Here is a 132,804-nt window from a genome sequence, read left to right as displayed (position 1 = left end):
CCAAAAAGAGTAATTGCATGTAGTTTTTCCAAACTCCTTAAGGTTAAGATCACTAAGATTATCAAGCACCAATCAATAATTTTGCTAATTTAAATGTTATCTGCAGCCCTTATATGTGGTCCTTATTTCCAAAACAAGTCATAGTAATTTTTAATATGCTTTGCCCATTCAAGACAAATGTGAGCTTGGTGAACACCAACACACTCTCAGAATATGAGGTTTGGCAGGTCCGACGTATAGAAAGAAAGAAATAAAATCTGCTCACCTTGAAAATCTCTCCTGCATGAGGTTCCTTAGCTAAGGTGGCCTCGTCCAGTCCATCGTATGCAGAAGTCACGTACATTTCTGAGTAGTCTTTTCCACCAAAGCAGCAAGAGGTGATCCTTGGAGTAGGCAGCCTCACAGTTTGAATTCTTTTTCCTGGGAAAAACATACAATTGTTTTCTAATGTCCATTTTCTAGGAAGTATGTAATTATGAATGTACTATGAATGTAATAGTACAGATGTGGGACTTACCCGGAAGGCATCTCCCCTTCAGACAGAAACCATATTCTAAAGGATAGTTTGTGGGGATATCAAATTCATTCATCTGCCTCATCTCTAACTAAATTTCAGGCTCTCCCCCGTATCTGTGGGGCTTCACTTCCATTTCTCAAAATGCAGCAATACAGTATGTGAGGCCAGGAAGGGCAGGAACACATGATCTAGGATGGCCATCATTCATTCCTTAACAGCATTTCCTAGCTAAACATTCAGTTAAACAACACTAAGATTTTTTTTTTAATTGCAGTAGATATGCAGTACACTTTTTTTTAGCTATATTATTAAGAACAGTGCGTGCTGCATCAGCAAACCACGGGAGCAGGGGTACCTGGCACTGGGAGGCAGCACAGGGAGCTGCAGTCTTTACATGATCGGGGACTGAACCAGGAATGTTCTTGGCAACCCATGGGGCAGAAATGGGCAGTAAATTACACCTTCTTATCTCGCCTCCAAACCATTCTTCCTGGCTGCCATTCCTCTCATGTTCATATGCACATGCTGGTGGAAGTCTTACCGGTCTCTGGGTCTATACGAATGACTCTGCCACCATCAATACAGGCCACCCAGAGCTTCCCTTCTGCATCTATGCACATCCCATCAGGCATTTGCTCCTCCTTTTCTAGATGGTACAAAAGTTTGGGGCAGGCTGTGGGAAGAGATACAAAGCTGGTGTTATGTGGGCTGCTACTGATTCTGTATCAGATTATAGTCTAACATCTTCCATGCTCTTGCAAACAGCTAAGTTCATTTTCTGTGAGAAAGACATTCTGCAAAATGTACATCATATATGCATTTTGCAGACTGTTAGAAGCGAGACTTAGCCTTTCTTAGGCAGAAACAAGCCCCCAGCAAAGCCATTGCAGTTTGGGATTGTACTGAATTAGGGCTCCTATTATTTTACCAAGAGAAGAACAAAATGCCCCCATCTCCCTTGTTAACCCACTTGTTACCTGCCACAACACGAGTGCTGCCAGTGCAATAATTTTTCCTGGACTTTCATTGGTCATGGCAGCCTGGATATGTCACATAAATAATGACATGGGTTTAAACATTGGTGATAAGCCATTGGTCCCAGCTAAAGATCAAGAACTTCACTTTTTAATGGTCAACCAAGCAACCAGTTTTGATTAAGACTGGATGCCAGCTGCTAGTGGTCTAGGATGCAGTGCAGATGGATTGGAGGGCGCATGCATGGTTCATGGAGCAGGGCCCATGGGCAGTGGACCACCTGCAGTGACCCAGCACCTTCTGGCTATCACCACCCAAAAAGAGACAGTCACAAGCCTAGCTAAGGCTAGGAAGCTCAAACACATTACATTTTTGTATTTTCAGCAGGGAAAGTTGCATAAAATCTTCTTTAGAAATCTTATATCTTAAAAATCTGTAGGAACAGATGATCTCAGCAAAGTGAAATCTGAGTGAATGCAGTTATTTTCTGTAATTTTCAGCCGTGATTACACAAAGTCCACACTCATTAGAGTACAAAGGTGGTTCAGCCTTTTAAATTTGCTTGGAGTATATCAGGCTGATACTGCACAGAAATATTTCACAGAGTTTTGAAATGAAGTTATATCCATTATTCTTGCACCTAAATTTTCCTTTTTGTGGATATAATAAAAAATGTTTACCCAGAAAGTGAATTTAAGTGAAATTTGCCAACATCTGAAGGCAATTTTAATTTCAGAATTGGGAAACCTCAGTCACGATGATAACTTGATCCTCCAAATAACTTTCTGTGATATATATGCATGCACATTCTCCATCTATATTTATGGAGCTAGTACAACCAAAGTGTTCCAGTAGATGGCACTCAAGAGTAAATAGCATCCTGCAAACCCTCTCATTCCGGAGTATAAATGGCTTGTTCCCTAGAACTCCTTGAATGGGTCTAAATATGAGCCATCTCTCCAGACGAAAGTAAGCTGAAGGACTGTCAAAAGTTTGTTAACCAAATACACCTGATAAGTAGCTAAATTTGAGAAATACCACAGTCAGCGTACTGACAAGTTGTAAGCAGAAGATACGAAATCTGTCAAATAAATAACCACATCTCACAGGCCCAGGTCTTGCTGCAGAAAGAACAATAGAGCTACTTGTCACCAAATTTAAAAAGCATGTGTACCAATCTTTCCAGTGTGCACATCATAGCTGAAGGCATGGACAGCGTATGTCAGGCTGTCAATGTGAAAGAAGGTCCTGTGGTCCAGGGACCAATCCAGACCATTGGAGATGTCCACCTGGTCTAACTGTTTTATTACGGAATGGTCAGGGAAAAGGGTATAGAGAGCCCCCTGCCGCCTCGCTCGGACGCCTGGTGCTGTCTCTTCAGCCATCGTACCTGAAATGGAAATGGGAGCACAGTTAGAAGAAAGCAGAAGCTTGTTCATCGTGTTTAATCAAAACACTCCTCTGACTGTTACCAAGAGGTCCTAGGGAGAATCACAGCACTGTGATTTTTTTTTTTCTTCCTAAAAAGAAAATATTTTTAGGAAGAAATTCTTTGCTGTGAGGGTGGTGAGACACTGGAAGAGGTTGACCAGAGAAGGTGTGGATTCCCCATGCCTAGCAGTGTTCAAGGTCAAGTTAGACGGGGCTTTGAGCAGCCTGGTCTAGTAGAAGGTGTCCCTACCCATGACAGGGAGGTTGGAACTAGGTGGTCTTTATGTAACTAAATGGTCTTTAAGATCCTGTTTAACCCAAACCATTACATGATTCTACAATTTTACAGTTCTATGATGAAGGGTCTAACCAGGCCCTGAGAGGTTGATGAGAAGGAGGAAAAGGAACACACCAGAAGCAGATGCCTCCCACAGAACTGATCCTGGCCAGTGAAAGGATGAGTTTCTGCACTGCCATGAGGTTTAAGTCACAGACACCAAAGACCCAAAGGAGCACCATGACACACCAGGGATTCAGGTTCTGCTCACAGTACAAGCTAAGATGCAGGCAAGCATCATGTGCTCTTTTTGCTGTTGCTCTTTGTAAGCCACTTTCATCATTTAAATGGTCTATGATCATAAAATACAGGTGTACACCATGTGCCTGAAAGCGATGTCCAAGCACTCCTTGAACTCTGGCAGGTTGGGACCATGACCACTGGGGAGCCTGTTCCAGCGCTTGACCATCCTCTGGGTTAAAGATGCTTTTTGTAATACCCAACCCTTCAGGAGGCTGAGGATCTCTCCCCACATCCCTGTTTCCCACAGGCTAACTGGGAGAGGCTGCATGTGGACGATGCAAGCTGCAGCTCATGTTCTGTTCTAGAATCACAGAATATGCTGAGTTGTAAGGGACCCACAAGGATCATCGAGTCCAACTCCTGGTCCTGCACAGGACCATCCTCAAGAATCACACCATATGCCTGAGAGTATCATTCAAATGCTTCTTGAACTCTGTCAGGTTTGGTGCTGTGACCACTTCCCTGGGGAGCCTGTTCCAGTGCCCAACCACCCTCTGGGTGAAGAACCCTTTTCTAATATCCAACCTAAACCTCCTCTGACACAACTTCAGGCCATTCCCTTGTGTTCTGTCACTGGTCACTGCAGAGAAGAGATCAGTGCCTGCCCCTCCTCTTCCTCTCACAAGGAAGTTGTAGACTGCAGTGAGGTCTCCCCTCAGCCTCCTCTTCTCCAGGCTGAAGCTGCATCCCTCTCTATACCATCAGAAAACTTCCCACCTACATGAGCCTTTCACTGGCTTTTCACCTTCTACAGAGGCAGGTGTTTGACAAACATCATCCACCAAGTAGCAGAGCCTTCCTGTTGGATGGCTCTTGCCAACAGCCTCTGTCCTCATTTAGGTCAGAGAATGCTGGGTCCCTTGTCCTCCTTCATCGGGCAGTAACTGAGCAGAGCGTTCGCAAATTGGCTCATGCTTGTGACAGTGGGTTTTGTAGGGAGCTCAGCTGAGGAATCAATAACAAAGAATAAAATGCATTATATAAAATACACTGTAATAAGTTTCCCTTTGCTCTGGGGGAAATTTCTGCCGGGAACTTACCAGCAAAAAACCTCCCCTTTGGATCCACTTTCCCATCATTGAACCTGTTGTTGGGTTTATCCTGCTCGAGCTCAAGGATGGTGGTGACTGCCTGGGTGTCCCAGTCCAGAAAGGCAAACCTGGTTCCCAGGGCAATAACGTAGCCCCCACACTGCCGCAGTGCCACCGAGCCAACACGGGCATCTGTGGGTGAGAGGGAGCAGAAGATGACAGGTAGCTCTGAGGCCATCGGTCAGCACTCACCGAGGGTGTCTGGGCTTCACTGGGACATCCCTGACCTGGGAAAGGCTGAGCTGATGCTAAGATCCTTCTCCCCTGGGATCATTAGCACATCTCACTAGCTCTATGTTCCAAAGATTTTCCCACTTTCTGGGCAGACACAGTCATTAGGACTGTATGTCTGGCTCTGCAGGTCCCAAATGAAACATGCATTCCCATTTAGGCTTATCAAGGGCAACACACACATGGTCCTCCACACCTGAAAACACTCCCCTCTGCTCAGCTGGCTTGGGCCACACCGTGCTCAGCAACATGCTGTGGGAGGACAGGGCATGTGGCCCCATGGAGAGTAAGGGACACCACTATGCTGCAGGACTCCTACTAGGAGGGAAGGATGGGGCAGACAGAGTGACTCCCGGAATGAAGTGAGTACAGACTCTTACCCACAGACACGCTCTGCACCTCATTGGTGATTGGGCTCCAGCGGCAAACTTTCTGTGAGTTAATGTCTACATAGACAAGTGCATTCTCCCTTTCTTCCCAGACCGGGCACTCTCCCATCCGGTTCTTCTCCTTCACGACAGATTCGATTTTGATGGAGGAGGACATGGTCTGAGGGGAAGAGAGTTAATAATGGATTTAATGAAAAGCTGTCATGTTTATGCTTAAAAGCAGAGTTTGTAAATGGCAAAGCACTCCAAATCCCACATGACAGAGTAATTTAGGAGGTTCCTATGGAATTTCCATGGCCTCATGGTTGGAAATGAGCTCAAGACACCAAAGCTTCTCCTTAGCAAAACTTTCCTAAACCACAGCTGCTGATGAAGCACCTGCCTCCAGGCAAGGGAGTGCTGGGCCATGGCCCTGAGCTGGCACCCATCTGTTTTCTGGGGATCAGTGATCCCAAGGGTCCCTCAGACCACAGGGAGCAGCACAAACGAGTCAGAAGTCTTTCTGTGAGAAAACAAGGCTCTGCCTTACCAACGCAGATGCACTGGCTTTCTCCACAGGAAGACATATATGTACCCGTAATACCGACTGCTGGCTGCCACCAAGGCCAGACCAGGTGCCTGTTCCCACACCAAGTCAGTGTGAATATGCAAACACTGAGGAAATCTCCTGCCTTTGAAATCCTACTGTTTTGCTTTCTCTCTAAGCATTTCATCTTCATCAGCCCCCTCACCACCCCCGCTTCATCTCCAACCCCTGCCACAGACTCCGAATTTTGCCCCATGCCAGGCTGCAGGGTGTAATTACCCCAGTTGCTGCTCTGGGGGCAAAGACGCCAGTGAACCTCTCATTACATGCATCTGCTTCTGCCAGGAGTTGTTCATGCCCTAACTACCCCATCCCCCTGTCCCCAGGGTGCAGCAGGGTGCCCACAGGGACACCAGTCAATCAGCCACAGCCCTGGCATGGGGTGCACAATCCATCAGGTTTGTGTCCAGAGCCCACTGATGCCCTCCAAAATAGGGATCCTGGGCTTGCCCTGCCCTTGCTGTGGAGTGGGATGTGAGCAATATCCTCCACCATTCAGCTCTTACAAAAGAAAGAGGCCCACTCGCTGCCTCAGTCACCACTAATACTAATGGAGCCACATCCCACCAGCACCCACCAGCCTCAGCACATTTTTTCCACAGACTGGGGAGATATTTCTTGGGAGGCAGCCAATCCCTGACATAACATTAGTCCTAGGGATTACTGTATTCAAGCAGGCATTGTTTCCTAGTAGGTGAGCTGGTGATAAGGTTTACAGATAATTAATTAGCACTAATGCACTTCAAAATACGTAGGAAGAGCCAGTCAATCACTGTGAGTGGAAATGCAGGGCTGGGGCACAGGATCTTTCCTGAAATGAGTCACACAACCAAGGTAAGGTTCAAACGACCCATCTATCAACTATATCCCACTCCCTTCCAAAAAACCTGGCCACAAGAGTCCGGGCAGCAAGCTACTCCACACAGGCAAACAGCATCAGTCTAAATGTAGATGAGGATATATAATAAGATGCCAGGTTTTAACCTCCTTAAACCTGTTAAACCATGCTCAAGCTAGCAGAGTGAGTTTCTCTTCGGTTAAAGCTTTGTGTCATGTGGCTGCCATATGTGGGACCCGAGGCTTGGAGACACAATGCTGACTTTATTATATCATGACTTGGAAAACACAGAGTTGCTCTCATCCCTGTGGGAAAATGGCATTCAGCAGCAGCCCAGCAGCAGTGCAGTTCCTGCAGAGGCAGAAAGCCTCCAGATCTGCAGCAGCCACTGTGTATTTGTCTTGGCCATTGTTTCATTGACCCAACCAAGCCTTATTAAAGCTTTCTTTTCTCACCAGCTCCTGTTTCATTTACATCCTCCTTCTCCAACTTCCGTAACACCAAAATAGGGGCCTGGCAGATAAGCTGTGGTGAAATACTGATTCACAGCTCGTCCCACATGCCACATGAGGAGTACGCAATCACACTATTGTCAACTGTTTCACAAGGCACAGTCAGGGGAGAAACCAACCTGCCTGCACCAGCTGTCTGCTCACCCCACTCATGTCACCCCAGCAATGCTGTGGAGACCTGCCCTGTCCCACGGAGCCTCAGTGTGTGTCCTCCTTCCCCATCTGCACATTCAGCTTCAGCATCTATCCCCTTCACCGAAGAAATAGCTCCTGTGTGTTACTCCAGCTGTGGAGTTTTTCACACTGATGAATATTTTGGTTCAAATAATCATCAGCCCTCCCCTTTTTTAAGAAGAGGGCAATTGGAAGGGAAGACTTGTGCTTTGCTGGCTGAGGCTTCACTAGTTTTTACAAGCAGATGAAAATGGAGGTTTTTAACAGGAAGGGTCGTCATACTGTAAAAGGCAGCACTGCCCTCCAGAAGAGTCCCCACAAACTGGCAGCCTTGGTCTCATCCTATCTGTGTCCCCCTTCCACCCAGTGGTACACCTCCTGTCGAACCCTCTCTGTCAGCACCCTATGGAACTTTGCAGCAGAAGCAGCAGCATTTCACCAAATACATCATCTCAGGGAAAAATGAGGTAATGACCCCAAAAACCCTGGTTCAAAACATCCCAGTGTAATCGCTCCCCAGGCATCCTGCCACCTGGCACCTTTTTCTGTGGCACCTCACACCCTGCTTGGCACAACATTAACCCATCAGAGATGAGCATGCAAGGAAAGACAAGAGAAATTCCAATCAAAAAGGATCAAATCCCACCATATTCTCCAGAAACAAAATCCCTGCAGAAAAACATGTCACATTCACCCTGCCTATATCCTCTCTCCAATATTTTGTTGGCTTTACAGCCTCCTGGACTCATGCCTAAACCCCTTATGGAGACTAAGGGGCTGACGGGTGTCACTGAAACATTTTCCAAGTTAAACTGTTTAAAGTTACCAGAATTTGGAGACCACAAGAAAAATTTCCTGTTAGAAATGAAAAACTAATGTAAAAACATCCTGTCTGCTCTACAAACTAAATCCTCTCTCTGGTAGCTATTTGAAAATAGCCTTTCTAACCTCAGTCCACATCTCTTTTCAAATGATCTGGACAAAAATTGGTCATTTCAGTATCCCCAAAAAGATATAGGTAAAGTACAAATTAATGACTGGCCTTAAAACATTTCTTTGCTGTTTCCCTCCCGCTCTCCCCCCCGTGCAAACACACATTTCATTTTTCATGACAAGCTGAAGTTTGAATAAGCAGGCAGACAGCTAAAACTTTTAATATACAAACAATTATCTGCATAAACCAAAGAATTTTAAGAACCCTTTTCCCCTCAGTCAAGCAGATGAATATTTTTACCAAGCTGGAGGACACCTATGCGAAACTCTGCAGTTCATCACATCAACGCACCTGCTGAGGACAATATTGCAAGACCTGAGTTGGTGACTCTTTTCCAGCACTGGTCCAATGAAACTGGCTGCTGTTTTCAGCGACGGTTAAAAATGTGCAACAGTTGATGTTATCTGCATGGAGCAGGTAACCTTTTACATTTTGTATTCAGTCAGCAGTCACATGAATGATGAGGCAGGGACCAAAGCCCTTCTGAATGGTCTGGTTTGCAGTGCCAGCAGCAGGACATGTGATAGGAAAAAATCCTTGCTCAGTATTTTTCTCATGTCAGGAGAGCAAGAGAGGAAAACTGAGGCATTGCACCATTCAGTTGCCCCAAGGGCTAGCCCAGTCTTCCCAAATTTAGGGTGATAAAAGGGAAGGTTAACGAAAGATGCAGGGGAGGGTTTTGTAGTACTCTGAGCAATAAAGAAAAAAAATATTCTTGTGATTAGGGCTTATTAGCATCATTAAGACTTGGCTCCTACTCCCATCTGTGCCACAGTCTTCTCGTGTGTGAAGTCACCTGCTCTCCTTGCAGGGTTCCTCACCTTGAACATGCAAAGGCTGATCTCACAACAGCAAAGAGCTTCAAACTGCTGCCTGTAGCACACACGCGGAAGGACTTTTACCATCCATGACAAATGCCATGGATGCTGCAGAATGGCAATGTCTTGTTTGCCTTTCCAGAAGTTGGTCACTTTAGGAGGAGACACATCTCAAAGACTTTGTGGATGTTGTTGATGAGTGGTGCAACTCTGCAGTAGCAGGTGCATATATTTGCTAGGCAGCCAGCTATTCTATTAATTGTTTCCACAACATAAAGAGCCTGGTCCTGCCATGCACTTTGTTTGTTTCTAGCGTTGCTGGTTTACAAAGCAGAAGTTTCTAGTGAAGTTGGCCAAAGGCAGTTGAGGATCCCTGTACCACTGGCTGACACCCCACTGCATTGTCTCCTTCTGGGGTAGCTTCCTCTCTCCCACTGCTCTGATCTCCTCTGATGCAACTCTTATGGCTTCTTTTTATAGTCCCTATTTTTTATCAACATAGAGTAGTTGGGAGAGCACATCAGGATATTAGCACAACACATAATGTGGTATTTAAGTAACTGTATTTGTCTTCTGTTACTCACAGGCATGTGCTCAGATAATAGCTCAGAATTTGTTCCTGTGGCTTTGCAAATATTTAGTAAATCCATTGCTCCCTCTTTTTCCCCCACAGCTCCCCAAAACATACTTGTGCTGCTTATTCCCCTTGAGGGTCCATCCCATCTTTCAGAAGTCTAGAAACTTGACTTTGCCTGTTATTCGATTGTCCCGATCTCTTACAGTTTTTATGTACCTAGACAGTCATCCTCCCTCTTGGAGATGACAACAGACATGGTTAGAGTTAATGAAGACACAGCTATAAAAAACCCCAGGCAGATACAGGTACAGCTACTCACCCCAGCGATACCCCACTCAACAGCGTTGTTCAAAAGTGAAGCCAAGGCTTATCTCTTCCTGGCTTCACCCTTTTGTAGGAAGGGTCTGGTCCCTCCCCTGTGCTCAAGATGGGAAGAACTGGAGCTCCCCAGGCAGTCAGTGCCGCCTGCTTTTATTTCAGCAGAGCTATTTTGCCAGCAAAGGATTACATGAGCTTTCTCCACCTTGGTTGGGAATAACTACGCTTCACCTATGACTATAGATTTTGGTCATGAGGGTGAAAAAAATCCTTCAGGGCACAGCAGCTGCTCCTCCTGATACAGCCTTTCCTGTCACTGGGTTCTTGCTCAACCCTAATTGAAATCAGTGCTGGTCTTTGATCAAAGAGGTGAGCGCCATTAATAAGCAAGGGATTAAACAAAAGCGAGGAAGCCTTCCTAATTGAGGGAACCAGCAACCGCTCAGTTTGCCAGATCCAGTGCTCTGTCATGGGACTCAAAATATGCCAGCAGCACCAGTTTGGGCTCCTTGGGGCTGGGGCGTGGAAAGCAGCTACAGCCTCTGCACTGGAGGCTGCGCTGAGACGCACTCCCAGGGCATTTCAGCAACATTAAAAATACAACTCTCCTGGCAGAGTTGGCTCTTCCTGCTCATGTGAAGCATAGGAAACCAGCATAGCAAAGCGCAGCAGGTGATTTTGCAGAAGGGGGAGGTGGCATTCATTTGTAAAGTGTCTGCAGCAGCTTATTTTACCTGCCTCTGCTCCCATGCGCAGAGACGTGTTATTTAGATGTTTGCCCAGTGCCACCCACTCACAGATGGCATGAAGGATGAGGGGTTCCAGCAGCCACATCCTCCCTGTGCTTCATGGGTGCCTCTTGACCAGCTGTGATAAACTAATCTTTGACCAAATCTTTCATGCCTGTACAAGCTATTGCTCTTACTTTTCTAGGGTAGCAACAGCAACAGAAAAAAAAATTGGCATTTTTTTTTGTGTTGTGCTGGCAATCACCCTACTGCCACTGTGATGGTGTGAGGGTGAGCACAGGTACAAAACTTCAACAGTGACAGCAGAGGGAGCTTATCTGTGTTTATGCCCACTTATTTTCTGTTGCATTTCCAGATCTCCATTAGCCATCAACCACAGCAGCCCTTCAGCACGGTTCCTGAGCTGCAGTTATCTCAGGGTTCATCACTTCAGTGAGATCAGAGCCCTAAAATTGCCACATTCATAATCATCCTCAACTCAAACTTTCTCAATAATGTGCTTTGAGATTGCCTTGTAGTGCAAAGTAAATGAAGGATGGTGGACACTCCAAAGAACAAGTCCCCGCTTCCTGCACTCTCACACTCATCTGCCCTGAAGTGGAGCTGCTTAAATCTCTTTTTTTCCCAGCTGCTGAGACATTCCCCTGCAGTGTTTCAAGACGGGAAACAGTGACATGCACAAAGTCACCTCTGAACACCAAGGCCTCAGTGTGATCCAGGGGCCAGGCAGTTGAGTCACCCACTGCACACTCGAGGGCACAGTAGGCAAGCCCATCCATCAGAAGCTAACTCAAACTCCAAGGCCTGCAGAGATGCACTGGCAAACCATGGTGTGCTGATTCTTGGAGCTACCAGGAGAGAAAACACACAGCCACTGGCCCTCTTGGCAGTCAGTTGCTGGATTACTCTCTCACAGATGGATGGGCACAGAGCAAAAATCCAGTTTAATTTCTAACTGAGATACATCATAAGTTACAGCACACATAGGCCTGAAGTTACCAGCAGAAAAGCAATCCAGTAAATAAACCTTTCATTTACAACAGGTGCTGTGAAGAATTTGTAATAAAACTTCCTTTTCCTCCACATTTGAAACAGTGGCCATTTGAGCACACGGGCCCACCTTCCTTCTCTGGGTGCTCTGGGGGAGTTTGGTTCAGGAGGAGGTATAGGCAGATTTATGCACAAATGGTCATGAATGCTTAACGTTTTCCTGTCATCATGGATCTCCCCAGAATAGGCTGAGATCTTCAAAGGATGGACAAAGATATGGCTCTTCACCCCAAGCCTGGGTTTATAGTTAACAAAATGAGCAACATAGTGACATGCACTGGGAGGAGATGGTGATCAGTTCCAGACTGAGTTAATTTAAGCACAGCCACAGCTGAGGGCTCTAAGAAGAGAGCTGCAAATGCACAGTGATAGGTATTAATGTTTCAGTTGTTAAGAATATCATGGGACAAATGAAGTTACATTTAAAGCAGTGCTAAGACCACCAAAGGGGATTCTATAAGCAACTTCAAAAATATGTAAAAGAGACAGTACAAGTCTCTTGTACAATCAAGAAATCAATATAGCATAAGTTGCAAATGAAAGAATAAACAACTAAACGATATTAAAATATTTTTAATCATAAAATAGAATTACAATAGAAGCTTATTAGGATACGAATCTTTTTAGCACAACAGGAAAAAGTACCATCACATATTTAAAGTAAATTTAAAGGGAGAGAAAAGATCAGTTTTAAAATATTCCATGTATTTCAGTAGTTTTTCATGCTTTCTTGATGAACTATTATAATGGTGTTGTGGTTCCAAAGCAAAAGATGCTGAACACCAGAATAAGACCTTCAGACTTGTCCTGTGTACATCGGTCTTCTCTAATACATTCTGAAGAGTGTGTATTTAACCTGCAAATGGATATGGTGGGACTCCTTTCACCCCCAGTCCTGTTATCTATTAAAACAGAGAGAAAAAAATATTAGAGTAATAATCCACCGTTATCAGACACTTGCTTTCCTTGCACAACTGGACATGCTTTAATTTGAAAAGGACTGTGTACTCTAATTTGCCCTCCTATTTTATTTTGCACACATCAGCACATCACAGCCAGGAATTTCAACACATGCTCTTTCTCTAAAGCTCAATAATCTCAGGTCAGAGTCCATCCCCCAAAGGCCTCTTCTCTTAGATACTACTAAGCCTTAATTCTGCAGTTCACAATGTAACCTTCAGCATGCACACAGAGAAGAGCAGGGCTTTAAAACAAATCCCAAGGTAACAAATTTTTTAAGAGGTAATTTAGTTATAATTAATGAAAAAGTAAATAAAAGTGGATCTGTCATTGATTAAGACACATGAGTATTTACCCATTCTTTCCACAACAAATAGAAAATGCAAACAGTGTTGGGATAGTGATAAAGAGGTGATGGCACGGAAAATTTACACTATCAGCATTGTTACAAAGTTTAAACCCAAAACTATTTTCAAATCTCTAAATGCATTTAACTTCCTCATACTGCAACAGGAACTAAAAATACAAACAATAGTTTAACATATATGACCAATCATCAAACAACCGCCCTTTTCCTGCTTCCTACCACTCCAAGTGGCTTGCTACCTGAAAAATGCAGGAGCAAAAAAATTACAATCTAAAATTACAGAAAAAAGCATCATTCACCTTGAAAATCCCACCAGCCTGTGGCTGTCGTGAAAGCCACTCTTTATCCATCCCATCACTGGCAGAAGTCACATACATTTCTGAATAATCCTGTCCTCCAAAACAGCAGGAAGTTGTTTTGTCAACTGGAAGTTTCACAGTCTGGAGTCTTTTCCCTAGAGGAAAACATGCATGATGTTTCCTGTTTGTCTACTTATAACAAGAAATTTAAACAAATTATTGCGAATAACCTTTGTGGAGCCAAGTGTTCCTCAGAAGTGGGAACCAGGGCAGGGGGAGGACCCACGCTGACTTTCAGCATACTGACGGAGCACCACAACAAGGAAGAAACCAGACTTCTGTGACAAAGTCACTGATGATCACAAATCTCAGTTATCACAAACAAATCCCACCCCAATCCCAGTCTGTCCTCTAGTTAAACACAAACATCCAGCGCATCTGAGCTCCTCACCTAGACTGCCCAAGGAGTCAATGGAAATGAGATAAAATTCCCCTCTAAAACAGGTCACATGAATCACACCCTAGACCTGCTGACTTTTCTACTTTTAATTACAAAGGCAGCCTGGAGGGACTAGACCTCGTGCAGCATTGTGGAGGCGTACCTCCTGCTACACCTCTAGTGCCTGCAGTTAAGGAAGATTAATTCCTAGAACTTTTTCTTGAAATTTCAATAGCCTTTCAAATCAAGCTTGCATAAAATAAGGATCATGGGACACGTCTGAAGTTTAGAAGAAACTAGTGCTACCATAACTAATATTACTCATTTATTACATCAACAAATAGCTACTGTCTTAATTACAGTGGTAGTGAACAGACTGCCTCCAGCCCTAACCAGAAGACTGTCAAGATACCTTACAGCAGATTTTTCTAAAATTCTTGCTAATCCTGGTGTGCTTATTCCCATCACATTTATTTTATTTACCTAGTATTGAATTTCTCTTTCTAGAAATATGCTAGAGCACATGAATCTCCTTACAAAACCTGTAATGTCTCTGCTCCCCCAACTGCATATATAAAGGGCTTGGTCCCCTTACAGTAACTAACTTTACTGATGTGTTGAAATAGTAACTTTGGTGTTGGGAACCCAGAAATTGGCTGACCCCAGTTCTGGGAGAAAATGGGTGGGAGGTGCATTCAAAGGGAAAAAAACATGGACTGTGAGAGAAGAGGCATGAGCCCCAAAGACAAGGGGAGAGACCCTGATGTGTCTCAATGGATAACAGCCTGGAAGATATAATTTACAAAGCTCTGAGATGAGCAATGTCTCCCTGGAGATTCAAGAAAATCTGCACCTGGATGCTCTACTATCTACCTGAAATATTCCTTTGTGCTTAGTATCTACAGAAGAGAGAAACTTAGCAAATCTTTTAGACACTAAAATTCAAAGGATACTAAAAACATTCACTAGAAAGAACTGTAAAATATTTGGTTTAAACTGGATATTAGAAACAATTTCTTCACTGAAAGGGTTGTCAAGCATTGGAACAGGTTGCCCACGAAAGTGGTGGAATGATCATAGAGTCATAAGAGTATTCTGAATTGGAAGGAACCCACAAGAACCATCAAGTCCAACTCTTAAGTGAATGGCCTCTGTGGGGATCAAACCTGTGACCTTGGCATTATTTAGCAGCATACTCTGACCAACTGAGCTAATCTCATGTTCCCTGAAATGTTCAAAAATGTAGATGTGGTGCTTAGAGACATCGCCTAGTGGTGGACCTGGCAGTGCTGATGATCTGCTGATGAGTGCAGACTCAATGATCTTAGAGGTCTTTTTCAACCTTAATGATTCTAGGATTCTAATTAAAAGACATGACTGCATAAGAATAGCAGGTCACCAAAAGGTATGACAAGGCTTGCCACATACAAGTTAGACATCCTTTTTGAGCCCTTTGCAAACTTAGTGGGATCAGCCACCACAGTCTTTCCCCGTAGCATATCCTGAATCTAAAGGCAGCAACCACCTATGCTAAAGAAGCCTAGACCTGAAAAGTGGCTTCACCCTGAACCTCAAAACCTTCACTTAGGTGAAGATGCCAAAAAAACAAGTTTCCTCACCCCATCTCCCAAAAAATCCTCCAAGGCTTTAACATTGCTAAAACTTGAAAATCCCTCATGTGTTTTAGATGAGCTCTTTATCATTAGATATATCTGCAACTGGCTGTCAGCCATTCAAGCCACACTTAATAGCTCTTTTGCATTCAAAGAGCAGCTTTCATGGAATTCTCTTCATACATGTCTTGGGTATCTCCCTAAATAATTACAATTCATTCAGAATTCAGCAAATTTCAGATTTTTAGAAATCACTTTAAAACGACAGCATGAGAGGGCAGGTAAGCATGGGGTATCCATGAAAAAGGTGGCTCTTTTTGGCATGGACACTGAACCTGTGAAACTTTGTACTACTATTCCCTGCAGATGTTATGAGTTTTACATGGGTGAGGGGAGACAGACAGGTACACAGAAGAGAAATGCACTGGTACTTATCAACATGTCAGTATTTCATCCAGCTGTGAGCATAATTAGAGACTGGGAGTGCACTAGGAGTATGTACTCTGCTGTCAATATTCTTAGTATCCCTATGTGTTTGCTTATGGCCACTATTCCCTCTAGCTTTCCCATAAGGAAACACCTCCAAAATGGAGAAGAAAAACAAGTGAAAAAAGGAAGAAGGTGAAGGCCAGCGAGGAAGAAGACAGAAACAGTGAACCAGAGAGGAAAAATTATAGAGTCCACTGCTTCAGGAGGGCTGGTGGATGTCACCAAGGAGTACTCTGCCTACCAAAGGAGAAGGATATGGGACCAGAAACGAGTCCCAGAACTGCTGATATCTCCCAGTTGGAGCTTTGTTTTCCTAAAGCTGGGGTGCAGACTCTGCAGAACAGAAGTCAAGCAGCTTGGCAGGACCTTGGATGGATAGAGATCAAAAGGTGACGGGGAAATCACAGCCTGAGACTCAAGTAAGAGTTTCCAGTAGAGTCAGAAGTGAGGCTGCAGCCTGACCTGCCTGGTGCACATGTGCCAGTGCCTCTGTGCACTGCAGAGGCAGAATGCATCAAGGGACACTGACATTCCTGAATCTGCAGCCCCACAAAACACTAAGTCTTCTACTAGACTCCAGATGCAGCTCAGCACAGTTGCTTCTCTGCTGCATTATGCAAACTTGTGTTTCCTGGGATCTGTCAAAATCACACTCCTATTCTCACCCACTGCCCCCTTGCAGGCAATGGGGTTCAGCTTCCCTTAAGTGCTTTACACGTGTTTTTTACCCATAGTAAATCATCTCTGGCACACCACTAAAGTCCAAATGAGAGTAGGAATGAACAACAGGCTCAGACAACGGGCACACTCAAGATGTTACTATGTGAATGACAAAATGCTGTGGAATTAATGAAATATTTTTAATTATTTTCAACAATAAAAAAGATATTGTTGGCATCAGTGTCATGTGGGAATTGTATTAAACTCAGTAGGCCATCCAAAATAATATAATATGCTGAAGAAACAAGGCTCAAAAATGGCTTTAGTCATCTTTGATATTTCATGGCTTACTCATTTACATCATTTATCGATGAGGTAAACACTGGTCTAAAGTTTGGAGGATGTAAGAGAATGCCAATTCAAACAACTCACAAGTATAATGATGATCTCCTTAGCAACTTTACCTTTTCAACACAACAGATGCTGGGAACAAAGACTTATTTACAAAGGTAATTTTTGAGAGTAGGGGTATGAAATTGTTTAAAATAACAATTTAAAAAAGTACTGTTTTTAAAAAGAGCAGATATATCATTTCTGTGAGGGGGGGAAAATCCTCTCATTCTTTGCTTTTATTTCTTCTTTTTTTTTTCTTGAACACAAAGTTCCAGTCCACCTTTTGCAAGGGCTTACCTGTCTCAGGGTCAAGACGAATCACTCTTCCACCATTATAACAAGCTACCCAAAGTTTGCCTTCTGTATCAATGCACATCCCATCAGGAATGTTCTCCTCTTTTTCCAGTTTGTATATACTCCTACGGTTGCCTGCAGGATAGGAAAAAACACACAACTGAGCGAGACAGTTGTTAAAATTTTTATCAGTCACAGCCCAGCAAGTTATTTGTACTATTATTTTCAAAAGCTGTGCTGAAGCCTTGAGTTTTTTTCTTATAAAGGAAATAGATTGTGTCTGCTGCTCTGTTTGTTTCCTGAGATAGTTGTTTCCCAGCATGAAAGCCTGTGGATCAGTTTCTATCCACTGAAATTATAATCCTTTTTTCTGGCATTATTTTCTAGTGCACCACTCATGTTCCCTACTTACAATATCAAATGAATAACTGAATAAATTAATGTTACATACATTAATAAAATTAATTACTTGTTCTAAAAGCAGTTTGGATAATTTGAAGTATGAGTTGCTCCAACTGGAGACTTTTCAAACAGATTGCTGCAACATGCCAATAATCACTATTTCAACACAAAACTGACCTTCAGATCTATAAACTCAGAGTTTATATAAACACAAGAGCCAGGAAAAGCATCAATTTCAAAGGCATATTATCAACCTAAAACCAAACAAATCTATCTGAACTTTTAGCCATTGTTATTAAAGAAAATTAAACACAAGTTTCCAACATTGTTTATTTTATGCTCTGACAACTTCAATGTTTCTCATATGCAGCAATATTTTTAATGAATTTCCTTTTTGCTCCTGGGGATTGTCAGATTGCCACAGAAATACAGAGAGTGAAAGAGAGAGAGAGGAGAAGCATCCTATTTCCTAAAGAAAAATTCAGTTGTAAGCCATAGCACAGAGACACTGGGACAGGATTCTATGCCCAAAATGACTTTAAATTCAGTTTTAAAATTCAACATCAAATTGGCTAGGTTCTTTTAAAGTAAAATACTGCAGTCCATGTACTCAAAAGCAAATTATTAGTCCAAGTCACTGGAATTTTTTCTTTTGCCCAAGCTTGCAGAAGCCCTTCAGGCATTATTTTGTTTTAAATAAAGGAAGGAAATTTGAGTTACTGCTTTCCCATTGTTGCCCAGTTCTTTTTGCAGAATCTTCATTTAAAACCTTATATTTAAAAAACAAGACAGTGAAAAGTGAAAAAAATATTTAGAGAAGCTGGCAGAGGTTTTGTACAAGACTACAAGATGGCCTATGCTTTCAGTAGCAAGAAACACACAGCCACAGAAACCTAGACAAATGAGAAACACTTTGCTGGTTTTACATTGGAAGATCAGATATGCCTTGTGTTTAGTAACAGTAGTACAGATCACTACTCAAACTGCCATGCAATTTAAATACTTTATAGAGCTACCAACAGACCCTGACTGGTTTGAGCCAGGAGCCTATGCAGGCGAAGATAGGTATTAATATGGCTTCTGTTGTTTTGCCCTCAAGAGGTTACTGAAGAAGCACTCCCAAAGCTCTGATCATCTCTATATAATAACCAGAACAGGAACAAACATCACAATCTTTAGGCACAACCAATTATTTTAGAATACAGTCATTCATACCAATTTTTCCAGTTTGGAGGTCATAATCAAAGGCATCCACCGAATAGGACAAGCTGTCGATGTAAAAGAAGGTTTTGTGATCTAGCGACCAGTCCAGCCCATTGGAAATGTCCACCTGATCAAAGTGCTTCACCACTGAGAGGTCAGAGAAAAGTGTATACAGAGAGCCCTGGTGTCTTTCCAGCACGGCAGGCCGAGTCTCCTCAGCCATTGTACCTGTGCAGAGCCAAAGGGGAGAAAGCAGGTTCAGAGCGAATGGACTCTCCTCCAGGTTTGGTGGCAGCCCCTCGCAATGATGATAATCACAATGTAGAAGGGAGCAGCGCAGGGGGCTTCTGAAATTTGAGGAAGAAACTGAGTTAAAAGCAAAAGAAAGGTAGATTTCTGAAGTGCTTGCTTTCAGCAAAAGATGACAGAACATAGTCTTTGGGGTTTTGCTGAACTGTGGCAGAAATAGTGTGCAGCGTGATTCCCGCAAAATGTTTTATTCAGTCATTCATATATTAAGAAAGGTGTGGCCAGCATTTAACTTCCCACAAATCTTAATGTCTTGTAGAGCTGAGAAACTGGAAAAAAATTACCTCCTCCCTCAATGAGTCTTACATTAAAGCCTCTTCAAAAGCAAATCTCATCTTTGCAACTTGAAGTTGGCAGCTGAGACTGGCTCTTGAGAGGCTGGGTAAATGCAAGCTAAGGTAAGTTTGGGGACTGAACTATAGAGCAAATGCACAGAATGGCGTTTTAAAAAACAGGAGGACAGGATCACAGACAGCTGAGGTGGGAGGGCACCTCTGGAGATCATCCAGGATCACCTCACCTCCTGCTCAGCATAGGGTCAGACACCACAGGTTGCTCAGGCCAGTGTTGGGTCTTGAAGATCTCCATGGATCAAGACCCCACAGCCCCCCTGGACAACTTGTTCCGCTCTTTGATCATCCTCAGTAGAAGAGTCTTCTTATGTACATACAGAATTTGCTGATTTGTAGTTCGTGCCCACTCCCTCTGGTCCCATCAGTGGCACCACTGAGCAGAGCCTGGTTCCATCTTTTTTTTTACTCCCTCACCACTCCCCCAAATCAGGTACTTATACACAGGTAAGATCCCTCTGAGCCTTCTCTTCTCCAGTATAAGCAGTCACACAGTTTTTAGAAATACAATCTATAAATTCTGATTTATGAAGAACACACAGTATAATAACTTGCTAACTGGAAAAGTGCTTCCTATTGGCACCCTGAGAGTATTAAAACAAGCAGCCAACAGGGAGAAGGCAAAGCTTATGTCTTAAACTAGGCAGACTTTGAATAGTGTGTCTCTTTTTAAAAAAACAGTCCTGATTAGATGGTGCCCAGGTGATACAAACAGATTTGTAAACGGGATTAAACTCTGAAGACAAAAAAACCCCCCACCATTTAAGTATGAAGAAAAACTTGCTGCATCTACAACTGATCACTGCCTCTTATCACCAAAACCTAACAGGCACCAGCGGGGAGGAACCACCCTGCAGCATACCTGCGAAATACCTCCCTGCAGGATCCACCTTCCCATCATTGAATCGGTTATTCGGTTTGTCCTTGTCCACTTGAGTAATGGTGGTTACCTGCTCCTCTTTCCACTTCAAAGCAGCAAACTTGGTTCCCAGGGTGATGACATAATCTCCAGATTTCCGAAGAGCCACAGAGCTCACAGGAGCATCTAGAAACAGGGTGAAATGGAAAAGAGGGATGTGCTATGGCAAGACATTTCTGCCCACTTTAGACATGCAAACTGAACTCAGTGAAACCACAGGCAAGAGAAACAACCTACTTTTCTACCAAACAAATTGAAGTCCAAATACATAGAAACAGATTAGGTCATGCTAAGAGTGCATACTTAATGTATACAGCAAGTTGCTATGAAGGGTATCACCATTTATTAGGACACATAAACTCAAGAAACTTAAGTATTACCACTGCTCCCAGGAGCTATAATCATTACCAGCATCTGGTTCAGCTAGATGCTTAAAAAAACCCCCAGGCATTAAAGGGGGGACAGGGCTTTTTACATCAGGTTACTGTGTGGGTTCCCCCACACACAAAGGAAAAATCAATTGCCACAAGAGCTCTGGAGCAACTGTGTTTGTTTAGCACAGCTCCTGCATAAATCAGCCCCACATTGATGGAGGCAAGAGTATCTCTGCACTGGGACAGGCCACACTGGGCAGGAGAGTCGCTCCCCTGCACCACACTCTGCTGTGCAGTTCAAATATGCCTCCAGCAGCACCAAAACCACACCAAGGAGGGGAGGAGCTTCCCAAGAGTTAAAGGGAAACAGAAAACTAGTGTATACTCCACAGTTAATTTACACTCACTTGAGCTATTATGCCTAAAACCTCAATTGCAGGTTATTATAAAGGAATTAGTAAAAAAACCCAGTGAAGATAACATTTCTGTAAAAGCCTACAATCAGATGCAATATAAGGAATAATAACTTTAGGCAGGGCAATAAAGTCTGGTATAATATTTTATATACATGAGACTAATCACCAAGTTAATAATTAAAAAAAAATAAAACATTTATTGTATTTATAGCTTTGCAGGGGTATAATTAGGTAATAGTTTTACAAATACTTATAACTACCACCAGCCACCACTGTTGCCAAGAGGAACTGGTCCTTTCTGGTTGTTTGCTCATGGTTCGGGATGTCCCTTCCCTTTGGAGCCCTGGCAGCGGCACCGCTGTGCCAGAAAACTGAATGCTATTTACTGCCAGCACTTGAGATGCCCACCTGACTGCAAGCTCAACTCCAGCAGCTCCATGTCCTAGAGGTGTGTGACCCCACTACGGAGGCTGCTGGTGGTCTGGGCTCATTTACACTGGGTGACTGGGTGCCAATTCTTCTTCCTGTGCCAGCACAGAGGTCAGCAGAGTCCCACCAGCCCTGTGGTACCTGCCACACGTAGTAATTTTGCTGCTCTTTGGATTGCCAGTAACCACATCAATAAAAGTGTTTTTCTGCCTGTACCACCAGTAGGGCCTCTGCTAGCAGAACATGGGAACACAACTCTCCATTTGCTTTCCCAAGAAAACACCTGGGCCATGGCTCCCATAAGCCCTTTCACTTGGGCAGCCCCCAGGGCCTTCCTCCTATCCAGGGAGTAGCAGCCCCCAAGCACAGCAGTCCACACACCCTTGACTGGCTGTTCCTGGAGGTGTCAGCTCCCCAGGTGCCCCTACACAAGAACAGTCCCATACCTTCCTGAATAAGCACTGCAGAGGAAAGGGGTGTACCCAGACATAGACACCCTGCTGTTCACTACAGAAATACAGTGCAAACGAGCATCTTGGCCCTTGCAGCCAGCTCAGTCCACTGGGACACTGCAGGGCTTTGCTATAGCAGCATCTGTAGGAATTGATTTATTTGTAGCACCATTTTATACCAAAAAGAAAACTGACCATAGGGTCTCCCCTCCAGGCACAGTTATGTGTGTAGTGGTGTTTTCCCTGTGGAGTTAAAAAGGGCATTTGATGTTGTTGCTAAGTATGTGGTTGTTGTAATTCTCTGTACATTTTAGTAACGAGTAATTTCTCTCTTAGTTTCCACTTTGGAAACCCACTACTTGAATATGACATTCTTAGGTTGTCTGGGGTTTTTTTGTGTCTTTTAGCCATGGTATTCCCAAAGGCACAGCTATTAGTCATAACTATTTTATTACTAAAGAGAGGAAACAATAAAAAAAATAAAAAAAGGAGCTACTTCAGCTTCTATCCCTTCCACATCTCCAGGGAGGCCATATGAAAAGACTACACCTTTGAGAGCAGGTCAAGTTGGGGAGGAAGGCCGGGAGAAGCACACTGCCTCAGCTAAGCTAAGAGGAAATAAGTTTGGGAAGCAACATTTCCCAAATTAATATCAGGTCTTCTCTCACCCTAAAACTGCTAACTACAATAATTTGAAGGGCAGATAAGCCCAGATCAATTTCTTGTGAATAATGTCAGCAGCTTATGGGTAGGCAAAATTGATTTTCACCAAGTGTTACTGAACACGAGAAAAAAATTGTACTGAAACCACTTAAGGAGCTGTCTTCAGACAGACAAATATTTACATTATCACACCAGCAGCAAATCTGCAACTTTTTCTTTATGAGAGTTAGCATATCTCTTCCTTTCTGGAATAAATACTCAAAACTACTGAGACTCTAGCTGGTGATAGTGTTACCTTAAAATATAACAACTTCTTAATTTGCTAGTGGAAATCTTTTACAATACAGAAAATGTTATGAGCATTGCTCATTCAAATCAGAACAAAACTACAACAGAAACCAACAGTAGAACTTTACCTCTGGGACAATGTGGAACAAAAGAGGACTTTTGTCCAACTTGCTAGTTGTGGACAACTTACAGGAAGAAGATGTAGATCAAACATAACCCAGTACCAGAAAACCATAAAGAAAGTCCCCAGGACTAAGTCTGGCCTGTACCTAGCGCCTGTGCAAAGCCCCAGTGTCCTGTAGGCCTAGGAAAGGTCTCCAGAAGATGAGCACCATGCAGCTGCCGAGGGACACGGTGCGGAGTCAGAACACACAACTCCCGCATGCAGCAGAGGGTTTTCCAGCGGCTCCTTACCCACGGGGATGGCCTGAGCTTGCCTGGTCACCGGGCTCCAGCGGCACACCTTCCTACCCGAGATGTCCACGTACAGGAGCGCGTCTTCCTTCTCGTCCCACACGGGCGACTCCCCGATCCTGTAGCCCTCGTTGGCAACGCACTCGATCCTGACGGACGACATGCCTGCGAAGGGAATCGTCACCGACTCTCAGTGCGAGTTCCACACCTCCTCCCCCGCACCGGCCTGCTGGGACGAAAGAGGGAGGGGGAAAAAAAAAAAAAAAGAAAAAAAAAAAAAAAAAAAAAAAAAAAAAAAAAAAAAAAAACAAAAAGAAGGGGAGAGTAATAAGGGGGCGGCAAAAATTAAATCGGGGGTGCAGGAGGGAAAGGCCAAGGCCGCTCGCCGGCGGGCCCGCCCCCGCACAGCCCGGATGCGCGGGCACAGCGCCCGCGCGGCGGCATCAACTGCCGGGGGTGCCGCCGTGCAGTGCAAACACAGGCGTGTGTATCTACCTATACGTCTGCCTATGGACAGGGGAGAGAAACGTAACAACGATAATTAACCATAATTAATAGCAGTAATGAATAATCACAAAATGCGCACGCACACGCACGCCGCCGGCCCTACCTGCTTCCAGCCGCGCAGCAGAGGTCCCGCCGCCGCCGCCGCTCTTATAGCGGGGAGGGCAGAAGGGCGGTGGCCGCGCCTTGGGTACCCTCGTCTGGGCGGGTCCCCCGCCCGGGCCAGGCTGTCCTGCCCGGCGGGGAGGGCGAAGGCCGGGCTGTTCGGGAAGCTCGTCTCCATGCCGTAAGGCCAGCGCGGGGAGCTGGGAGCGGCGGCTGCCCGAGCAGCAGCGGCTCGGCTCCCTCGCCTCCAAGAGCTGCAGGGAGGAAAAAGAGGGAGATTTCCCATCGCGGTGGAAAAGTTTCTCGGCTCCCCGAGAGGCTGATTCCCAAAAGGCCTGGTTTCTGTCTGCCTTCTTGCTGTGCTTTGGCCTTGGCCCCAACTTCCATCACCAGGGATCCTTCTCCACAGCTCTTGCAGCATTTCCCTGGTTATCCAGAAATCCTGGGCCTTCCATGTGCCAAGCCCTCTTTTACTCCCTGTGTTGTAAAGCCCTTATGACTTCCAAAGGTGCAAGGCAAACAGCTGGCATCAAAATTTCCAGGTGCAGTTCTCTGCTGTGCCTGCTTATCTCTGTGCTATGACCACTCCACCTCCCAGGCCTCAAGTCATAAAGGAAAGGGTGCTTTTTAAATCCCAGCTCTCCTCTTCAGCACCCCATGACATATTGCCTTTTGACTTGGATTCGGTTATCCCTGTAGGGATCAAGCGACTTCAGTCTCACTCCACCGTGTCTTGTTTGTCTCCTCCTGGCAACTCAGGATTCACCAATCAGGCACAGGCTGGCTCACCACTGTCCTCACAAACGAGAATTAACTTTGCTGCTCCAAAATTTGCTTCTCCCACATCCAAATTCTTGTTTTGAGCTGGCATGTGGAACAGCCCCATTATTTGAGGGGCACTGCACACAACCATAGTCTTTTAGCAGGTAGCTGCCTGCACAACTCCTGTTACAGATTTTATCTGTTCCTTAACATACACTCTTCTCTCTGCAATTATCTCCTGTCAAAGATTTTTACTCAGTTGCCTTTATTCATAAAGCAGGTGCTCACAGCCCAGGCTGCACTTGGTCACATTTTTCTCTTTTAGTGGTATATTTGGAAAGTTCAGGGCCTACATGACCTTACCAGCACATCTTTCATGTAGGCTTCTCTCGATGGACAACTAATGTGATATTTATTAACTTAATTAACTTTATTAACTTTATTAACCTTACCTGAGCAGCTAGGCTTTTATTTAACAGGCTTGCATGGCATTACTTCACTGCTTAGCATTGAATTTTCTCTTTCTGTCTCTTCTGCTATGTCGTACAACAATCCTGACAGAAGGATTTCATCTCAAATGTGAGGCAAGCAAATTATCAGCAACTGCCAACACAGAAAAACATCCAGACAAAAAAAAGCCACATCTCTCCTTCTTTATACATTTTACAACTAGGAAAGAAGATCCAGAGGTTTAAAAAAATGTATGCAAAGAATTCATTAAGTACAATGAAGCACAATTATTGATTCTTACAAAGCTTAGCCATGTTTGCTGCTCTCCCATTGTCCTTGCACACTATGAGGCCATTTGGGATACTTGGCCAACGCAACAGCTTACTGAATCTAGTAGCAGCAGGAGATACTCACACCCTCAACCCACCTCACCAGTCTCTCTGCTCCTTGCTGACTTCAGCATTTGCCAGCATGGTTTGGAGGCATCAAAACAAGCTGTGTGTTGGCACACACCTTGGGAGAAAATTAACAGCTTCTGCGAGCACCAGATTACAACACAAACTCTGTGCCACGTATTTTGAGCTTGGATCTCTAGTTACACAGGACAGTACTCCTGCTTTGTCTTCTCTGTAATGGCTAATCCAGGCTTGCTGAAAGGCAGAAGCAGAGAGGAATCCATGGAGGGGGTGCCTTCACAGAGAGCATCAGCTGAGGTCTTCTGCCAGTACAAGTTCACTGTGGGAAAGAAGAGCACAGAAGAGATGGTGCCAAAGGTTGTGCTTCCTTGAGCCTTCCCCACTGGGAACTTCCCACTGTTGCATTGCAGTCACAGTGGCTACTCTGTGGCCTCCAAATCTGACTGACGGAGCACACACAGTACCTCCATGGCTTCTGAAGGAAGTGGCTGGAAGGTCAGCATTTATCCCACATGGATAAATCATATGCTTGCTCCTCCTGCTTTGCAGGGAGCAGGAAGTGGAATTTTAACATCCACAACCATGAAGAACAGAAAGAGTAGATCTGTGATGCAGGAGGCCTTGGTAAGGTGAAGTGACAACCCTCCCCCAGCCTGCAGGTTCCCTGAGCCTGCCAGAAGCCATTACCCTTCTTGCCAGTCCGGAAATGCTCAGCAGTTCTGGAGAACAGCCTAGTGTGCCACAGAGCTGGAAAAATCCCCCCACCTTTAAGGACTGTAGGCGAAAAGAGGTGGTGGATTAATTCAGGGACTATAAAGAGACTGGTTTTTGCTTATGCTCATTCCTGAAAAGTCACAGTTGTTCTCTGCTTTTATGAGCTTGATCCTGCTGTTTCTTCATCTTTAGAGCATTCTTTCTTCTGTCACCTTTAGTCTTTTTTTTTTTACTACTGTTAGTCCTCTCCTCCCTGCTGGAAGGTGAGAGGGCTTAGGCCTTATCCATGCCTGGTACGAAGTGCAAATGTCACATATCAGATGTCTGTATCTTAACAGCTGCCTCTGAACAGGGAGTCTGTCAAGCCTTCTCTTCAGATGGGCAAGGTGCAGCTGAGAGCAGGGACTGTGCAGCCAAGGACAGTGGAGCCCAAAGAGCCACTACCTCAGTGCAAGCATGTTAAATCCTGCTGTTAAATCCATTCAAGCACATGAGAATTCACCACTAGCAGATGACACTGCATTTGAGGGGGGGACAGATGGACGGACAAGCCAAACCATGAAGTCGTATTGAAGTATTTAGCCTTTATAGTCCAGTTTCTCTCAGAACCAGCAGCGGTACCACAGTTTATTATGCAGACTTATTTCAGCATGATTTCTTATGTACTGGCTAGAGGCTCATGAAAAACCGTCTCTTACTTGAGAGTGTAGTGCTATGAGCAAACATCATGACCCCTTCCAGTGCAGCCAGTCTCTCAAGTCTGTCATGAACACCCTCACACTGTCACACATGCACCTCCAACTTCTTTGTTACAGAAGCACCCACAAGTGCCAGGTCCTGCCACCTGAAGCTACCTCACGAAGCTCAGAGTTCCCAGTTGGTGCCTGTGCAGGCCTTTGCTCTGCACCAGGAGCAGTCAGGCAACAGGGAGCTTCAGAAAGCTATTCTTCAGTGAAGCACAGCCAAGATATTTTTTCATTAATGCCTTACTTTTCTGCACTCTGTACCCCACGTGACCTGGATTTGCATTTTGCTTGCCTCAGGTTAAAAAAAAAAGAGCATTGATTTGTGCTACAGCAGCTGCAAAATTACAGTCACAACAGAAGCCATGCAAGGGAGCCAGGACTTCAGGGAAGGCAGCATCTTTCATTCAAGTAGCTGATTTAGCAACAGTGCTTTCAGTGTTTGTGGCTTACAGGCATGCAAGTTGTCCTAGTCCAAATCAGAAATATTCAAATTAACTGCGGGTTTAGGGTGACTGCTCAGAGCTTAATTTAAACCAGACAATTTGAGGAAAGTCTGGTTTATGTATTAGCCATTTCTAACGAGTGTAAACTACAACTCGCTTATTAGTATCTTACATCACCTGGCTCATCCAGCTTTGAGGTCTCTGTGCTTCCTTAAGCCAGGAGAGACATCTGGCTTGTTCTAGAAGGAATAATCAGGAAAAGAATAAGACAATGCCCCTACTCCGATGGAGAGGAGACAACAGAACAATAGCTGAGCCATCAGTTCTAAGGAAGGAAAGTACTTTGGCCAGGCTTTATTCAACCAGATGCAAATGGAGCCTAAAATGCCAGTGACTGGGGTTCCCAAACTACTCAGCACCGCCCTTCTGAGATAAGGGAGATGGAACTACAAAGGAATGCAACCAGACACCGAGGTTTCAGGCGAAGTGGGTGGGCTAGTTTAGGGATGTTTTTCCCCCTCTGATGACTCAATCCCTCACTAGAGCCTGCACTTCCAAAGGTATAACCACAGCCATTTTCCCAAATGGCATATAACACCTTTTCTTTTTATAGATACTACTCCAGTGGTCTCCTTGCAGTTGCTGAGACCACAAAAAATAAAAAGATGGTGAGACACAGGAACAGGTTGCCCACAGAAGTCGTGGCTGCTCCATCCCCGGAAGTGTTCAAGGTCAAGTTGGATAGGGCTTTGAGCAACCTGATCTAGTGGAAGGTGTCCCTGTCCATGGTAGGGGGATTGGAACAGGATGAGCCTTAAGGTCCCTTCCAATTCAAACCATTCTGTGATATCTTGATGTCTGAGTCACAGGCTCAAGATCTTTCCGATGACCAGGAGATTTCCTGACAGCATCTTCTTTTAATGTTGTTGCTGTGTTAGGTTTTAAATCTTTCCTCAGCACACTAATTTGTCCACCCTAATGTGTCCTGCCTTGCCCAGTGCTCTTCCCTGGCTGGGGTGAGGGTGGGTGGGGCAGCACTTGGGGAAAAACAACAGAAACTGGAAAAAATGTCTTCAGGATGGTTAAGCCAAAAGCAACCATAAATGTGTCATTATGGAGCCTACCTAGAGATTTAAAACAATGTATCAGATAAGGCAGCCTAGGCGAGGCAGATACCCGGCTTCAGGGCTGCTGAGAAAGCAATGGGGAAGGCAGGGAGGGTCTGCCCAGCCTGAAACAAAAGAAGAGTCCAGGAGAAAGGGCAGGGCAAGGTGGATCTAGGAGGTTGTCCCACACGAAAGAAGCCTACTGGAAAAAGAAAGATTATGGGGAAGCTGTATGCACAGAGGCCGGGAAACTAATGAGCAAATATCTGAGGCTGCTTCTCCTTAACCATGTAGTCACAAACCTATCCAAGCTATCTGCAGAGGGGTTAACTTGAGGAACAGAAATAGGCATGCACATCTGCTATTTTCAAACAACTTACCCCCACTGCTATGTAACATTTTCTCTCAGAAAGCTGTGCTTGCAGTCACTTTAATCCACTTCTGTCACATCCCTACAGATGTGCTGACTTGGTTAGGAGCAGAGCCTGGCAGCAGTTATCCCAGGATCAACTGTGCAAGAGGGATATGTTGCAGAATTGCACCCCAGGAGGGGTAATAGCCTGTTGAGCTCTGAAGCGGGCACAAGGTTCAGAAGCAGCAGTAGCATGGCATCTCTCATGAAACCAGAACCCAAAATTCTGTGAGTCTTCACTTCTTCCTAAAGAAGCTGCATTGAGGCACTCCATTGTTTTCCACCTCTGCCCTTCCCCGGTGTTTTTCCCTCACATGCCAAGCTCCCAGGTTGTGCAAGCAGCTTCCTTTTGTTCCTTCATTCACATCAAAAGCATGTTTTCCTACTAGATGTGTCAATTCCCTGCAGTGCTAAACCTTTACAAGCACTGGGATCATCAAAATTCCCAACGATCAAAATGAGTGGTTTCGCTGGATTATCTTTGCAGCTCACAGAGGCAGGCTTTGAACACTTGGTAACGCTCGGTCCCTCCCAGTATCAGACACACATCATGCGTCTGCAGCACAGCCTGTATATCCAGGCCGAGTCGTCAGCGGTGCCACATCAAAATCAAGTGAATGTTTCAGGCTTACGTTAAATATCCAAACACTTGTAATTTCTCCCTCTATGGTTTGGAATTCACGGTGCAAAGAAAACATTCTACAAATGACATATGCAAATTTGTAAAGACTCTACAAACCAACAGCAACTGTTTCCAAAATAATGAGTATACCAATTTCCTTTCTTGGCCCTGTCTTTCCCACTTCCCAGCCACAAGCAGACTGTATTTTCACAGGGAATTAGAAGCCACCAACCAGAAAGGAAAAAAAAGGAAGTCTGTTGCTGGAATTTATTGCAAGATCGCCTTCAGGGAAGAAGAAATCCTGGTCCTGAAAAACAGCTGACAGTCCGACACTTACTGCTTCTTCCTAGTGCTGATTTTTCTTCGCTTCTGTCTGCACCTTTACCGCCTTTCCACCCTTTTTTACCTCCTGTTTGCTTTTCAGCTGAGGGACTTGAGCTCCGTTTCACCCAGCCTATCTTCAGCTCCGGTCCCAGCCTGCCTAGGGCCACCTGCTCAGTCACTCCTGCCTGTAACCAGGGCACAAGCATGTTGGCTGCTCAGCTTTCCACTCACTCTGTTGCTGCCAGACCCACTGCTGGCAGGGAGGGTCACTGCTGCCTGCAACACCCAGACTGCCAATTCCCCATCCCTCTTGGATGCTGCCAGTTGCAGAGCCGGTCAGAGCACAAAGGATGCTATCGGATCAGTTGTGTGGCTACACCCACTCCTTTCTCTCCACCTTCCCTTTCCTCTTGCCTTCTTCCCTGCTCTAGCACAGGGACGAGCTCCTCTCTGACAGCAAGGTACATCACAGCACCAGCCTGTGGGAGCAGGGGGAACTACAGCAAAAGTCGGTGTTAAACTGACATGAAACATCAACCCAGGAACTTGCTTGCACTGATTAGTCCTTTGCACATACAGGGCAATAGCGGGCTGTGTTCAGCTGTGCACGTCTGTGGGAAGAGGAGGGATCAGACAGAAGGCCTGGCTACAGCTCTTCCTCTATAACCCACTTTGTCCAACCAGGGAAAACCAGCCATACTACAGCATAAGCAAATACATTGAAAAGTGAGGCCAGGGCAGCAAATAGTCTGCTACATTTGCTCAGCCAGGCAGAAACAAAAGCCAGGCTTGCACTATTTGCTATACACAGCAAATTAGTGCTCAGCGACTCTTTTTTGGGATGCTGAAGGGGAAGGGTTTTCCTGGATACTTAACTTGTTAAAGCATTGCCAGATCTGCAGAAATAATTTACTCCTGATAGACACAGTACTGACGAGTTTCACAACCTGCCAGACACAGAGGGAAAAGCCCTGAATAAATCACAACAAATGAAAATATTGTTAGCAGTTTCATAATTTAATGAAAAAGTACTTGTAAAAAGGGGACATCTGAAAAAGACCGAGTCCATCTTGGAAAATTGAATATATATATATTTATATATATAAAACAAAATGCAAAAACACAAAAAAAATTGACAAATAAAGTTAAGAGGTAATACTTCAAACAGTTAGCCACCGAATGCACAATAAAAACTAGCAAATGCACTTTGGGGACAATACTTGAGAACTACATAACCAAGGGCTCCTTCATATGTCTATTAAGATCATGTAAAAATTAGCAAAACCACTGCCCAGACTGGAAACAACTGAATTGATAACCCTAGAAGAGCAGAAACGCTGAGTTTTGCTAAAGCACCATTTTCCCTCTCTTCTGTCATATGCTTCCAGCCACAAAATAATATGAACACTTTGCTGACCTCCCAGCTAAGTGTTCCCAATAAAAGCTTCGTAAAATTTCAAGACCAGTGAGAGAGGATTACTAATAAATATTGAAGGAGAACTAAGAGAATCAGAACCAGAATACAAATGAATAGATATTTGTTTACTTTTTCTGAATGACCCATGGCTTAGAACACAAAGCATTTCCCATTAAAATAAAATATGTGGAAACCTAAAATGCTACTGCATATTTACACCAAATGAAATAATTTTGAAGATACAGCTCTAGAAAGATCAATTACACAAATATACATAAAATCAAAAAGTAAAAAAAAAAATTAAGATGCATGAAGCAAACAGAGCAGGTTTGCCAAGTATACTTTTTTTTTTAATTATTTCACTACTGAAGAGTCCTCCAGCCCCTGACCTGCTAGTCCTATTGCAACTAGGGAGATTTCAAAGTTTAAAACAAATCTGAAAATGTCGTTGCCATTTCCCAAGCTAAAAGCAATAAATTAAAACCATGAAGAAAAACAAGTTGCTGTTTGGATTCTGCATAGTCATCTTCACACTGGGTGGGGGACACCTTTTGTTTCCAGACAAAATTGAACCCTCAACAGAAAGGAGCTGTATGACATGCCCTATACAACCTATGGGCCATTTCAGCCAGTGATGTGGGGACAGAGGATGTTGCGTATTTATGAAATGTACAGCATTTCAGAGAAAAACAGTGCAGTTACTTCGTTGATCAACACAACATCATCTGGAAAACAAGAAGTTAGTTCGCATTTAAAGAAAAATCCCCTGTCATTGAAACAAACAGAAAGGGATTCCCTTCCCTTCTCGCTTCCTCAATACTGGCTGAACTTCAGTCACTATTTAACAATTGCTGATTTTAAAGGACACACCAAAAATGTGTTAGACTGGGAAACAGCAACTGATCCAGAGGTTGAAAAGCAGCTTAATAAAATAGTAGATTTTCAGCAATTAAAAAACCCATACTCCAAATGTTGATTGGCTAAAATTTTACAGACCTAGATGCCAGAAGGCTCCTATGCCTGTGTTCAGGCAACTAGGGTTGAAAATTTGCACCTGCAAAAAAAATTCAGCCGAAACTATTTCAAATTCAGCCAACTTTAAAAATACCAGGTAAAAACACCTCTGGATATGAAATCTCAGTTTCAAGAGGAACCTGGCATCACCGGTGATTGCCTAAATGTAAGTGTCAAATAGCATTTTTCTTTGAAGTAGTACATCTACTTTTGTAAACACTATCCACAAAATTAGCCATCTGTACTTGTTAGCTGGGTAAAATATTTACAAGTGCATCCCACAACAAGCAACTATGTACAGAGATTAAAAAAACTGAAGTACTAGAAGTTTTATATTTACAAAATAAGCAAGTTCTTGTGAAGAGAAACAAAACCTTCAGCAAAAGCAGGGAACGGGGGCATGTCTAGAGGTCAGCAAGTTTGGCAGCGCCAGCGACGCCTGCTTCCACCCTCTGCAAGGAGCCTGCAAATGCCACTGCAGTTCAAAGCTCCTGCAGAAGGGGATCGTCACTTAGTAGTCACTTTGGGCCTGATCCAGCAGAGCACACCAGCATATGCTCGGAGATCTGAGCACAATGGTTCCCGGGGAAACCAGCAGGACTTTTCAGATGCTTAACTTCCTAACACATCCACAAGTGCATTGCTGGATCAAAGCCATGCTGCAGGTGCTGTAAGAATGCAGTTTCAGTGTCTCCGTTTGCAGTCTCTTGCAACAAATTAGAGCAATGCAAGGACTTCTTTAAAATCTGTCCACCATCACAACACTGACTTCACACGAACACGTTGCCTCGCACATAAGCTGGCAAGGGGGAAGCGGTTTCCTGAATTTATGCAAAGATTAACCACTTCGTGCTCTCCCAGATGTTACCCTCTAGTAAAACACACGATTTCCACATGACTTTGTGGACAACTGAGCTAACCTTGCGAAGACTGCAAACCAATTCACAGTTGAACAAAACTACTCTGATTTCTCTCCCCTCCCCCCATCCCCTACTGCAGCTCTTCCTAACATAGGTCCTAGAATATTTTCTGGAACCTTTTGATAACGAGCTTTGCACTGGTACACGGGACTACATAAAGGCTGAATTACCCCGTGGGGGCTTCTAATCACCTTTGTACCGAACTGTGAGAAATCATATTCTTTTTGTTTCTATTGTGACAATCTCTTCCAAAGTCCTTACTTGGGCTTTCTCTCTCTGAGCTACTTCGTCTTAACCTCACTTGCTCTTTGTTTTCATCACTTTCTGCTTCAGAGTCACTCAGCTCTAAGTCAGGACAGTACCCATCGTTGTCCTGGTATGGAGCACCTTCAAGTGTCTGCTTGCTCCACAAGCGATCTTTTGTTGCAAGTCTTCTTGTTGGCTTTTCACAGCACCGGAGATCTTCCGTGGTCCTCACTAGACTATTGGTAGCCTCTTTAAAGGACCGGCTAAAATGTTCTATGGTGGATTTTCTGAAACCGCTCTGGCTGGCCAAGTGAGCTGTGAGCATGGACTCTTGTTCATAGGGTGTCTGGCTGGAGCTGTCTCTCTGGCTCACGTCTCCAGCCCTGCCCATCAGACCATTGGACTTGGCCATCAGCCTTGAGTTCTCCTGCTGCACCCGCCCATTCCCAATGGAAGACTGTCCATGCAAAGCAGCCTGGAGCGCTAAAGGCTTCCCGGACGGCTGACTCCGGTGAAACTCCATCATCTGTGTGGGGCCAGAATCCTTTACCTCACTCCGAGGTTTGCCGATCCCTGCCAGCAACCCATTACTTCTGCTGTCGTGCTGATACCTGGTGTAGGATTTTGCTTTAATTTCAAATGATTCCTTTGACATCGGCACACTCCGTTTGCTGTAAACAGTACTGTTGTTTTCAGGAGAAAGCGGTCTGTTGCCAGGCTTCAGCGAGTTATTTTTGCAATCTCCTAATGCTGATTTGGGCATTTTTAACTTTAGGGTGATCCTGGGAGGTGGATAGAACAGTGTGTTCTCTAGTGCACTTGTCAGGGTATGGCCTACAGGAGAAAGAGATGAGGGAGCAGGGAAAAAAAAAAGGCATTTTTAAAATGGGTAATTCGTTTTTTTATCCCTAACAAGTTTTATAGTCCATTATAAGGTCATGCAACAGTAAGAAGCATTTGCAAACAATTAGTGTGAAATGATTTAGGACATTAAAGAGAAGCTGGGATAACGAAAACTGTACCAAATTAACCACCACTTTGGAATTTAGGTAAGCATTTACGCATTTCCATTAAAAACAACGACGTGCCCTTTTTACAGGGCTTTCAGCCAGTGAATTGAACTAGTTTTGAGATATGACTGAAGTAGTTCCAACAAAGCTGTAAAAAAGGTTCATATTCAGTTTTGGATGAACAAAAAACGATGCTTCAAACTGAGTTTCAATTTGGATTGAGTTCAACTCTCTGCTTTGTATTATAAAATTCTCTGTGCTTGAAAAGTCTTTTCACCCCAATATATTAGTTGTTATGATATTATACACATATGGCACCCATTGCAAAGCAGTTATCAAGCTTTTCTAATAATCATTAAAAAAATCACTTGTGTTTGTAAAGACATAAAATAAATTTAGTAGATATTTCTACTAAAATACATTAACACAAAATCAAAGTGCTTCAGAGTACTGCTGCTTCCACAGCATACTAGTCTTATTTAAAACAGGTCAAAAAACCTATCTTATCAGTATTAATGAAACCTATCCATGTTTCAGGGGTAGAGAAAAAAAGCACAAAGACTTCATCCTAAACTAGTCATTAAAAATGCAATATGTTTTTTGACAGACCAGAGAGATCTTAACTTGGCATAGAAAAATAGCTGCCCTCCCTATTAAAAATCCCACAGTAATTACACTGTAATGCATACTCCTCTCTTTCGAAATGTGCTCCTTATTTCAAAAAGTTGCTATAGAAGTGAAGGGCAGAATGGGGTTTGGCACCTCAGCATTCCTAAACAGTTACTAGTCACTATTAATAACAAGAGTACTTAAACTCTTTTTGAAGGAAGGAGAGCAACTGCAGATGGTAAGCTAAGAAATGCCTCTGTGCTGCTCGTGAGGCACCACGAGAACAGCAGTGATTCCTATCAGTCACTCTTCTCTCTTGCCTGAAGGAAACAACTTCTGACAGCAAGAAAAAAAAGCTTTCTCAGCTGGAGAACCAAGTACCAGTACAGAGCTTGCTGTGGGCAACCAGTGCCATAGACCAGCAACCCAAGGAAGCAAAAACCTAAGAGATCATCACCAGTTCCTTTCTGCTATCTGGATACCACAGTGATTACTAAGCAATAGGCATATACTGGGAACAGCCATAAAATAAAGAAATAGTCAAGTAAATATTTTAAGAGATTAAAGAGTTCTCTGTGTGTTGTTACTTCCATTGATTGTGTACTTGAAGAAAGTTTTTCAAGGCAGTTTTATGTGTTAAAAACACTAAGCAGGAACACACAGAGAACACACTGTTTTAGTTTAACTACATGCAGAATTTGTAAATATTTTACATTTATAGGATTACCTGCAGCGATTTCCTGATTAATGAGTTGGACTTGCAAATTGAAGACCTGTTCATGTACTTTACTGTGGGACAACTTCAGTTTCTCTCTCCTGCTTACCATGTAGCAGAGATTTCTTACCTACGGAGGAATAACAGGAGACTTAATAGGCAATAAGAAAATAAACCCTGACATAATTTAAAAAGTGTATCATAAACAGAATCAAAACAACAGTATGTGCAAAATCCCTTGGCAAAGTTTTTGTGGACATTACTGAACATACATAACTATCAATTTTGAAAAAAAATCCTTTTTTTTTTTTTAAATTGTCAATTCAATGTATGCCTTGAATACATTTCACAAGACAACAGAATATATTTTCATTTTGGCTGACCCATTTAACAGTTTCTTTTTGGACTCCATTGAATTGACTCATAAGGTTCAACAAGGCCAAACGCAAGGTCCTGTTTCTGGGCCAGGGCAATCCCCAGGATCAGTGTGGGCTGGGGGATGAATGGATAGGGAGCAGCCCTGCAGAGAAAGACCTGGGGACAATGGTCAGTAAAAAATTGGACAGGACCCATCAAAGTGCCCTGGCAGCTCAGAACTACAGCAAAAGCAGCATGGGAGAAGGTCAAGGGAGGTTATTCTGCCCCCCTGCTCTGCTCTGGCGACACTCCATCCGTAGCGCTGCATCCAGCTCTGGCATTTCCAGCACAAGACACGGACCTGTTGGAGCAGGTCCAGAGGAGGGCCACAAAAATGGTTAGAGGGCTGGAACTTCTCTCTTCTGAAGACTGAGAGAGTTGGGGTTGTTAAGCCTGGAGAAGAGAAGGCTCTGGGGAGACCTTACTGCAGCTTTTCAATATATGAAAAGGGATTATAAGAAAGAGAAACCAGATTCTGTAGTGACAGAGAAAGGAGCAATGCTTTTAAACTGAAGGAAAGTAGGTTTAGATTGGGCATAAGGAAGACATTTTTTACAGTGAACATGGTGAGGCACTGGAACAGCTTGCCCAGAGAAGTTGTGGGAGCCTCATCTCTGGAAGTGGTCAAGACTGGATGTAGCTTTGAGCAACCTGGTCTAGTGGAAGGTATCCCTGCCCAAGGCAGAGGGTTGGAACTAGATGGTCTTCAAGGTCCCTTCCAACCCAAACCATTCTGTGATTCAGTTCCACGTAATTCTACTTTTTCTATTTGTTTGAGTTAATAGCAACATTTTCACCTAATGTAATCAGAATAGGAAGAGGCACTGAAAATTCTTGATAAACACCTAAAAGTCCTTTCAAAACAGAGAAACAGTGTAGGGGTTGGTTGAAAGGTATCTGTCAAACGTACCTTACCCAGCATTCAGTTCCACCTGTTCAAAACTGGTACCTCTCCACCCCAAAACAAAATTCCAAGATTCCCAAATTTATATTTATCCCAAAATAAAACAGAGTAGAAAATCTTATAGCATGGGAAGTTCAAAAACTTTGAGACAGGCATTTCAAAATGTGAATCACCTCCATAAGTACATCAATTTCAACAAAATTTGATGCAAAGCAAACATTTATCAAACAAAAGCCTGAAATGGTCTCTTGAAAAACAAAAAACAACCCACCCCAAAATACCAACCCTCCATCTGAAGCACGGGTTTTAATTCTTTTTTAAAATAAGGTTCCATATCCAAAGTAGTCCTGGAAAAGATCTGAGATTGATTATGACTAGATTCAAGACAACAGTTACACTGACAAGTACAAATCTTGGCTCCAACACTCATCTCCCTGTATTTTCATGTTGTTCTCTCCCCAATACTGTTTCCCCTTTTTCTTACAACACTATTACCTCTCTCCTGCTTTTGCTACCCCTCTTCTCATCAAATTTAGCACATCTATTTTATTTTTTACATTTCCTACCTATCTCTAAGCACTTGAAAACTGCAGCTGACCACTACCCAACAGGCCAACCTAATTGGCAGCCTCCAAGTGGTAACAAGTCTGGCTTCCTCCTCCATCAGCTGCCAGAAAAATGCACTCTGTACACCTTCCTAATAATCCCTGCTCTGATTTTTGCTGATGGATTCCTTTTTTCCAAACTATTGTCTAGCTGGCAATCTGGTAAGAGCCCAGCTAGCTACTGATGAAAAATAATTTCCTTTACCTCCTTCTCAGTAAAGCCACGAGCAGTGGCAGACACAGAGGGTTATGTTAAGACCGCTAATTCGCTCTAGGACCTAAGGCAGCTACATGCAGTGAGAACATCTAGGTCTAGAGAGCAATGAGTTACTCAGTCTGCCTGCTACCTGGGACAACCTGACACCAGAGGAAGAGATGTGACTAAGACTCCTGAATCAGATGTCACGGGAATTGGTACGAGTACAGCCCCAGCATTCTGTTTCTGCATGTGTGGAGCCAAAAAGTCCCCATGGAATTTAACCACCTAGGATATCACCTACTTGACTCCAAACCATGCAGGCAAATGCTGAAAAACCTCATTTTTTTTTAAACATTTACACAATTCAAGTTGAAATCAGAGAGTCAATTACCAAATATGTACATTGTGCACAGAAACATGCATCTTAAAATACATAAAGGAATAACCTCTAAGCAAGTCAGGAAGCACTGAATCTCTCACTGGACTGAGAGAGGACAACTTCTGAAAGTCTGCAGCAGGCAGTGCAGCATATCAAAAGACTGAAGTTGAAGGCCTTACTTTTTTTTTTAATCTTTTAAATAGTTATTTTTAAAATCATCACCCTTTGCTTTCCCCACTCCCACTTTCATCCACAAAGACCTTGCTCACCTGCAAATAGTTTTTCAAAACTTTACCAGTTAAATTCTTACCCTCTCTAGGTCCTGCCTCAAATGCATGAACATCCTCATGCGAGTATGAATGCTATCTTCTTTTGGCTGCACCAAGCCATTTTCTTCGTCCTCCTTGGGAGGAAACAATGGTTTGTTAAAGTTACTTTTTCGCTTTAATTTCCAGTAATTGTAGATGAAATCTACAGCAAGTTTAGGAAGGCCCAGCTCTGCTGCAACATCCTCCACTTTAACTAATGAGTAAAATTCTTCTTCCAGCTCTCTGAGTTTTTGGGCTCGTAAACTCGTTTTCTCGCTCTCTGTTTGCTTCTGCTCTGACACGCTCTTGGGGTGCTCCTCAACATCAGGCAGCGAATTCTGTTTGTTCTTGCTGTGCTTTAGACAATATGACTTGAACTTGACCTCATCCCCATCATCCAGGATAGTCTTCATTTCTAAGCTATGCTCAAAGGCACAGGTGACATGAAAGGCAGTGATGCAGCTTTTCACGGAACACTGCAGACAAAACAAAACAAAAGACCTCAGTTACTAACAGAAAAACAACAAACCAGAAAAGAAGGACATAATTATCTTAATTACATGAAAGTCCATCCCTACAAAACCCTATTTTCTACACAGTCTTAAAAATATCTGTTGATACCTTTGAAGTTGGCTTCACCCGATTTAGTATTTTCTTGTTCGCAAAGTGTTCAACAGAAGGAGTTTTCTGTCCATCTCTGATGCACACAGTAGTGGTTCTTAGACATCTCAGCCTTATTGAAAGGAAGGCAATCCAGGCTAATTCCTAAATCTCTGTGCTAGTCAACTAATTTGATAGAAAAGAGCTACGAAGAAGTAGATATCTACTCAGTGGTCATCTGCATTGTAAAGCACCTCTGAACACTGGAAGAACAAAATGCAATACAAAAATTGCCCTTCTGACACAGATTTACCCTGCAGAGTCACTACAGGACAAGTACGTACCTGAATGCAAGCACCAGTTTTCAGTTTGCATAAACTACACACTAGAGCCCATCGACTTGGTGGAATGTGAGACACCTTTGTGATTGGCTCCATCCTTTCTGGGCAAGCAATACTAACCTGTAAACAAAAAAATCAGCATGGAAAACAGTTACCAAGGCAATAAAAACAAGCAAGCAAGATATGTAGGAGCAGAATTATCTCTATTTCTGGGGTGATGGGGGATCACAACAGTTGACTGTACTGGAAGCTGAAGTGAGCTTGACTGGGAATGATTGGCAAAAAACTCCCACTGTGACTGGCCAGAGACCCTATGTATCCTTGGCATAGATTACCTCTGTGGTAATCTAAGGGCACCATTGGGCTTTTGGGATAGCTGCTGTGGAGACAGAAATTAGACAGCTGAGTACCTTGCCTGATCTCTCAGATGACCCTTCCACTGTAGGACTGCTGAGGGTCGAAGAACAACAAAGTACCAAGCGCTACCACAACAGTGCAATACCACACTAACCGGGACTCCGTGACCCCCATCCATGAGATGATTCATGAACTGGAGAGTCAGGGAGTGGTCAGCAAGACTCACTCACCATTTAATAGTCCTATATAGCCAGCATAAGTCCACGGGAGAGTGGAGACTGACAGTGCTCTATCATGGCCTGAATGAAGTTGCACCACCACTGAGTGCTGCTGCGCCAGACATGCTGGAATATATGTACATATATATATATATATAGTATAGTTATAAGGTGTAGGATTTGGGTATGACGTAGATTGTACAGAATGAGGGGTGGATGATGTCCTGTTTCTAACCACCTCACATCATTTTCTGGGGATGGGGGGAAGGGCTCTCTTTCAGTTAGGGTAAGCATGGCAGTTGGGTATTGTCAGTTCCTTCTGTCGCTGAGAGCATAGCTGTTACTGTTTGTTCTTCATATTCCATTGCTGTATCCAGTAAACTGTTCTCATCTCAACCAGTGATCTTTACCTTTGTGCCTCCAATTTTCTGCTCCAGCTCACAGCAGGAGGAAGGGGGATTGAGCAAGCAGCACATGGTTTGGAGTGCTTCAGGGGGAACACTAAATTGGGGAATACCATTCCTAAACCACAACAACCTGTTGAGAGACTGCAGTAAGTGGTAAGTACTTAAGTTTATTTCCATTCCCTTGTGGGGTTTTGGGGGTTTTTTTGGTTTTTGTTTGTTTTCTGTGCCATTTCACAGATGTAACTTAAAAAGGACCAAAATACAAGCTACTCAGAACAACATAGGAACGCTTTCCCGAAAAGTTCCCTCTATAAAAGCCCCAGATCTGCTACAGTGTCCACTTCTGCCAGCTCACAATTTGAGGCAGAACGGATTTATCAGTCAGCAGCCAGGGAAAGCCTCGATTCCCAGCTCTGCCTCTCCACCAAGCACTCCCACTGCAAGACATGATCCTAATACACTCTCCTAACTACAGATTGCATCAAGTATAACTTGAGAAAGAATACAACAAACTTCTCTTACTGCAAAGCACGATATATTCTCTTGTGCTAGTTTTCACATACTTAGTCTGGATGATCTGTTTGTCCCTGGTAGACCAGATAATGGATGTTATTACTAAAAGAAAGAAAAAAATTCAGACGCGCACAGAATACCTTTTCCTGTTCTTTGTTATACTAACTTCCATATATCCATTGTGATGGAAGTTTCTCAACTGCCTGTTGTCTGTACAGGGAAACAAGGACTGTCCTCCATGTTTAGGACACCAAAACAGACATAAATTATATCTCTAGACATGCCTGAGCCACTCCTGACAAACAGGATTTATCCAAGGCAAAGAAACAAAAACTTGGCCAGCTCTGAATGATCAACATGCAGAACTGGGCCAGTATGAGAATGGCACACAGCAGAAGATTGCAGTGGGATAACTGTGTCCCAAGAACACCAGTCTCCAGAAGCAAGCATTTCGACAGTTACACAGCACTTTTTGAAGAAGCAGTTGTGTGCTTTGCAAGGCTACCTGTCTGAAGCCAAACAAAAATGCTAATACTAGCTAGGAAGCTCTCCACACTTCCTAGAAACAATTCACCTGAACAGGGGCAGACTTGTATTTCCTGTGGTGGGAGAGGGGCTTCTTCTCAAAGGGGCCAGACCTAAGAATTCAAAGAAAGGAGGTTCCTAGGTCATGCTCTGTGGCACTATGAGACAGAATAAAGCTCGTTAGTTAAAAAAAAACCAGTTAAGGCTGAGATTTGAACAGTTATTTTGGTTTTTTTAGAAAACTTAAGAGCATTATGCTACAGTAATTTTCATAGACTACCTTCACAGTAAGAGTCACGCAGGGAAATCCAGGTTATGAATTAGTTTAACACGTGATAATTAAACCGGTGACTTTACAAGAGCTAGTAGACAAAGTGGAACTTCCCAGCTTCCTTTTGGGGGTACACCATCAATGACTTGATACACATATTCATTTTAAAACCTGCTTAATCCCCGAGGAGGAAAGGCTTTGCTTCAGCAGACCTCCTCAGTGAGGTAGACTTACCCAAAGATAGCAGAGCTAAGTCATAGTTGCTATGCTCAGAGTAGTTTTGCTACTCTCCTTATCATGCATTGCTTTAAAAATCATTTAAGTAGCTGGAAAAAACAGCTTTTCAAGAAATTACTTCGTTCATCATTTCCACATTTAAAAAAAACAGCTGACCAGCAGTTCATGAATTAATGAATAAATTGACTCAAATAAGATATATGTTTGTTACAGTACTTCACCCTCTCATCTCCCAACTGCAAGCCCACATCTTCTGGAATATAGTCAACCTGCTGCATGGCACTTCTGAAAGCCTTCATTAGGAAGACAGTGAGATGCTTTAGAGAGGGTTCAGCTTTTACCAGACAAGAAGGAGAACACAAGGCAATATGTGATGCCCTCATCAGGTAGAGATGAGAAGCAATTGAACCTATTGTGGCCTTTCTGTAAACTGGTGGAAAAGTGACGACGCTATCCCTGGAATGCCTATAGTTTAACAAATCATGTCCAGCACTTTTAAACATCATCAAATGTAGCTTTTTTGCTTCCCAAAGGAAAGAGCCTTTCATGAACCTAACTTCACCTTGCTCAAAACAGAGCTGGTTACAAGTCACACAGGTGTTTCTGAAACAATATTGTACAAAGATTGACTGCTACCACTACGCTAAGAGGTAAGATTTCCTCTGGGAATTAAGGGATTTTATCAATTTGTCAGGTTGTCTACATTCATTTCAAAAAGAAACCAGAATCTTCAGTGATTTCTTCTGGAGACTGAGTAATACCAGCTTCCACTGTGCTTCCCAGCAGGACTTGGCAATTGACACAGACCTCCTCCCTGTCCCTCTCTGCCCTCTTTAATGCTCTCCCTCCTCCTTCCCCAGAGGAGACTCATGAGGTCAAGAAACATGTATATTGGAAATACTGCCCATTCAGCTTGTAATGCTGGCTGTTGGTATTACCCCACTTTGTAAAAGCACAAAGAGGCACTTACAGAGTCAGGTGCAATTTATTTATACTGGCCTCGTGCCATCTGCACGTTTCTGATATTCAAAGAGAGAAGTCAAGGCAAAGTCTGTTTGAACTTTACTACTCACAGAGGATCCAGAGAGCAGACAGGCCAACTTCTTCATTCCCCAAAAACTGCCACCCCAAGGCAGAAATGATCCATCTGCTGTAAGATGTAGCTGTTTTCTCTATTTCTTCACCTTGACTTACATCTTGACTGCTACACTCCGAAGAAGTTTTACGAGTGTGCGAAAGTGAAAGCAATGGGTTGTGAAGCCTGCTATCTGCAACTGTCATGCACATGATCATCCCCCCTACTGTCCTCTGCTTCCTTTCTAACCTGCCACCAACAGCTGCAGGTCTATGTCAGTGGCTGGGAAGGGCAGCTCAGTGCCACGAGCGTGGCCACTCACAACAGGATAGTAAATTTTATCTTTCCTCTACAGCTGGGAGGGTTATCATTTGCTGCTTCAGCTAACATCACACTGACTGACAGAGGATGTAACTGTAATGGGTTATCTAAGGCAGAGAAGGACTTGGAATTTCAAAACACTCAGTATAGGTTTTCTGGCATCAGTGTTTCCTTTTCTTATTTAGAAGAATGCCTTTAAGAAAACATGAAATAGACCACACATTTAGACTAAAGGACAGTAAAGGCAGAAGAATAAATGGTTTTAAACCAACAATGAGCACGCTTTGGAAAGTAAAAATCTTCAAACACCCTAATCAGTAAAGAGAGGGTCAAGAAAGCCTCTAAACACCATTAAATCACAAGGAAGGCATAAGTTAATGAAGGAAAATACCTGCTGCAATTGACTGCAACAATGCTAGACTACACTTGGTGACTCACGAAGCCTCTCTGAACCTTTTGCTAGAAGACAGACATGTTTATAGCCCCTTCCTCTCTGCATAATGCCTTGTTCTACTCTGTTAGGGCCACAAGAGGAAATGACAGTGACTTTATAATTAATCTGTTTCTTTTTGGGGAGTTCTAGCATGCTACTATTTTGGGAAGAGGAAAAATATGAGAATACACATTCTCCTCTAAAGCATCCATACATAGGTCTTTAATCTCTAGGTCTTTCTTCCCCCCTGCAGCATGTAAAGCCACAGTGACTCTCCAGACAGGAACTGATGTGCTGTTTTAGCAAAGATTCACAAAGGTTTCTCTGGTGACTGAATTGTTTTACAAGTGACAATGCACAAGCCTGAGAGATAGAATGAATCCAAGAGGCATTTCCTATCCCTACTAGCAGGTACCATCTCCTCACTACACCCAACACACTTGGCATTGGTGCGAAGGGGAGGAGGTGCCCAAGGCTTGGGATTTACTGAATGGGCTATGGAAGAAGCCGGATTCCAGTTCTCCCACCTGGGTACTCTCCCAGTGGCTTCTCTCCCTCATCAGAGGGAGGTGGACAGGCAGGAAGCCAGTGTGTGCTTCCTGCCCTGCTGTCACCTGCTTCCCAAACCTCGCTGTTCCTCTTCCACTAGTGAGAACAGCAAGGCAATCACACACTGAAAGGACCTCTTAGGAAAACCAGTCTGCTCAGAGTCAGGAAAGTTTCCAGCCAAGTCACGTCCTAAGTACAGGAGGAGAAAAGATTTTTTTTTTTAATTTGAAAATAAATCTATGGGTTTTCTTTCTCAACTCCTTTCTCCTTGAAGGTAGAAGAGATGCCAGGAACTACAAGGAGGCCCAAAAGGAAGAGTGCAACTTCAAAGATAACCTCCTTAAAAAGCAGATATATACCCAAGACAGCTAGGAATTACAGATTGCATCTAGTTGCTAAGTCAAAAAAAGACCCAGAATCCCAACATCTTCCTCAAAGTTTTGCACGCATGAGGCTTGGCTGCACTTAGGAACAGAAGGTTCAGAAAATACGGTATCCTTGATGTCACAGTGCTGACATATCTGGCTACTGCCTCACATTAAATCACTCACCAAAATGGATCTGTGAATCTTACCAGAAAGAAAGCATAAATATTCCAAGTGCAAAATTAAACGCAAACTCTATATACCCAAGTGAACATTCCATTTTACAGAATTATACTGTGATGCTAAACTTGATTCAAAATGAAGTGTAAAACTTCATTATGAAACTCTCCATATATGTATACACAGATATATCAAAAAAGCCTTTACGTATAAAATATAACAGAGATAAAAGGTCACATCTCCCCCACTGTTCAGAAAAATTTTAGTTCAAAGAAACCTTAGCTGCAAATCTTAGCATACATCCTAAAGAAATAATGCAAAGGGGGGTTCTTTAAATAAATAATAAAAAAAGCCCAAAACAACACAAAGAAAAAAGTAGAGGTATTTGTGCAAATTATACATGTATCTGAGCACACAAATTTATCAAAAATAAGAGACAATAAAACTGTATTTGTAAGATGCAGCTTACATCAGTAACCCCTTCTCACAGGTCACTCAGGTACCGCAATGTCACTAAGAAGTGACTGCTGAGTAAATGGAGGTGACAAAGTGACTCATTAGTAGAACATAAGCTGGACTCTCTCCCGGTCCTCACAGACTGTGCAGACCCATCAGAGTAAAGCCCAGTATTATGCCAGACAGATACCTAAAATCAGGAGAACATAAAAAGGCAGAGAAGGGAACGAGAAGGAGGAGGACAGAGACAGAAATGAGGTTTTTACCTCTGGAATCCAAAGAGCACAGCTCACATGTGCCCACTTGGTCCCTGTCCTGGTAGCTTTCATGGCACCTCCTCTTTTGGGACACAGGAGGCACTGAGGATGTATTCCCAGGACACAGGTGCGACACAGCCAGCTCCCTTCGGGTACTTTTAAGATTCCATAGCACGCCTTGAAGAACAGATATTGAAATCATTATGTGCAAATTATTTCACACACAAGCATTAATATTCATACAGAGCAAAGCTTTCAAAAAGTAAAGGCACAATTTGGCCTTCACTTAATCCCTCTGTGATTTCTTCACCTTAAAATGAGTCAAGTGATCAAAGAGATAAACAGCCTCAAAAGCAATCTTTTTACCCTGGTTTCTTTTTAGAATGTGTGCTGGTATTACTTGTTTTCACTGTAAAACATATCCATTGTGACTGCTCAACAGCCCTGGTGTTAAGAACCTTCGGTTTCTTCTTTTGGTGATTTTTAAATTTCCAAAGCAAACAACATTGACATTTCTTTAAGTTAGCTTCTGCATTCAGTACTTTTCAAAATCACAATTTCCTTCTGCTAAAAACTTTACACTCCAACAAAATTCTATTCAGATGTGAAGGGATATAAGCTGTTTGACTGCAGGAAGTTTCCTGCAACATTAAATTACTTTTGTGGCTACGGTTCTATGCACTGTTTGATACTTCAAATATTTACATAATATTGCAACAAAAATTATAGCATGTACTGAAATTATGAGGTGCCAGGTCTTATGCCTATATCCCAAGTATTGCTCTTAACCATGTAGAAAATGAGAAATTTCTTAAGTTTTGCTAGGATTGAGAATTTAAAAAATTCTTTCCAATTAAAATTCCTCATGGTTCTTAATGGAATCACAATGGATCCTACTGTACCTACACACACACCTATTAAGCTGAGTGTATCTGAAACAACCGGCTGCCACCAAGGCCTAATTCCACTCAAGCACTCCAAACAAAAGTTTTATCAAAAGGGTGGATTTCAGAGGAAACCTCACCATTTCTGGGAATAGTAACATTGGAAGACTCAACAGAAAAGGATCATCAGTTGTAAATTTTTTCAGATGAAATCTAGTATAAAATTACCACACTTACCTTCTCATCTTTCTAAGATCTCAGTATTTAATATGAAGCAATATCATAAAACACTGCACATTTATGTCAGGCTTATGGAAAGGGGAACTTTCCTGAATTAAATTCGGCAAGACTGACTAACCTAAATGCTTTTTTTATGTGACAATTGTTGTAAAAGCCCAACAGGGGGAGCTGTAATCTAAATTTTACAAGTGTTTTTTTCCTCTTCTGTGGTACATTCCCACCAGAATTCTTTCTGTTACTATAGCAGAAGTGGCATTACACCTAAGATCACATTTAGGGGGTCGGAAGTGGACTGAAACTATTTTCTAATTTAAACCAACTAATAAGAGGAGGATGCCCAGACTACCAAACCAGTAATTTCACAACGTGTTTGAGCCAGCACAAGAGGGTATCACAAAGGAGGAATTTTCTCACACTCCTCCTGCCCTCCACCTCCTAACTGTGTGATGACAAACAGACCTGAGGCTACTTGTTCAACCAAAGTTGATCCAGATTAAAAATCAGATGAGTTGTTGTTATTGTTAGGATTAGCTCTAGCCCAGACATGTTCCCCAGTTGGTTTCAGGCAGATTCAGCGTGGGGAAGAATGAGGGGCAAGGAGGCAACAGACCATCAGCTCAAGCTCAGCTGTCAGCAGGCAACCATGAGCCTTTGACTGCAAATCCATCATTACTTCTAAACAGGCACAAGCAAAGACTGAAGCAGGCAGCCCAGATGCCGGTTGTACTCCTGTCACCTTGCTGGCAACTCAGGTTCACGTGGCTGCTTCACGCAGTGAATCAGATCAGGAAAGCAGCTGGGCTGGCAGCCAGCCCGCTGAGAGTAAGGAGATGACAGGTCCTTTTTCAGCCAGATATGTTTTCTGAGTACTGCTTGCAGTCAGTAGAAAAATACATTTTTAAAAAAACCTTCTTGGTCTCTTTTCAATTCATAGCAAAACCCCCTTCCAGAACAGGATGCACAGAAACCACAGGATTCATATCCCTTTTCTGATACCTCTGACTGACTACACTGAGCTCAGTCAGTGTAAAGTTTTAGCTACTTCTGAAACACTATAAATGTGAGCAACATTCAGACCAAGAGCATGGTTATCGCAGGTGCTGATGCTTTCTAAAAGCGATCACTCTTTAAAGTGCCACACGTGGTTTAAGATGGCTAAATTTGGACAGTCCTGAAACAAGTGATCTTTAGATTTCTCACAAATAGGCAAGCCAGTATTTCCTGCTCTGTTTATCTTCAAAAGCAGGTTTAGTCATAACGGGAAAAATTGCTTATGGTCACAGAGGAAGTACTTGCAAGTCCCAAAACCACATTTTGCATTCCTGTTAGACTGCAGCTGTCCACCTATTAACTAAGCTAGGCCACTTAATCCACTGTAACTGTTGGGGTCAAAAAATTCACCTTAGTATTGCATGATCCTTCATACATAGAAAACTACAGAGTTCTCCAATTAACATTGAATAGCAGTTCAAATTCCACACTTGCCTAGGTAAACTTAGACCATGGGATGGTGTCAACATTTCTGCAGGCACTAACCTGATGGACACAAATATTACACTTGTCACAAAACACCATGTCATTCCCATCTTCACTGTCGGGGGACCGGCACACATCACAGATGACATCTTCATCATATTCGATACCCAACCCCTCTTCAGTCTCAATGGCATGATTCATATTCTCATGACAGTGCCGTTCCAGCACTTCAATTGTCTTTTCCATTGTGTTTTCATCTAGGGGCCCACATCCTACAACACAGAAAAGGAAGGGGAATTAGAGGACAGTCAGGTGCTTCTGCTTGAGTCAGAGAAACAGGAAGAGAAAAAGACAATTTCTAGCAACTACTGCAGTAGACACAGCATCTGAAAATAAAAGAAAAATAGAAAAGCTTTTTCACTCACAGACTAATTGTAGCATTGTTTTATAAATATCAGCAGAACTACTACTGGAGTAAAAGTTTAAACTGTACACAAACCACAAGATTGAACCTTGAAGAAAACACTACAACATAAACAACAGACAGCAGTTGCTGTAACTGCTAGAGGCTCCCATACAACCCTTCCTGCACCTCCATCACTTTAAGAAACGCTGATGACATCCAAAAACCACACAGTATGTTCTTCTGAAGGCTAACTCCCTAAGAAATAAAACTTACCAAGAATACTTCATATCTTATAAAGATACAGAAGTTGCACCACCCAGTGCTATCTAGTACACTACTAAAGCATGACAGTTACGAAAAGTGCTTTTATTTTTTTGCTTGTGTTTTTAAAAATAGAATAGTAGATAAATATACTGTTGCAATCCATACTATCTGTTCACTTGAACACTAGACATGCTATATACACTCCCCACTAATCAAACTTAGCATAAGAAGGACCAAGGATTTGCTATGAGACTGGTCCTTGGCTTGCAGCTTCAGGATGTAGGCTAAGAAACCCTACAATGCTCATAGCTATAAGAAATCTCCCACCTGCATCTTATCAAAATAATTGTCAAAAATAATGATGATGCTCACAGCTCACTATTTACTTAGACCTTTGAATGTTGGGATATTCATGAGCCATTAATAGCAGAGGCTAATATTTTAACTAAGGCTACTAACTCTGAATCCTCTTTACAAATGATAAACATGGAGATGGAAAAGATAAATGACTACTGTTAAAAAGTGCCTTCTGCTCTTAAACTGTTCTCTCTCATGCCCCTGTATTTTCTCACTTCCAGAATTAAAAGATTTACAGAATCATTCAGGTGGGAAGGGTCCTTTAGAGGGCTTCAGCCCAGTCCCTGGTTCCAAGCAGAGTCAATAGGAAATCCAGCAAAGGTTGTTGCTCAAGAGACATATCTAGTCAGATTTTGAAAATCTCCACAGATGGAGATCTGCTCCGCCAAAAAGCTAACAGCTTTTGCTAACAGCATTCCTGTATGCCTGGGAAGTTTGTCCTGGCTTCTACCTCTTACATCCACATCCTTTGGCACTTCAGAGCTGCCTCTCAGATCCCACCTATCAGTTACCTGAATAAGTAGAAACTTGCTCTCCTGAAGTCCAGGACCAGAAAAACTACTTCCTCTCCTCACTCCCCTCAGGATCTCAGTCACCGCTATTTTATAGCTATTACAGATAATGCTGCCGTTGATTATCACATCCCTACAGGTTCTTCCTTTTTTTTGGTAACAGCGAATCCAGGAGATGCAAAATATTTCCCTCCTTTGTCCACCTGTCCTTCCTAAAGGATCTGCAATCACCCATGGAATAATACTAGACATACAGGTTATTCCACCATAGTTATTCTAGTGATAATTCAAAGGTTATTTTACATAGCTCACTCCTGCTCATAGCCCTCTATACCAACAACTTGCATGGAAAAAGAATGTTTACTTAGTTGATTCTAAATGGGCTAACATGTGTGAAACTCAATTACTCTGTTGAGAACCCAGCACGCAAGCTCCTCAGAACTCTGAGTTTGTAGCAGTACGTTCAAACTTAAGATATGAAAACATCTGCTTTCCTTAAAAAACCTTAAACTTTTGAAGTCTTAATTTCACCTGGTGTGGCTCTTTCCCTCCTGCTTCAGTCTGCAGAAGTTGCACATGATTTTGGATGTGAAAAAGTTTTTAGGCCCAACAGGTAAAATATAAAACATTAACAGATGAAGCAAGTAATTACTTTAATTACATTTTTATCTCCTGTTTTTCTTAGCATTGGTATTCAATTCTCATTCAGCAAACGTTAAAAGACCTCACAAGCAGACTAGAATTCAAACAGCAGAAATTAACTGCTGCTTTTAAAATTAGAACGAGTTGTGAAATTACCCATTTCTGTCAGCTCTTCATTTAGCTCCTGAAGCCAAAAGATGTCCATATCATCCAAGTCATAGCGACACACAGATTCTGCCAGTTCCAAAATGTTGATGTAACCTGGTTCTGTGGGCTCTTGGCTGGAACAGTGGATGTATTTCCTCGGTCGTGTATACAGTACTTCTTTCACTTTTTCTGCTACAACCCTAGAGTGAAAATAAAACAAGAAATAGTTACAGCTTTTTAAGATTCACCCTTGAAAGACATGAAATATTTGCTATAAGTGCAAAGAAACCTGGTGTTTCACAGATTTTAAACTATCCAGTAAGTGTAGCCACGCTAGGGAGACAAGATTTTGTAAATGTCATTTTTTCACACAAAATGTTCCAAGGTTTGCTACGTACACAGAAACCTTTTTAAAATGTAAGCCAGTGTATACAATTTTCAATTTAACAAATGCTATTATTGCAATGAAGCAAGTGTTTCTGAAACCCACAGGAAGTATTATGCACAACATCACTACAATCTTTGTTCTATATTCCTCCTAAATGATAGAAGGAAATCTCACCAACCGATTTCTTGAAAATACCAGCTTTTTCATGAAAGTTAATTTATTCTACTGTAGTATCTGTGTGTGTGGGAAAAATCTTTGCTCTCCATTTGGGATACACTGTCTACACTTATTTTGTAAATGACACTTTATCCACATTACAATCCATTGTTTTTGTTATGTAAGAAACATTATGATGCCAAGCAAAAATGTAAAGGGGAAAAATCATCCAAGAAACAAGGCAAAAAAAGATTTGTATTCTCAATCTCTCAATTATTTTCAGAGATAAAACTCAGTGTTTGACTAGTTTGATTTTGGAATGGAAAAAATAAACTAGATAAGGTCAATCTTTCTCTGAATTCAATGCAAAAGGCCCTATATATAAAAGGAATCCAGAGAGATACAGAATGGAGTGGTGCCATGCAAGAGCAGCTCTGCATGCTATCTGGAGCTAACCCTCTACAGGACAAGGAAAAGAGAAAAACTGGAAAATAAGGCATTAAAGAGGAGGAGGCAGCAGTCAAGCTGTATCCCACATAATTCTTACTGGACAATGTGGGTTCTCAATGTTAACACAAACAATGTTCTTCTGCCATTCTTCCTCCTGCTTCACCCTGATCATTTTTTCCTCTCATTCCCTTGTGAGCTTTTCTTTTCTCTAGTCCAGTCAAATCTATAGCAATTTTTTCTTCTAATATAATACTGCTGGTATGAGATGTAATATATTTATTTTTAATAACTTGGTACTGACAATGGCCTCAGTGAAAATTAAATTATGCTGGCATCAGCACTTTCACTGGACAATTCATTCATCTTTGTCTTGAAGACCATGCTGGCAATAACATTTCTATGTTGAAGTATGCACAGAAGAGTTGCAGGATTACATTGCTATGTTTTCCTAGTCCAGGTACAGTGTCAGAGAAAAAAACCTATTTATCTATCTCCTGAAACTGAGATCACTGAACTTCTACAATGTTAACCAGCCGTTTGTGGTGAGAGAAGGCAGAATGGGTTAAAGCTTTGGCAACAATAGCCAAAATTAAACTATATGAACAAATGAGTAACTTTAGCAGGTAGCAGTAACTACTGCATGCCTAGTACTCTATACTATCAAGCTTTATAGGGAAACCTTTTAAGTAACATGTACAAGGTATGGGTTTATTTGTAATTTATTCAACTTACCATACTCAAATGAAAAAACAGCTTTTAATCTGGAAAAAAGATCTTTTTAAATTCACGATGTAGATACTATAACAGTGTACAGACAGAATGAGATCTGTGGCTGAAGTGCCACAGACATGTTTTCCAAATTGGCACTTGTGTGGCTTAAGAACATGTCTGAAGGCTGCTGCACTGAAGATTTAAATATAACAACAGAGAAAAGCTGACTGCATTTGGACAATCTGTTTTTGAGAGACCATCTTCTCTGAGTTGACATTTTGTGCACATGATCTGTGTCTGATCACCATTACCTGAGAGAAGGCTGTGGAATAGTTTCGGGACTGGCTGGAACTTGAACCCCTTTCTCCCATTCTTGTTTCCACGTGTCCGCAAAGACATAGTACTCATCAGGGTTGACATGGTGAGAATCTGGTAGTTTCATGGCACTAATGAGATCCTTGCGGAACACCTGTACAGGAGCGAAAAGAATGATTTGAGAAAGAGCATTGTGCTAAAGAAAGTAGTATGTTTTTTTTTAACCTACACTGAAACAATGCACATACCTGATAATTTTTTTAGAGAGTACCAGCACAAACAGGTCAATTGGAAACTACCTATATTATTAACTCTTAGCATATTAGGTGCAGTATGACAAGAAGTTTATACTAATTCAAAACCATGCTCCTGCCCGACAGTTAATCAGAAGGAAGAAGGCTGTTACAGGAGACCAGGAAGAGGGAAAAGGATGCCTACATCTGATTCAAGACTCTTCACCCTATCACTTTCAATTAACTTATTCTACTTGCCAGACTGTAGGCTTTAGCCCAACTTAGTTACAAGGTAGCGTATCCTTTTGATTCATTCAGTTTAGCTACTTCAAACTGTCATATTCATCACAGGCTACCAACAGTTGCCATGGCAAAACTGATGCACAGACACTTGCTCATTTATTAAAACCACTTGACGTTTTAGTGGTCAGGATCTCAAAGATCAAAGATGAACAGCTGCCTTTGCTGAAACACGAGACCTGTGCTGCTCTGAGCCTAAGCAGTCTCAATGCAGGCAGAGTGACACAATCCAGCCCCGGCATCCTTTAGCAAACCTGTACAACGAGACACCACCCTCAAACAAAGCAAACCCACCAGTGACAAATCTCCAGCCATAACATTCGACTCTTGGCTCATGAGGATTAAGTTTTTACAAGCACACAAACATGATTATCAGTCATCTCAAGACTTACTTAATGTCAGTGTCTGCCTACTACAGGTGCATACACTTTAACTAAAGGGCATATGTGTCCTTTGTGGGCTTTTGATTTTTTTCCTCCACTGCTACACTGCACCAGCTTAATGTTGATAAAAGCAAAACAGTGACTGTGGCTTGGTGTTAGGGAGACATCACAACTAATTAACTGAATTATCGTAATGAGAAATCATATCCTCCAAGGGCAATAAAATGAAATGGAAAAATATCCCTGCAATAAGCTGTGACAGGTTGAACTCTCTTCTTACTAATTCAGTTTTATAGCCAGAAGAGTAATAAAATAATCTCAGAGCCAAATATCTTCGTGTACCCTTTTCAATTTGACAGCACCAGACCGGTTATGCCTACTGCAAAAATTCTCAGCTGTTCTTTGAAATCATCAAGTAAACATTATTTTAAAAGGCTCTGTACTAAAAACAGGTATTGAAATAGGCTGCTGGTGACCTGGAACTCAGTGTTACTTCATTATGTCCTACAGCTGCATCTCACATAGGTTGCCAGGAGAGCAAGCTGACCAAGGGAACTCAAAAGCACAGACTCAAGGCTCTCATATTTGCTACTAATGTGTTATCAGCCTTGGTTCATAACAGACTGTTCACTGCTGCCTTCTGTGTAAAACTCCTCAGGTACCTAGCAGACCTGTATTACAATCTGAATAACAAGAGCAAAAGCATTAAGACTACAAGAAGCTGGGGTTTTTTTCAGGCAGTATGTCTACACACCAAAAATAAAATAAAAAATTATTTATTCCACTTAAAAGGCCTCTTAGTTTTCTATGTTACAGGTACAGAGCCATGACTATGAGAAACACTACCATGGCACAATCCCAAAGAACACCGGTAAGAAAAAAAAAAAGTCTGATAAATGAGAAATGCAATGACTGGTTTAATTATCAGAAAAGATATTCCTCAGAACTTATCTGAGCTAAGTGCTTTACAAACTACCTTTTAAGCCACTGACAGAATATAGAAGTGGAGTACTTCATATCAAACCCACTATTTTTTAAACACTACATGAAAAGTGCTATTAAAGCCATCAGTATTCTAACTACACTGCTTAGCAGCAAGTCTTCTGATCATCCATTATGTATGTGAACTGTATCATCTTTATTTTTAGAGCACAAACCCCATGGAGCATGGACTTCTTTTGGGTTTCTTTTGACTGTTGTACAGTACTGACCACACCATCACTACACCGCAATATTAAGTTCTCCGCTTCAGATTAATAAAATTTATAATACAGGTACCACTTAAGGTCAAAAATTTAACCAATAAAAACATGCTGAAACCTTAAGAAACCCCAAAACTCAACTTAGGCTTCCTAAGAATTGCCTGTTCATACTTGTGATAAGTCCAATTGAAGATTTCTTGCAGACACTTGAATCATTACAATCTCTAGCTCCCATCATTCATCATTTCTTCACATGTGGTCAAGCAGGGTCTTCCAACAGTAAAATATTCTCAGAGGACAATGTATGAGAATACTCACTCTATTTCCTTCATTGTGGAAGCAAACCAAAACACCCAGGGAACCCAAAAAATCTGTCTGACAAATCAAGTAAATTCTACTTCAGCAGACAGCCTCAAGGCTATGAACTAAGCCATCTACACAAAGAGCAGACACACCTTTAGGATTCAGATAGCCAGGTTTTCCTCATGGTTGTTTCTTTTTGGACGCTTATTTGAAAAACAATGCAGCTCCTTTACTACGCGCAGAGAACAACAGCTAGTCCACTCCACAGCACATACTCTCCTCTTGGCAAGGACCACCTTCACTTCCAGTGAGGCCATGAAATGCAGTGGTCATCTTCCAGTCACCCAAAAGCAGGTCTACTTCTTACCATAAGCAAAGCACAAACCTTCAGCTTTAATACCTGTAATATCATACATATTGAAAATACCTGAAAAATGAGCATGCCAAGTCTAGGCTAATAAGGTATTCCCATTCAGACACATCACTCCTCGAGAGCAGACTCAGCTCGTGCTGAGTATCTTTACCAGGACAGAGAAGGGCCTTGCAAAGCTGAGCTACAACCAACCACAGGTAGCACAGCCAGCTGCATACACACACAAGTGGGAAACTCCCCACCACTGAGAGCATTCCACAGTAGTTACTCTTGTGGCAGTGGGATTTTTAAAAAATATTTTTAGCAATTGAAAGCATGAAAAGTCAGAGTTTTAGCCTTGCCTACCATGTAAGACTAATTGGTCTGAACTTGCCATTTCATTTTGCTGCCAGGAATTTTTAGTTTCAGCTGACAACAGTGCAGCACTCAGTGAATGACATCAATCAGAAATGTGTTTGCTTATGTCATCATCATCATCTAATCTTAACCATTTAAACGAGAACTTCTATTACTTATTTCATGCTTTAGAACTGGGGCTTAAATCTAGAAGAGAACACCTTGCTATTTAGTCAAGATTAGCTTTTTGCTAAGCAGTAAAAGTCTGCCTGGACTTGCTGAGGAATTAAGAACTTCCTAGGCACCTCTGCAGAGACACACTGCCGTCTTTAAAGCTTCTGAAAGCTAAATTCTACAAAAATTTTCCAGAAATATGGATGCTCTGCTCCCCCCACAGCACTAACACACCAAGCAACAATGATATCACGGAGCTGTGGAATGAAGATATGGTCCAAATGTTTTATTTGTTTTTCAGACGTCTGAGTCCTATTTGGAAATTATGTTAGAGGAGTATGTCCAAGGAAAATTAACTTCTTGGAATCTATTTATAAATGCTTCACCAAAAGCAGTCTCTGACTTGAACTCAAACTCCTTCTGGAAGCACTCTATGAAAATCCAACATATAATCTTCCTCACAGGACCCTGCTGTGCTTACTCTGAGAATAAATCAAGCCTATGAAACAAAAAACACTATTTATAGCGTGAAGTATCCTTATCCCCTAAAGATCTCAGGGAGAATACAAGTAAAGCTGTAGAGAATTACAGTAAAATACTAGCATTGAAAACAGAGAATGGGTCTTGATGGTACAACAACCTCCTACAAACCCTATCTTGAACAATTCAAATATCAGATCTGCACGGACTGTCAGGCACCTTTTGTTCATGACTACTGCAAAATTGAAACCACATTAACAGAAGGAAAAATATGAGTCAAATACCTTTTCCAATACCCCTCTGCAAGCTATTACTGAAGCTGACTGATGCCACTGCTCATTCACCTTGTCTTGCTCAAATGCATGTGTAAGGAAAAATAAATGGATTGTGCCATCTTTCAGAAATGAAAAGAAAACTGGTATTTCTTCTTGAGCTTTCAGGTACTTTGACCAACTGCTTACAAACTCCCAGCAAGGATAAGCCACTTGCCACAGATGTCTAGGCCACGACTGGGAACCACACCTTCAAGGCTTAAGTAAATGATGGGTTAATTGCTCTGTTGTTACAATCAAAGTGCGACTGTTGGATTGCATCTAATTGCTTCAGTCCTAAGGCTTTCCCTGCACCCAGCAGAACCCCCAGCGAGTCAGCAACAGGCGTTTCAGTTCCTCATGCCCATTGCTTAGGGACTAAGAAGGCCGACTGCTCCAGAAGCAGTAAAGTGTGAATTATACAAGAATTTTTTGTCATGATGAGGATCAAATCATCTTTTTTTGTTCTCCTTCGAAAGGATCTATTAACTTCTTTATTCCCGTAAGCACTTGCAAGCATTAAAGCTTACTCTGCTCTTTAAACTCTGAAGTAAGTACAGGTCCTCAGCAAAATTGTAACACACCTACAAAGCAGCAGGTTTACACCTAAAATCACCTCGTAAATGATAAAACAAAAGTTAAATTCTAATATGACCTGTTACAAGTGTAATATAGCAATACAGTATCTGAGCATAGTTTAATCTTTGTATGGATGTTTTACACTTTGTGCAAAAGACTGCCCATTTACAGGGGATGAAGCTCCAAAAAACTGAATTTGGTGGGGCCATCCTGGAAAGGTAAAGTTTTTTCTTATTAATACATTAAAATCTGGACATGAAGTTTCAGAAATAAGGCACTTTATTATAGAGAAGTGTGGAAACTTAAGACATGTTTACTTAGGTTTTGGGTTGGTTGAGGGGGTTTTGGCAAGAAAGTAAATAAAAAGCAACATAATTTTAAAATGGAAATGAAACTACAGTTCCAGGCATATATACCAACTGGACTGAAAAACTTAAAATGTTAGAAGAAGCTGTGATAGACAGGAACAAGTACAACACTAAATTTGTAGTTCTCAAACATTCACACAATGTGGACAAGCAATGCTATAAATCCTAATGTTAAAATCCCTACTCCCTAAAACTGCTTTTATGGATTATCCAGGACTCAAGCAAATGAAATATTGTACTTTTCTTTTAAGTAGCCATGAATCTCCCTAGCCTCCTTTTACAAGCATGTGGAGGAAAAGCCAGGAAATTGGATACTAAATCAACCCTACCTAACATCATGTCTCTGACAGTATCTCATGAGCCAGAAGAATGTGCAAGAACATGTCAAGTTTCCTTCTGCTTGCTAATCAGACATAAGCTTTGGATTTGGGGATTAATCCTAACAATCAATTTTTAAAGTGGGTATTAATTTATACAGATATTTAGAAAAATCTGTACTTGCTATCATCTGTCCAATTCCTTTTTTAATCTTGTTTAATTCATAGTCTCAACAACCTCCTGTAGCAGATGAGCTTCACAGTCTAATTACATGATGCATGGAAAGGATATCCTTTTAATTGCTACAGATTTTCTAACTTTTGGCCTCATTTATCAAATCCTGCCCTGCCCCCCCGGACGCCTTTCCTCCCCAGTTCTTCCATCACAAGGACAGGCAAGACTGAAGCTCTGCAGCTCTGCTGTTTCCATTCATACTTTACAGTTATGCCTGCTCATTGACTTCAAAGGTAAAATAGCTCACCCTTTCACAAGCAAGCTGTTCCACACCCTTCTGCATTTGGGTCACCTCTTCCTAAAGAGTTCAAATAGCCTGAGACAATATCTCAAAATAACCAATGAGTTTGAACCTCTGACTTACGTAAAAGTATTGCAATTTATTTTTTTAAAACCAACTAATCCAAGCAGGCTAAGAAGCAGTTCATGGATAAGGTATGTTTGCCAGAGGTCTTGAGAAGACCGTACACAAGTTAATTCAGAATTTTCTAAGGTAAGCATACACAAAAAAAGTAACAGTCTCTTATTCTGCATGGTACATGCAAAGCAATATGATTTAACCATATCACCCATTCATTTACAGACCAAAAGCAACCACTTTCAAACTGCAGAAAGAATCCATTTTCTGCCAAGAGTCTAGTCTTCCAGGGTGCTCCTCAGGATCAAGACCCATGATTTATGTGGTAGTTAAATGCCACTAAAACGAGTTTCACATACCCAAGTAATGAAAGCAGACCATTTACTTCTGGAAGACAAGCTGTATTTCACATGATAACACAGCTGTCACAATCAGCAATGAGGGATTAAAAACTACTCTTGCTGTGAGATTCAAAATTCCATTTGCAAGGAGAGGTAAAATACTGCCATCTTATATGAGAAGGGTTTAAAAAACCAGCACAATACTAACTTAACTTCTTTACCGTTTCAAGAGAGAGACAGGACCAAAAAAAAATGAATTTGAGTGTCATAAAGATCTGTTACACTCTTTTGTGACCCCACTAGCATAAGGGAGAAGAAAAGGGTAGTCATTCAGGACACTCCAGCTAATAGGTTTTCCCCTCAAAAATGATTCCCATTACTCCACCATCAATTTCTGCTTCAGCTTTCATAGAGACAGGAAACTGTTAAGTAGAGGCTTCATGCTGAGCCAGACATCCAAATGCCTCCTATCCTGCTACTCCCACACAGCCTACTGCTTAGGCTTGCAAGCCCCCCCAGTCTACATTTTAATCCACTGAGGGGCAACACCACAAATGGCATGTAGCCAACATCTTCATATAAAGGTCTCAAAAATGACTATGACTTTATACTACTGGTGTGCCTGTAATCTTAACAAAACTTATTTATTCAAAGTAAATGCTAAAGCTAATTGGATAACAAAATTTTTAAGTCACCATCTCAGTAGTTAGTGATAGATTGCAATCCAAGAAAGAGATGCAGCCTTGCTTTTGACATTACATAGAGCAGCACCATGGTCTGCAGAAGCATCATTATAGGCTTGCCTTATTTTCACCTTTTTCTCCGAAGAGGAGACTGGAGTAAGTGGACCCCAGGTCCAACCGAGTAACATCCCTTCTGGGCTGATATAGGCTATGGGAACAGTCTTTGACGTTTGCACTGGAACAGTGCACCTCTTGGCCTGGTAGTAACACCAGATGACCTCACTCCACTGGGGCCATTCCCACACCCACCTCAATTCTAAAGCACTTGGGAGGCAATTCAAGGCAGAGCAGTCCTCAGCTGCAGCCAGTTGTCACTTTTTACAGGCAACCACAGAGGATCCTGGTATATACAGAGAAGTCCTGTGAAGCAAGTGACACATATACTCACCACTTGCTTGTTGGTCAGAGTACCAAACCCAAGCTTTTATTTGGAGAGGGAACAACCTCAGTACTCTGGTTGGGCTGTATGGTTGAGGAAGGGGAAAATAGCCTGTGTATTCATACGCAATTTAACTGAAAAAGCCAGGCTTGCTGGCATGAAAGAAAAATTAATGTATGAAGACCATGAACAAAAATATTCCCAAATAGCTATTTATAGCTTTGACCTTCTAGATTTTCTGCATCACTAACTCAAGAAACAGCTTGGTGCCTGGCAAGCAGAGGTGAATGAAAGGAGAGCAGTGCCAACTTGTTAAAGAGAGGCCTTGCTAAAGATGCTGTCAGCCTGAACTTTTTAATTTCTATCTAACAGATATTAACACAACTATTACTACAAAAAGCTCGTGGGATTACAACACGAGTTTTAGAATGGTGTGTGGTGGGGTCCCTTTTCAGTCTGCACTTTACACCCTTGTTACCACTTGGTGCATAAATAATCAATTCAATGCTCTGCTGACAACAGCATTTCGAGCAATACAGTCTCTAGCATATGCTTTTCAAGGGGTTGGAAGCAGTGCTTGCTGATAGCCAAAAGTCTTAGAAACAAGGGGTACACATTATTACTGCCACCTTCCCTTCCATTCACTTCCCCAAAGGACTTTTTTTTTGTTTAAGGTTTCTTTTAAATACTGTACACAGGACACTCCTCCAGAAGAGGACATATTCTAAAGTTTGAGATTTATTTCTTTCTTTTTTTTTTTTTCCTGGTAGAGGGATCTTAAATGAAAGATGACAAAGAGATTCCAGTATTACTGAAATACACTTTTTATGCTATGAAATACACTTTTTAAATTTCAGGTGTGTATTCCAGATTTTGTTCTTCAAAGTTTCTTATTTCCAAGCATTAAAGGGATCAAGATTTTGTCTTGGAACAGGTAGAAAGCAGCAAAGATGATCTCAAAAGGAGGAACTGAAAACACTGCTAATTTTAATTGCTAGAAGTTATATAAAGTGAACACTTGTATGTTACATACACGGACCACATCATAATTATTGTTTATAAGGTACATATGCACACAGAGACAAAACGGAGCAAATTCAAAGAAAACTGTAACAGGACAATCCCTAAAATGAAGGGATACAAGAAGAAAGCTGGATGGCTGGGTAGAAAGGAGGGATTGGTAAGGGACTAGCACTGAGGTGTATCTGAAACAGCAAGAAGTCTGGCAGTGTATGTGCTTCAGTTCCCATTTGCACAGCTTGGCTAGTAACAAAGCCACTGCCTAGGCACACACTTACAAGATCTCAGTAGCCACAAGCTGTTTTAAGATTAAAATTTTTACAGAACCATAATTCTCATACGAACATTTTAAAGGTAAAAAGCACACTAGGCTTTTCTTAACCTTCTTGGTGGCTGCAAATAAAACACTATGTAGCTAGTTCTAGCCAGTTTTGCTTTTTTGAAACACACAAGATTTTATTTTAGAAACAAATCAATGAGTTTTCTTCAATTAACCTGTAATAAAAATTAAGCTTCCAAAGAAAGGACACATTCTGTGTCATTTTCCTTGTTCTTACCAAACCAAGCCCATCTAGTTAACAGTATTTAGAAAAGAAGCATGAAGTATGTTTGCTGAATAGGTTTCACTATATGAGCACAATCTATATAGTTCATGCAACCTTGCACAGCAGTAACCACACAGGTAAAAAGCTGCTGGTATAGTACACAAAATAATAATTTCTGAGACTTAACTTTAAATTCTACGGAAACAAAGTGGATTTTGTCAGTCTTTATTCAGCAAGCTCAGGCATCAACAGTCATACAAAAATTCTGAAGGACTCATTCAGAGGGAATGTGATAACAAGTTAGGGGAATTAGCTGCCAGAAATATTTATCCTATTTGCAGTTAGTATCTGACTTCAGCCCTTAAGAAAGCAAGCATAAAATTTGGAGAAGGCAGCCAACAAATCTTCCACAAAGAGAGCCTACCAGTAGAATAGTTGACAGAAGGGCTTTGAGAACTGCTTTGTGCATAAATGCAAATTTATTAAATGGGTCAATACAGGTCCAGTGACAGTGGTGATACCTGTTGGGGTTCTAACAGGTGGAGATGGCAGAGTAAAAAGAAACCTTATTGAAAGCAAAAAGCCAAAGTAAAAAACAAAGTAGCAGATGCTGAGCAAGCACTACTTATACATATCCTGCCCACTTAAGTGTCCTGCTCTTTTCATCCTAAAGCAGAAAGAAAGTATCCTTCCCAAACACATACACACGAACTGTTTTTCTGTGCCATGCTCTCAAATCATAAGACTATCCCAGCTTTTGCCAATTTCAAAATGATACTAAATTTCAGGGGAAGAACAAACCACATGTTACTGTCTGCACATACCATAAGTAATTTTGGGACATCAAACACCAGAGCTCCTATAATATTCACACAGTGGGGAAAATACGGGTTCACACAGACTTTGACAGGTGACAAAAGCAGTCACCAGCACTAGGTTCAAATGTCACTATTTCAAGGCTCAGAAACATGAAAACTACATGACTAAAAACTACCAGCAACCAACCTTTAACCCTAGTTCTTACCTCAGCAGGCTTCTTTTGTTCATTTGCTGGTGTTTTTGACTTGCTCCTGTATTTAGAACAAGAAGAAAAGGAAGTGGAAGGACCTGTTAAAAAAAAAAAAAAGAAATAAAAAGGACAACTATAGTTCAGTTCAATTCATTTATTTTTTTCAGTAAAACACAAGGCACTCCAATCTCTTGAATTATAATTTTTTGACAAGACGTGGGCAAAAAAACCTCTTAGGCAGCCTGCAGGCTTAATTACAGCTCCTCCTGTTCCACTCATTCTTTCGAAAACCACAGCAAACTGAGTTTATGGGTACATTCTGCTCTGCCCAATACAAGCAAGAGTAAACAGAAACCAGTAGGCAGACTGCTTTCCTTCATTTAGTACCCTTCTAACAAAGTGGAAGGAGGAGCAAAACAGAGGACAGAGTTTGCAAGTGCCCATAACAACCTGTAAAGAACAAAGCAATGATAAAGTGTGCTGAAGAGAAATGCAAAAAACCAGAGGGATATCTAGACGTTTCTGGGCAAAATATTATTTCAGAAGAAGATACATTGATGACTCGCAGGGAATATGACACTGAATCATCATTATGTGTAGAGCTATTAGATAGGCACGGGTTTATAAGAAACAAACAAGACCCTGCCATAAAGGGTTGCTCTGTTTTGGTTTTTTTGCAGACAAAACCAGAAGATCTTCAGGTAGGTGTGTGCCCAGGAACATTTAAAATGTAACTTTACTAAATTGTTTAACAGACTAAAGTGAAATAGATCAAGAACCAGTACAAGGTAAGGTAACAATCAGTAGACTGGTTACAACTCTCACATATCGATGCTTTAATAGCTTGCCACCCCCACCTAATATAACGTTGAGGCTCTGCACAACACAAGACAGCAGGACTCTTTTTAAAAAAATAATTACAGAATAGGACCCTGGGCAGTAAAATTTCACTTGAATTACAAATTTCTCCTTGGCAGCTCTGAATGGCAAAGATATACAAGTATCTCTTGAAATTCTACATAGATTCAAAACACCCCTTAGATTTGTAAGACTGTTTGCCTCATTTTCCTCCTGTAACACAATTCAGAACACCAAAGACCACAAATGCAAAAAGAAATCAAGCAAAAAAGTTTGTGTTTTTTTTTAATTTATAAGAGGTGAAATGGTTTGCCCTCAAACCACAGAAGGAAACCACAAGGGGGTGATAGACCAAAGAAAAACTAGCAGGTATTACTTACTCTCATTGTCTGAACTGTCACTGGTGCTTAGATGCCTGTGGCGTTTCATCCTGACGCATCCTAAAGAGAAAAAAAAAGTTGATAGCAACCATTCTACCAGAAAACCACGGGCTGCTGGCTGATGCCAAGTTCTTCACACTAAAGGCAAAGCTCCTCTGAAGAGCTCTCAGGCATAGAAATAATCCCAGCTCAGCCACTATGTTTCATTTCTTCAAGCAACTACTAGACTACGGTATTATTTGTGGAATTGAGCACCCTCAAAACTAGCATGCCTCTGCTGGGCAGAGCTTGCTTTTAATTTTGCAGAAAGAAGTGCAACCTGCCAACTGATTCCCGGCAGGGCGTGAGCGGTGCTCTGCTCTCCGAGGAGACTCAATGTCCCATCTGTTCAGCTGGAGGAAGAGTTGCCATGGTGGCAGTCACTAGCTGAGAGACGGGTGGAGGCCAGGAAATAAGGTGGATGCACAGCAAGGCAAGGATTTAGAAATACAACCCACCTTAAAAAGCAAACCAAAAAAACCAAACTCAACCAAAACCAAACCACAACCCCTTCCCCCCAAAAGCATCCATGCAAAGCAAAAGGCAGATTTCAAATAGAGACAATCATAGAAAATAGTGACTGGTGCCATTTAATTTAATCATCTGATCACCATTTAGTTAACAAGAAATATGGTTTTCAGAAGTTTGAGAACTGATCAACAGTATCACTGAGAAATACTTCTGTGGCACATTTCAGTTGCATTAAAAAAAGATACTGAACTTTGAAATTCATTTTTGAACATGAAATGCATACAGAGAGTAGGGAAGAAGAAATTTTTGCACCTCTACTTAACAAAACAAAAAACCAGTGATCAGTTATATACTCTAAACAAGTGCCAACAGAAATCCACATACACTCTTATTAGTCCTGCCATTTGATAATATTTTATGTTACATTTGTTAAGTAAGGTTCAATAACTGTTTACAATTAATTGCAGTAAACTAAAATCACCTCTGTTTTTAATAGATTGAATGATAAAATCAATAGACAAGAGAAGTAAAAAATTATTCTGCAAGAATAAATAAGAACTCTATCTTTTTTGTTTGTTTTTAAGCAGAAGATATGCACAAGTAGGTTACACACAGCTGAACCTGAAATGCCTGCAGTACCCTAAGTGTCAGTCTGGCCACACCTGAAATGTAAGCAGCTTCATTTCTTAAACATAACCACATGTCATGAAAAAAGCAACACAGCTAAATATCCTATTTGATAAAACCTCCACATTAGTTACTGTACAATGGGTCTTGAGATTATACAAATACCATGGGATAAACAAGATTTCCAGATAAGAGAAGCCTGCCCAAAGGCTTTGAAGAGATTGAAACTGAATTGTTTGCAGCAAAAGTGTTTAATTTAGTGGAAAATTTCAGCAGTCTTTGTATTTAAGAGAGTGAGTTTTTGGAATTTAAATGCAATGTTCACTCAAAGTTTAAACCAATCCTTTTAGCCTGTTATAAAAGACATGGCCCACACTCCTGAAAGCAGAAAAAGGACATGCAGTTTTCAAGCAAGCAGATACAGAACTTCTGAATAAGGTATTTAACCTGGGGGAGAAGACAGACAGACAGAGGACTGTGCATGGGACATCAAAGGATGTCATTTGCACCACTTAAGCAAGATATAAAATTCCATTACATAACAATTAATTTCACATTAATTCACCTTCTCAGAGCTCAGGCAACATGGAGGAAGCAAGGCAGCCATGCTGTATATGAAGACCACTGTCTAAGAAAAGAGTGACACCAAAAATGAAATGCCCAAAACACCACAGGACTTCACTTCCAGCTAGCAATGCAAGGTGGCTTGTGCAGATGAAGAAACTTCCATGAATCTATTGGACAAAAGCTGTTTTACATGTAGAAGGCACTTGGGTCAGAAGGACTTATCTTTGTACCTGTTTTGGGGGTACCAGACTTGAAGTTTAATGCAGGAAAGCAAGGGGAGGTCTAGAAGACTACTTTCATATTGCCAGCTCATGAAATTTAAAGGTATGGATTTTAATCAAGAGCAAATAAAATAGTATTGCCTATTCAAGGGCTTGTACTCCAGCAGCCAAACTCAGCCCTCTGGAGCATACAACTTTCCCTAAAAAGAGGAGGTTCTGCCCATGGCAACACCTTCTCTGCTGGCAGTCTTCAGTTCCAAAAAGCCTGGCTTACAGGCTATTAGGTATCATACAAGACCTTGGGAGACAACAGAAAGACGCATCTAGGTGTGCTGAGCAGTATTCTCCACTTCCATTTCTTTGCAAGAAATGCAAGTGCTTGCTGCTTGCTTTGTTTTTACGTTCAGATGAATTTTTGAGCAGTTGTTAAAAGATGCTGAAAGCTTATGGCAGGTGATTCCCATCTCTTACAGTCTATATAAACATGAAGCAATAAAACCTTTTCACTCTGTACTATAAAGACAGCTATCTTTAGAGCACAACATGAGCATTCAATTAAATTAGGGTCGAACATGACGTTGAGAGAGACAACTACAAGAGGGAACACCCAGGAAGCCTGGACTTCTGCCTGGGCAACTGGGAAAAAAGAGCAGAGATGGCTACTTCAAAGACAGCTTGCACAGAAATGGCAAGTGTAACAAAAACCTCAGAACAGAAAGCACACCTCTGCCAACAACTCCATAGGAGGGGGGAAAAAAACCCAAACCAAAACTAAACAAAATTAAAAAGCTGTTATTTCAGAACTGGATTTGTAGCAGCTCAGGCAAGAGATTTACACCTCCATCATAGCAGACAGAAACAGAAAAAGCAGTCACTCAGGGTAAAAAGCCCTGAATAGTAATAGCACTGGATTCTGGTCTGATTTTCTTGCAGCAATATTAGCCACGACAGGAGTGAATAAAAACCCTCAGAGCTACAACAAATCACAGGTGTGCTGCATTCAGCAAGACAGTTTATTAAAGTGACCAACAGGATACAAGTTCACTGTATGCCCCCACATGATGCAGGAGGAGTACACCTCACCCCCATTCAACAGGAGCACCTCTACAGGGGGTTTTTCACTTTTGTTTTTAACAGGGAACCCCTTTGCTGTATCCTTGCGTACATTGGGACTCCCACACACCTTCCAGCTTGCTTCCACCCCAAAGCATGAGAGCTCATCAGAAAGGCTCCCTGATAATGGTGTTTCCACTCCCTAACCGCTACTGAGGGATCCCAAAGTAACATCCATTCTGTGGTAAAGGTCCCGCATCACTTCTCCTGCCTTTGTAGAATGCGGAAGAATCGGCAGCCTCTCAGTTCAGGAAAATGGGAGATGCAAAGCCAGAGCCCCCCACATGGTGAAAATTGATGTCAGCCTTTCCCATCTTCAGTCCAACACCCCCAAAGCAGTCCAGCACCCTTCAGTTTATCCAGGTGTTTTCCAAATGTGCATGCTGAACTTCTTGTTTGAATTTCCAGAATTCTAGTTTTAGCACTTAAACTTTCTAGCCGTTTCAGTATAAAAGCTACAAAAAACAGAGAGTGTAAAGCAACTCAACACTGAAATGTTCTTGCAGATCAAAAGAGGTAAGTGGCTCCAGCCTCCTCAAAATGCTCCCCAAAAATCCTTATTTCTCAGTCATGGATTCATGATTCTCACTACCTTAGAAGGTAAGCAGGGATGCTTCAGCTGTGGATTTGAAGAATGCTGAAGTCTTACAGTCAAGCACAGATTACCTTAAAAATACAAACATAATATACCTTGATCTAAAGCACTTTTCCCCCCCTTTAAAAAAGAAACCACCAAAAAATCCTCAGGAGGATTAACAGTTTATCAATCACTTGTATGACAACGTATACAAGATGCTGACCTCCAGGGATTTTGTATATGAAAATCAAAATACAGAAGTGACATTAAGAAATCATCATGTACCAAGGAAAAAGATGCTCGACTCTCCAGGCAACTACTGCAATGGAACATTTGCTGGTATCATTTTTAATATCAATTACTAGAGTTATTCCCAAATTTGAACCACATTCAACACCTGTTGCACTTCTGACTTGGCAAGCCATGGCTGCATGGTTATCCCCAATCTGCTTGAAACAGCTTAAGACAAGAACCACAACTTGAAAAAAGAGAAAATGGCTTCATTCCCTGCTGTCACCTAAACACACAAATGCAGCTCAGGATGCCCTGAACCCTTTCAGATGTTCAACCAAAAACAATCCCAGGAAAACCTCAGCTACAGACAGCAACGTTGAGCTGCCAGCTTTCCCTGGCTTCTGGAAGGCTACTTTACACATTGGGAATTTTGCCCTGGAGCCAGAACCAATGCTTGTATCCAATATATCACTGCACTTTTAAGGAAAGCCAGGAAAAAGCAACACTGTACTCACCTAGCTGAAACTAAACACGGAGCCCAAGCTAAGAGTAACCAGTATCTCTGCCAGCCAGTGCAAGAATCTGACTAAGAGCGTAACACTGCTATTTCCAAAAATCTAAGGGATATGTTTTATAATTAACGATTTCTAAAATGTTTGCTCCTTTCTGCTTATTGAGACGTCTGCACTGCTGAAGTGAACAAGAAATAGCCACTTGCCTCTACCACCATTCTCTCCTCTCCTCGAGGAAAATCAATGTTGCACTGACTCAAGGCACTTCCCCTTTCTGAAAACCTGGTTACCATGCATCACTCAAAAAAAAAACCAAAACAAAACAAAACAGTCAAGCACCATACATAAACAGCAGATAGTTAACAACATTTCAGAGCTTTACCCAAAGCAACACCTCATTTCAAATACCTGCAGAAACAGCCACAAATATTTTCCCCTTTTGAGTTTACATTGGAATAAACAATTAAATTTACCAAATAAACTATTAAATTTAGCCTCTTTTTCTGACACATTCCTCAGGATAGCTCATCAGTTACAGCAGAAATAAGGATGAGATATTGTAGAGTCCGAATTTGTACAGCATATTAGACAAGACATCAGTGACAAGCACACAAAATGAATCCTTAAAGCCAGCCAAGACTTCTGAACAAAACAGTATCACCAAGGAGTAGCCAGTATCTCTCCTGGCTCCAGTTTGTTGCAGAGAAAGGTTAAACATATCCATATGCTACTCAGTACCTGTTAGGACCTATACAGAAGGAAAAAGCAACGAAGAAATTCAAGGAACTGTTAAGCAAATATATCCTAGACCTGTGAGATTTTATTTCTTCACATCTTAAAATAGCCTGACAAAAATGGAATTGGCCACAGCACTATGGAAATTTTCAAGTGGGACAAAAAATAACCTACTTTCTTTATCTTATTAGAAAGAAAAACAGCATCTATGTATGAAAACCAAATGACAAGCTACATGCAAATTTCAGATTAAAATTCTGTACTTACATTTTTACAATATGGCTCGTCTACCAAAAAAAAAAAAAACAAAGGCAAAGACAGTAGGTAGCAATTTCCAAGTCTCCAAAATGTGGTTTATATAACTGTTAAATTTAGATTAGGAAGCAAATTATCTTGAAAGGTCTCCAGGAAATGTAGTACAGTAAAACCATTTAAATAGGTCAGATTTCATAGTCAACTGCCAGGGAAATTATGAAATATGAATAGAGTTAATAAAACCTTTCAAATATCTAAAGGAAGAGAGATCACTTGTGTTTGGGGTTTTTATTATTATTTTTTAATATCCTATCCAATCTCACAAAAAGGCTATATAAACTGGAAAAAACACTCACTTGGAACCTGGTTTAGCAATATTTGCTCCACTGAAAAGGCTTGAAAGGTTAAACAATTCGCATTAAATGATGTTCAGCAAAAGGAGTAACAACCCTAACCATTCTGTGATTGCTTCTTTATTTAATTCTAACTGGAAAATTTTTAAAAACTAGTAATATACCCCAACTCTATTCAAGAACCCCATAACAGAGTGATTACATCTATCCTATCCCTCCCTCATGCCCAAAATAAAATATTCAATGATTTTCTGAAGATTGTACTGGGCCTACCACAAAATAAAACTTGTCTTGCTACTATTTCATATTAAGTCTTGATTACCATATTAATCTGTAATTCAGCAAAGGGGGGATGCACCAGGTTTTAGAAGCAGCAGTACCAGCAATAGCCAATTCCTTTGTCATTAGGCAATAAATAATTGTAGCAGGCAAGGAAGCACACATTACAGAAATCTGGCTAATAACATGGATCTGTATGAAATGCAATAGCAACAAGACATAGTCTTGACCTTTGTTTTCCTTGTATGTTACATTTTTATATAAAGTAATTTGGCAGCTACCACAAAGGTACTGGGGGTTTAAGAATGAGAAGAAAAAAAAAATCCAAAACATCATCTTCTAGCATGACTTATGACCTGAAATAGTACAATCCTGGACTGAAGTCAGCTGATATATCATAAAAGTAGGATGAAGAAATCCTAAATATAATCCCCTGCACACGTTCATTCAGGCATTATGGGCCAAAAGGGAATCCTGACAATATTTTGTGCACCCTTCTACCACAATGATCCATCATTCAGTCTATTGCAAAGCACTTAATGCCCATCATTTTGCCTTCTGTGTATAAAAAGAGGGTAAGTGATGCTACTTCACATTTATAACACACTTTGACAATACAATAAAATACAGCACACCCCAAGTTCAACTGCACAGAAGTGCAGCTTTTAATTTCTGGTGCTGCATCCATGCATTCACCCACTGCGAGGGCAGGGGGACAGATTTATACCAGAGGTCTTCAGCTAAATTGCCTCATGCCAAGCTGCTTGTTAAAAATCAGAAATCCTTCTCAGAATAGCAAGTCACCAGCAACACGTGCAGTGCTACCATTACCTCAGCAGAAACTCTCCAAGAGGCTAGAAAGAATTTAAATTGTGCTGTCTTCCCAGTGCTTTCTTGACACCCAGCAGTGAACCAGCAGCCTTATTTTCATTTTTGAAGCAAGCTGCACATGTTGGCCTGTACGCAGAGCAACCAGGTAGGCCAGGCTGACACGGAAATACTTCTGTTCATTAAAGATTGCAGCTTTAGCACTAGCATCCTGAAAAAGATACTGATCTGGGCAGAATTAATTTAAAAAAATATAAACAACATCAGACTGTCATTAATTCAAGCAAATATACCACTGAATACGTGGTTCTGAGGTAGTCTGCTTCAGTCCTCGTTATCAGTTTTCTGGTCCTGAACACAGCCTTGGTTTTACACCAGCTGTTTATTAACAGGATTATTGTTTTCCTAAAACAGCAGTAGAGATTTGGACACAAAAAAAATAATTTATTTCCTTCAAAATACCATATTGAGTTTGAAAGAAAACCTGCTTTTAACATAAAAAGAAAAAAGAAGAAAAAAGCACTTCCTTCTCTAGAACCACAACCAGTCTGGTCTTGCCTGGCATCCCCACACTCACAGTCTGAAGCGTGTCTGCCCAGCTGCAGCCTGGTGAACACTTCTCACCCACCTCCCAGCGACTTGCTCTCCTCCCGGCATCACTCCCAGGCAGGGAAAGTGCTAAAATGAGGGCACGTCCCTCAGGAAAGGGAGCCACGGCCCTCAGCAAGGTACTGTGCTCGGTATGGCTGCCTGCACAGCACCCCTATCTGCTACTCCAGCGAGGCCCATCTCACTGCCGTGGGCCTCTCCCTGGGAGACCAACAAGGTCCCCAGTGTGAGGAAACAAGTAGCAAGTTCCCAGCGGGAAAATCACAGTGACATTAAACACACAGGCACCACCCCTCAGCCATCACACGGCAGTCAATGCCAGAGGTCAAAGAGGCCGGCAGGGTGGCAGACCCACAGGGCAGGGAGGAGCATCATGTTGACAGAGTAAAGCCATCACAGCTCTCACTTCCTCAGGCCAGCATCACACAAACTGTCTCTTGTCAGGCTGTTGGAAACTCCACGGTAGATACATGATCCCTGAAGGAAATGCCAAGGAAAAAGGGGCCAACTTGTATAAGGCCCTCTAACTATGCACCTGCACCAAGTGCCAGAGAAAAGCGCCTACGCCAGTTACGTGTGCTCAGGGTGTTTGTCTGCTTGAAAGGGCCCTCGGCACAGGAGACAGTTACTGATTGTGTGTTGTCTGTTTTACAGGGCTTCCTCAGAAGAAATCTCATACCTGACTTAACATTGAGGCATCCAGTAAGAGACAAAAGAAAAAACCCCACAAGCCCACTTACTCAATGAAATGAAGCTAATGACAACGACTGCTCTGAAGAAAGACCGATGTGGATGTACTGCTACTAAAAATGGACCAGCACCAGGCCATCACACCCAGTGTGACAAGCAGCTGGCTGCCCAGGCAGTTCGAAGACAGCCATGTGTCCTGTATCTGCAAGGAGACTGCAGTCATGGGTGCACCAGGCAGGAGCAGCACACGCTTCACCAATATGACTGAGCAGAAATACCTCTGAGCGTTTAGCTGGGCTTTCTATTTTAAGAACTGATATGATTCACGTTACCTTGGCTCTAAGTGTTTTGCAGTCTTTACTGTATCTACCCGCACGATAAGCTCATGTTAAGCAAGCACTGAAAGCCCTGACATTTCAGAGCTGCAGCACAGAGCAGCCATACATCATGCAGGGAGCCTCCGGCACACCAGGCAGCTGCACCCAGGTCTCCCAAACACATATCCTGCGACCTTGCCACTCACTGCCCTTCCTGCTGATGCACATGCAGAAACAAACAAAAGAAAAATCAGGAAAATCCCTGTGATGCACTAAGTATTGTCCTGCTGTTGTTGCACAGTGATAAAATTGTGGGAGTGGAGATGGGGATTTAAAAAAAAACCACAAAAACAAACACCAAAGTGTCATTACTTAATCGAAGATTAAGCAATAACCAGTATTAGACTAGTTCAAGTGAAGCCCCACTTTCCTCTATCTGCCTGATGCCGCCAGCAGTTGCCCACTTGTATCTGTTTCTCTGCTCTTCAGCTGTACTAATGCATGCCTTCATGATAAAAGACAGGTAAGGAACACAGGCAAGAAATATTATCAAAGAAGGAAGGATTTAGAAATGTATGCCCCTTTTGGGATTACGAAAAACAACTTTCCTATTAATAGCATAGGCAAAAGTTCTCATACCCTACAAGATACTTGCTTAAAATAATCAGTTAATTTTCACTGTTCTTGTTTTGTTCTTCCCAAATCTCAAATAAAATAATCAACAACAGCAGCCTGCATTAAATATTTTATGTGTTTTGACTCATTTATTTCTTACTTATAATGCTTTGAAGAGGCTAACCACTTTACTGGAAAATTTTGCTTCACTAACAAAACCTGAGGATTGTGAAAGGCAGAAAACATCAAGATGCATCTTTATACTCTACTCAAAGAAAGCAAGAACACAAATATTTTCATATAGGAAACATTAAGTTGAAAATTTCTTTCCTTATCTGACAAAAAATAGTTTTCATTTACAAGTTGAAATAAACAACCTGGATACTAAAGTTTTCCTCAAGTAAAAAGAGTGCACTGAAGGTGCACTATCACTGGATAGAAACAATTAAAGGGAATGTACTGTCACAGCCAGAACTCTAAACAGCATTTGGAATATTTCGAATCATTGGTTGAATACTAAGATGCTACTATATTTTCTAGCATTTCTTATAATATGTATATATGTGGTTGCACTATTATCTTGGTTCTCCATGTCAAAACATCACAGCATGAGCAAACATTTACTGTAAGATTTCTTAAAATACTTTTTAGTTTAAAAAACTTTTTAAAGAGACATAAAAATCTGTCTTAATAACTAATGAATTAAAAATTAATTTTAATATCTGGTCAATTAATTTAATGTTATGTTCTACAATCTGTAATATACAACATGTCAAAGGACATTGAGAGGTCATTTAGTCAAACAGATTTAAAATAGATTTATGAAAATGTAAATACCATTCCAGGTTTCTCTAAATCACCAAATTGAGATGGGAAAAAACATTATGAAAGAGATACTGTGGCCAATTGATGTTTGGCCATTTTTATGTAAAGAGTAGAGGCAAAAAATTAAATTACTATTTTTCTCTGTCATAACACAAGGTGCAGCATTGACTAAATAAATAGTAAACTTGCCCACTGGGGCTGACGCCGCCCCAAAAAGAGGAACCAGAGGATGATTGTATTTGCCCAAGGTTTCCAAAATGTCCTGTCTTGTTAGGGAAAGCAGTCAAGAGTTGCATCTTGAAAACCACATAAGGTTCAGTTTCTCATCAAACGGTCAAGCTGAATTCATAGCACTTCTATATTTTTTTAATGAGGGGATGCACTGATCAGGGCTGACCATTAACATTCCTCTAAATTCCTCTCTCTTCTTCCTTCCAGTTGAAATAATAAACAAGATTTAAATGAGTAAGACTAGATCACCACTTATCTACTGTTCCTAGTAGAAAACATGTCCTCCTTAAGCTGTGTTGAAGCTGATAAGTAGATGGAGGTGGCTTTTTTGGCACAGGAGAAAAGGTGCCAAACCACAGGGTGGATCACAGAGCATGGGGACTTGAACAGGTGGAGTACGAAAATACAGGAGAACACTATTCTTTCCATCCTGTGAGGACAAGGAACTATCACAGCTGACCTTCCCAAGCAGCTGGGGAGTGAGATAAGGAGTCCGACTCCAAAGCAGGTCTCTTTGTCCACTCTGCAGTCCTGTACTGGGAATAATGGAAATGCCCGCAAGCCACAGAAGTAGGGAGGTGTTTCACCATATGTGTATTCATAGGTAAGAGCGACAAGGTGTTGCAGCTGCTGCAACTGAACCCCATGTTGTCAAGAGTAGTAATAAAATCTCTGCTGAGAAACAGGGAGAGAAAAGAGATTCCAGCTGAAAGTACGACTATAAAATTGAACAAAACAAACAAAACCACCTTTACAGCAGCATCACTCTTAAGACTGTGATGCAACATAAAACCTGCAGTTGTTTGTACATGCAACTCCACCTGGTCAGTGAGGTTTTCATAAAGATGTAAAGAAGCTTCCTTCTCTGCAGGCTCTTACCTCGCACAGCCACAGGACATGGGGCAGGCTGCAGCTCTATGAGTTACCAGGGGCTCTGCAATTGAGAGAAGGCACAGCCAAGCCTGCACACAGACTGAGGCAGAATAAAGCCACCCAAGACTCCTCTTTTGCCATCCCCCTCCCCAGCCCTGCAACAGCACAAGTGACAGGTCATTCCCATTGAAGCTGCGATCTGGGAGCAGTTAAGGTGCTGTCCATCTGCTCCCTTGGACATCCCTGCCAGGGAGGCCCAGTGCTGTTGCCTATCCCAACACGAACTACGGCTTCCAGTTAATGCATACACAGCTACACCACAGCACCTGCAAGACACTTTTAAAAGGTATGAAGAAGATGAAAACGCACACATTAACTGAACACCTTTAAAAATACTTGGGCACTGACAAAATCACCTGTAGCAGAAACTTGCAGGATGAGAACAGCAGAGAGAACTGTACACTGATGCAAGAGAGGCATCCTTCTGGCAAGGCCTAAGAGCAAAGGTGACAAATACCAATACAAGCCTGTCTGGTTTCATTTGCTACGCCCACTTGGCTACACAGAGAAAGCTTTGTGGATGAGCAACACTAGTAGATCACTCATTCGGGCTAAGAGCAAGGGAGCCTCTTGTAGCTCCCCTTCCCACCACTGGAGAAGTATTTGCAGAATGTGAACTTCCAGCTACAGCTGTAAGGAAAGCATGCCATGGCCTTAAGGTAAGAGATTAAACAGACTGAGACTAGCTGAAAAAGGAGGATGCAGAACATGAGAGATCTGTCATAAGTGGCAAAGAGAAGCAAACAGAATTAAGAGGCTGCTCGCTGCTTCTCATGGCCCAAAGACAAGGCACACAAGAAGTTACAGAACAAACTTCAAAGGAAAGTAATTAAGTGAAGAAAAGAAAAAAAAAGCCATTTTGTACAAAACTACTTAGAGAAACTCCATGCTACAGGGTATTGCAGAGGTTGAAAAGCAAGCAGATTGAAGAAAATTAGGCAACTGGAGAACAAGGACTGTTAAACACAACACATCATGCCAATCTGCTGGAAATCCTCAAGCCAAAATTTTACAAGAAACAGAGTCTATAAGAGCTTTATAATGCTTTCTTTCCCTAGGTTTCCACTGTTGACCATTATCAGAGACAGCCATTGGCCTAATGCAATAAGGGAGCTCATATGAAACCAGACATACTCATAACTCCTAATTCATCTCTGCGGGATGGATTTTATTGTTTTTTAATATATCACTTCCTAACTTGACCTCTGTGGGCTACAGATCAGATAGGTGGTCTATAGGGCCATGACAAATACTGAAATGAGTATGTTTATCAGACAATATTTTGCTTATGATGAGCACAACTAGCAGAGATTCTGTCAGTTGACATACTGTTGCCCTGAAGAGTTTGGTAATTGCTGTTCACTGTAAAGAGCTATTTTGGTAAAAACTATTAAGTAAAAGATGAGATAATTCTCAGTGTGCTTGAGTTGTTGATTTTATTTTTTTTTAAAGAGGAACCAAATAAACATGTTGTAAAAATATATGCCACATGCAACTTAGGGCCCTATCCATTCAGGATTTTCTTTTGGGTTCTTTCCGAATCTGCAGAGGTTCAATCCCTTTAATAACTAGGCTTCCAACTCCATGTCTGAAGTTTAAGAATCAACTACACTTTCATTTTTTTCCATTTTTCCAAATCTGGATAACTAGCACAGCATTCTCATGTGATTCTTACAGGTTTATTATCTCAAACCTTTCCAAGATACACATCTGAAGTTATTCTATCTCTCTCCTCCCTCACAGGGAAATAACCCAAAACCTCCAGCCAGCATTGTACTGCTGCATGCTTGAATTCTGCAAGCTAAACTCTTAAAAACATACTTAAACTACTCAGAAAAATGTAACCATGCTTAAACTTTTGCCTGTAAAGCCCAAACATGACAGTGATCCATCTTATCAGAGCCATTAATTTCCTCTGTCTGAGGTTATACTTTCCAACTGCAATAGCAGCACACAATGCATCACAGAATCAGGTGGGAGGAGAGGCTGATACTGGTTTTGTGTAGAAAAGAATTGCTAAGCCCTGACCCCTTGAAGACAAAGAGATGGTGCAAGAGTAGTCAAGGCCAGAGCTCTATTTGCAGAAAATCAATGGGTTATGCACAATAGCAGCTGCACTCAGATGTTCACAGCTCAGCTGGAATCTGTAGATCTGGTCTCTAAATTCAGAGTATCTGACACTGAAAACTAGGAAAAAAAAAAAAACAACATTCCCCTCTCCTCTTTTTTTGTTTTGTTTTAGTTTAAACAGTCAAAGTAGAAGCAAGTTTTAAACGAAAAGTCTTGAAATTGAGATGACTGCATCCTTCTCTTTGCTACTCCTTATGATCTTTGTTAGCTAGCCAAATGGCTCAGCTTAGCTTCACTTTCCACACCACTCCAAAAGTTGAATAAGTAATAAGACTTGTATCAGGAGAGGGCTTTATAATCACGCTGGAGACATGTAAGGGAGGTTGGTTACCTCGGTTCACCGGATAGCTTGAACGAGGCTTCATAATGAGGGACAGGTGTTGGCACCAATTAGGAAAACCCAGCTCACCGCTGACATCGGCCCCTCAAAGCACTGACTGCACTTTAATCCTCTAAGCCACATAAAAGAAAAGCAGAGAGTGGGCAGACAAAAAAGAAAAAAAAGAATCTCTGAAAACGCCTCTGCAGAGGATTGAAATATTTTTGCTTACTTAAGGGAAAAAAATAGAAGTGTCACAAAGCTGCAGAAAGTTCACTATGAAGTGCCTTGAGTACATAAAAGAATCTAAACCTTCTGCACAACTAGACTTTTTAATTTTAGGAAGGGTATCACTGTGTATATTATGCATTCATCCCAACTATCAGAATTTATATCCAGAAAAGAAGAACAGAATAAAAAGGAGTAGAAGCAGCACATGTAAATATTGTGGTAAGATAAAATTATTCCATCTATGCCTACCAGCCTTCCAAGTATTATGGGATACATCAAGGTAGATTTTAACTGAGATTATTACACAGAGTTCTGCATGCTGAAATCTTATTGTTAACAGCTTCTTTTATGACTTTCTCCCCTTTAAAAGACTTTTATTTCTTTAAAATTCAAAAAGTTTTCATTTAAAACGTGATATCTGAAAGGTGAAGGCATATAGGTTCAATTTATGCATTGTAAACACCAACACACACATTTATTTATTTTTAGGTATCAGTTCCTCCTTCACTTACATGCCAGGTCACGAGGTAGATGTTTTCGCTTCCACTGATGACATCACAAGCTCCTAAAAAAATGAAAGGAGTGCTATTTAGGTAGTAGGAGTGACAACAGGCATTTCAAGTTTGAGCTACAATTTAATTTTTGGCAAGTAAGTGAAGGGTGTATTATCTTTTTATTGCAACTTTCACAAGTAAATGACACATCCATAATATAAAGCCTTAAACTCCATAATTCTCACTTTAATATGTGGAAAAACAAAATATATCAGCTATATGTGCACGTACTACAGTATAAATGCAGTTAAGTACCACAATTAAAAATAAATTTGTAAGAATAACCTCAAAGTTGATTTTGTCACCCTCCTAACCTGAATGGGAACCGACGTTACCAATACCAACAAAATGATATTTTAATTAGTATGTTCTCTATCCTGTTTTGAGAATACAAAAAAACCCCACCAAAACCCAAAACACCAAGCACGTTCAGATAGCTGAGATAGCTGCACACTTATTCAGCTGGCTTAAGGGGTTGATTTCTCCAAATACACTGATGCTTTCGTCATTCAGGAGGGTCTTCTATGAATCAAGCACACTTATAAATGCATAAGAGGACAAACAAAGTAAGTATAGAGGGAAAGCTCCATGTGGCTCCTCATTTAATTCTTCACAACATTCCTTCAGACCTCTCCTTGACAATCCCAGATAGCTCAGCTTCCCTGGCAGGGATTCTGCTTACTCACCCTTTTTAATCTAGTCCCAAGACTTGAGCAGTACTAAGTAAGGGAATAGAAGGAATTTTGCCTCCACCAACTGCCCCATTCCCTTCTTGCAGGATCCAGCACATGTATGTTTTGTGCCCTATTGTAATGTACATGGCAAAAGCACTAAAGTCGTTACACCCAACAGATTAGTTGCAGCTCCTCAGAGATGTCAGCAGCTCGACCAGGGTCTGTCCTAGCAGGCAGTCTGCCCCATGCCTTGGAGTAAAAAGTCAAAAAACCAGGACAGCTATGAGCTGGGGAAGAAAGTATTAGAGAGCAAAAATTCAAGTAAAAACCAAGGAACCAATAACTGTATACCCTGCCAGAAGAAAAAAAAAATAAAAAACGGGGGAGATGACAACGTTTTTCTAACCAAAATCAGGCAATTTCTGGCCAGAGTGTCAGCACCATGCTCTAACATTTGTGCTTCTCCACCCATCTGCAGTACAAGAAAAGGATACAACCACCCATCCACTGAGGAGTGGCACAGATCCCATTACTTATTACAGCTATTGTTGCTCAACTTAAGCTGTGGCATCAAAGGAAAACATTTCCTTAGAATCTGAGGTGGGGGAGGCGGGGAGGCAGAGGAAGAAGGGGAACACACAATATATTATAGCTCCCGTATGTTGACTGTACAAAATTTTAAAGTTTTGGCTACATTAATTTTCTTTGATTTAGTTTTGTCTTTGGGGTTTTTGTGTTTTTGTGTTTAGTTGGGGTTTTTTTGGGGGGAGGCAGGAAGTCCTTGGTTGGTTTGGGGTTTTTCATTTTGTTTTTTTTTTAAATCATCCTAGGTTCCTCTTCCCATCTCCTTGACACTCTCTGGCTATACCCCACATTAAGCAATTAACTTTGAGCAATGCAAGAAGATCTGTAGATCAAAGCAGTACCAGAGCCAAGGTTGCTGAAACATGAATCATGTTACGTGGGTCGGGTTTTTAAACTCGAGATAAGCACTCTGCCACCACCGCCACCACACACAGAGCCTGAAGCAATCAGCAGGGTCCACAAGCAGGAGACACAGTGCACTTGGCAGGAGCATCGATGGGAGCCTCCAGGCTCCATCCAGAGGGACCCAGCTCATGCGCAGCAGAAAGACAGCGTGCCCAACAGACACACAGGGAGTGGGAGTGACCAGAGGGACTCGCTTTAAAGGCCGAACTGCTGCTCTGCCTGGTATTACTCTGGCTGGTGCTCTGCCTCTACCCTCCAGCTAAGAAATGGCAAGAGCCTCACCCACAAAATGCACTGGGGGAGGGAGGGCAAGCGAAGAAAATAAGTAAATAATTAATAAATGGCTGCCTAAGTTTTCCAAACATGACTTTGAACAGATTTTTCTTATGAGATGTTTCATTATGGGATAATTCTTCAGTGTTCTGATTGAACCCATTTAATGTATATTTTCCATAGAAACACAAGCAAAGCCCTGGTTGTGGCAGCTCAAATGGCATCATTAAAATGCAACACAGCCTACAACTTTCAAGTGTGAACAAAACCACAGCTTTTGCCTCCCAGCTGAACCACAAAACTAATACATTTTTGAACTCTTCATTAAAAACACATTTATTTGCTCAGTTAAATGCCAAGATGAGCTCTGAAATACTGAAAGGTTAAGATAAAAATTTTTTCCTTCTCTAATCCTTACAGTATACAGTCATAATCTTCAGTCTCAACTTTAGTTATTTCACAAGCATGAAAAAAATACACAAAATAGGATGAAAAGTATAGTTTCCCCCACAAAATACCCTTTCCCCCTTCCTTTTTTGAAAACTAGTCTTAACATATCAACTGAGAAACATTAAACTAAGTCACCTCTTCCCCAGTAGATTAAAAAAAAGGAAGAGTGCCCTACAGCCTGGAATGGTGCCAACCTCCCCATGAACAGCAGGGTGAAGAATGCACAGGAGATGCTCACCCTCCCCTCCACACACACTGTGCCAACAGACATCACATTTGCACTGTCCAGGTGCATTTGAAAAAGTAAGGGGTCAGCAACAGAAACTGTGGCAAGAACAAACAGAAAAACAAACAAATAAAAAATTATAGGAACTAATGAAGAGCGTAGACACAGAAAATAAAACAGAAATGCACAGCAGCTTTTCATAAATACTGCCTGGAAACTAAGCGTCACCAGGGAAAAAAGCATCAGCAAGACTTATTTCTTAAAATACAACTTTTAACAACAGAAGGCCATTTGGAACACAGATCTATTTTTGCAGTTATCACTACTGTTATACTATCACTCTCTCTGTAATTTACCATAGTACTTACCAACAGTCAGGCCACCAAAACAAGAATTGTGCTGGTTGAAAACAGCACTTCACGTTTTTCTCTTCAACTGTCCCACACACTACACCGTGATTTTAAAAAAACAGAGATGGTCACAGAAAAAAGATGTGCCAGGGTCCTGGAAAAGGGCAGCTAGATAGGACCAAGAGCTCAGACTGTGCATAATAGAGGCTCTCCACGGGAGCCCCTACCACTCTGTGCAACCCTTACTGCCAGAAAGCTTGTCCCAGTACTCAAAGTACACATCTCCCTCAGTGCAGCTCAAGCCCTTTACCAAGTTTCTCTCTGCACTGGACTCTGAAGAAATCATCCTTTTCCTCTTTCCACAGTTAAGCTTAGTGTTCAAACCTGAGGTTAACTCTTTTGTCAGTACATCCTTGTCGTTTCTCCAAACTAAATAAAACCTGGTTCTTTCACCCTCTGCTTAGATGACGTTTTCTACATTTCTGATTCTTCTAGTTGCTACCCTCCATACAAAACAGTATGAGGTGATGCCCAAATCTGGACAAAGTCTCCCAGCTAAATCCTTCCCTACACGGAAAAGACTATTTTCTTTTTACAGAAAAATATCCTTTACTCTTACATGAGTCTCAGATAATAATCCTACGTATAAACTCCAGTGCATTTGCTTTTGCAACAGGGTGACTCTCTTGCTTCACGACCTGGCTGTGAGCAGTGGTTGCTGCTGGGCCCACTGTGCACAGCCTGCAGGAACACAGCCAAAACTTCCTGCCACAGAGCTGCCCCTCCACCCTATCCAACCCCTCCTTCCAGACTCCTTCTGCAATCTGTCAAAGTAACTAAGTTCAAAGCATCTTCTCAAATAGACACGCAGCTCCACCCAGCTTCATCCGGGTATTGAAAGAACAGTCCTCATTCCTTCACCTACATCAATTAATAGCAAGTATTAATTCACCTGTCTTGTTTGAAACCCATTAGCAATTATCCTCTCAGGTTTCTCAGCAGCTGCAAACATTCCTGAGAGCATTTCACGTAATCCATATATCCTTAGCTTGATTCTGATAACATGCTTTGTCTGGTAACTCGCATCATCTACTGTGCAATTCCTACCTCACAAATGACTTTGAAAACTGAATTAGAAAGCTGGTCTTGTGATGCTTCACATCTCCTTCCCCATAAATAATCCCACAGATATAACACTGTTTATGTGGGAAAGGTATTAGAAAATAATTTTATTATTTCCATTTTTTTTTACAGACTGTTTCAGATGTCTAACACATACAGACAGCTCCCTGTGGACTACCAGTAACACTAGACAGACCTCTTACAAACAGCAGATCAAAATGTTAATACTATCAAGACAGCATAAGAAAGAAAGACAGTAGGTTTTGAGCTTATAAGTCTAGTATGAAGCAGGAAGGTAATGGTATTCTTCCCTTTATAGTTCTGGAAAAAAATCATAATAGGAACAAGTATCCAAATACCAAAACAGTATCCATCATATTTAACTGAAGAGCTATTTCCAGGCAATACTTATCCTACAGGGCCTAGAAGTAGAAAAGAAAAAGTCACTAAGCTTTAAGAAAAGTCTTCTAAAATACTTGCTAAGTCTTCATAGCAAACAGTGTTGGATTTTCCCTTGTAATAAACTGGGATTTGTTGCTTCTTCTTCACCAGTTTCTAACAGGTCTAACTACAGTGAGTACTCTGCAGGTTCATGATTTTTACCTCTCTTCCACACTGGCTTCACCAATAAAGTAATTCAGTATAAATTCACAATGTCATTGTAAAAAATCTAAAGATAGTCCATCTCATCTTCAGATAAGTCTGAGACATGGAAAGCACCTAGTAAATACTGCAACTCTCTAGCATCTTCACAAAAATATTTCACTATACCTTTACACAGCAACAAGCCTACTCTTAATAATAGCAGTGATTTAGTAATTCCCAGCAACCAATTAAAACTTGCTGGGAAAACAATTTCCCACAGCAGCTTACCCCACTTTCAGACAAACAATGCAGCAGGATGTCTAGAAGGATAGGTTTCATAAGACAACTAACAACTGCCATCAAGACGTTTTATGAAATATTCTGAAGTCCCGGGCCCCAGGCGCTCAGATGGTGACCCAACACAGCAGTAGTTATTCAGCGCATGTGTAGTGCCAGCCATCCTGCAAAATACTCAAAACTTCTTATTCATTGCTTGGAATTGCTTGTTACACAACATAATTAACATATACTTGCAAAAACGTGAGTCAGGGGCTGAAATAACTACCCTTACAAGGAAAGGCTACCAATACCAACATACGCGCAGGATTTAATTTAAACACCTAACCTAAGGTGCAAAGTTGTTAACATTCTTCATATACCAGTAGGATATTAGCATTAGTCAAACAAAAGCATGGTTCTGTAAGAGGTAAGATGTAATGGGACAAATTTAAGAAAAACCAAAAAGTTCAAGCTTAGCATTAAGGAAACGGCCTGAGAGTCAGAACTGCTGACCCACATCCCCAAGGGAAGGATTGGAGGCTGCAGCTCTTGACGTTTAAACAAAGACTGGACAAGAGTCCTGGTTGCTGCAGTGCCAAGACAACATGCTCCACGGAGCTCAGCTTTTCTCAAACCAGCTGGAGGGCAAGGCAACAATAAGTGGGACTTGAGTATAAAGAGGACTGCACAAAGTGGTTTGTTCAGCCTGTCTGCACTGAGGACTGCACCTCACCATGCAGATGTGCTGCTGTGGAGCAGCAAGTACTGTGCCTCAGCTTCTCCACAGCATACGCACATATTGCTGTGTGCTGGTGAGAGGAAAGCAAACCCAGGTAGTTATTCCACCAGGTAGTTATTCCACCACTATGTCTCTCTTGTCTGCATTAGAAACTGAGGGATTTATAACCTGACAGATGCTACGGTGTACAGCTGCATGCAAGGATAGCTAGCACACACCAGCTCAGGCACCTTGCTCCTCTTTTTCAGGACAAAACGTTAAGGAGATGTGTTACTTTAGTCTGGTGCAGGGTGCATCTCTCTCTGAAGAGTGGGTATTCCCTGCAGCAGGTTGCATTTCAGTGCAGAGTAACGTAACAGAAAGAGATCACAAATGCATGTGACAAGGCCTAAATTGACATAAAAATATCAGAACTGGCAAGATGCTTTCTGATCCACAAACCTGGAATGAGGTACAGGCAGAAACAACAAATGTATTTTGGTGATACCTACTACAAGGAGCTTGAAAACTAGCCGCATGTTGTCCAGTTGGATATTAACTACCAACCCACCTCATTCCAACTGTACTACTTGTACTAAACAGATGTGCTTGTGTGCCTTTCCTACAGCTGACTGATGGCAGTACTATTTCATGCTTTTCTGAAGGGATGTTCAACATTTCAGAAGCCATAATCTAGATGACCTAGAAGCATCTTTTTCCACAGCTGAATTCCATTATTTAATGCAACTATATTTGTGCAGCTACAGACCTTTAGTGGAGATCTTAAAATAGAAAACAAAACTACTCACCAAGTGTGAGAATTTCTAAAGCACGGTATGATAACAGATGTTATGTTTCTGATGGCACAGCCATGCCACTCTCATACTCTCCACAGGAAGTCCCATGATCCCACCACAAACACAAGAGAGTCACAAATGCTAAAAGCAGTGTGTGGATCCTCCACATACTGACAATATAAAATATGAAGGGATAGATTTAAACTTCAGACTGAAGTAATACCAAACTGTGCACTTCAATGCCTTCAAGTTAGATCTCTGGCTCAGGAACAAGAAACAGCAAACCTCATAAGGCTTTGAACTCCCCATGCATCAAATGAAAAGGTCTTTACAGTGAGATTCCAAGTGTCCAGCACATTCAGGACAGCCAGCTCACACACCAAAGACAGAATGAAGCCAGAAATCTCTCCTCTCACAGATTCAACTGCTGATTTGCAGCCCTGTAAATGGATACCTTCAGGAATCAGATACATGCTTGGATCTTTCTTCCTCCTCTCCTCACATGCACTCTTCAGGCATCAAATTCAGCATCGTGTAACGTGTCAGTGGTTGCCACACCTGCAAAGGCCATCCTTCTTTTTCCACCTCATCTTTCCAGCCCTCTCCCATCCACAGAGATTCAGCCTCAATGCTTTTTCCCTTCCTCTGAATCCCTTTCCATCGCAGGACTCTGATGCTGCCTACGTAGAGCACACAAGCGCCTATGGTCATTCCCATCACTTCCGCCAGAAGACCGGTCTGTGCAAGCTTTTCCTATCTATGTTGTGCTATTTTGCTTCAACCACTTACTTGCAGGATGACCACCAGTTGCTGGGTAGTGCCAGGAGGAGCTCATGCCTCAAACCACTACCAGCTTTTACAAAAGAAATGCGCCTTCCGAGCTTCTGTTCCCATCACAGTCAATGCAACTAGGAAAAATAGAAAACTACAAACAAAAACAAAAACCCACAAAACAAAAAAACCCCACCCCATACACACAAAAAAACCCCAAAACCAAAAATGTCACCTATAACTGATTGACATCTGTTACCTTAAAAAAAAAAGATTAAGAATAATATATGTCTGGATTACAGAAGGAAGGTTATCTCAATTTCATCTGGCAGTTGGATGACAGTAGTCAAGGAAAGAACTTATCTCCTTTTCTGGCTATATTAAGTTGTGACACTCACCAATGTACAATACAGGGATTCACACAGCCCACAAAGCATGCAATTTCAAGTTTCTTCAACTGCTTTGGCTATGCAGAATTTGAGTAAAACAGTGTGGATATACTGAATACTCCTGGCCCTGAAGCGAGTCTCAGTGGCCACAGAAAAATAACCCTCATTAACAGCTCGCCTCACATCAAAACAGTTCCCAGAGAAAAAAAAGCAAAAGGGCAAGAAAAAAGTAACAATGTTAACTTCACTTGCTCATTGCAGTGATTTAAAATTCTTTTGACATCCTTTATGAAACTTGGGACACAGGCGTTTGTGATATTTCATAAGGAAAGTTCCTCTGTTCTTTCTTGGTCAGATATCACACCAGGACTCAACCTGTCACCTTCCCCTGAAGGGGGAAACTCTATAAATAAATAAAGCATCTAAGCTTTGCACTTAGACCACAAAACACAAGGTTTGGAGCACAATTTAATGACAATGAAGCAGTAGACATGAAAACACAGTAAACAAGACTTTATCGACTTCATCCTTTGTGCCTGCAAACTCCATAGCAGCAACCAAAAATGACTTCTTCCTTGAAGATGATCTTAGATGGTTGGAAAGGGTTGCAGTTTTTTTACTGCTATGAAAGAAAAACCTATGTCAACTAACTAATCCTTTTCCAAAGTCATTCCTACTCAGTCAGACAAAACACATGACAAGCTCTGAGAAACAAGCAGGGAAACTTTGGTCTTGGTGGAGTCAATAGGAATTAAAGTCAGCACCAAAACAAGGTCAGAAACTAGTAGAGCATTTATCTGAAGAATTTGTGAGCAGAACTTGTAAATGACAAAACTGAGTTTATTTCTTCTCAAAATTTCCTGATGCAAATATATTAGGGAAGGGTGGGGTGTTGCAAGATTAAGTTGTATTGCAAGATAACTATTCCTTTTTAAAGCACCTGCAGCCAGGAAAACTTATTGTCAAAAGGAAAAACATGACCTTTAATAGAATAGTCTAAAATACTCAGACCTTTATGATTTCTTGTAGTTTATTAAATTAAGACTTCTACTACATAAAGCTGATGCCTTCATGGAAGCAAAGCTTTTGACATTGTATAGCAAGGGATAAAAATAGAGAGTCCGCCACTCACATCATTATGGATGGGTTTCCACCAGTTCCAAGGAGGACAGCAGGTAACACTGCCTCTCACAACACACGGGTATTTAATAAAAAAAATAGAAGAGAAAACTTACTTTAATAGGTTTGCACCCTGAGAGTTTTACATTACTTCTGCTTACCTGAAGCACAAAAACCTCTATAATCCTCTCAGATCTGGAAAGCTCGAAAGCAAAGTAAACAAAGGAGTTGAGCTTTTTCTCCTTTGAGATTTGCCAGTTACACCCACAATTCTGACTGATTAGATTTTTACAAGTCTATAAGAGACCTCGAACAGGCAGAGGTGCCATAGAGCACCCTAATGTGGCATTAAAACCTCTAAAAGATAGATCTAAAGATGCTTTATTATGGCCAAAGGAGTCTCGAACAGGAGTGAAGCAGGCTCAACTTCTACAGTCCTTGTGCAAAGAGCTGGCACTAACATCATTTATTCAGAATTAAACATATATGACCACTCAGATCATTATAATAGTTACACCAGTGCAACACCTTCAAATTGTCATAAAAGCTGGTTTCTTTGATAGAATGAGTTTAATATATACTCCCTAAAATTATTTCAAGTAGTAAAGAAACAAAAGCATTTTGTCAAAAAAATTATCATAGGGTATCAAATGGCTAAAAAAGATTTGATAAAAGTAATCAGGATGCACTGAAATGTTTCAAAATCCACTAAACCAATGCTTTGTCACTGTCTTGCTTTTTCCAGCATTTCCTCGATACTTGAAAGCAAGTTTGCTTTTTGAACATACTTATTAATTTGTACAAAAGTAAATACAATTGATGATGTGTGTTTAAGCCAAAGACACAGATTCAACTTACTTAACCAAGCACAACTTGCACATGTACAGGCGTAATAACGCAGAAGTTTTTTTGTTAAACACTAGCTAAATAGCCATCAGACCAATATCAGCATTCACCAGAAAAATACAGGAATACTTTATTTTTATGAATATTAAAAGATACAACTTGATTTTCAGTGGATGATGCTTTTATATTTACACATATGTAACCCCCCACAAATGTACCAGACAGAAAAAATAAAGGCTCACATAAAAACACTGATGAAGGAAAAGGCTCCCTTCATCAGACTAAGCAAGCCTACACAAATCTTATTAAAAAACAAAACCAACCCAAAAAGTCCACCAAAATACATTCAGGCCAACTGCAAATGATGTAGAAGTCTATAGTGTCTGTAGCCTGGTAAAGGAGACAAATTTAATTTGACCTAGCTGATTTACAGGGTCCTAAGAAGACTGCAAGGAACTGCTAGAAATGCTGTTTTCTCCAACAACAGGGAAAAAATTGAAAAGTTAAGGCAAAAAGGAGACAGTCAACGGGAGACTACAAAGGCATCAAAGATATGGTTGGGAGAGATAAGTAGGAACTACAGATCACATTCAAGTTATCATCTGCAGTTTAGGCTTTTTTTTTTTCTTCTTTATTTTACCTCAGAGATTTTTCCCAACTCTTAGGCCATTCATACCTCAAAAATGGACTGTTTGAAATGTGGAAGTCAAGCACACAGAAGTGAACACACAGAAAAAAATTTGTTTCAGTAATCTTAAAAAGAGAATAAAATGTCATCTTCAAAAGTTATTAGACTTCAGTAACCTAAATTAATGTACATCCCTGTTTGTTGTTATATATAGAGGCTTCTGAAAATCTAAAACAAGTACATAGAAGACACCAAACAAAGCATCTAAGACAGCACTTAAGCCAGATTAATCCATATAATGGGAGTCACGGGGCTCTGACTGATACTGAGCTGATTGGAGTGTAAGCTTTCTAATAACTTATGTCCCACCTCCTGAAGTTTTATGGCATTTATAAAGGAAGAAAAATGAAAACACCACAGATCAGATCTAGCAAAGAACCGTATGTATTCAGTTTTAAGCAACAGAGGAAAGACGCAATACTAAGTACTGAAACAAAGAAGTCTTGACATTCTACAATAGTTGTACCACAGTTATTCTGTCTCTGTATAGGTGTATACAACCAAATAAAACAAGTCAGAGCTCCATCAAAACTGCAGAAACATACATAGGTGTAACCTGCCAGTCACTGGCAAAATCTCATTTAATTGCCACTGTAAGTAAACTCTTTGTACCCAAGGTGTATGAATAAGTATCTGTATCAAAAATATGCCTACTACTAACTTCAACTAACTTAGGCATCTGAAAAATACCTGAATAAAGAAAAACTACAATTTCCACAACTGTCATAAAATGTCACTGGAAATTACAGTATGATATTGTAAAAAGTACAAAAACAACAAAAACCAAAATGAAATCACCTAAAGTGATAGGTATCAGTTGCAAAGAATACACAAAATCATCTTGCATAATTTCTATTTATATAAAAATATGGAATTATTTCATCCCACAGGTTTTTCCATCTTTTTTTCCTTTCTTTTTTGGCCCAGAAAGGTGAAAAAGCACAACCAAACAGAGTGAAGAAAATTAGTATCTGTAACCCAGGCAGAATATTTTGAAAAAATAATTTCCATAAAAGAATCAATACCATTAAACAGGAGTGAATTTTACTTCCCATATATCCCAACAGTCATTACAATATTGTTTTTCCATAAACATGCACCTTGTGTTAAGATCAACTTTTTGGTTCCTCCTTCACTCTTAGCACATTCTGTTGCAAAGTTGCAAGTTCAAATTTGTCAGACAAAATGCTTCACTTACTTAAGATTGCTCATTTCATGCTACGCTGGAAATGATTATGTTGTTAACATAAGAAAGACTGCAACTTCATTATCAGGTTCAAGTATTTGCCTTTCAGTTGCCTAAAGGACAGGCAATTTGATTTTTGTAAAAGAATACAACTGCTCTCTAATTAGGCCAAAGCTGAAGAGTTGCTAGAACTCCTCCAAATAAGGTTAACACTATCAAAGTGTAGCAGCAACACTAACAACCTTTCCCTTTTCAGAGAAATGGTCAGTGATTCCTACCAAAAAAAAACCAAAAACGTAGCTATTCCTGTGCTTGAAATGAGTATTTCTTCTCTCTCCTGTCAAATAACATCTAACAAGATTTACATTGCACTGCTGAGTAATCACTATATCAGTCACTACTTTCCGGTTGGGAAAAAGTCTATTTGTATGAAATCAGGAAGAGGAGTACCATTTTATTACTCCTCTTCCCATGCAAGTACTAGTAAAAATGAGAGGTATTACTGCTACCTCTCCTGCTTAGGTTCCTCCTCAGCAGACAATTGCTGAGCCTACCATTTTCCTGTGCATCTCTAACTCACTCACATTCCGAGGATTTGAGCTCCACAAGGTCTTTGGTTTCGGGGTTTTTTTCATTGAAGCCAAAACCTGGGTGGGACACAGCACTGTTTCCAATGATGAGTCCTCTACAGTCACTTTGATATCAAAGCCTACAAATTGACACTGAAAGAGTATTAAATACATACAAGCAGTTAAAAGCAGAACAATAAAGAGAATTAACACAAGTAATCCCAATAGGGCCATTTTTTTCCTCCCTTGAAAGGATACAGATTTCTCCTATACATTTCCATATCCTGCAGTTCAAGACGTCATGTTTTACACACGTCAGCAGGTAGAAAATACTGCCATTTTATACTGCTATACTTGATACATAGGGGAAGATTTAAATATTTGCACATTAAAAGTAATCATTTTCTCAATACCACCATGGTGTTTAGAGAAAGGATTATTTAAAAACTGTCTGGTCTGTTAAGCCAATACCTACATTTTTTTAAGTAGAATAAATGAAAGGTCATATCTTAGTTATAGTTTTCAAGTGCTTGTGAACACTCGTGTTACCGTATCAGCCTACCAACCAAACTGCAGCGACTTAACAACCAAAATTCATTCATGGCTTCGCAAACGAAGATTTGGGAAGGGCTCTACCCACGTTTGTTACAAGAGCGCTGGTGGCTAAAAAGGCCAAAATATCGTTGGCAAAAAACACTTCTAACATTTGTAGCCAATACATAATTTATCTGCATATTTAAAGAATTTCAGTCATCCAGTATTATGTGATAAACTATATAGCACAATTAAAAGCTAGTTAGCACACAGGCAGAACTTCTCCTATGCAGAAGTTTTCCTCTCACTATCCTGTCAACAGGATACTCAACCCAACAGCATACTCCAGATCAAGAACTGCCTGAAAATGTAAAACACAGCTTAGAAAAAAATTCCTAAGAGTCGCACAGAACTATTTCTCATAAATGTTCCTGGTCAGCTGTTTCACTTTGCAGAGCTTGGTGTGTGGAGTACCACCCATCCCTCTGGAGGATCCCAAGCATTCCCACCCTTTACTCACCCACTGCACACCACTAACCCTCAGAAGCTGTTGGACTTGCTGTGCATCAAACCACTTGTGCAGGCGTGAAACTGCTCTGTAGGACATGAGCAAGGGCCCGAGCCTTTCACCAGCAAAGGCTACCACACAGTCAGGAGCTTTAAGCAGATAAGACAGACTCTCAGAAAACACTGAAGCAAGAATTTTTTAGAACGAGGTGGGAAGAAGGTTTAGAGCAAGGTTGAGAAGAAAGAGGGATTGGGGAAGCCCTAGACAGTAGATTAGCAAAATACTACACAATTCCCTCAAGACTGTGTGACAAGCATATTCAGTTTAGCAACCAATCAGGCATGTGTATAAACTTGTTTTTTAATATCTCCTTACAGCTCTAATTAAAACAAAAGGAGGCATTAACAATACAATATGTTACGTTCAGCATTCAATCCAATAAGCAAGAAACACAGCTCCATAATCTAATGCTGTAACAGGTGTACTTTAAAGAAGGAAAACACTCCAAAGTTTTCAAACAAAGTTTTAAAGCTAAGGCAAGCATCCCAGCATTTAATCCCGGAGAAAGTTATAACAAACAACATCAGCAGTCATGAGCTTATCCTTCCACCTTCTCCTGCTCCTCTGAAGAGGGCAACTTAGCAAGTGCCAGTGGAGCCTCCGCAGTCACACTCACAGCTCAGGGTCTCTTCCACTTCTTTAAGTCCAAGTAAAACTCGCATTACAGCTCTACAAATGGAGGAGCCTTCGTTAGGTCCAAGATCACACATCCCAAACTGCTCCAACCCCCACATTCTTGGTCTCCTACACACTGAAATAAAATATTAAGTGCTGAAAAAGTTCAGATGCCATCTAGAAAAGAGTGACTTGGAAGCAAATAAATATGAAAGTGTGAACAGCCCAAGGAAACAGGGAGGTGCTTGGTAATTACATCAGCATCTTTACACAGAAGGCAACATCCAGACTGTCACACTACACTTCTAAAATTTCTTTGCCAGGTACCTTCTTGTAGCCAAAAAAAGTCAAAGTATCAATGAAAAATACTATCTCTATAGACACGCTTTTTAGGGGTTCTGAACATCAGATGTGCAGTTGCAGCTAGAAGATACTATTAAGAAAAGTAATTTTAAAGTGACAGGTGTAATTGATCATTCAACATGAATAAATATAAAAGAAATCAATTATCACACATTTTAATGGCAGTGATTAATTAAAATCAGCTGTGTGCTAAAATGCAAAATTTCATACAGTTATCTCACTTTCCAGAGGTGCCATCAAGCCCTACAGATCTCTGGCATCTCCCACTCCCATTGACCTAGCCTCTGCCAGCACAAAACCTGCCAGGGCCCTGACATAACATTTTGTACATCAGCTCTTCAAGATGCAAATAGCATCTGTTGGATTCCACTACATAAATATCCCCGAAAAGAGCTATTATTAACTTCTTAGTTTCCATTTTAAGTAAAGTATGTAAAAACTGCATTTATGTCTCCAATTACACAAAGCCTTAAGTGCTATGGGCACTTCAAGTCTTCAGAAAAGAGAAACACCACATGATTTCAGAGGAAGGGCTCCCATCTCCATAGAATTTGAAAGCCCTCACGTCCACTTAGCTGTAGCTCCCATAAAAATTGTGGGAATGGGGAGAGATTAAGCAGCACATGCAAATAGCGAGTCTTGGCTCAGTCCATTTCTGTCCATAATGCAAGATGGCACCAAGCAAAATGCAACACCACCACTAATCTAGACAAAACAGCAAGTTTTTGGTTATAAAATGCATTGAGAGAACGATACCCATACTTAACAAAATATTAACTTTTAAATTTCAGTTGAGTAAAACATTCTTTGCTATTGAATTGCCTGGTATTTTCTGAAAAGTGAGCATCTGCATTACCAAACTTATTTGGGTAATAGCCCCCCAAACCACATATCAACTTCTGAAGGTGACTTCTAAAGACTAAAGGAGAAAGACAAACCACAGAAATGGATGTTTACATGACATTTTCATCCACGAATCATAAAAGATAAAGTCCAGAAATGGGTACACATTCTCCAGATACATCCCATGTCTTGCCAAGCTAACCAAAGATGCCCAGACACCATGCTGCACTCCTCACCCACTGGGCCATGATGGCCAGAGATTAATTTCAAAGATTGAAATAAGCTACCTAATAGATCACAGGGTATCAATTTCAAGCTCAAGGCAGCTTGTACAGGGTTTAACTTCACTTCTCATCAACAGGTCTAACAAATCCAGCCATTTTCTCCATGGTCTTGGATGCTTGCTGTCACACCAGCAGAGTTCAGTTCACCCGTCAAGACATCCCCCAGGCCAGCTGCAGCAAGCTCTTTGGCAAAATGCTCTACAGCACTCAGCACACGGTACCTACTACAGTGACCACACATGCGTGCCTGCCCACATGTATATGTATTTAAATAAAGCTGTACAGGTAAAAATACTCAATTGGAGCTAAGAAACCTTTGTAAATTCTTCTCCATAAGTGAATCACCCGGTTCTGTGAAAACTATGTGTATTTTGAAAATCAAAACAAAAAGCCCACAATAATCTCAGGTATTCCAATAAAACCCAAACATAAACTTCCTGATTTTCTGCTGCTGAGAGGAAGTCCACAGAATGGCACAGAAGGAAAAAGCTCGGTTTATTCTATCACTACACTGAAATCCTCTGTCCCAGGTTTTTACATTCACAGTGGATTTTCATGGTTTTAACAAGATCCCAAATGAACATGTGTCCTTACCAATAAATGCCACCGCATATGTTCCCTAGCAAACCTTTGTGGGTATCTGCTACATGTACATAAGCAAATAAAACAAAAGAAAGACCTACAGTCTAACCCAACTCAGAGGAATTTTTCCTACTGGCGGAGGGAGGGAGGCCTGTTCTGTAACAGGAACCTAGAAAGAGGAAACATCAAACGAAGGACAGGTAATAGAAACAGTTCTCATTATTTTGATTACATTTACTGCATCTAAAGTCCAAGTTTTTTAAAGAAAGCTTTCTTCTCCTCCTCTTTGCAATAAAAACAGGGCATGTCACGTCTAGTCTGGAAAGAGGTCAGAAGTTCACTTAAAAAAAAAAACAACAACACAAACTTGGGATACTCAAAGTACTAACTTGACTCTAATTTGAAAAGGTACTTTCTTAAGTAAAGCAACTTCAAATTGCATTTTCTCCCTTTGGTAAAGTGCAGGTGAAGGCTCTTCTGATGTCTCCTTAAGGAACTCTGTAGCAAGCTTGAAAGTTATGCAAAGGTGCCTTCAGCCTCATTATCCTTTCCTCTCTCAGCCCATTTAGCTCTCAGGTTAGCTCTCTAACCATCACAAAGATACAGTCTCGCTGTGTAGAGATGAGCAGGTGTCTTCGAGATGCTCTACAGAACAGCGCACAACAAGCACCGACCTGACATAAAAAGTTGGCTGCTGATAAAACATTTTGCAACCACCACGACAAAATACAGTTCTCCTAATTTTTCAGTTTTAGGGCAAAGGCTCTTTTACATTATGAGAGTGGCACAACAGCTTTCAAGTATCTAGTGTATCTTAATCACAGTTTTTCTAATCACAACCGGATGTTGTCTCCAGCATCCCATTCCTCCTGAACATGAAAAAAACACAGGGCTTTAAAATACAGCACTAATTTAGTGATATTTTAATTAAACTACATAGTCACTCATTATAACAATTTGCAAACAATAGCTGAACTCCTCAAATAACTACAAATGCTCTTCATAAAATAACTATAGTTAAAAAAAGGGGAAAAGCGGTGTTTATTTACCTGTTAAGATGTATTTTAAGATGCCCTGTACCCAGTTCTCCCATTAATCATTCACACTATTATTTACAAGTGTTACTTATGATACATCCCTGGCCGCTGTACGTCCGTAGGACGAAGCCATGCCTTTGCAGAAAGATGAGCAGCATTAAAGCAAACAGGATGCAAGGGAGGAAGGTTTGATTTGGAGAACTGAAGTCGGGACCTTCCCGTTCCTCTCCCTACAGGCACGGGGGCACTGGGGCGCCATCCGCCCCTGCCGCCCAGGATAAAACTTACCTTGGCGGCGCGGCGGGCCGGGCCGGGCGGGCGGTAGGGCTGCGCTAGCGCTTCATTGTCAAACTCAGTTCTAGCAAGTTCCTCGACACACCGGCGGAGCGGTGCTCGGCGGCGGACAAGCGCCCGGCTGTCTGTCTGTCTGTCTGTCTGTCTGTCTGTCTGCCCGCCCGCCACGCCCAGCCGCGCTCCGCAGGGCCCCGCCGGCTCGGCACCGCCGGGTCGCCGCCTCTCCGGGCTGCGGCGAACAAAAAGGGCGCTTGGCCGTGGCCGCCCAGCTCCTGCCGCCCGCCGCGGGCGCAGCGCCCGCCCGGCTCCGGAGCCGCCGCAACTTTTCCCTCCGGACGCGGCCGGGGGGCCGCAGCGCCCACGCCGGACGGGCTGCCCGCCGCGCCGCCCGGGGGATGCTGTCCGCCCGCCCTCCCGCCCTCCGCCGTGCTCCGCCGCGCTCCACGTACCCGCAGCCCCGCGCCTCCCCGCGCTCGCCGCCGCCGCTTCCTCCTCCTCCTGCCCGGCCTTGGCGCCAAACGCCGCCGCCGCAGGCCCGGCGCCTCCCCCCGACAGGCCCGGCGCCGGCGGCCCCGACGCCCGCCCCCCGCCCGCCTCCATGCGGGGGCCCGGCCGCGCTCACCTCCGCCGCCGGCTCGGCCCGGCGCGCCGCCGCCGCTCCTCCTCCCTCCTGCTCCTGCCGTGCTCACCGGCGTGGGCGGCCGCGGCCGTCAGGGCTGGCGCTCCCGCCGCGGCAGTGGCGGCGGCTGCTGCTGGTGCCGTCCGGCGCCGCCACGCATCGCCCCGCCTCCGCCCGCCCGGGCCCGTGGCCGGCGGCACCTCCCGCCTGCGTGCCGGGTGCTCGGCGCGCCCGCAGCCCGGCCCGCTCCTCCTCCGGCGGCGTCGGCCGCACAAGAGCCCTATTGTATTATTGACACTGCTGGGCTCCAGGCCCCGCCTCTTCCCCTTCCCTCCCTGCCCGCGCCGGGCCTTCCTGCCAGCTGCGCCGGCAGAGCCGCCCCCTGCCCGGGGAGCGAGCGGGAAGCGGCCGCAGGGGAAGGAAGAACAGCAACAGGGCTGGTGGAGGGTCTGGAGCACAAGTCCTGTGAGGAGCGGCTGAGGGAGCTGGGGTTGTTTATCCTGGAGAAGAGGAGGCTCAGGGGTGACCTTATCGCTCTCTACAACTACCTGATAGGAGGTTTTAGCCAGGTGGGGGTTGGTCTCTTCTCCCGGGCAGCCAGTGACAGGACGAGAGGACACAATCTTAAGCTGCACCAGGGGAGTTTAGGTTGGACATCAGGAAGAATTCCTCCACAGAAAGGAGGATTAGATATTGGAATGGGTTGCCCGGGGAGGTGGTGGAGTAACCGTCCCTGGAGGTGTTTAAGGACAGACTGGACATTGCACGTAGTGCCATGGTCTAGTTATGTGGTGGTGTTTGGTTATAGGTTGGACTCGATGATCTCAGAGGTCTTTTTCAACTTAATTGATTCTGTGATTCTGTGAAGGTGCCTCAGGGGAAGACCCCACTCACTCCCAGCCTTTCCAGTGGGTATCAGGGCTGAGGAGAGCGAACCGCGCCTAGAACCGGGTGAGAGGCCAGAGCTGGCTCCTGCTGCTCCTGGGTACTACCTCTTGCTTCAAGCTGCCCAGCAGAGATGATAGGCCAAGGGGCAATGCCTGGTCTGCACCCCTGAAACCACCAGCTATCAAGACCCAGCTTTGGGCTGGGCAGCTGGCAGCAAGGGCAGAGATGGCTGGGCACCTCACCACATCCCTCCTGCCTTCCAGCAGCTTCCGAGGGCACAGCACTCCCATCTCTGCCCAGTCCAGTATTTCTCATTAAAACAGTATTTGATAGAAAGCACAGTAGGCAGCATCAGAATAAAGGAAAAATTCAGCAAACGTCTGTTATTACGCCCCACACCCACACTCATTTCCTATACTATTATTACCAAGTATCACTTGTGTCAAACACAGTGGAAACCCCTTTTGCCTTCCTTCCCAGAAAGACTGCTTCAAAGAGATTTAGCTGCAGGTCCCTCTTCAGCTGCTGCAGTCCCATTTCTCCATGCACACACTAACTCCAGCATGGGAGGACTATGGAAACTCAGCAGAGAAAAAATGGAACCTGGGGACTCAAATGTGGGGTACAGACCTTCTCTCTAGGCCAGGCACAGAGAAGAAACAGCAAGATTATAGTAAGGAGTACAAAGGAAAAAGAATGAAGAGATGAGCAGCAAGCATGGCAGGGATAGTTTGGCATGCCTGAGCTGCATTTCTGTAGTGTTTCCAGACAGCAGCCATAAGATGAGGAGAAACAGATCATAAGAAAGGAGGCATTGCTTCAGGCCATATGTTCCATCTAGCTCAGCCTAGCCTCCTACCTGCTCTACCAAGTCACGGCCTCCCTGCATTGACTTCCTCCTGGTCCAAGTGGGAATTCACAGTAAGATGCTTCCCCCAAGTATTCTACAAACCTCCAACTACTTAATCAGATTTTCCAAACAGGATGTGATGCATCTGCTTAGTAACCCTCAACAGATCACTTCTCCAAGTCAGCTTTCACTGAATCCATGGCAGCTTCTGCCTGTAAATCACTGCTGGCAAGGACTTCCATGCATCTACTACCTGCTGCAAAAAGAAAAAAATAGTCTTTTTTCTTTTGAATAACTGGTTAATATTCCTTAGTGTAATATGAAATGTAGCTTTCTACAAATGCAATTAGACCACGACCAAACAGCAGTGTTGACATGTATGACTTCCTTCACACCCCAGCAATCACCTCATTTGCCTTCTCTTCATTAATATTTACCTGCCAGGAAAGCACTCTGAGCAGCATCAGAAAACCACAATATCAAGTAAAATACCAAGAATGCTCCTCCTACCACTGCCCCTTGTGGAATCCTCTGTATCAAACTGGATGGACCAGGCAGCAGGGCAGGCAAAACTGATTTTTAGACAAGAGATTTGAAGTCCAAAATGAAAGGAAATCAGAGTGATAAAACCACATTCATGCACTAAAGATCTGTTATCAACTCATAAAAGGAATAAAGTCCAATTGACTTAAACTAAGCAAAAACCATTTTCAAGTATCAATACCTTCATTCAGATTTTAAAACAATTTCTATTTTTTGTGTGTCCATGAAACATATGGTGTTTAAAGTCTCCATGATTCTGAAGGACAATAAAGAATGTATATTCCCATCAGTGAAGGAAACATTCCTATGAAACGCTTCCTGCCAGATTACTTTATATATGAATGACCTCATCAGGAGCAGACACAGCCCAACCCAGGGAAGGTGTTGAGCAGCTATCTTCATTTCCCATGCCTGGGATCACACACACCTCCCTGCACTGGCTGTCACATGTCAGGAGATGATGACACCCAAACTTCTAATTCTATAGTAAATCCACAGCTTTACACGGTGGGCTCATAGCCAAAAGATAAGTGACATAGGAAAGCCTATGGCAGGAAGTCTGTAGGGCTACAAATTTCAATAAATGCTTTACTTTTACTGTGCATTTCTATAGGATCACCAAGCAACATGAATAAATAGGAAGCAGATTGTACACTTTTGTTCTTTTTAAAGACATATGCAACACAGTTTCCACATTTGCTCCCAAAAGGATGAACTACAGATGCTCTTATGCACCTGGAGAATATAAGGAATATAAGGAATTTACAAAGCCAGATGTTAACATGTTGATAAATTATAGCACAAACAGGAAGTCTTCCCAAGGGTAGAATGCTCTGGAAACTAGAAGAGGTATGATCAGGGTAAAATAATATATACATGTACACCATACCCAAGCTGAATCAAGTCCTTATTCAGCTGTACAAAAACTGCCCGTGGTATGTTAGGATATTAAGAAAGTTACATTGAAGAAGCGTTTAACATTTGTGAAGTAGGGTCATGCAGAGTTTAACATGGATCTGAGCCACAAAAGAAGCATCTCTAACTGAAATATCTAGAAGTATTTCAGTGGATTTCAACAATAACAACAAAAGTATTTTTTTCCACTACTACTGGTATCAATGATCAGATGCCAGAAAAGCAAAGGACAACAAATACACCGTAGTATCAGAGAGGAGTAGAAGGGGGAAATAAGCACTGCAAAGGCCTAGGAGGTTAATTCACACACCTTACCTTCAAGTCTTTGTGTCGTTCCCAGCCTGCATGTAGAAGCGTCCATGGCCAGCAATTCTAGTTGACTCTAATAAAATACACAGAGACCAAACCCTGGCATACCACCTATCTTTGAAATGTGTAGCTGCTGCATAAAATGTCATCAGCAGAGCAGATACCACTGAGGAAACTTTAATACAACGTTCTTGAAACCATAGCAAGCATTGGCAGCTACTGGCAAGAGACAGGAAAGCTTACCTCCCTTATTTTCCTTTCGCAGTGAGCAAAATTATTGAAGTGTTACCATAAAGCACAAACACGCACCTGCAAATGAGAGCACTAATTATCACTGCGGAGAAACTTTCATTCTTCTGCAGAAAAAAATGCAAAACAGAATCTCAAATAATGACTGAAAACTTTACTCACTATTAGAAATAGAAGAAAAGAGCACTCAGAGCTTCAGAAGATTGTCTTTAACACTGAATCCAGTCCTTTAGCACCTGTTGGGGCAGCTATCAAAAGATGCCCTCAGGTCATAGCACAACCCTTCCATTTAATCTCCAGGACCCTTTAAAAAGAAGCCTCTGAAGTGTTTTTTTGGTTTTTTTTGTGGAAGTACTTCAGAAATGGGGGGGAAGGTCTCCCTTCATAAAAAGATCGGCACATTCAGACCAAAAAAAAATGTACTTCCACAATCATGAGCCATTTACACTCTTAAAAGCAAAATGTGCCAGCTTCACTTCCCAGGATCTGACAAGTTCAAAGTTTTGTGCTTAGGGAGATCTTTGATTTATCTTTCTCCTTCTAAGACAGTAGCACAGAATGGAGAGGGCTGCCAGTAACTTTCAGAACAGATTAGTATTATAGCTCTGTACCTTAAATGCATGGAAGGAAGTACCTAAAAAAAAAAGAATCAGAGAATACATCTTATGCTTGTGTTAGTGAGGAAAAAACCGTGTATCTTGCCTAAAAGACCTGGAAAGTTTGTTGCCTTTATGATTCCGTACATGCAGTTTGGGGGAAATCTCTCATACAACAGACAGCATCCACCTAAGTAAGGAGGAGTAGGGCTGCTGCTCCCTTCAGTGCCCAGAAATCACAGCTCCATGGTCACTCCACCTTTCCTCTTTCCTGAAAAGGTGAAAGTGTGGATTCCCACATGACTATGAACTGGGATTTCATTACCACAATACTTGTGATAAAATGGAGTTGGAAAAGCAGAGACACACACACCACTATCATCCAGACAGAGTCCTTTGAGATCTTACTACTCCAGAGATGCCTAGCCTTAAATTTAGCCTCATCATTTGGACAGAATTTTTAACAGCGCGTTGCTTTTAGCCTTTGCAGTTTGGGAACATCAGACAAACACACATTTAAACACTGTCCAAGAGCCTCTTAACCTCATTGTAATTTCCTATCTATCAACTTTACCTTATGTTTTAAGGACAAACTTTAAAACAACTGTTTTAGCAAAAGCATAAGAGTGAAATCCCCACGTATTTCAAAGATCTCTTAGACTCTTGCAGCACTGGCAATTCTAAAGCCTTGAGCAATCCTCCAGAAAGGGGATGACCTGTATCTGACAGATGCTGGTCACATTTTTTAATATACATTCTGGAAAAGTACTCAGATACTCTCCCTGGCCATGAAATTGTACATAGCTGGGGATTATCACTGGATGCATTAAAAAAAAAAAAAGGAATGAGCAGTTGAACATTTTTCTTTATGTACTCAGAAAACTTCAGAGCTTTTTTAACAACTTCTCTCACTTCCCCCTCCTTTTCTTCTCTCTTACTCAGAAGCAGTGATGACTACATGTGCACCAGGAAGATTCCGTGACCACAAACACTACCAGCAACAGTCTTACCGTGTCCAGGCATTCTGAAGACATGAAAGCAATAACAGGCACTCTTCTATCGAATTGGACACACACCGTGACTCTCAACCATTTAGTTAATCTTCCTGTACATCATGCTTTTACCAGGTTCAATGTTTGCAAAGTTCTCCCCTACTTAGTGACTGTGGTGAGAGACAGAGCTCAGACTCCATAGCTTTAAGAAAAACTTCCAGGCCAGCACAGCAAATAATTATGTTTCAGAAATTGTTATCCTCAGAAAATTACTGTACCTTGTACTGCGAGCTCTGCAATCAATGACCAGGGAAAGGGATGGACCACCAGAGGTAGCTGCCTTCCAACATATACAGCAGCAAAATGCAGTATTACAGCATGCAGCTTAATGAAGTGCTACATCCAGTTGCACCATCCCACTCAAATCTATGCATGCTAGAGACAATACTTATAATCAGCACTTATTCATAGCTTTTAAAACTGTTGGACTAGAATTTACATGCTTTGGATCAGATTTAAACATGCCTTGGAAGAGCTGTTCCTGCAGACCTCCAAAGACCTATGCCACCCTTATGGATTCAGAAGGCTTTCTCATTAAATCAAAAATCAAATGGCACAAAGATGCAAAGAAGTCAGCATGGAACTTGATAGCAAAAGACCTAGAATTTAGGAACTACTCAGGAGGGAATTGGGCTGCTACTAGGTCTTAAAAAGATTAATTTTACAATGATTTGCATTAAATCTTTAGGAAAAAAGCCTGTGAAATCAACACCTTCTAGAAGATGTTATCATCAATGCTAATTTAAATTTGTGCAGAAAGCTGAATTCTGTATGAATAAACCTAAACACTTAAAAAACATCCTTTAAGAAAATATGCAGCCACAGAATTCTAACTCATGCTTAAGTCAGTGTAACTCATTTGTTACCCTTATTAGTCAAAATGACTGATACACATATTTTGTAGCAAAAAGTTTTAGGCTGCTTTTTGGAATTGAAAAAAAAAATAAACTCTGTCCCAGTTACAAAAGTGCAGCCTGGTATGTGGATTACTTTTAATATCATGCATAAAATGTATGTATATTGAATATGACCAAAAAAAAGTGGGTGATCTTCTAGCACAGACTGGGGCACAGATACAAAGCTTCTGCATGTTAGTAATTGAGGATGTGATTGGTAAAAATGGTGAAAATACTCAAGAGCAGCTTTGCTATGACTTAGACACTACATAAAAAAGACTGCTAGGGAACCTGGATCCAACTGGGGTAACAGGAGGTTTTTTAAATGGTAAAGTTGTACAATAATAGCTAAAAGTAAATCAAAAGCTTTGATTCTTTAAAGCTTCACAGTTTAACTCAATATATTCAGAAGAAAATTATATTGATAAAGTCAGTACTTCATGTTCTTTACAAACATTTAACTTCATGAGGGTTGCCCTAGACCATGTCTACTTGGAAGATTCTCATTTCTGACCAGTTTAAAGCTGAGTTTGGAAATTTATTAAATGTCTACCTGTTTTCAGATGTTACATGGGATATACAAAGGAATTGCTTTCTAAATGAACAACTATACTAGTATAACCACCACAATCTGTTGTTGCTATAACCACATCACTAGCATGCATCTAGTACCCAAAGAGGTAAGAACATTTAAAATGCACAAAACTTTTACAACTTTAAAAAAAGCCAAGAAACAAAACAAAAAGAAACCACCACATGTACACAGAGATCAGGGAGAAGTCCTTTAACAGCCTCCATCCAGGAATATCTGTACTTGTATCTGTACAGGTTGATATATGAATACCTTCTATATTTTCTTAGGAAAACTGAAGTGTGCAGTTAATCATGTCCTCAGTGACTAAGGAAAAATCCTTGCTGTCAAAAAAATCACCTTTTCTGAAGGATGGCTGACTACAGAGTTCATGTTTATTTTCAATAAGCTGTAAGTATCTAATTAAAGTCCCCGCTGAAATACGGAAATCAGTTTTTATACTTAATATAATTACATTATGTTTTACACTATAATTTTAAAAAAATCTTCCACAATCCAGAGTTTAGATATTTCCCATGTTTATTATGAATCACATTCACAGTGCAATACAAATTACATAAAAAGCTATACAAATGACAAGTACAAAGACTACATGAAATGTACAAAGACTACATGAAACACGTACCATTCTGTAATGCATATAATACCTGACTCTTAGGATAAAAGTTCTTGACACCTGTTAGCAAAAAATGGAAGTCAAAAGACAAATAATTGGATTGAGAAACTCCTTCATTATTTAGGTTTTTTTTATTAACAATTCTTTATGTTTGTAAGCAGACTATCAATATTAAAAAAAAAGCAACACTGTGCTCTTTCCTAGCATATAGACAAGTTTTTCCACTGTTGCAAGCCTAGATTAATTTTCAATTAATCATCCTGTCCTTCAGTAAAAATAGTCACAAAAATCCATTTAGCACTTTGTTTCCAGAGCAATGATGATATAAAAAGTAAACTATAAACATAATCACGTGTCAAGGTATAACTTTGGAAATATTATATGTAAAAGTTTAGAAACTAGAACAGTCCAATATCTGCACTGCTTAGATAAATTATACAATGACAGCTCTTTAGTGCAAAATTTTAATGCACTGTCCATACCAAAATAATACATTTACTGTATGTGTCTAGATTAATTCTTGCAAATGTTGACTGATGAGTTGTGCTAGTACTTTAGAGATCAATCTAAAATTTCTAGCTCTTTTCGCAGCCTCTCCTCAGACATATAATAAAAATAAATTAATCCTGGCTGGCTAAGTGTAAATAAGTGGCAATTTCTACTACCAGCTGGATTCTGGTAGTGGCTTGATTTTATTTCATTTTGTCAAATAAAAACATTTCAGAGAAGTAGCATTTTTCTTACCTTGGTTTAGTTTAGTTTATTCAGGAGATATTCTTCCTTATTTAATCAATGCATAACTGTAACAAGAAGTCCTAAGGACATATTTTCTAGTTTAATAGCAAGCATTTGCCTAGTAGCAACAAAATGATAGTTCAGAACCTCTCTTTGGCATTACAGTATTATGAATTCCAGAAGAACAGATTCTTTCATGTGCCAATTCCAAAAAATTAGACGTGTTTTTAGCCACCCACTGTGGAGCTCGAGAGCTGTGAAAATGTTGAGTCAAGAATCATTTTCAGTTAAGATGTGCAAGATCTTCCCTTTTGACAGATGACCGTAATGAGGAAATGGTTTAGCACCTCAACACAGTCCAAATCCATTCACTGAATTGTAAAAGCTATGCAAACTGGCAAGCCACTGTTTTGATTATGAAATTTGGTTTTGTGTGTCTGCATGCACACTCTGTTCAAGTATTACAGAGGGCTTGTAAACCAGGACATAAGCTTTAAGTTCATGTAGAAAAATCCATAAGGATGTAATATGCAAAAATAAATCAATCACGTATTTAATATCCATATAGATTTGCATTCTCATATGCACTGTTTAGCAATAAGCATTCTTATTCAAATGCATCTCAAAAAAATGCTAGTAGCACTTCTTCGGTCTGTTTTAAGAATTAACACAAAATAAACCCTACAGCAGTGTGTAGCACTTTACAGCCAATTTTTAGTACTGCTGAATATAAAAGCCTTCTCCTGGGGTATAGCAAAGAAAAGGGGTTTTTAAATGCCATCAGAGCTCTTCTCTGACTACTGATTACTGGGTGTCCCTTCTATCAAGCAACAATGGTGCCAGAGACTTATTGCTCTGAGTCCAAGGGAACCTCATGTATATCTCATATGTGACTTGGGAATGCCAGAGGCAGCTGTATCACCAGAAAACCTGAGTGGACCTTAGAATAGCTTCAGCAGAGCACTCATGCTCAGAATTCACCTCAAAGCAGAAAAGCCAGGCAAGTGCTCACTTACCAGAATGCTTTTGACAAGGCTCGGCATAAATGCTGCTGCAAACAACTTTATTCAAAAAATATGCTGAAGCAGAGTAAGCCAAAGTCAAAAACCATTTTTGAAAGTGTGTTATAAGGACAATTCATTTCAGATTAAGCTTTCAGAAAAAGTCAATGACTACAGCTTCCTTCCTGGACCCCCAGTGAAGACAAATTTGCATGTGGATAAGTTTTGAGCATCAAGTTTCACATAAATGCACTTTCTAAACAATGTGTCTGAGTTCAAGGTAACAATTACTACTGTATCAAACTTTGATCAGCATTGCACTTTTAAATACTTGTAACCATTAGATGTTGTCAAGAAACATTCAAGTGTCGATAGATGTTTAGAAATCACTGTAAAAAAGTTAGTAGAAAAGCTCAATTGTTTTTGGAGTTGAAACATAAGTTTCAAACACAATGCACATGGAGGGCTATGCCATTTACTCCAGCTCAGGTAATATGGTATTAAACCCACCAGTAGCTTTATAAAAAGGATATACGAGAAATACAAAACCAAATGACAAAACTACTTCAATATTCAAGCCAAGTGACATCCAAGTGCCAAGACAAACCATACATGGACACCTTCATGCTAAACTTCACATTCCCATCTGCATGTCAGCAAAGTTGTAGAAATTGTCTACATCTTGAGACGCTGATGCCTTGCTTTCCGATACAAAAACCTGTTTTGTTAAACAAGAAAATAGTTATGCATCACTAAAAGCAGTCGTTGCTCATTTGGAATCAGTAATGCTAATTTTTAGTTTTGCATTTCATGAGGGGCACAACTCTGTTGGTTTCCACTGTATGACAGAACAGTCCTAGAATTCTCTCAGCCCTGAGGTTTGTTACCATCACCTCTTCCTAGCAGACATGCTAGCTGCATTAACCCTTGCCTTCTACTGATTAGAAGTCTGAGGCTTGATTATTCAGGGGTCACAGCTTCAGCTAGTGTCCATTTAGATGTATTTTGATTGGTAAAGTCAATTCTGTCCAGGAGAAGGGGGTTAAAATAAATACACGAAATCCTTAGACTACCACTTTCCTTTAACAGAAAGGCAGAGTTCGTAAGAAAGACTTCCTTGTGCTATATTCCTCTCAAAAAAACTTAGTTGCTTCTTCAGCAGATGACTATTTTTTAAAAATAACTCCAATTACATTTGCATTTTTCAAAATTTATCAATGCATGTGAAGTCCAAGCTCCAGGAGAGTCACCTTTGAAAGCTTTCAGCAGATCAACTATAATTGTCTTAGGCAATACCCAAACAGTTCAGTGTAAAAGATAGCATTGTAGCTGTTTATCATGCAAGCAATAGCCTCAGTCAAAAATTTAAATGAGATGACTTACTACAAGAAGACTGTTTTTCAGAAACTGGGCAGTCTAGTTCCAAGTAAGTCTTTGAAAGGAACCAAAAGACAGCAAGGAGCTGTATGGACACTTTGTCTAAAAGACATTCTAGTGTTCTCTGAACAGCTGCCTGAAAGCAAAGGGTTTGTCACTTTAAGTGGAAATTGTCTATTCTTCAATGGATATGGGGAGTTAAAACTTGCTTTCCTAGGATTGACAAGATTTTCTTGCCACTAACAAATAACAAAAAACCAAAACAACAACAACGACCAAAGGGCATTCAGATTTTACTACTCATGAACCTAAAAAGATTTTTTAGTATGTCAACACTACATCTTGACCATGAAGTAGCTCAGACATTCTGTAATATTTTCTGTCGATAAAGCAATACGTCAGCTTACCTTGGTCCCACTAAAAACTTCATTTATAGTGCTTTGACATCCTTCCACAGCACCATCTCCATTGAACTCCAAAGCAACCACTGGACCTAGAAAATAGTTTCATCTAAAATCAATACTACTTTTAAGCCTGGCATCGAAACAGCAGATTTCTCAATCCATAGGGAATTGTGAAGCTCACAAGAAGCATTTTATAATTTTTGCTCAAGCAGCCCCATAATGCTGGATAAAGAATTGAAAACACTTAAAACATGTTAAAAAAAAAGCACAGTGTTATCTGAGAAAAAAGTATCAGCTATTCCATGCTCATTTTTTGCAGAGATTTTGGCAGGATTCCAGTTTTACTTTTTGAAAGACAGCAATAGCGCAAAAACACTAAGGAGAGCTGGGCATCGTGGAAGTGAGTCAGACTATACTGCTCAAATAGTGAGCCATTTCACAGACATCTGGAGTAGGACTGAGTCATTCAGGCATTATTGCCTCGGTCCCAAGATAGCAAATTGCCTGATTTTTAGACTTCTTCTCACCCACTATTTGCACATCCCCTTTCTCTGGTTTCATTCTGAACATGGTATTTCTTCCCACATGGCTGCAAAATAGACCATAAACTAGACTTTCATCTTTTGTCCTATTCTTGCAATGAATATCACAGACTCCTTGTCTCACCATGAAAAAACCTGCAAGCTGCTGCCAAGTTTGGGAGTGAATATTGATCTTTAACATATAACAGATAACAAGATGTCAGTACTTCTGCAAGAAGAGACAAAACCCAATTGCAGTTAAATCAATAGAAAGGCTTTTGAAATACTCTGACAGTACACCAGTTATAAACAGGAATTTAATGCTTGTCTGCTCTATGCACATCTATACTGGTTCACTTAAATATTTATACAGAAACTCTGAACATCTCTGTAGCTGAGCAGGAATGATAAGTTAAAAACAGTCTAAGAGTATGAGTTTCTTTTGACCACTCCAGGCAGACCTGCATTGCCAGTGCTCCAGAGCTATGTGGTGGGACCACTAGAGGGGGAGCAGAGCCACAAAATACACGGTTCTGATGCCTTCAGGAGTTTTTGCTGGTTTAGGGCCTCACTGAGGCTTCCAGAACTCATCTCAACAGGTTTTACAGTATGCCTTTGAAACACAAATTTCTCCTTCACTTCTCTTTCATCTCCAGAACTCTCTGGTGACAGATTCCTATATCAAGAGGAGAAAGAAAACAACACAAACTCACCTTTTTCAAGCAGTGGAATGAATTCTGATGCATGCTGCTGGAAAACTCTGTGCGCATCCTCTGCCTTCATTAAGACCTCTTTAGTTTGTACCAGTTGAAAGCCTTTACCAGTCATCTGTTACCAGAGAAAGAATTCATGTTAAAAATGCTTCTAAGGCAGAGAGTTCAGCTTGATTATCCAGATTACACTGGAATATACTCAGTTTTCCCATACACATTAAACCACAGAGCAAAGGGACCCTTTCTGTTCTTTTCAAAGACCATTTTCTTTTTCTACATTTCTGTTTATTTTCATTCCATTCATCCAGATTTTCTCCTCTACCCTAGTGCACCTAAAGGAATAAATGTGAATGGTTTTGTTTTATATTATGGCTCAGGTTTGTGTGTTTTTCCCCACAATCCCTCAGAAGCTGAAACTAATGGGAGTTAAAAGCATTCAGCATCTGGAATCAAGCAGTTAGTTCTCATTAGTCTGCAATAGTTCAGTCAAGCATTAGCTCAACCTCTCATCTATCCATTGTTGAAGCTTTCCATCTTGGAAAAATAGTTACAAATTTCTGAAAACACATGCACACATCACACACTCCACATACCTTTTTACTCTAAATCTAGTATGAAACTAAAAGCATGTGGAAGAGCAGCAAATACATTCGTACTTCCAAAGCATCCATTAATCTACAGAGCAGTAAGATTTCCACAGAATCTCACTAACTAGTCTTTTAGCATCTTCTTAACTTTAATACCTATAGAACTACTAACACGGGAGAACACATCTATTATCCTCTTTACTGTAGCTATTCCTTCTCTAGAAAAAAAAAACCACCATAAGTATCATTATCTCCCTTCATTCAAGAAGTTGTTAGTAACTCAGTTCCACAAAAGTCCAACTGGGCAAAGGGGAGGCAAGGAAACACCCTGCAGCTAAAAACCCAAGGGAAAGAGCTCCACCAGTTGTTTAGTGGATCATACAACACTGTGATCAGCAGCTTTTGCAGATACCTCTCTCAGATGCTGTAGCCCATGGTTACTTGGCTACATGGCTACCCTGACACTTCAGGGTGCTAAAAGCAGCCAGCCACACTCAAATTTTAGCCCCAGGAAAGTACAAACTCAGCCGAACTTGGAAGCTGCTGCCTCACACAGAAAGGGAAAAAAAAAAAAAAGACCACACCAGCTATTTAAGTAATCTAAGACAGCTGACTAGCCATGACAAACACTCATGGTCTCTTTCAGAAAAAAAATTACAACATTAGATGTCACAGGAGATACATTTTAACACGTTATTTTTTCAGAGTCTCTCTTAGCACAGAAAAACTTTTAGGACAGACTTTTGTCAGCTGTGACTTTGTAAGGCAGTAAGCTAACAAGTTAATCAGCTACATCCCTTTCACAAGCACTGTTAACCACTTACTGATTTGACCAAGTTCATCAAACCAACTACACATTTTCTTCAGAACATTGCTTTGCCGTACCACGATGGAAAAATATACTGGAAGTATTAGAGGATAGAGGTGCCACTCACAGGATGTCAGCTGTAAAGCAACTGACTGATCAAATGAGATTCAGTCTCTTATCTTGCTTTAAGGTTTTAAACAGTGCAGTTGATCAGTATGGTCAGTAAACAAACAGAGCCTGTGTGTTTCCCCTTCAGGGAGCATTAAAGGCTGTCCAGAGGAAAGTTTAATGAAGAATTCAAAAAGCTGAATGAAGACAAAGGTTGCTTACCTCATCAATTAACTTCCTGGCGTTTGCAGTTGTGTAGTCACCAGCAAAAAACACAGCCAAACATGATTCATCACTGCTTTTCTGTCTCCGCCCTCGAGTTATTGGTACTATGCTCTTCGTAGCATCAGTAGAAATTCTGACAGCTTTCAGCTCCTCAGAGCTGGGCAGAGGAACATAATCTTGGACTACAGCGGTTTCAGGCAAAAGGCCCCAATTGTTTTCTCCTGACACAGGGGTAAAGTCATGGATGTTGCTCCATGTGTTATTGAAGATACTCAGACCAGCATCTTTAAATTGTAAAGCCAGCTCAGGATAATAGTACTGGAAACATCCAAATTTCATACCCGTGGAGGACTCAATAATGGGCTGGGTGGCACAGCACAAGAATACCTCCAGCTTTCTGCAGTCCCGAGTGCGAAACTGTTGGCAGGCAACTATGCATTTACAATCTTTGCAGTCACGGAAGAACACGCTGCCTTTTATTGGTCCTAAAAAGATTTGGCAATTTACACAGTCATCAATAGTGATTGTAGCAGAATGGTCAAATATGTAGATACTACAGTTCTCACAGTCCTGAATGACAAATTGTTGCCCTGCTACTTTTCCAGGCAGTCGACCCACAGTTTCATTTTTAAGTCCGGAAAAAGTGTAATCTTTGGGGTCAATCTGAGGGAGGAAGAAAAAAAAAAAGAAGGTTAAAATCTTCACATACAGAGAATATGACAATGCTAAATGACAACTGACTTGCATTAATTGAAGTACCACTGAATTGTGCAGGACAAACTCCAGAAGACTCTTCAAAGAGTGATGAAAGATCAGAAGCAGCTCTTTTAGCTAAACTACTGGAATACACTGTACTGAGGAACAACAAAGAATGGAAACTATACTTCTGAGATTCGCCAGGGAAAAAAACAAAACAAAGCAATTAAATAATTTTGTCCTTTCTTTATTAAAGGGGGGGTGAGCTAGCTTTTTCTATGGACTCTGAACTGTTTCAAGAAGGACGATGATTCTAGGTTTTAGAGTAGTAACTGTAATAAATAAATTGTCCAACATACAGATTCATAAAGCTGGGGATACACAGTATTTCCGTTTTGAGTAGCTTTCTTGATCATATTTAACAACACCTCAACATGTTGCAAGGAAACATGGAAACATTGTTGCTGTCAAGCAGTATCTCCTCTATTATGTTTGCAAACTACAGAGTGTTTGCTTATCTAAAGCACAGCATTTTCCTGTGCTAACAATGAAAAGATTTTTGTGCTAACAAATACGAGATTGTTTTAGCTATGTCCAAGAAGTAAAAATTGGCAGTGGTGGTGCAGGGGGAATGTTTACAGACCTCTCCTCCTCCACACTGCAGCATCTGCCGTGCTAGAGCGGAACACTTGAGAGAGGCTGTGGCTGTCCCTGGGACACTCTGTTGGGGAGCAGTGACTCAAGAGCCACACAGCACTCAGGATTGTGTGTGATACAGGTGGAAAGCATGAATAATACAGCCCATATTGTAACACTGAAGGAATCTGAGCTGGCTCACTTCTAGTTACACATTAAGTCTCCAGACAATTACAATTCCTGGAGCAAATTCTACTCTGCCCTCTTGTGAAAGCTTATTAAAATAGCACTTGGAAGTATACAAGTACCTGAACGAGCCTGACACAAGACCATAAACATGCTATTTGAATATCAGCCTGACGGCCCTAAAGTTTGCTGCACCATAGTCGGTTATCATGCATTACAACAATTTCTGTGAAAGAAACTCCTCCTCCCCAGCATGTCAAACATTCAGACAATACTTAGAGACCAGCAAAAGGCATAAACCAGGATGGGCTAGTGCCAGACATTCACTAAACCAGCTCAGCCTACGTAGCTTTTGGTCAGAGCAGCTAAAGGAAGCTAGAAGTGTCTACCACCTGATAAAATGTACTTCCTTGTACACAACACATCTGACATCCAGACAGGAAAGGAGGTTTTCAGCTGATCAATCTTCCAAATAAAATGGAAGTTGAGACAATGGAGATAGCTTCCTAGAATTCTCTCCTCACTAGTACACATCTAGGAAAGTTAGTTGGAAGAGTTACAAATAAAATTGGGAGACACAACATGGAGACTCAGTCATACTGTATGCTTAGGATTCAAACTCTCCAAGGTCTTTAGCCTCATGTAATGTTACATATTTGATCCACATACAAGATATTTACATTCATATTCTCTCATACCTGAGAATACAAGTATCAAAATTGGTTTTGGATACCTTCTTCCCAGGCAACTCCTAGAACATTTATGTACGTCTGTGTATGTCTGTATGCTGGAGATTTTTTTAAATTACCCTTGGAGACAGGCTTACTGCCTTCAAAACAAGGCACAGAGGAACAGTTCCTTCTCTTCAGAAGGAGAAGTTCAGTGTTTCCAGAACTTACAGCTTTTTTTGAAATTTGGAACCTAAGCATGTCCTTCTAAATTGCTCTGCTCCACAGAGCCTCTGAAGCAGCACCAGCTCATCCTATACAGCCGTGTAGGAATAGATACATTTCCAGAAGAATTTGTAACAGAAAGATAGGACTCGGTTTTTGCTAGGAAGGCTTTCTGCCTAAATGGTAACTCTTTCTCAAAGGCAGTTTCAATTCTTCCCCCACCCCGTATAGCAAGACAAGTTCTCAACCTTGCTCTCTGGTATGTGAGAAGAGAGAGATAGCCCTAACAGAGATACACCGAGGCCTTGGGAACGTTGGGGAGAAAGAGAGAGAATAAAAAGGCCCCTGAGGGGGTGGGAACTTGCCTTTTGCCCCTGGGGCCCGATGCATGCAGCATCACAAAAAAAAAGTGGTCCTTGCATCTGAAATAAACCTTTTTTTAATCCTTCCACTGCCTTGGCACTCTTGGGAAGAATACTTACATATGTTTACCTTCCACTGGTTTTTGCAGATATGTGTGAAACTTCACCTTCACTTTGCATTTTTATTTAGGTCTAGGCGAAAAACACTGGTCAGTCAACAAACTCACAGCTTACAGACAGTTTCAAATGAGAGTTTTTGAGAAAGAAAGTTAAAGATAAAAATTCAGTTTATCATCAGATTCAGGAGCTTCATTTTATTACCCTGACATGAATTAAGAGTTCTGCCCTGACATAACTTGAATGATAGGTGAAACCTGATGAAATAGATTTAACACTCTCCCCCCTCACTGGGTTCTTGCCCCTGAGATGAGGGGGTAACCCAGTAGACTGTAGCAGATATGAATATATTACTTCTCCTGGGTAAAAGAAATATGCCAGAGAAAGAGGCATGAAGGCAGAACTATGATTCTGAGGATGCATCCAAGAGTTGTTAACATGTTCATAGAATTCTAAAATTGTTTAGATTGGAAAAGACCTCTGAGTCCATCAAACCCAACCATTAGCCTACCACTGCTGAGTCCATCACTAAACAAATCCACATCTACACATACCTCCAGGGATGGCGACTCTACCACTTCCCCAGGATGTCTGTTCCAGAGCTTGACAATTCTTTCTATGAAGAAATTTTTCCCAGTGTTCAATCTAAACCACCCCTGGAGCAACTTGAGACCTTTTCCTCTTGTCCTATCACTTGCTACTTGGAAGAAGAGACTGACTCCCACCTGGCTACAACCTCCTTTCAGGTAGTTGTAGAGAGCGATAAGGTCCCCCCTGAGCCTCCTTTTCTCCAGCCTGAACAACATCAGCTCCTTTGGCTGATCCTCATCAGACTTGTGCTCCAGACCATTTACCAGCTCTGTTGTCCTTCTCTGGACACGCTCCAGCACCTCAGTGTCTTTCTTGAAGTGAGGGGCCCAGAACTGGACACAGGATTCAAGATGCGGCCTCACCAGTGCCAAGTACAGCTCATGGCCTAGTCCAGCTGGCCAAACCATTTTTGATACAAGTCAGGATGCCACTGACCTTCTTAGTTCATGCTCACCATCTCTAAAGTCTTCAGGTATCATCGACAGGTTAATATTAAATCACTGCAACCACCTTCTTTATCCTGATGGTCAGCCCTATATGCTTCTTAAGCTTTATCTTAGCAACATAGCAAAAAAAACCCACAAAAAACAAACAAACAAACAAAAAACAACAAAAAACAACAACAAACCAAACAAAACCCACAAACAAACAAACAAACAAACAAAAAACACCACCATAAAAAGGTAACATCTGCAGTCTCATGTAACCATAACCAGGGCTATGTTCATTTCTCTACCCATTCATCTGGTGCATCATTGGCTATAAAATCTTAAGCAGTTGGCAGGTCAGCAAAAATCAACTATTTGATAACTCATCTATTTGTCCTTTGTACTTGGATAAAGTTTCAAAAAACTCTGTCCAAATTCACCCATCTCACCCAGACAGATGCTTTACTCTCCAGCCCTTAACAGATTTTTAAATGCCTTTTTTTTCCCCCAGGCTGGTATAAGTTCAAAGGATGACAGGATTCACAGAGGCATCTTTTAATGCTTTCAGATGAATTTAAAGAGTTTTTGGAGTAGGTAAGAATCATACATTAATAGACATGCACACAGCTCAGGAGTTGAAACGTTCTAACAGAAGTGATTATGCACAGGTTCCGAAATTACTCCACAGAATAACCACATATGATGATGAAAAAGCCCCACTTACACAAATATTCTTCCCTCTCAAAACAGGTACAGAAGTCTCATTTTTGGTTATCAGCAATAACAATGGTGAGAAGTCTGTTACAAAGGACTAGAGGAAAAATTGTAAGGAGCAAGGATTTTAAGAATAAAGAAAGGAGAGAAGTGAGAGCAAACAAGAGTTTGCCATGGTTGCTTTGAAATCTAGGACACCCTGTTGCAACAAGTGCAAGGCGTATTAGGCAGCTTTCCTTCCTGCAAACACTTGCCTTGCAAGAAGGTCAGAGACTAGACGTGAAAGCTGCACATGACATATATCTCTTCAGCAACCATCATCCAGTTTACTGGCATCAAAACTAGGCAGCTGCCATTGGGAAGAAGACTTGGGAGTACTAGACCTTCAGAGTTTTTAGTGGTAACTGTGCCTGGAATCACCAAGGATCCCAACATCTTGAACTCTTTCTGGTATGAGTTCCTGTTTTAACAAGGCTTTTTCACAGGGTCCATCGGGAAAGGAGTTTCAGCCAAGAATGATACACCTCCACAAATATGAGAAGGTACTGCTGTTCTTAACAGTTTACAGTTCTTCCCTAGTTACCTGTGTCTAGGCTGATGAGCAAACAATAGTTTGTAAAGTATTTCTAAACCACTTACACTAAGGTCTTCCCTTTAAAATATAATTCTCAAAAAATTGTTCCCTATCTCTCTAAGTCACAACAGATGGCAGTTCAGTTATGAACTTACATACAGATGATAACATACAAGAGTTGGCTGCTGACCCAGTAACATTAAAAGCTGCAGCTATAGGGCAGGCACACAAACTTAAGAAGCTTTAAGTGTTATTTTTGTCAGCAGGGGAATTAACAGAAAGGAAATAAGAAAGAAAAGTGCATTCCCAGGCCTAGACACTTCTGCAAATTCATACTTGCAGAAGTATGGGTTTGGTGCCCTGAAGTAGTGAGTTGCAACATCCTCTGGAGACTGCTTGTTGAAGTTACCCTCCAGCAGATTTTAAGATTTGTGCATAACAAGACAAGGTGGAAAGAGTAGTGCAGGTTCCAGTCACTAGCATACAGTTTCTCATCTTGGAGCATCTCCTGCACACCTTGACTTTAAATTTGGCCAATATAACAGTCTGAATCCACATTTCATTCTATTCTTGGTAATCTTCCTGCTCTTCCAGACTACCCATAATAGCATAAAATGGTCATACTTTTCTGAGCAGCAAACCATTGCCAAATACTACAGACAGGACAAGAGGAAGAAGAAAGGAAGCTATTACATGCCTATACCTGACTTAACTGGAAATATTGTTAATATGAACCTGCTGACTGTTTCTCAGTTGATCAACTACGTTTTGAGAAATACTGTGGTAGTTCTTCTGGTGCACCAGGAACTGGATTTAAGGACAGAATATTTCACCACTTAGTTAGAGAAAAAAAAGTTATTTTACTCATATTCCAAAATAAAATACAAAGTGACTACCTAAACACTATCTAGACAGTTCAACATGTCCAAATCAGCTCAGACCACTCTTGAAGGATCCTCAAATGTATGGCAACTAAGAAAAAACTATCTGTGATTTATGTAGAAGGTTAAACCTCTGAGTTTTTTAAACCATTTGAATATGGTCATCACAGCACAACATAATAATGATCGCTGCATGTTTCCTATCAACTAAAGCAGTTAAGTTACAACTCAGATGACATAAAACAAAACTTCACTTGTTCCTTCTAAAAGGAAAAATCATCTGGGAAGGAAAGTCCCTCTAAGCTCTAAATGCCATTATGGTAATAATTATTCTAATCCTACTTCTTCAAACATGAGACAACTGCAAAAAAGATGATGCAGCTGTTCGTGTTTCTTCTTGTGCGGAGAAGGTCACAGCACATGAGTGTATCTGCCATCACAAGACACAAAATCCGAGTTCCTGTCTATACATACCCATATTCAGTTACTGCTGAAGTTATTGCTCTGGTCACACATGTAAACAATGTTAGTCATACAGAAGGCAGTAAGGTAGGAAAGGAAAAGGGAGACCAGGAGCAGAAACATAGTGTTATCTTCCAGGTGAAAAAACCTAGTTGAAGAAGGCTGAGACGAGCTGAGCATCACCAAGTTCCTCTCCCACATTTGGTCAGAAGGGGACTCTCATGATGGCCCAAAGACATCAACAAGACCTAACAAGTCCTCAGGATTTGATGCAGTAATAACAAACTGGAATAAACCATGCTCTACTTATTCTCATGGACTAAGAATCCTAGAGCACCAAGAAACTGAATATTCATCCTTTTCCCTTCTGTTTTCAAGATAAACTGATCCTTTGGTTCTTCTACTGCACCATAAGTAATCTTCACACAGTTCTCCAAACCTAAGGGTTAGCAAGCATTACAGCAGATTTACAATGCAATCTAAATTTGATTAATTTTTGCATACCTTAAAACTTCTGTCCTCACTTAATAAATTCATGCAGAAATCTGAAAAGGTCCCTCAAATTCATATATTTTCCTTAATTTCAGTGCAACTATCAGAATTTTATAATGTTTTCTATTTAGAGTTTTCCACCACACGGTCCATTTTTGGGGCTATTACACAAGAGTTATATGGGCCCTAGGATATCATCATATTACTCTTTGCCTAGGTCTACACTAGCAGACAGTGTCAATAGTAATTATATTTTGCCATCAGAACATAATTAAAATAGACTCAACTAGCGATGGTGTTGAGAAGTGGAAGAAGAAGAAACAGAAGCAGAAGAAATAGTTTCATTGGAGGAACCCCTCCATTTCAGAGCTTCTTCCAGCACAGCTGTCACTAGCAGTCACCTCTCTCCACATCCCTAATCAGACAAACATGCACACAAGTGTGTCTACATTTTTCTGCCTACAGTGAGAATGTCAGAATGGCATTAGTTTACAGGAAGACAGCTGGAGTGTCTGAGCAGCAAGAGGTACCCACCTGTAAGAAGATACAGAGGATAGTTTACAAGAACTACAGACAATTACCAAACCTGCTTGCAAAACTGCACTATATAACCAGAATTGCATCATTGAGTAAGAAAGCCTAAAATCAGAAACACATCCCCAACCCAAATGGTGGAAATTAACATCAAAAGACCACTTAGCACATCCGTTTTCAGAGTTGAGGTTTTCGGGCTTCAGAATACAATTCAATGGACTCGATGAACAGAAAGGAGTCTTCATGCCACAAGTTTTCCAACTGACTTCAATTTAACTTTGTGTACAAACACACATTGTAAAATAAGTAAGTATATGTGTTGCATCAGAAATGAGAAAACAACAGACAATAGGATAAGGTATCAGAGACAACACTTAAAGCTACTGCATTAAGGCTCACTTAGTCTCAGTACAAACTGGAATCAACAAGTTTAGTGTACCAAATGCTCAGTATTCCTTTACCTAAGATGAGGTGACTCTAATGCTTTCCTAGTTTAATGTATTAAGCATATACTAAAAAAGCCCAGCGAAAGATAAGGCTGCAAAGAGCAAGAGAAATGGTCTTAAACATTACATAGCCATTCTTAGGCTGTACAGTACAAAATTAAGTGCCTAATTTGATGGTTTACACAGTTCATTAGCACAGCCCAAACTCACTGATTCTTCTGGTTTCTAAGAGACTTTTATAGAAAAGGAAGAAGTTTTACACACAAAACATGACACACTTTTTTCTTCTCCAGAGAGATTGTTGATGCTGTAATAGCCTCGTCTATTAGCTTGAGCCTACTTCCAGCACATTAAAAACAGTCACCTCCTTAGCAACAAGGCTGGCTATTCTCTGAATCAAGTCTTTCTATATCCTGACTTTCCTCCTTTTAGTTTTCAAAGTTAGTGCCATAAAAGTAGACTGGGTAAATAGTCTCATACCTGTTGAGCTTTAGCTGATGAGTTTGCTCTAAAACTAAAAAATATTATTCCAAGTGCTGATTCAGTAATTTACTTTTAGACAGACTAAAATTTGTTCTGCCACTCTAAATTATGGTTTCAGTACAGCCCTCTCCCTCTGAGAATAGGCTCTATATGACAGGCTGCCATCCTCCCTTTCTCTCTCTGCATTGTAAATATCCATATCCAGTCAAACCAACAAGACCAACACAGATCACTCATCTTTATCCTCAAGGAACTGATTCCTTCAGGCCACACACATGCTCTCTAGCTCATCTCCATCTGAGCTTGTCTTAACCTACTTGGAAGACTTAAGAGACACCCTAGAGCACCTGGCCAAGTTTAAAAAACAAGCAAGCTAAACATTCAAATAAGTTCACACATTTTCTTTTTCATACCTGTAAAATATGACCTAAAGCTTTGGGGATTTTGTTTGTTAAAACCACATCAATTAAGTTTATGGCCTGCTCCAGTTTCTCCTTCCTCCACCCGAAAGCAGCTGGAGAGGAGAGGAGGAGAGGCCTAGCAGGGCTATGATGTCATGATATATTTAGGAAGAGAAAGTTGAAATGAGGCTAGGAAGAAACACATTCAATCCAGCATCTAAACACTTTCCTGCTTGAGACTTTACGATTGCCTTCAGCAGCTCAGGAAGCAGCACTGGGAAGGATTTGTCTTCATCCATCATTTTAGGGACTGATAAGCTAGTTCTACTTCCTCTAGCTTTAAAATAAAAAAAAAAAAACACACCACCAAAGGAGTGCAAACAGACAAACAGGAAGAATCAATACTGACAGTCAGGACACAACGCACGAGTTTTATGCCTCCACTGAAATGCCAGGTGTGGAGACTCCAGCTCGCCCAGGAATAAGCAGCTCCCCTGCCAGCTGCCAATAATCCCAGTTTGCTCGTGTGACGCACACACCCAGGGGACCCACACTGTATCAGAAATCCCGACGGCAGGCAGACACCCTCTCGCTACCCGTGGGGACTGTCACAGCCGAGCTTTCCGCCCACGGGGCGCTGTCCCACCGGGAGGCAGCGGCAGCCACACCAGGACACACGGCAAAACGGACCCGATCGCACCGGCGGCACGCCGCGGGATCCACGCCGCTTGCACAGTCTAGACTGCCTGGTAAATCCTTCAGTCCAATACTTTGTTGTGTTTCACATAATCCGCTGAACTCGCGGAGCCGAGCTGTACACGACCGAGAGAGACTCCCGCTGCCCACTGCTGGGTGAGCGGGGCCCAGTGCCCGCCCACAGCCCTCGCAAACCCCAGGTGGCAGCGGAGGCGCCGAGACCTAGCCACGACCCCAAGCCCCTGTCCTGCCTGCGGGCCGGCGCACCGTCCGGTACCTTGGCTCGCTAGTCCCACTGTACTGAGCGCCTTCTCCTCGCCGCCGCCGGTCGCTGCCGGCTCCGCTATGCTGCTGCTGGCTCTCCTGGCCGGCTTCCCTGCGCGGGAGAAGAATACACCCCTTGCGCTGGCCGCTAGCCGCCGCCCTGAAGGGAGCAGCTGGACGGGGAGCGTCCAGGAGATGGGAGCGCCCGCCAGCGCCGCGCCGCCCCGCCCCGCCGGCTTCCGGTTTTCCCCCGTCTCCCGTAGCGACCGCGACATTTCCCCCCGCCTTCCCCTTCCCTGTCCCCGCCCCGTCCCACTCCAGCCATCACCGCAGGCCTGGGGAGACGCCTGGACAGCGGTGCCTGACAGCGGGAGAGGCGCCGCCGGAGGCAGTACACCCCCGGGCATGAGGGGACCGGGGGGAAGCGGGAAGACGTGTTTTTCCAGTGACTGCCATCGCTCCCTCGCCCCGTCGAGGGTTCTCCCGCTCCAGTCCCGCTGGAGCAAGTCCGAGTCCGAGGACTACTCGTGAACCCTCCGCCCTACCAGGGTGGAACCCGTGTCCCGCCCGGAGCCGTGCGCAGGTTCATCTGTGGAAGTCGGAGCCAAAACGTCCGTTGCGGCGTTTTAAATTCAACCGGACTGACCCTTCGTCACGGCGCGTTCTGCGGGTGCAGGGCCTGCGCCCCTCGGCACGCCTGACACCGCCGTGCTCGCCCTGCTGAGAGGGCTGCCCCGGAAAACCCGGCTTTCCCGGCTTCCTGCAAGTGTTCAAGAGCAGCAGTGGCAGCATGAAAACCGCCAGCGTCCTGCAGCTTTGTGCATCCCTTTGCAAATAGTCGGGCTTCCTATGTGGGTTGGGGTTTGTGAGATTGTTGCTTGATTTCGTTCGGTTCGTTTTTTTCCCCAGAGGTAAAAAACGCAAAATTTTTTGTTAGACTGTCCAACCATTCAAAAACATTTTCCCCAAGATTTTACAGATTTGATTCTTGCAGTTGAGAGGAAAGACTTCAAAATTGTCTCTGATGCTTTGTTACCAAGTGAGGGGTTGACACTGGCCAGCTGTCAGCTGCCTTCCCAGATATTCACTCACCGTCTCTCCTCAACAGGGCAGAGAGAGAACGACTGGAAAAGCTTATCGGTCAAAATAGAGACAGGGAGATCATTTGCCATTTACTGTCACACAAAATTGACTTGTGAAATTAACTTTTTTTTTTTTGCCAATTAAAAATAGAGTTGAATGGTGAGAAACAAATACTAAATGAAAACATAACCTTTCCACCACCCTACCACTTTCACCCCTCCATTTGCAACTCCTCTACCTGTGCACCACCACGCCCCAAGCAGTGCAGAGAATTGGAGAATGAGGGCTGCAGTCAGTCCTTAATAGTTCCTCTTTGCTCCTCCTTCTCCGCACTTGGCTCTAGTGTGGGTTCTTCCACGGGCTACAGTCCTCAAGAACTACTCTGATATGAGCTCTTCACGGGCTGCAGTTCCTTCAGAAAATATCTGTCTGCTCCATTTTGGGGTCCTCTAAGGGCTGCAGTGTGGATATCCGCTCCACTGTAGTCCCTTCCATGGGAAATCCTTGCTCCAGCACCTGCAGCACCTCCATCCCCTCCTTCTTCTCCGACCTTGCTGTTCCCACTGCTATTCCTCACATTTTCCCCCCTCACTCCTCTCTCTCTCACTCCTATGTAGTGGGTTTGCCCTTCCATAATATGTTTTCCCAGAGGTGCTGGGGGCTCAACCATGCCCCACAATGGGTCTGTTTGAGCTGTCTGGAAGTGGCTGTGTCCAGCATGGGGCAGCCCCGTTTCCTCAAAGAGACCACCCCTGCAGCCCACCACTGCCAGCACCTGGCCAACTACACCCAATACATACCCACTAACAAAACTTTAGAGCCATTTTATGTTAAACAAAGGATGGCATTCCTGCTGTAGGAGCAGAAGAAGAGAGGAGAACCCAGGGAAAACTAGCAGAGAAATGCTACTTTTGCATTTAGTTGAGCAGGCTGAAAGGCTTGCCCAGCTCAGGGCCCTGCAGACAGCAGAAAGGAGGAAGTGAGACTAATTGCTCAGAAATGGTTGCTAAGGAAGAGAGGTGACCGACACCCTTTTTGGTGTCAGCTATACTGTGAAAGTGTGTGCCTGGGCAGATGTGAAGGCTGCTGAGCTTTTGGAGCTGCAATTCAAGTTAACAGCTCAGCAAGTGCTACCCACACCACCACCAAGTACAGTTTTACATCTCAGTTACAAAGTGGATTTGTGTTATGAACCATTTATCTGGGTTTCTTGGGCACTGGCTGGCTGGATCCTGCTCTTTCATTGAATCTTCTGTGCACCAGCTCTTTCCACAGTGTGTCCAGCTAGGACAGTTTGAGACAGTTTGCAAATGCAGACTCTAATACACCCTCACCTCTTCTAGCTCACTCTCTGGAAGTCTAACAGTCCTCCTAGATCCCTGTGTATTTCATACAGATTAGCAAAGTTCTGCAGTCTTTTCGCAACCAGGCTCCCCTTTCTGTGTATCCATTTAAAAAAAAGTTGATAGAAGGAATAAAAAATAACATTTGATACATTTTTGTTAAAAACTAAAATACCATTTAATTAATCTTCACAAAATGTAAAACTACATTACCAGAATATTGTTACCTCACATTAACTAATGGATTACCTGCTGTAATCCATAACTTTTTATAGTCTGTGTGTGTAAAGAGACTTCTTTCCCTGCTGAGATGCACTCAGCTCTACAATAGAAATACCTCACCATTGATGCCAGTAATGCTTCACAAAAGTATTTAAATGCAAGACAAAAAAGGTACTTTTACATTTCTAATGAGAAGATGCAAGGCAAATACAAGTTTCTGAGTTAGGATTTTCCCATGCTATGACTAATATACTAATATGACTAATATACTTGTCTTGCAAAATTATCCGTCCCATAGACATACAGGATTTTTAGATCACTACAGCTGATCAGGAGAGGCCACAGGTTTCATCTCTCTGACACAACAGAACCTCTCATGTTCCAGGGTGTTTCCTGGCATCAAAGTCCCAGAATAATTATTCCTGAGCAAATTAATATGACTCGTGATTTATGAGAACATGACTTCTTAAGAAATTACAAATGCCTAGTTCAGTTCTTCACTCTTTATTCATATGCCAGTCAGATCCAACCCTCTTGGCTTCTGAGATTTGGTACAATCATAGCCTGAAGTACAAGATTGCAATAATATCATAGTCACTACCAACCATGACTATACTTATCTTAATTTCAGCAAACTGCTGTAATTAGTGATTTCCCTTGTGGGCATGTTGTGAAATATATCTAATTACAGTCTAATACAGAGTTTTGTGATGTCCAGACAGTGGTTTCTAGGTAACTGAAAAGTAAACCATTTTCATTGTAAGGGTTATATTCTAAAGGTTTTGCTGAGAGAGACTTGCCATATCCATACCTTCTGGGCACATGCAGCTCACAAAGGAGTCTTTAGGATCTTTGCTGTCTTTCTCAAGAAGGCAATGATTCTGTTTCAGCAAGAAAGGAGTCCTGCTGAGGCAGATGGACAAAGCACGTGCATGGGTTGTGTCTCTGTATGGGCTGGTTATCCCCACATTGCTTGGTAGTGCTTGCATGCCCACAGGTAAGATCCTAACTCCCTTTCCTCCTTCTCTTGTTTGACACAGTTGTGCATCACCCAAAAATCACAGGGAGGGAGCTGTTCTCAGCAAACATCAGGACCTGGAAACCTGCCCAGGTCTTGAGCAGGTACGGTAAGGAAGCGAGAGCTCACTGCGTGTGCATCTGCCCTTCTAACACGGGTTAGAATCAGTTTGTCTCAGTGATGTTGGAAGCTTGACAAAATGCACAAAGCCAAACTTTCACAATTTTCTTCTTAATGAGATTCATTGTATTCTGTGTCTGTGTCTCTTAAAGCTCTTGAAATCATATCTTTGTGACAAAATCTGAAGCATGTCTTGTTTAAAGCAGGTTTTTAATCCTGTTCATTGTAGAAAAGACTTTGAAAATATCATCTCTAAGACATGAAAATGAAAACAAAAGAACTTAAATGTTCTTACTTTCTAAAAGCTCATTTCATGTTTTCTGTCAACAAAGATTATAAATCCTGTACTCAAGATCCTAGCAACTTACCTAGAATTGATATAAAGCCTTGAAAAGGATCCCTAGTTAAAATTAGATTCCCCTATACTTGTACAAAATGTGAATTACAGATGAGACAAATCCTTCCACAGTATTCAATTCCTTACATAGTATTAACAGAAAGGAAGGGAAGGATACTTTACTGCTAGGTTCATTCTCTGAGGCCATATTCTGATACAGCAGAACTGGTACAGAGAGCATCCCTTGCTTCCAACTGATTATTTCAGTCCCCAACCACCTATGCAGTGGGACAGCCCAAATGTTTGTACAGACATGGTAAACTGTGTTGGGAAACCAATGAATGTGTAAAACAACCATTTCATTCAGACATCTGTGCATTTCAGTCTCACAGAGACACTTCTTTTTTTCCTTTTTTTTCAGAAGCAGATGACGAATATACAGAATAGTATTTTCACACAGCAGTCATTCATACATACTGTACGACCACATTGGCCTTTTTTGGTCTCTCTAGCAGGTTCCTTACTACTGGGGGCTCTTGCCAGACTGAACACCAACAGAAGCTAGTCTGAAACTTGTGACCAGGTGGAACAAATAATATGGCTAATTTTGTGTACTAGAATCTATTTTCCATTGCTAGTGGTGATTTTGGACTAACGTCCTCATAGTTTTCAAGCAAGATATGGCTTTTCAGCATCTCCTTGCATATAGAAATTAGCCCTGGTCACCAGTAATTTTACTGAATCAAACTGCTACTGCTCAACAAGGGAATGCTTTTTTTGTAGCTGTCCCCAGCATACAGTCTGTGATACACAGCTTTAACACTGTCGTTCTTTGAATGGGAACAATGGACAGATGTGCCCATGTCCCAGGTTTCTGTGAACTATATGCTATGACAAGGAAAAGCATGAACAGTCAAACTAGGTAGTTCATGCTTGCTAACTGTTTGTTCAGAAATTACCTTCCACATATTCCCAACATAAATTACCTTCCCTGTAAGGAATTATATCATGTCTACAGATCTTTTTCTGTTGCTGGTGTTTGGGTGTGCTGGTTTCAACTGGGATAGAGTTAATTTTCTTCACAATGGCTGGTATGGGGCTGTGTTTTGGATTTGTGCTGAACACAGGGTTGGTAGTGTAGAGATGTTTTTGTTATTGCTGAGCAGTGCTAACACAAGGCCAAGGCCTTTTATGCTTTTTGTGCTGCCACGCTGGTGATAGGTGTATGGAAGGTTGGGAGGAGTCACAGTCAGGACAAGTGACTCAAACTGACCAAAGGGATATTCAAATAATATGACATCATGCTCAGTATATAATGCTGTGGGGAAGAAGGAACAGAGGGGACATTTGGAGGGATGCCATTTGTCTTCCCAAGTCACTGTTACATATGATGGGGCCCTGCTTTCCTAGAGATGGCTGAACACCTGCCTGCCCACATGAAGTGATGAATCAATTCTTTATTTTGCTTTGCTTGTGTGTGTGTCTTTTGCTTTCCCTAATTAACTGGCTTTATCTCAACCCACAAGTTTCTGGCTTTTACCCTTCCAAATCTCTCTGATACTGCTGGTGGGGGAGTGAGCAAGTGGCTGTGTGTGTCTTGGTTGCTGGCTGGGGTGAAGCCATGATGGGGACAAAGGTGAGCAGAGTTCTGTACAGTACATGAGACACAGACAGACAGTGCAGTATTTAAAATCATTCTTAAAAGGCATGCATAGAACCACAAGTCATTTTAGAAGTTTTTTTTACTGAAGATCTAAATAATCAATATTTTTAAAAGGCACACATTAAATATTTTGGTCAAAGGAATGAAAGAACATGTCCTAATATTAGCATAATGGACAACATAATCCATGATACAAACCCCACATTAATTCTGAACTTTGCCATAAGCCATCTCTGTGACAGAAATTCTGCAGCTGGGAAGGTCACAATCTGCTTAAGGGCTGCTAATGTAGTGAGTGCACTTACTCAAAGAGGGCACAATTAAGTTTTCAGCTGTAAAGCATATTCTTATTCAGCAATTACAGGTTCATAGATCTTACCTAAGAGTCTATATCCTAGATCCTGTTTTGTGATAGGAAGAGCTGCCATAACCAGGGTGTTGCCTGACATTCAGTTTGCTGGAAAACCTTGTGTTCCACCCAAGCCTCTAGCTGGAGCAAACAGACTCTTCAGTTTAATGTTGAATGAAAATAAAATGTAACGACATTAAAGTTTCTGAAGCGTATCTTTTTAGTTCATGTTTAATAGGGCAAAAATTCAGATAACAGGCTACAGTGCTGATTCAGCAAGGCGTGTAGGCATACGGTAAAGCCTACCACATTTCAGTGAGATTTGACCAAGTGCAAAGAGATAGTCACATAGATAAAATTAAGATGAGTTTTAACAGCTGGCTGCATCATAACCCAGCAGCCTTTGCATTCTTCCCTAAGCTTAGAGAATGTTTTTTGTTCTGAAGAGATACTCTAGGTGCCTGTGTATCCTAGTTTAAATCAACAGGATCATCTGCCAGCATCTGCCTCCAGTTACATCTTTTTATCCTTTATCCAGGTCTCTAGCACCTAACATTGCGGTGCTCAGTGGAGCACTGTTTTAAAGGTAGGGTCTGTGAAAGTTTCCCTCTGTCACAATCCTAATGTGAAAAAGGAAAGTCAAGAAAGCTATGAGTAAATGTGGTCTGCTCTGATGACTTAACACATCGTCATTTTTAGAGCCTTTTTGTCGGTAGGAGAATAGAGGCTCTATTTGTTGTTTGTCTTTTTACTTGCTTAGTGTTTGACATAATACCAGTCCTCTTTCACTGTTGGTTTCAGCTGCTGCTGTGACACAGAGAAACGATTGCTGAGACCTGTGGTAAAGACTGTCCTCCTAATTCTGGTGCAGAAGACCATCACAAGTGGGTAATTGGAGGCGGCAACATGTTAATTCGCTATTGCACAATTTATAGTAATTTGTCTATCTGAAGTTTTATTTTACATTGTTGCACAGTTTATTGATGCTTTTCCAATTTTGAGCTCTTAACATTAATTTTGTGGGATGGCTTTATCTATGGTGCCAACCTGCCATGTGTATTGTCCTTGTGGGTGTAACAGTGGCTGCCTGATGCTCCTGATGAGACTGGCAAAAAGTGACAAAAGTGGGATCTTCAACAAAAATGTCGAAGACATCACTGATCCAGACCTTGTTGGAATCCTGGCAAAATACACTCAAGGGCTGCAGCAGTGCTGTATTCTGCCTACATTAACTTTAGGGCATTGCATAGGAATCTGTAACCCTGAACAATCCACACACAGGTCAAGATTTTTATCAAACTTCATCAGCACGATAACAAGACAGCGAATCAGATCTAAAATAACATTTAAATATTCAGTGTTAACTGTAAAAAAGTCCTGTTGTTAAAGTAAACAAACACAGGATTCAATTTGTTTTGCCTTTTCTGTCTTACAACATAACGTGCAATAAACATTCTAGACACTGTTTTTGAGAATACTGCTACCTCACTGTAAGACTCTGAGGAATAAATTAGTTAAATTGTTGATAACACATAATAGCAAGGGATACTGCAGAGACAGCAGATGGAAAGAAAATACTGGAGTAATTATTATTTGGAAGAGTTTAAAGCTTGCTTGCATGTTAAGAAGATTCACACTAAGATTGATTTTCAAATAATGTAATTTGCACCAAAGGAGGAAAAATATTCCATAGAAAAATCAACAAATAACATGCTCAGGCATAGAACAACTGAGGTGGAATGAAAGATATGTTCTCTTGCAAAATAGGCACATTCACATGTGTAAGGACCTTCCTCTCAATTCATTCAGATTCTGATATTGTAAGGTGAAATCCCAAAGGAATCCTGTGATCATAAACAGAGGTAAGTACACCCTACATAACCTACATGTAATTAGGCAAAGTGATCCTGCATTAAAGGTCAAAAAAAGGGAGGCACAGCCATGTCAGGATAATCTGGTGCAGAGCTGACCAATGAGCAATATGAAAATACCTTTGATTTAAGACAAATTAAGTCTTTTCTCATTCAACTCCCTGCTGTTCTGATAATTTTCAATCGTTCTCTTTCCAGGAACTCAGGGGTTATTCGAACTGCAGTAACGTCTCTAAAATTTTTTCATCAAGAGAGGTATCAAGACAAGGTCAAATAAAAAAAGAACCAAAGTCCAATAATGATAACTGACTTTGTGACTCACACTTTATTCTGTTTCAGACCTATTCAGCAGGATCTACGTCCCAAGAAAAACAGTCTAATAATTGTCTCTGGTTTTAATCCTATAAGGAAAAACCTCTCTTTCCTGTACTTCTGCTAGTGGCTGAACATCTTCAGTACTGGCAAATTATCAAACAGTGCCTTCTTTTTCTTTTTGAGTTCACAGTATACGCTGGGATCCAGTGCTAGCAAACAAACTAGATTCCTGGGTAGATTTCCTTAGTCTTAGTGTGGTAGGTGCCCTACTTAGATATGGAATTCTGAGTTTTTCACCCAAAGCAATCTTTTTGTAGGCAGTGGAAAAAAACTTTGGGATGGCAATTCAACTCAGATAAGCACTTTTGGATGGTAGCTAACCTGAACTACCTCAGCTTTCAATTTTTCTTTCTTAGTAAAGTCAACAAAAGGTGAGGAACATAAAATTAGACACCAAAACTTCAGACAAGACTGTTTTAGGTAAATCACACTTTTTGTGTGCAACTGTTTATCATGTATTATTTTCAGAATTACTATACATAAATGAAACCACAGTCCATGCCAGAAAGGGCTTACGTCTGGAAAGCAGCTAAACCAAATCATCTCACACACACAATAAAGGTCATAAACAGAAGTACACAAATCTTATGTTATTTTTCAAGAAATATCTAGCAGAGGAAAGTAAGCAGTAACCCCCTTTCCATTCCTTTTATCCTCGTTTTTGTTTTTTGGGGTTTTTTTTGTGTGTGTGTGTTAAGTGATCTTGATGACAGCGAATGTATTAAGATTCTCCTGCTGCTTGTCCATGCCATGTGACAAAAACACTCCAGCAAAAACATGTTGAAATGCTCTTACAAGTGGGCAATGAGGCTCTTACAAGGTGTGAAGGTCTGGCTTTCCTGGAGATGACTCAACACCTGCCTGTCCGTGGAAAGCAGTGAATTGATTTGTTTTGCTTGAATGCATGGCTTTTGCTTTTCCTATTAAACTGTCTTTATCTCAAACCATGAATTTTTTCACTTTCACCCTTCAGATTCTCTTCCCCATCCCACCACAGGGGAAGTGAGCAAGTAGCTGGGTCAGGCTGAGCTGCTGGCTGGGTTTAAACCATGACAGCAGGAAAGATTAATGATGATGTGCTATTAGTTGACAATGAAAGCACGGCTGCAAAACATTTGATCTGCTGAGTATTTGGAATTTCTGCAAAATTAAAAATTTTCTCAGTCTTATCCTGGCAATGGGACAAAAGCTGGGCTCACATAAAGCTGTCAGTAAGGTGGGGTACAGCAGCATTAGAACTAGCACGTATGTGATAGCTCCTCTGTGACATTGGCTTTTCCTCAGGCTCAGGAACTGTGACTGACTTTGACAGTGCCTTGGGCTTAATACCACTAGAGGTCATGCGATGTACTTATTATCTAAGCTGCTTTTGAAAAATGCTCTAATACCCACATCTAGTAGATGTGTTTGTACTGACTGTATTTGCAGACACTGCTTTGGCCTCTAGATGTCCCAGCTTTGCATGAGTGTAATAACCACGCCACAATAAATCACCCCATCTATTCTACTGCCCGAACCTGGAATTTATCCTGACTAGCACACAACAGGGGAAGGATGAGGAATTGGGAATATGCAAATAATATTAGCACAAAAACCCTTCTTTATAGAATAAACTACTCTGTTCACTAAAATAAGGAATAAAAAGGAAAGACAGTGCAGTATAACATCAAATCCTTTCCTAAAATACCATAAGTTGTGACTGTCCTTACAATACCAATTGTGTCTGACCTGACTGCTGTGATGCTGATTCCACTAACATGTCTGTCTTGAACCTTTTCTATCTTGGAGTTACAGTTTGAGATTATATTGATTGCACCTCGAAGCAGCTGACAACTACTGTCTTTGCATTTCAAGCCTTTTGTATCTTTCTCCTCGTTGTCTTTGGCCAGCAGCGTAGCAGTCAACCAAACAACAAACACCCTACCTGTATCAAGCACATGAAAGCTCCATGTCTAATAGGCATAATTTAGGAAGCTGTCAGACTTCACATTCTGTCACAGCTTGGCCCAGCCCTACTATCATAATTTTTCCAGTAGATGAAGATCTGTTGTGAGAGGGTTCAACTGTTGGAACCAGCATATATCTCCTTAGAGCTTGCCACTCCTATTAGCCAGGGTCCATCAGGAGCTAAAACTTGCCTAACGGCACTGCCTTCACTAGCCCTAGTTTGCTTATTCTTGGAACAGAGCAACCAGCTCCCAGTACTGGCAGCACCTGGTCTTATTCTGGACTTATGTCTCAGCCAGACAGACCCTCCTGCCTTCTGTGCTCAGGGTGTTCCCAACTTGTGTGGAACTGGCTGCCTGTGTAGCCTTTTAAAAAACATGCCTCCAAATTTCCTACTGGATTTGTCAGACTCTGCAAAATGAGAGAGTGTTAGTCAATCAGTTCTTTAGTTTCCACAGTAATAAAAATTTATAATTAAATTGTTCTCATCCTTTTGAAACACTAATCTCTTACACTTTTGTCAGTCTGAAAAACTCTGGAGATAATTATTGTTGACCCTCAGATTAGCTCAGTTGGTGCTTATAACAGCAAGGTTGTGGGTTTGATCCCTGTACGGACCATTCACTTAAGAGTTGGACTTAAAGATCCTTGTGGGTCCCTTCAAACTCAGAATATTCTGTGAAATTTCTGTGAAATTGTTACTAAACTAGATATTGCATTCATAATCTCATAATTGATAATCTAATCTCATTTTATCATACATTGATAATCTCATCGATGTACATAAATATCTGAGGGGAAGGTGTAAAGAAGATGGAGCCAGGCTGTGCTCAGTGGCAGGACCAGAGGTGATAGATACAAACTGAAACACAGTGGTTTCCCTCTGACCATCAGAACACAGTTTTCACTCTGAGGGTGACTGAGCACTGGCAGAGGTTGCCCAGGGGGTTGTGGAATGTCCATCCTTGGAGTTGTTTAAAGGCTGTGTGGACATGTTTCTGGGCAATTGGCTCTGGGTGGCTCTGCTTGAGCAGGGTAGTTGGACAAGATGGACTCCAGAGATCCCCTCCAACCTTAGCCATCCTATGATTACTGGCCAGTTAATTGACATTCTGTCGCTCTCTTAGTAAGTTATTTCTAATCTATGCAGGAGATTGCTTAGATTGTAAAAATTGACTGTATTTACTATATTGTTAATAATTCAGCCCTTTCAGCAGAAATAGAACCTATGGCAGGTAAGTTATACCTTTGTACCTCTAGTTATACCTCAGATCTCTAGGATTTGTTCAAAACTGCAGAGCAGAGTGTCCAGCATGATGGACATTTATCACTCATACTCACTCTTCCATGGATGTTTTAGGCTCTCACATTTCTAGAAAAATTTATTTTCCTGCAGAAGAAACATGAAGTTTCCTGTTTGTTTGATTGGGGTTTTTTTCCTCCAAAACAAAAGTAAACTTAAGCAACTTCAGATATATCTTCTCAAGACAGATGTAACCTTTTTCCTTTGTACGTCTAGCCATGGCTCTGAGCTGCCTAGTTCAGATAAAGCCAAGATACTTAGCATAACTTTGTTTACAAAGATTCATTTCCTAGCCTATGCAATGCCTACAGGCGCACATATCAAGCATAATGATTTAATAATTTTGACTTTCTGTTTCTCTATCAAGAAGATAACAGAGGCCTTCTCCAGGAGACCTTTGTCAAAAGATTTTGTATAATTGCGCAAATATAGACTAGAAATATTTTACAATGAATTTGAATACCAAGACATTGCACCCACGTTTTTTTCTAATCGTTCCTCCTTTACACTTTAGAACTGTATTTGAGGAAACCTTCCACAAGCACTGTTTCTGGTAGTGGCCAGCTGACAGCTGACACTAACAGAGCATCTATGTGCTTGCCTGCAGTTTCAAATTTTGTTCACATTACCCCTCATGGGGCTAGACAAGATTAGTTTTGTGCAGGAAGTTAAATTATAATTTACTTTCCTTAACTGAGGCTCATTTGCTCTTTTCCAGAACTTCTTTCAGACTATCCTGGCTCAAGCTGAGCTGTGGCACTAGGATATTCACTTCTTTTAATATTTATGGGGAATATGGTGGGAAGTGATGAGTGATGAGTAGAGTGATTGCTTGTATGCTTCTTTGAGCAACTGCAACATTGAAAGTCATAACTGTGATTTGCACCTGCAGAGGGTAATGAACTGCCTTCTTCTGAGGAACAAGAGACAACCTGCCTTGTCCCGAGTGGAATGACACTTCCTGAGATCATATACAGCTAGAAGGGGAAACAAATCTGTTTGGGTATAAGGAAAATGGCAGAGCACCTTTCTGCAGATAAAACTTCTAGTCATACAGCTCTCAAACACTTTGAAAGCTTACCACAGCATAAAAGCTGTGAGATGTG

The 132,804-nt window shown here is 41.6% G+C and overlaps 3 protein-coding genes across 6 annotated transcripts in view; all 3 read right to left on the bottom strand.

Annotated features, from left to right (window-relative positions):
• The window catches only part of LOC103765010 (regucalcin), a 12,960-nt gene extending 4,238 nt beyond the window's left edge, over positions 1 to 8,722 (bottom strand). Inside the window, exons 1-6 of the mRNA XM_029964778.1 lie at positions 8,610 to 8,722; positions 5,206 to 5,374; positions 4,544 to 4,726; positions 2,667 to 2,882; positions 1,059 to 1,190; positions 266 to 420 (exon numbers count right to left, since the gene is read on the bottom strand). Of these exons, the coding sequence (XP_029820638.1) occupies positions 266 to 420; positions 1,059 to 1,190; positions 2,667 to 2,882; positions 4,544 to 4,726; positions 5,206 to 5,371 (852 nt within the window). The 5' untranslated portion in view covers positions 5,372 to 5,374; positions 8,610 to 8,722. The remainder of the gene's footprint in view (positions 1 to 265; positions 421 to 1,058; positions 1,191 to 2,666; positions 2,883 to 4,543; positions 4,727 to 5,205; positions 5,375 to 8,609) is intronic.
• Positions 8,723 to 12,387: 3,665 nt separating this feature from the next.
• Positions 12,388 to 78,466, bottom strand: LOC103765021 (regucalcin). Of its 4 annotated transcripts, XM_018084145.1 has the most exons (17): positions 78,414 to 78,466; positions 64,191 to 64,250; positions 62,968 to 63,050; positions 52,960 to 53,117; positions 50,953 to 51,143; positions 48,676 to 48,887; positions 46,025 to 46,192; positions 39,855 to 39,971; positions 38,913 to 39,386; positions 36,111 to 36,228; positions 33,780 to 34,598; positions 23,564 to 23,728; positions 20,471 to 20,653; positions 18,962 to 19,177; positions 17,348 to 17,479; positions 13,457 to 13,611; positions 12,388 to 12,732 (listed from the first exon to the last, which is right to left on the bottom strand). In XM_018084145.1, the coding sequence occupies exons 2-17, from the start codon at positions 64,237 to 64,239 to the stop codon at positions 12,682 to 12,684; spliced, it is 3,291 nt and encodes a 1,096-aa protein (XP_017939634.1). In that variant the 5' UTR covers positions 64,240 to 64,250; positions 78,414 to 78,466; the 3' UTR covers positions 12,388 to 12,681. The 4 variants fall into 4 exon arrangements, with proteins under 4 accessions (XP_017939634.1, XP_017939638.1, XP_017939637.1 ...); XM_018084149.1 differs by lacking the exons at positions 33,780 to 34,598; positions 36,111 to 36,228; positions 38,913 to 39,386; ... (6 more) ...; positions 64,191 to 64,250; positions 78,414 to 78,466 and adding exons at positions 24,059 to 24,070; positions 24,174 to 24,177; XM_018084148.1 differs by lacking the exons at positions 33,780 to 34,598; positions 36,111 to 36,228; positions 38,913 to 39,386; ... (6 more) ...; positions 64,191 to 64,250; positions 78,414 to 78,466 and adding an exon at positions 24,174 to 24,276.
• Positions 78,467 to 103,617: 25,151 nt separating this feature from the next.
• RP2 (RP2 activator of ARL3 GTPase) lies at positions 103,618 to 120,342 on the bottom strand. The gene is made up of 5 exons (XM_029964777.1): positions 119,878 to 120,342; positions 110,209 to 110,874; positions 108,484 to 108,598; positions 107,253 to 107,338; positions 103,618 to 106,186 (listed from the first exon to the last, which is right to left on the bottom strand). Exons 1-5 carry the CDS (start codon positions 120,340 to 120,342, stop codon positions 106,103 to 106,105), a joined length of 1,416 nt encoding a protein of 471 aa, XP_029820637.1. The 3' UTR covers positions 103,618 to 106,102.
• Between the last annotated feature and the right edge of the window lie 12,462 nt (positions 120,343 to 132,804).

This window comes from Manacus vitellinus, unplaced genomic scaffold (genome assembly GCF_001715985.3).
Source record: "Manacus vitellinus isolate BGI_N305 unplaced genomic scaffold, ASM171598v3 scaffold_7_pilon, whole genome shotgun sequence".
Lineage (NCBI taxonomy): Eukaryota > Metazoa > Chordata > Aves > Passeriformes > Pipridae > Manacus > Manacus vitellinus.
Note: the sequence above shows the minus strand (reverse complement) of the source record. Positions and strands in the feature narration are given on the sequence as shown.

Excerpts from the sequence above, each read along its gene's own strand:
- LOC103765021 (XM_018084145.1), bottom strand. The coding sequence starts at position 64,239 with ATGAAACGCCACAGGCATCTAAGCACCAGTGACAGTTCAGACAATGAG. Across the intron at positions 39,972-46,024 it reads GTGCTCTTTGGATTCCAGAG|GTTAGTATTGCTTGCCCAGA; the intron begins GTAAAAACCTCA and ends TTTTGTTTACAG. Across the intron at positions 17,480-18,961 it reads CCTCCAAACTGGAAAAATTG|GCAACCGTAGGAGTATATAC; the intron begins GTATGAATGACT and ends CCTATCCTGCAG.
- RP2 (XM_029964777.1), bottom strand. The coding sequence starts at position 120,342 with ATGTCGCGGTCGCTACGGGAGACGGGGGAAAACCGGAAGCCGGCGGGG. Across the intron at positions 108,599-110,208 it reads CCAGGAAGTTAATTGATGAG|ATGACTGGTAAAGGCTTTCA; the intron begins GTAAGCAACCTT and ends CTCTGGTAACAG. Across the intron at positions 107,339-108,483 it reads CATTCCACTGCTTGAAAAAG|GTCCAGTGGTTGCTTTGGAG; the intron begins GTGAGTTTGTGT and ends ACTATTTTCTAG.